Source organism: Sebastes umbrosus, chromosome 8 (genome assembly GCF_015220745.1).
Source record: "Sebastes umbrosus isolate fSebUmb1 chromosome 8, fSebUmb1.pri, whole genome shotgun sequence".
In the NCBI taxonomy this organism is placed as follows: Eukaryota; Metazoa; Chordata; class Actinopteri; order Perciformes; family Sebastidae; genus Sebastes; species Sebastes umbrosus.
This window is the reverse complement of record NC_051276.1, coordinates 21,156,035-21,278,333: the sequence shown is the minus strand read 5'-3', so window position 1 is coordinate 21,278,333 and position 122,299 is coordinate 21,156,035. Positions and strand designations below refer to the sequence as shown.

Genomic DNA, 122,299 nt, shown 5'->3' with positions numbered 1-122,299 from the left:
CTGCTTTAAGAGAAAGGCTGGCAGTGGCCTAAATTGTAGGGGAGATAACTCATACATTACTCACAGATTACTTGAACAGTAATGAAAATAATTTGATCCCTGAACAGATACAGGTGTCTGCTAACAATTTATCAAGTTTTTTAGAGCCCAACAACCCAAATGTGAAAGGCACAATTTTGTTAAATATACCAAAATGCTGCCTCTCCGGGACGTTTGGGATGGTGGGGTCACAATAAGCTTTCCAACAATATGTTTTTTTTTTCGTATGTGGCATTACTAAAAACAGTATGGTAGAAGAAAAATAACAAAAAAGACAAATTTACTTACATGCTGTATATTTCAAAATTTGAGGAAGAGTCAGATGGTCTCCACTTTGAGGTTGAAAGTGAAGTGGGTGTGGCTGAGAATGAGCATGGTGAATGGCATAAGTGTTTATTAAATCGCTAAAAAGGCTCTGCCCCAAAAAACCCGCTCTCCTCTACAATGCAACAACATGCAAACCCTATAGTGTCATAAAGGGAAAACATAATGAAGCAAAGACGACGAACATGGTTGCACTTCTGATGAAATAATGGGAGAGTTTATGGGATATATATTGTTGTCAATGCCATATTGCTGTTGTTTGATTTGAATTGGCTGTTTCCATCCATGTTGTAGAAGACAGGAAGGTCATATTTACAATGTGTACGGCTGCATTGGGAGAGTAAAACTGAAGTTATGAATGAACGCTGATGGTCTCTTGTGTATTGTTTGTTTCAGCAGATCAAAAGCTTTTCATTCAATCAGCGGGGAAGGAGGGGAAGTAAAGACTTTTATAGATACACTCCAGTGTTTTCTATATTGTTGCTGCATGGAACAGTTTGACCTTAAGAAGAAAATGAGACTGAGCTGTCAGGTTGTAGATGCCAACTTTATATGAGTTAGTGTCAAATTTATTAGGCCAGAAGCAGTTTTTTCATGTCTACTTGGAGGCCACTGGCAACAGCAAGCTACCTATAAAACATTGCAATAGATAGACACTTTAATACAAGTTGTTACGTGGTGATGGCAAAAGTTAGAGAGCAATGAAAGTTGCTTTGCATCTGAATGCAAATTAGTTTCTGCAGTTCTAACAAGCTAAACTAACCAAGTCAACTGTGAGTGTTGCTCTTTGCATACCATGTTCTGCTTTTGTTGTCAGAGTATAGGTATAGTATAGGTATAATATACGTACTGTATATCTGCTGCATGTTAGAGAAAAACATGCGGATAACTCAAATCTTCTGTTGAAAGAATAACATCTTTTTTAAAATATGACATTTTCCCCTCTGAAAGAATCACGCACAGTCCAAAAAATACAGAGGATCATAAACTTCCTCAAGCTCTCCTTTTCAACATTTTTTGCCTGTGTGTATGGAAAGTTCCCAAAATACAGTCCTGGACTCCACGGATTTCTGTTTTAAAAATACTTTTTGATATACGAGAGGCCCAGGAGGATGGAGGATGGAGGCTGGAGCGATTCAAATCTGGAGAGCATTTCAAAATATGAGAAGGTGAACCAGGAGAGCTTTTGAAAAGCGAATTTATGCAATTGGGCTTGACATGTGTTCGCTGACATATCCAAACTGCAGGCACCTCAGCCATGCGAGCACGCTCGGCAGTATAATGGTGCACTGTGCTCTGACCCGCACGGTGGACCCTGGGTTTGTTATTCCTGTACATGATACTGTACACTGGAGTGGGCTCAGAGAGCCAGCGTGATTATTGAAATAAAGCACACGGAGTGGACGGGTGCCCGCTCAGCAACGAAACAGAGGGCTGTTTATCCGAGCTGTTAAATAAGGCTTCAAGTACAACACCCCCCTCCGACTCCACAAGGCCCGAATCTCTCGCTCTCATCTGGAGAGCACAGTTTTCCATTTTAAATCTCACGTCCCAAACTGCACATTACATCAAATTGTACTTAATGGCATCCAGACAAACTTTAATGTCGTTCCAACATTTTCTCTCCATGCACCCCGCAGCCCCCCTCGCTCCTTATAGCCAGGCAGGCAATCTCTCCTTTTCCCTGTTCCACATCTGGACTCCATTCCAGGTGGGGAATTGAGAAAAGGGGAGAATGCCGGGAAAGGAAAGGTGGAACGCAGAGAGGCTCAAAAAAGCAAGATTGAGAGAAATGTCTTAGGGGAGATTTTGGTGGAAGTTACGCAAGCTTTTGGGGATACGTGAGATGGCTGTTTTGATGGGTTCCTCTTGAGCATGTCCCTGCTGTCCTCCAAATCACACGTTAGAGCAGAAATGTCTAAAAGCAATCAGAGATGTGAACCAGACAAAGTGACTGCTGAGATTGAGGCACAGCTCTATAGTGTTTCTGCCAGTGGATAAACAAAAGAAAACTTCCAGCCGGGCAGCAAACACCAGGCCCTCTGTAAGGCCTTCATCTGCTGCTGAGTCTTCCTCGATGAGGCCGTGACATCTAGTGGTGTGATCAGCAGCACGCAGGAGAACCCGCCCCTCTCTGAGCCGCCCTGTCAGTCTACCAGTCCAACCCCAGTCAGTCCTGCAGTGAGTGAATGGTTCTAATTAAAGGATTTATGGGGACATTAAACCCGCTGCTTCCACAGTTTATGGGGTTATCAAATGATAATGTGATGCCATATTTCCAAGCACTAAATACCTTTGTCGATCATTAAGAATTATATTATCGGCAGCAGACGTAACGGCGGTAGTGGTAACCGTAATGGCAGTAGCATTTAATCCAGAATACATATAGCATTGGCTCTATGATGCTTGTTTGTACATACCAGTATTTATATATGCAAAGCACATAGATAATATTTTGCAATCCATATTAAAGGAATCACTCAATAGTAATCCATTTTCCTTTTATGTAAACATGAATTTGTCTATTTTTGTCCATAAGTTTTTCCCCTTCCTCCATTTTTCAGCCTTTCCAAAGTTCAGTCACTTTTCAAACTTTAGCAATGCTGCCACCTTCTGTTAACATGGTGAATTTTATGAACACTGTGTATGGTATGATTCTAGTTGAAGACTATGAAAAGCGAGTAAACAGGGTTAAGTCCTGCTTTTTTTTAAGACTGACAGAAGACTTGGACTGCTGTTTGTTACCTTCAGCATGACATTTAACATTAAGTAGTCCTAAAAGATTGTAATAATACAAGTTATAGGCCTACCTCACCCTGCTAATAATATCCTGCATAACTTTACTCTGTCAGATGTGGGTGACACCCTACTTGTCAAACCTGTCTTCTAAGAACAGGGATGGGTCCCCGCACCCATTTATTACTGCTGTAAACTTTATCCAGCAGTCATTCCATTCATTTTTATTGAATTCAAAAATGACATTGCTGTGCCTTATGTGATTCCCATACTGAGAGCTCTGGAAATGTAAACTGTGGCAAGATATCTGTAGATGTATAGGCTATCTTTGATAATATTGTACGTAATTTTGAACTTCTACAGGAAAATGTAGTTGTTTTTTAAAGGTACATCACAACATATGGGAATGAATATTTTCTAATTATTAAAATTGTTAAAAAAGTTGTACATTTATAAACGTAAATTTGCTAAAGTAAAACCTAATTGTTTTTAAGAAAGACATAGAGCTATGTATTAAGACAATAAGTTCATCAAATAAATAAATAAATAAAAAAGCTATGAAAATTGTGCACCCAATTTAATGTTTTTACTTAATGTTTTTTATTTATTTATTACATTTTTACATTTTATCCCTAAATTTGCCTTATATTTACTTAAGTATCAAAATAGCATTCATTTGTGGATTAATTTAAACCTGAGAGCCTCCTGTGTTAGCAGGAGGAAAATACTATTTGACAGGTGAACAAACTTCAACATAACACCTGTAGCTACACCTGTACCTGGGAGCAGTTGCGCACATGGCAAATAAACAAACACCAGATACCGACATGCTAAACATGTAGCAATATAAACAAGAGCACAGATTCCAACAGTGGTCTTTTCACTCTACCACCAAAACTCACTGAAGCAGCAACCGTAGAAGAGAAAAGATAAACTTCTCTTTATAAAGCTATAACCATAAATAATGTCTTACCTTTGCTGTTTTGTGATTAAAAGTGGTGTTCGAGGGCACATGGACGCTGCTAATGGCTACTTCACTGCCTCATCCTAAAGGCCTTGACCTTCATTATCCATGAGCTGTCCACATAGAGCAGGGGTCAGCAACCTGAGGCTCTGGAGATAAAAATAGAAATGAATAGCTGTTTTTTGTTTACATTTTCATTTTTATTTATCATTGTTGTAGGTAAATGGTACGAGCATTACGGCCAAATTGAGGAAAAAAAATAAATCTGAGATTTCAAGAATAAAGTCGTAATATTACGAGAATAAAGTCATAGGTTTACGAGAAAAAAGTGGTAGTATTATGAGGATAAAGTCAAAATATTATAAAGTCGTAATTTTACGTGTTATTTTCTTTTTTTCTCGTAAACTTCTGACTTCATTCTCGTAAACTTCTGACTTTATTCTCGTAACATTACGACTTTTTTCTTGTAATATTACGACTTTTTTTCTCGTAAAGTTACGACTTTATTCTCGGAATATTACGACTTTTTTTCTCGTAAAGATACGACTTTATTCTCGTAGTATTACGACTTTTTTTCTCGTAAAGTTACGACTTTATTCTCGTAATATGACGTTTTTTCTCGTAGTTACGGCTTTATTCTCGTAATATTACGACTTTTTTTCTCTTAAAGTTATGACTTTATTCCTTGTAATATATGACGTTTTTTTTCTGGTAAAGTTATGACTTTATTCGCGTAATATTACAACTTTTTTCTCGTAATATTATGACTTTATTCTGTATATCTCAGATGTTTTTTCCCTCAATGTGGCCCTAATACTCCGTCGTACATTTGCTCTTTGGCCCTAAATGCATTAGACTTATATACTATATACTTAGACTATAAGCCGCGTTACCTTCAACACAATGCTCAAATGTTTTTTGTTGCCTAAAATGGCTCTTTAGATAGTAAAGGTTGCTGACCCCTGACATAGACCAATGGGTTTTCTTTGAATGGGAACATGTAGAGGTCTGATTGATTTTTTAAAACAAAGCCAAAAACAGTTGTATTTACATGGAATAAATACCTATGGAGACATGTAAATGTAATTAAATGAGTTTTACAGTTCCCTGAGAAAATTTCAAACTATATTTTATGAGATGTGTTAATGAAACCCATCACACCAGGTGCAAAAAGGGTGAAGTAAATTCATTGTCTTTCAACCAAGAAAGTTTTATGAGCAACAATGGGAAAGTACATGAATTAACTGGCCTGCCTTCATATGCTAAATTGTTGTGTCCTCCTTTATCTCTTCATTCTTAGAGCTTGAGTCCCGTTTGTCATCTTTCCAGCAGTTTTTATTTGCACCTGAGAATTAATTTACTACTTTTCTTTTTCAGCTCATTTGTTTTATGTGTCAACATCAACAGATAGTTTTCTGTTTTAGCACAGAGCAGATCCTAATTAGTCTCCCCATGTGTTACCGCAACAGCTTGGAGAATTGTACCAGTATTATAGATTGCTTTGAAATATTCATCAAAAGGCCAAAGGACACGAGAGCAAGAGCACAAACATATTCACAAAGCAAATAGCATAATATGCTTAATTATCTCATTCAAGATGTCATCAGCTTAGTGTCTAACGGTTTGGGTGGGAGGACAAGTGATAAGCATGTGACTGAGCAAAGTGGATTTGTCCCCTGGAGATGTTGCTCTTGCTGACAGGGGATTTAATATAACAAACTTTTTGGGACTTGACAATGCACGACTCAACACAACAGCTTCTACCAAAGGACAACAGCAGCTTCACCCAACTGAAATTGAATCATCAAGGGGACTGGCAGCAGCACACATCCATGATGAGAGAGAGCAACTTTGCATTTTGCAAGGAACCCATATCGCTTTGTTACTCAACCCCAGATGGACTCACTCCACTCGACATGATGGTGAAAGTGTGCCGTCACTGTTTCCTCTGTAATCCTACCCTCCTGTTGTTCCACCAGAGTGATGGCATGTTAAATGAATTAGCAGAGAAAAGTAGATTCTGCACACTACAACGTTTATTTTTTAACAAAGACACTAGTTCCAAATCTCACTGGATCGTTTTTTGATGTGCATAGGAAAATCTCCATCATGTAAAATGAATTACCCAACCCAATCCACAAAACCACAAAATTGTGTTGATTAAACAATATACCATAATGCATATTAGTCTGACCTCTGACTTTTTTTTTTTTTTTTACTTTACAGCGATAAAGCTCTAGTTCTAGTATTTGAAAGTGGCGGAGTAAATCCAGTAGTAGTGTCTTTGGTTTATATCTGTGAGCGTTGCCCTCAATCACAGACTCCCTTGGGATTTTCTTACAGAGCTTCACTCACCCAGCTGTTGACTCAGTCCTCCATACTACATGTAAATGTGTGGTGAAACTGAGGTCATCAGTCTACCTCTACACCAGTGTTGCCAAAACAGACACCAGTGGCAACCGTACACATATTACATAACAAACCTTACATTACAGATATAAATTTGCATGCCTATTTTTTATCCCAATTAGTCATATTTTACTACACACCATAAGACAGGAGGTTAACGACTTATTGTCATGTATTGTAAATGGGCTCTTTTCACAGCACACATTTTGACAAGGAAGCACAGCTGTAACTAATAACATTAATAATTGCTGCACCGCCCTGAGACACACACATCTATGGAATGGAGTCATCGTTAATGTAATTAGTTTCACCTGTGTTTTACTGCCAAGATGAGACAAAAGGTCAGCTGTGGAAAAAAAGGTATATTCAACGTAAAAAGACAGTTAAATGGGTTAAATGGAGTGGGGCAGCTGTAGCTCACTGGGCAGAGCAGGACCAGACACTTTACCGTAGCCCGCTGCTCCTAAATGCTGAGGATGGGTTAAATGCAGAGGTCAAATTTCATGTATGCACCTACATGATGATGATGAAGATAAAGTCTTGGGGGTGGCAGTAGCTCAGTCCGTAGACTTGGGAACCGGAGGGTCGCCAGTTCAAGTCTCCGCACGTATCAAGCACGGAGTGTGGACTGGTAACTGGAGAGGTGCCAGTTTGCCGAGCAACGCACCGAACCCCCAACTGCTCGGGGCGCCTGTCCATGGACAGCACCCCTCGCTCTGACATCTCTCCATTATGTGTATAGATCCGGTTTGTGCATGTTTTTGTATGTATTTCAGGCCTATGTATGTAATGTGTCAAAGAACAGTGAAAAAATAAAGTGTATCTTCTTAAATGTGATAAATATTTGCCATAGCTGTAAGGCAAATGGACAAAAAAACAAACTTGTTTGACACCCGCTGAGGTGCAAACAATGTAAAGTGTACTTGTTTAATGTGAAGTCATTAACCCACCAAAAAGTAAAGAACCAGTACTGATGTAGGGAGACATTTACACTTATTATTCCACCACAGTCATCATCACTGAAGAAGCTTTAGGTTGTGCGATTTTATTAAGTGCCACATGAAATGCAAACATTATAGTGTATCTCTGAGTACTGCTGTAACTGGACAAGTGTATTTATCATCATCATCAATTCTTTTCACACTAAATGTCCTGTGCATACATTATGCATTTTAAATGGTCTATATCATAGAACACAGTTCAATCACAAAAACATCAAAAATATCTGTATATTGAATTAATCTATAGTCCCTCATAAGCAACAAAACAAGTCAGCAAATGTGTTTTTTTTTTCTTTCATTATTTCTACTCATAAATTCTGCTTACAAAAGAAAAAAATAGAAAAACTTGAGCGCTTTTGGCCTGACTCTAGCGCAAAATTCACAAACTCTTTTGCGTCTGTAACAACTTGGACTGCTCTTCCCTTCTCGCTCTCTCTCATGCACACACACACAGTCACACTCACAGATGCAGGGAAGGCATGAAGAAGCCAAACACACTTCTGCACGTGAAAGCAAGCATCCACACACACACACTCACAGCACTGTCTGTATACAGTACATTTTGAAATTGGCATGCAGTGTAGGTGAGATTTTGGTCCCTTTGTGTCAGCAGGAGATTCAAATGATTATCCAGATCCTCAGAGAGTCAGAGAGCCAGTCCTGTTGAGTTTGTCTAAAGCGTTGGTGTTATGTAAATCTGGCCTTAGTACAACGTGATGTGGCTTGAGTCCATGGCAGCTGTGCATCATTAGAGCTAAGAATAACCTAAAGAGACCATGGAGGCCGGGCCATATGAAAAACAAAGCCCCAATTCTCATACGATTATAAGAAAGGCAAGAAAGTGAATCATAATATTGCAAAGTATGGTTAAATGTGATCAGAAAAGAAAATCCTCTGCCGTTTCGTTGACTAGCGTCCATCTCCACGCCCCCATCCCAAGGTCTATAACGAAGTCAGATGGTGTGGAGCTTCAAGGCAGACAAGCAGCACTCTACGTCCAGAGCGGGGCAGGTGTGGAGTGGCCGACTCATTGGCGTGGGGACACGGTGGTTTGAGGGGAACTACCTGGGCCCTGGTACCTCTGTTTGGCGTGCTTCTCACAGTACATCACATCTCCGACGCAAAAGTGACCTCTCATCCTGAGGTTGAGGCCGCAATCTGTGCAAGTGTAGCACTCTGCGTGGCGGAAGCGGTCGTCCGTGATGCGTACGGCCAGTGTGCTGTGGAGAGATGAATGCAGTCAGATGTCAGACAAACACACACTGGACTGACAACTGGGTGAAAAGATTTGCCTCATTTCCAATGCAAATCAACTCGAGCGTTGCAAAAGTCAGCACGGATAAACATCACAGTTTAATTTGTATATTAATGAAAAAAAAGAACAGTTGACACCACAGCAAAAAGATGTTCATGTCAGACTGACACTTTCCTATCAACAAATGCTTAGCCAATGTGTTGACACAATTTTCTTACAATGCAGATTGACCAGTTTTGAGATTCTTCTCAAACAAAAGTCAATATTTAAACATCTGTATCATGACACTTAAATATAAACAATTCAAACATTTGATCTGCTTTAGAAAGAAATAAAACTGCCCCTCTGGCAGATTTGTTTGACTTGGTAAAATAAAGCTCAGTAATAAACTCAAATATTAAAAATATGAAAAAGAAATGAACTTGTTTAACCGGATATCAAATCTTCTTCGCCGCTCTAAAACAGTAGCCTTCACAGTGCTGTCGCCCTGGATGTATCATGGCTGCCACTGGCAACCACTGTTTGAGAGCAGCAAAGAAGAACTGATTACAGGTAGTTTGTCACGTGATGATGGCAAACAACAACAGTGTGGTGCTAGTGGAGAGTGTAACGGTAACGGTAGCCACAGCGAGGAAAATGTCAGCCATTTGGCGATATGTCACAGTCCAACAAGAAAGTTCTGTTGCATTCATTCTCTGTATCTATTTGTTCATGTTTTACAAAACATTTAACCTGAGCCAAGCCATACAACAATGATAGTAATCACATCACATGCATACATGGTCCGTAGTAAACATCCATCCATCGCAACCACACCACTAGATGTCGCCAAATCCTACACAGAGCACCTTTAAAACTCAAATATGAACTTAGTACACTTTTACCAATTACATTCAGTTATTAAATGTAATAGTCATCATAACTGGTTGTTTGGACACATTACAACTGCACACACACACACACACACACTTGATATCACAGTCTACATGTGGAACATCTTTTACTTAAGGGCAAATTGTCGTTGTAATTACTCACACCTGTGTTAGTCAACGTGTAACTGCAGGTGACTTACATAATGCTGGTGTCGCATTTCTCACAGATGTGGTTTCTTTTGGCTCCTCCCATTGATGTGCTTGTTATCGGGGCGTTGGGTGAAAGTTTCCCTGGAAACCGCAGGGCTGCCTCTGGAGTCAAACACACACACACACACACACACACACACACACACACACACACACACACATGAACAGAGCCGCTCATAGAGATGTTGTGACAGGCCTGCATCTCTGTTCAACACATCAACACTCTTCACTGCCCTCTGTCATTGGAGCGTGTTTGTGTTTCCTCACTCGTCATCACTAAGCTCATCACTCGTGGGACACGCTTCGTGAAATTTGGTTTCCACACATTGGTCATTATCACGTCATGAAAGAATGTTATTGCTATCTGGATTTATTCGCCCCGCCATTTATCAAAGCAGAGGGGCGGGAAAAGGAGGACAGATGCATTCTATGATACGCTGTTCACAATATGAACTGCACACAGGAGAGCTTTTCTCTCCATCCTGCACAGGTGACGGCCATATGGCAGTCTCTAAAGTACGACTCAGTGACTCACGCTTGCTTGTTCTGCACGATGCACATTAAAACAGGGATGGTTTTAATATGGTGAGATGCCAGCAAAACAACTGTAGGAGATATAAATTATATATAGCTGAATCTTGAGAACAGCCCGTGCAAAGGGGTTATTGCGATAAACCATCAGTCAACAACAAAGAAATGCATGCAATCCTGGCAAGCTCCTCCATGCAAACACATTCACGTCCCATTTATTTTCTATACCTACTTATCTTGATTGAGAGTTGGGACCAAATGAAAACCTCATTTAACTTCATTACGCATTTTCCATAAAACATACCTGATAAAAATGAGTGGTTATTTTAATTCACAGTAGAATAAGTGTGTGAATATTTGTGCAACAATGGAAACTATTGAGTATTGCATGCTAAATAAACCGATTCTCTTTTCAAATGCGCACATTTGTTTGTAATGCAGAGAGCTTCTAACCTTTCTCGTCAGCCTCCAGGACCTCTTGCAGCATTTTAAAGGTGTTGGACTGACGGGGCGCCGTGCGGGACTCTTTATTCTCCTGTATCATCTTGTACACCTCCGAGTCCCTGTCGAACTTCTGCATGGCAAAGTCAGAGCTCGAACTGCTGTAGAAGGAAGAAATAAAAAATATAATCACAGGTTATCACGTTCACTAAAAGTCATATATGTCGAGCTCTCGTTGACATGTTCAGCAGAAAATGTACGTTTATGAGAAGACTTGTGAGTCTGGTTTCACTGAATCCAGAGGAAATGAAGGACGGGGCAGCAGCTGGCTTTGAGACTTTGACCTCCGAGCATTGAGTCTAGATTGCACACCACAGGCAAGAGGCCAAACAGTGACCAATCACACATCATTCCCTCAACAGGACCCCGTCATATCCCCTTACCAGACCAGAGGCACTGTTCTAACGCAGAAAACAGCCTTGAGGAAAAAACAAAGAGGACGTAATAAGGCTGACAGTGGAAGCTATATAGCATGTGTGAAATCTTTTCGAATGCAAAATAACAGCAGTTAAATCTTTGCAGCAGTCATTATTGTGTAAATTAATGAGAAAGTCCTACGCCTGACAGAAGGTATGATAGAGAATAACAGACATAAGCTTTGTACCTTGCACTAATAGTCTACTAAACAGCCACGAAACAACAAACCATGTCCTCCTGTCAATGCACAGGACGAAAGAGGATGCTTTCACCTTCGGGTAGTCAATTCATTAAGAAATTTAAAAAAAAAAGAACAGTGGTTCGCTTTACAACCAAATTCCTTACGCCTGGTGTGAAAGGAAAAGCGGTTATTTTTTTACTGCTTCTTCCATACTTGATGTGTGGTTGAATACCAACCCCTCCCTGAAGAAACACATGCGTTAAAATCCAGACTGACCGATGATTATTTAGTAAAAAAGAAACACAAAGACACATAGCTTGTTCTCGTGTCAGTGTATTTGTCTGGAGGGAGCTGGTAAGTGTTGGCTGTCAGTAGGAACCGGTTGGGCGGCGTACACAAGGCCGGGCCAGGTGTGGTTTGATGTCTTACACCTGTAGCCAACTTAACCTGACTGACTGTCCCACCTGTTGTCACATACAACACATCTGCCCAAATATTTACGCTTTAACCGACACCGGAGATGTGAAGAATCTGCTCTGAGACGATGACTGAAACCTCCACCATGGAAACTATTCGTTACTGTGACGTAACATTTTAGCATCACTGCCCTGTGAGTTATATTGTTCTACAAAGACCCCATTAGCTGGACAAACAAGTTGTGTTTGCTCTGTACTCCTGCTCCCTGGATCGGAAATAAAACAATGATTATGGAGGTTAAAAAATGGAAAGTCTAAGCTTCAGTTTGGAAGAACAGGGTAGGAATTTTAGTGTTTTTTTCTACACATTCCCCCAGCTTAATGGTAAGTAATTTGACATTTGAATTAATTTAAGAAAGTCATGTCACATATTCGGTGTCAAACTCTTTACAGTCTATGGTATTCATGCCATTAGCAAATACTTGTTATCTTCCCCAGTGAGGCTCTGCCAGGTCTGCACTGCAGCAATCCTTACTTGATTTGCCTTCAGTCTGTGAAACACATGCTCAGTTGGATAAAGGTCAGGTGACAGACTTGGCCGGTCAAGAACATTAAACTGTTGGGCCAGAAAAAAACAACTCTCTGGTTGCTTTGGTTTTTATGTGTGGGTTCACTGCCCTGCTGCATTGTCTTATTAAATTGGGAGCTTTTCAGGGTCTCGAAGACCCTGAAAGCTGAAAGTCAAAACTTTGCCCTCATCATCACGGTTTATTTTAATAGAAAAACAGAATCACTGTCCTGTTATGGACCTCTCTTGTACGTGTGGCATTTCCTCAGTGTGTTACATATAAAAACAACATCTCACATGCTCATAGGGGTTCGTAGGCTTCAATTATGGCTGTGTAAGTGTATTGTTCTTGCCTGCATTTCAGCTTTAGGCTTCCCACTAAATGAACAGGGCTGAAACAAGAGACAGCAAACAGACAAGACAACAAAATATGCGACGAGGCAAGCGCTCAGACCCTTTCCCCTGAATCACTGAGCGTGGTTCAAATTGAAAACAGACCTCTAAAGCACACCCTCCAAGTTCTCCACATGCTCCGCTCCACCCTCAGCAATCCCATTTCACATTTTCGCCTCTCTCGCCATCCCTTTTGAAATTGCATTCCCAAAACAAATGGAAAGTCGAGGTCAAATTGGACGAAAACAAATAACAGGAGGGAGGGTGAGAGGGGACAGCGTGCATCTGGACAAGCAGTCGCGTGCACACAGATTTGCAGTGGAAGCGGTTACATTTCACAAAGTATCATGTATCAGTATGTCATCTGGGAATCATGCTTTTAAATGTTGTCACATCTACACAGTGTCTGCATCTATAAGATGAATGTGTTTCCATACCCAGAGCTGGCACAGAGCTACAATGATAAAGATCTAGTCATAGCGCATGAGCGTAGCCAAAACATATCAAAGCTCACAACCACAAGCAAATTCCAACCACATTTCTCAAAGCGTCTTTCTTGCAGTACAACACCTAAACCAAAGTCCTGATAAAAGAAATCCAAATGACAAAACTCAAAATGACAAGACTCACCTCAAACAGAAAGAAAGAGGGAACAAAGAAAGGGAGCTGAACTATTCTTTCCAGTGCTGACCATATATTTCTAACACTGCTGTAGCAACTCAGAACATACAAGAGAAAAAACAATATTAGATGCCGAACACACACACCTCTATCTGAACCAGACCAGACAGAAAAACAAGAACTGGCTGAAAGGTGTGCCTCTGGGCTGAAACTCATTGGATGTGCGACATGAAGGGGTGGGTAGATGGGTGTCACTGAGCCTGTGATTGGCTGGGGAGGAGCAGGGAGAGGCTTGGTGTGCAGGCCGGGGGCTCCAGACTGGGGGCCAATCAGGGGGAGAAGTCAAATCTGACTTTTTTGGGAATATGTGGTGTTTGGATTAAGACTGCAGTTGCTGACACGTCATATCACTAGCCGTGGTTACCCAGGGGGGGACTGGGGCCAAAGTCAACCATCCTGCACTGTGAAAACACAGGCAACAGGCTCTCCAATAGAGAGAGTGGACACTGAGGATTGTGTGAGAGACTAAAAGAAGACTTTCATTTCTGCTGAGACAAAAAAATCTTTGCTGAGTGGAAGTGAATCCTGAAAATGTTCAGAGGGAAGCACCTGCACGCTATGAACTGAGTCAAATTACAGCTGCATCACCTCGTCAGATGGGGCGAAGCAGGAAAAAGCAAACTGCAGTGCAGGTGGTGGACACAATATAGTGTTTCCCAAAGGCTGACAGTTCATTTGTAGTTGTCAACGCAGAGTGCAGCTGCAAACAGCTCAAAGCACCAACAGTCAGCTGCAGCACAAGCTGTCTAACAATTGAACACTAAATGAATGTGTTGGTTTGACAGACTTATCAGTCCACTTGCACTTTTAACTGCCTTTCCACACAGACTTCCACAATGAAGACGCAATAATTACAAATATACAAAGGAATGTTTCTAGCAGAAACTGAATTCCAAATATGGGTGAAACTGCAATAACCTAACCACTGAAATAACCTCATGTAATCCAACACAATATCCCTGCAATAAATATTACTTTTGTCAGGCTTATAGTGACCTTTTTTTTTTAATTTATAATTTTTAAAACAAACAAAGACTGTGACTGCAGTGTTCCAACAAAAGCAAACAAACAAACAAAGAAATAAGAAAAAAAGAACAAAAGACGGGAGGTTGGTGGTGGCGGGTGTACAGAATATTACCACAAAGATTCAATAATACAGAATCTGTTCAAGCTTTTTCAAGATATAATAAAGTTCCAGGGATAATCAAATCCATCAGGCCTATCATCATCTTGGAAAATTAGAGCAGTCATAAAGTCATTGCGCCAGTTCTACATGCTGAAACAGTTTAGTTTACATTGTTTCCAGTTCATTAAAATATCGACTTGGCTGCTAGGAAGGCCAGTGCTATAATACTGTGTGCTATAATACTGTGTACAAGTTTTGTTGTTCAATGGCCATTTCCACGCATAGATTACAAGTTATCGGACAGGGTTTGATATCTACATGAAGAAAACATGACAAGTTTTCAGTAATCGCCAACAAAAACTGCTTAACAAGAGGACAGTACCATCACAAATGCATCAGCGTACCATCTATTTCACATCCAAGTTCAGCACAATTTGGATATTGTGTGATCAATTTTCTTCAAAGTGCAGTGTATAATATAAGCCCAATGTATTATCTTCATTTGCAAAATCTTTTGTCTGACACAATTTTATGTTTTAGTATTATTTTTAAGTGAGCATTTTATGTTGAAACAGTGTCACAGCTATTGATTTAGGTGTAAGTAGATACCATTGTACCTACTGGCCTATAGATGGCGCTGAATGACTGCCTATGCATTATACACACTCTTGTTAGACGGGACATCATCCTGCTACTGTTAATATGTGGAAGGCTTTACACTTCAATCTCTGAAGAGGAACTAGTTTCATGGGCTAAAATGGAGTTAAATGGTCTGCATGTTGTGGACTGTAAAAGCATCTAGTTGTTCATATTCAAGTATATAAATAAAGTACAGTGTGTCCACTTTTCCAACAGATGCAGTACAAGCATTGACTTGGAATAGCTGCTGTATGTCTGGTTAGATTTGCAGGATTGTATCATAACTTCATGTTTCATTGCAAAAAAAGATGCAACTAAAGGATGAGAGATGTGTGTCCATAGCAGTCAGTGTAATACACATAGCTTTTGCAGTGAACTATGGTGTTTTATCATGTTTTATTGGTGGTATTTACCTGCGACGAGGGGACATGGGTACGTCCCGGTCGATGGGGCTATGGGGTGAGTAGCGTCCTGGTGGGGTCGGAGTTCTGCTGGACACGGAGTTATTTCTGTAGTCTGAAGGGGAGAACTCCTGTGGAGGAAGAGAGAGAGGTGTGGGTGAGCATGAAAGTCAAACGTCCTGCAGCAGCTGAAAAACCAAGTTTGCCGTTCAGAGTTGAGGAATCTATGTGTGCAAGTGCTTAGACCATGATGCAATGTTACTGTAAAAGAGTCACAAAAAAAAAACTACAGTATGTTCAGTGCAGAGAGGCAGGATATCAGCAGCAGTGTTACTGCTCCTCCAAGCAGCGTATTGGCACTGAACAAATGTAGCGTCCTTGTTTCAGGAAGCTCTAAATCTGAGGAGACTGTACTGTATGACAAGTCGGAATAAAACAAATTTTAGACACACCATCGTGTAGGATATATTCAGTCGAGATCAAAACAGGAGGGATTTATCAGTAGCTCAAACTAGCTCCAGATGGAGAAACCCCACATACAGATTCACTTCATTGTCATCACAGATTTGACTGAAACCCAGAGACATTCTTTCAGTGCAGAATGAGCAATATACTTTGTCATTGTGTGATTGTATTTGGTGCCCTGAGCTCTCAAAGTTTCGATTGCATGAGTCACGCCCCACATTCCTGTACTGATCAGTTTCAACAATCACAGCAACCCACATCCACATTTTTCTATCTTGATTACCATTTACACATCATAGCTGTACTTCAGCCCCTCAGCTGATAGATGATAGATTGTGTGGCAACAGATGTTTGGCACAGACTCCTGCGCTGGTCTGATGGGAAAGACAGAGCCGGCATGTACTTCAATGGCTTCCAGATGCCGTGCAAAATCTCACAATTATTCATGGTAGCTATAAACAGTGTCTATCGTCACGACATGAGAGAGGGCATTCCACGCCGCAAGAACTGAACACTTACAGTGCTGTACAAACAATAGTGTAATTCAGGAAGCAAACTGTGAGCAACATCTTAGTTATGAAGTGAATAATGTTTGACTTTTGACAGAAGAGGGCGCTACGTACCTACTGTACATGAGAAGCTTATAAACTAAGGTCTCAGCAGATGTGCCAACGACATTTTTTATTGTAGCTGTTCTTAGCAGAAACCAAAGGCTGCAGGCAAAGGTTGATTTATCTGAGTTTAATTATGTCATAAGTGTGTTGGAGTCAACCACTAGTGAAAGTGACCTCAGGCACATGTTCACACTAAACACCCAGCACACCTGGACTAAGTCTGCACAGCACATAACTCAACCCAGACACTTTTACTGTCAGGAATTCCAATAAGCTAATTGTTTTTAGACCACAACACTGTCTGGCATCTAACGGTGTCCACCTGCAATACTGACCACGTACTGATAACAGGAAGCAAACAATAATCAAACAAACAAAATGACTTGAAAAAAAACGAGGAAGTCGCCAAACACTTTCACAACTTCCAGTTTGCTAGGAAACAAAGCCATTACTTTATTTTAGTTCTGTGCACAGTCCAGGAAAACGTTATAATCAAGCAGCCCACAGACAACTCAATGAGTACAGCTTTCACAAAGAGTTTTTCTCCCTCGGCCGTCACCATCTGGCATCAGTGTTACACAGGCTCCGTCCAAAAAGGAAAGAAACGTCTCAACCCGGGTTTTTCAACTGGTACATGTCTAAGAGACTCAAGTTGGAGCTGATGCTGGAGCTCAATGCTGACACAGTGGCACTGATGGAGTCAAAGATGTGTGTGTCCAATGCCAGCAGCACCCGCTTCCAATTCAGAAACTCTTTGAACAATGTCTCTGTTCTCAATTGAGTCCAATTTTCCTCTTCTTTTTCCTTTAGTGAGTGGGCAGATTAGAGGTGCGTGCCAGGAAGCCTTTACCAGAAATGATCATTGGGACGTCTCCCTGTGATTCTTCCCAGGATAAACCCTGCATAATAACTGCAGGCTCATAACATCACATATTCCATATCATCAGAGCGGAGACGTCCTCTCCTGCTGTGAACCAATCTCAAGGGCATATATACCTGATAGACATGCATGCTTTGGGGATTCTTTCAGGAAGACCTAGTGAAGCCACGCAGTATGTGCATGTGAATCCACACTAATGCAAACCAAGCCTGTGTTATATAAGTGTCTGGCTACTGAATGTAGATCTTCATGCTCTACAAACAGCGGAAGAATTACGGATGAAATCACAACTCTGATCTATGAGACTCAAGAGGAATGCAATGAAGTAAAGAAAAACAAAAGGGAAGAGGGAGAAAAAGAAACAAGCCCTCCACTGTGACAGCCAGTATGCAGCTGTGATTGAGCTTGACCTTAGAAAGTTCAAAAAAACTCCCCTCCACCCCCCCATCAACGTCATCCACTCTACAGTCTCCGATGCCAGCCTTTTATAGCAGTAACCATGGCACGGCTGGCAATGGCCTTAAACTGGGCTCGCCAACACATCTTTGTTCATCACCGTTCCATTGTAAGCCAACGAACCATTACACATGGCTGATCTCAGAGCTACAATGCATTTGGTAAACTGCACCATGGCAGTGCCAACAGTGCCCCCATGTCTCATGCATCAATAAACTTAGGGAGGGGCACACAGGCGAGTCAAGGGAAGCCTATTATTTTGTCTCGTTTCAGAGAGGGGAGGGACCACTGGTGAAAATCATCAGCCAATTCTTCCTGGTTCCTGTGGCTGGCGAGAGGAGGAAGCTCTGATTAAAGCCGCGCTGAACTGTAATCAGCACCTCACAGTCAACATAGCCGGGATCATGAGGGCACGTCACTGGTATGCTGCTGGTCTTTAGCTGCATATACAATAACATTATCTCACCTAAAAGTCTGCCACTTAAAGTGTTGTGTTTAAATGTGTGAGGTCATGCGTGAGTACATTCAAACACTCAATCAGCTTCCTATTATGAGCGATGGGGTCCTTTACAAACACACTATTTTATGCCAAAGCTAGAACAGTTTTTAATATGTCACATGAGAGAATTCTGTATTTCTGTTTTTGTCTGATTTTTTTGGGCTTCAGTTGGAAAAAGGTTACCTATTTCCATGCACTAATCTGGATTTAGCGACATTTGAATCCAAATCTGATGACAGTTGATGGTGGTTTGTTAATGTTACCAGGCTACTGTCAATTAAATCTGATCAAAGTTTTTGAGTGTTAAACTCTTAATAAATAAATAATACCTATGGATGGCTTATTGCTTATTTAGTGATGTATATTTATTATTATAAAGAAATACTTCATATTTAAAATCAAGTTTTCAGGGGCTTTAATGTTGAAATGTCTATTTTTCTCCATGATTTGTACGTCCCTCTGCAGTGGCAAGACATCTGCAGCAAAGATGGTAGACAAGTTGTGGAAGGTTGAATTGAAGCCTGCTGTTTATTTGAATCATCCATCCGTCCATTTTGTAAAACCGCTTTATCCCTGGCATGGGCGAGGAGGCTGGAGCCTATCCCATCATGCATTGGGAGAGAGACAGGGTACACCCTCATGTGTCAGCAAAATGTGACATTAAAGTTACTACAAGGAACTTTAATTTTGTGTTGCTTATGGCGGTCCCTGTGGACATAAGTGGTAGTGTTTCCGAGCACCAGTTACCGAGTCCTTTAAGAAAACCTCTCATTTTACTGCAGCAGGGTCTGACAGTCTGCTCCGTGCAATCCTGGTTCTAGTTCTCCTGTGGCTCCCTTCCCTCCATCGGGCCCAGCAATACGGCCTGGGCCTCCAGCAGTGCGGTGTCAGCTCCCAGCGGGGACCGGCGGAGCAGCAAGGTGAAGCTTCTGGCCATAGGAGGAGCTGCTGCTACCGAGTGCGGAGCTCGCCTCCTCCTGCCAGAGCTCCGACTGCAGGTCGAAAGCAGTAGCGAAGCCAGGTCTGAGCTGAAGGAGTTTCTGGTGAACCTGCGTGCTAATTTCGCGGGGAATCAAACCCGTTGACAGGCATCAAGAATAATCATATAGAAATAGCCAATATTATCGCTGATCAAATACAGGCATCAGTATTAAATTTAGACTTTTTCATAACCAGTTAAAAGTTCCTTGTCGTAACTTTAATGAGATTCAGCTTGATTTCAACATGAAAAAAAACAAACGCGGGCTTTCCCTGTTAACGCACTTTATTGGTATTGTCAACCAAGACAGGTGTGACCTGATGAGCCACAGCAGCCACATTTCTCAAAGCAGAAAATAAAAGGGAGTCTCTAACCCCAATAATTGTGCCAATTTGTGCGTTTTACATCTCTCTACCAAACAGTTTTTATCGGCGATTGATTGATTTATTAATAACCTTGGGGATACCAGCCTTAAAAAACAGCTTTTATATAATTTTTAAAAAGTCCTGTGTCGCCCTAAAAACTGGCATATGGTCAGGAAGAGGCGGGAAATGGCAGCTAAGCTGTCAGAGAATCACTTTATCACAAGAACAAGCCTCTGTCTGATTGGCCACTTAAAGACACAAACAAACAGGAAATGGCAAACTGAAGCGAGGGCAGCTGTTTCAGATCAAGGCCCACGGGAGACGTCGGGGACAGTGCCAGTGGAGGAGCCTTCAGTCTGGCTCCAAGCAAGCCACTCTGCATCATCATCATTACCACCCTGCAGCTTCAATTACAGGGCACGGGCCAGCAGCGCACAGGGCCGATGCCTTTGGGGAGCTTTTATTTTGGGAAGCTCGACGCTGCTGTAAGAAAGTGCTATAACTGCTCATTCACTGTCTCCACCACAGACATGACTGCTGTACTACAATGAGGCGGGGGACAGCTAGCAGACATCCTGGGCTGGGTAATAATCAGAGCTGTGTACAGTGTTTCCTATCCAGCGGCGTGCATTGGTGGAGGTCCTGAGCAAAGACCCGAGGCGGACAGTAACCTACTCGTTATTCACTGTCACTGATGGACCCTGCCTTGTAATTACGTCTGAGCAATGGTGCATCACTGTGTCCACGTTCTGTAACTAATAAAACACAATCGTTTTATATCAAAATTCATGTCATTAACATTCTTTAGCTTTTTTTATTGCCTCACATCCCACTGCAGCTGCTTTATGGGAAAAAAGTGACCTAATGATATGACAAAACCAGTGGACTGACTACAGCTCCTATAGAGGCTGCTTCAGGTTATAAGCCCATTTCCTCTATTCTACATTTACACGTGTTTAAGTCCAACATTTATTATATGCAAGATGTAACAAGGATCTAGTTTTCTAACTTTAGGGCATGTTTGGTATTTCAAAATTAGGATGTAATATACTCTTTCTATATAGTACCCAGTCCATACTGCAAGCTGTAGAAGTCGAGCTCAATCTTCTCAATCCTCTATAATGCCTTCTACATATAAATTCTTGGCCCCGGCTTACACTGTACAGCATTCAATAACATGGAAGAAAATGACAGATCTTTGCGATGCCAGTGCTATAATACCTCCCCCTCTCTCCATTCGCTCGCCACGGCCACACACCATCAGACCGCTCCAGATATGAACCATATGTACAAGATTAGAGGCCAAATGAGCAGCAGAGATGAAGACAACAGGATGACTGTGAGTATACAGTAACGTCAGCTAAAACAGAGCTGCATTTAGTTCTCTGCCTTCCTGCCAGTGAGACTACAATTTCCATGTTTTAATTTCTACTCATCATCGGTGCAAACGGTGACACTATCGGTCACAGTTGATGAGCTTACAAGTGGACACTAGAGGAAATATTTGGAGGAAAGTTTTCCTGCGCTCTAATGTCCATGATACCTGCAGCTCAGCTCATGATAAATGTGGATGAACCTGATCTTGAGTGTATTGTAATGATACGGTGAATACTTTGAGACGTCTGAGAGAAGCCAAAGCCGTCTCATGTGATCATAGTGTAGGTGGTCTGAGACAGCCACTCACACACTGCCACCAAAAGTCAAAGACACAATGAGGAATGAATAAGAGTGTTGAGCGTTTATTTATCCACGAAGGGCGCTACAGGCAACACATTTTTCATCCCTATTAAATTCCCCACAAGGCTCCGACTGGAGCAGCATATCAAGCTCATTAGACATCTGGAGTTCATTATGGTTGGACTCAAATCGCTGGACTTCATGATACTTTTAATTTATGGTCGCCAGGATGTCTCTTCTCATATGTATAAAAAAAAGGAGAGTCAGTAACAATCAAAAGAAGCTGAATCCAAACCAAAACTGTCATAATGAGCTGGGAGGTTGAGATATGCAATTTTTAACAGCTCATCATTGAAAATCCCTCCATAAAAGGTGATAGTCTAATTACTGCATTTGTGTTGCCGTCAGGCTCATTAACCATTAGAGCTCAGAAACCAGCTGGTATGTCTCACTCTGGTTTCAGAGATAAAGTAACTCTACTGTATAAAATAGTACTATGACATTTAATGCAATACAGTATGATGGAGTGCAGCCTAATACTCATATTGCTACAGGAATTTCCATGACTGGCTAAAACATAAATCTAAAATGTCAGCAAGACATGCTTTTATGGTGTCTCAGTGTAGCAGAATTATTCTTCAGTGTTCATTTTACCAGCTTAACAATTATGATTTATGACCAACAAATGAAGCCTTATATTGGTAACCATTACCCTGACACGAAGGTGTTGTCCTGTGTAAAACTAGAGGAATATACAGTATGCTGACAGGTCGTTTTTTGCTGGCACGAATACACTGAGGGTCAGTTATATACGTCGTTACCTTGACAACAACTTTTGGAATGTTGACATACCGCTCAACCACCTTCGTAAACACTACCAACTAGTGAAAAGGCCCATCTCTCCTGGCCAACATTTCCCCATAAAACCTGCAGGGCCGAGTGTCCCCATGAGTGCGCCCGGGGGCCTGGAAAGCACGGGGAATCAAAAGTGCCCCAGTTTGCTTTTCCACTCCGGGGGAAAGAAAAACAGGCGTGCTGATCAATCAGCGGGGATGAGGAGAGGCATGCTGCCCGGGCAGTGGCCACAATGGACCCCAAGCTTAAAGGCTACGAATCCACGTGAAAAGGCCTCACACTGTCCAGTCACAGAGCTCACTGTGCAGAGGACGAGAAGAAGAAAACATCCCTCCGCCGGGGCCACGGCCAGCGCCGCTCCCCCGACGCTGGCTTGGCTTAGCACAGCATCGGCCTGCCAAACAAAACAACAGCCCCGCTCATGTCAGACCTGAAATAGTACATCATTCCAAGCCATCATCGTCAGGGAGGAGATATGCATGTCTGTGTTTAGTGCTAGAAGCCACTCACAGGTGAGGTGCATTTACAAGTCTCCAGCCCTGAAGATGAAGACTTTCTAATGACTTCAGTCTTCAACCAGCAGTGCGTGCAATATAAAATTCTACTTTTTGACTCAATTTAAAAACATAAACTTTTAGTTCTATTCCTGCATGCCAAGTCCCATTTCTGCTCCAAAGCGATGACCGCAGCTTTGCACTCCAATCCACCACAACCTCCAGAATAGAGCAGGACAACGCCAGTACTGGCTGGCCCGCTGCAAGGAGGAGAGTAGTGGACAGACTAATGTATATGGGATTGAGGATGTATGGACGGATGCTTACTCTGCCCTCTCTGGATAAAGAGCTTAGTGAGACATCACCCGCCAAGGCCACTGCACCCAATTTAGCATAAAGGGGAAAAGTTTGGTCTGCACGGGTGTCACCCTGCAGGAGCTGGCCATCCTACACTAAGGAGGGATATTTATAAAGCAACCAATCTATCCCAGCACAGGATCAGGCAGCCCGCTAAGGCAACCCTCAGGAACCTCAAAGTGCAGTAACGGCAAACCCAGACACGGAGCCTGGTCCTAATGGCCCAGTGACGGGTCATGTCTCATGAAAAGCAGTTTGGTTTTGGCACCATTCATCGCAACAGAGATCCTGTTGCGGTCATTCCTTGATGATATAAACAGATGCTCTGAATCATGACGGTGGCCGGCCAGTTAAGATACAATCTCATGCCGGGCCTCCAGGAATCTGGGATGGCTTCGCTCCTTTTGTCATGGTGGTGAGCTAGTAGATATTAAAGTCCATGAACACAGCCAGCCACAGCATGGCATGACAGAACTACATGTTACGAAGCTACACCTACAGAAATAACGTGCATCAAACATGCACAATGCCTTCCAATGGGCAACCTCCATGACTGAAAAGTGAGGCCAATGAGGAAGTGCCTTAGACTTGTATTCTTTCTAATCGCCAGCAAGGGGCGAGTCATCTGGTTGCAAAAAGAAGTCCGATTGTATAGAAGTCTGTGAGAAAATGAGTCTACTTCTCACTTGATTTATTACCTTGGTAAACATTGTAAACATGAGTTTATGGTCTCAATTGCTAGTTTCAAGTCTTCTTCAACTCAGCATGTTCTTTAGTAAATTATGTTCCCATTTAGAGTCAAATAGACCATAAAGCAGGGTAAGCTTTAGGGCGTGGCTACCTTGTGATACCACGGCAGTGTACGGTCTGGGATTTGTCCGTGTTTTCGTCTTATAACTTTAACCCTTTCACTGTGTGTTTTCAGTTCATTAAAGTTAATTATAACCTTTTTGTTTGTCTTAAAATGTCTTATTCAGCATTCAGTTGTACTTAGCTCCACCTTCTCGTGTCACTTCTGGTTGCAAAAAAACAACATGGCGACGGCCAAAATGCTGAACTCGAGGCTTCAAAACGATGCACAAACCAATGGGTGACTATGTCCACTTCTTTTATACAGTCTATAATTTCCTACTGGGGTTTTCAACACATGTCAATAGCCATGCATTTTAAATCTCTACAGTTTTCTTTGCATTTGTGCATTCAAGTCAAGTGCTTTTGTATATGAAATGCATGACTAGCATTTTTAAACATGCAATTCTAATTTTTATATTGTCACATGTGTTCTGTGTGGCGCTGCAGGCAGCGTTGGACTGTGTTTGAGCAGGAGGTGTGATGGCTTAAGTACAGTTTGGGAATGTCAGCGGGCTTCCTGATGTCCACTCCGCTCCACCCCGATTCCCCCGTCTCCTCCAGCTCCCATCACACAACGACAGGCCTTGTGACGCGAGGGGAAAAAGCAGCGCCAGCCTTCCACGGCCTCTGCCATCACAGCCACTATTGTACACAGGCTTTTTCTCAGGATATCCAACACCCTGGAAAATGGGGGATCCTGTTGCGCATCCCACTCTCCTCACCAAGGGAGCCAAAACAAGGGTGGAAAAGCCTTTTAGGAGCTTTTCAGAGAGGCTGATCACCTGATATAGCAGCACTCTGCACCTCTCAGGCAGGACAGAGCCCCTTGTCATGGAGGCTCTGCATCTTAGCGCTCACTGGGCTGCTGTGTTCCTGCCAGCCCGAGCAGCATAATGCACAGTGTGCTCATGGCAGGCCTCTTCCCAGCCATTTCCCCACCGAGCGCTCTGAAAGAACTCCACTCACTAATCACGGCGCTGCGGCGGGAGGCTCGTCACCACTTTAAAACCAGGGTAGACATCCCTTGGAGGAAGGGGTCAGCCAGAACCCAAAACTCTCATCCACTAGGCTCATGATGGTAAACACCGAGGCTGACAGGCAAAGACGGCAGAGCAAGCAATCCAAGTCAGCTTTCAGACCAGAAAAAGTAAGAAAGGGTGGACAAAGCGGCGATTAAACATCTCAAATTGCAGTCTTCTCAAAAACATGTAGCTTGATATTAATTCAAACATACTGAACAAACAGCTAAAAAAAGCCCAAAAAGTTGATATTGGAGTAGAAGAGGACAGAAGGAATGTAATGTCTCCCAGAGGATAATGAGAAAAAAATGAGAGAAAAGGGTCAATTTAAAAATGGTAAGGAGAATGGGAGAACCACAAACATGCGAGGCCGTCCCGGGCGGATGGCTACGACAGGAGCCCGTTCATTTCTAAGGACTCGCCGATAGAGCCCTCAGCCACAACACAGCTCCTAATGTGTTTTCTGGTAGGCCAATACGGAAGTTTGCTTCATCATGGTTTGCTGGCCGCAGCCTCACTATAACTTCACAGCGGGTTGCTTAATGTGGTTTTGGATTGATGCTGAAAACATCAGCATCTGTGTTTAACGGAGGCTCACAATGCCCTCAGTGAGAAATAATACACTGATGATGCTAAAATGTAATATCAGTAGGCTGAATTGAGCAAGAGTACTTTAACTATTCAAACTATTAGAGCATTTAGCCAAAGGGACAGGATGTGACGAAAACCACTGCAGTTTAAAGTAAGATTTGCTAAAGCACATTTTAGCTACATTTAAGGAGTTTTCAATTTAGCCAAGTGGCAACCTCTGGTGCTGAAGCCAACAAGTGCCAAAAACTGCAGTTCCTCAAATGTCCACTTGAGACCAGCTCCAAAAGCGAGTCAATCCTCATAGACCCCCATGTTAAAGTGTCCAAATTTACAGCAGAAATAAACATGTTTACAGCCTGGTACAAAAAACATCCCAACCACTCTTCAGAAACCTATGGGTGAGGTCACGGAGACTAATGCCATCTATATATACAGTCTATGTGATGACATCCTCAGCAGACTTTAAAAAGCTCCCTACAGAGTCACAGAAGATTTTATACAGCTGTTTTCACAGGCTTAATAGTACTCTTCGTGACAAGTACACTGATCTTCCTGTGTAATATCTGTGTAATTCCCCTTTAAAACGCACCATTGGAATTATAATGGCTTATTTATAATAATTACCTTTCAGTCAAAAGGGATCCATGGAACAGAAAAGCCAATTCACTTCCAAGCGCAAGGACTTGACACTCAATCATCTCCAGTCCAGCCTACTGTCTGCCTGAGGCGTCGGCCCTCCAAATGAACGTCACTTATCACACTCATGTCAGTTGAATCTGCCTGAACAGTGAGCCAGTCAGAGAGTTGATTCATGTCTGCTCACACAGACATCTTGCACACCCTCCCTGCCCTAAAACATCTTGGAAAGAGACAACATGCCATGTGGCTTTGCCGTCACATCAGATTAGTTATTAGGAGGGACTCCGTTTTGCATTCCTAAAGACTATATTTTGCTGGGAGCAGATTTCATGGCGGTCAAGACTGACAGAAGCATTTTATTTTGATAAAAATTGGTTTAAAATGTTCAGGAAAAAGTGATGACGGCATCCTCAAAAGCACCACTTAGATCCCAGTTACATCACGGCTAGACTGGTTCATCTTTCTCCCAGCGTGAAAAAGATCAAACTGACGTAAGCCACAAGTCTCAGAGGAGGGACACCGCTGTGAGTGATATGTCCATCCGAATTCCATTTAACAAGTCAACAACACAAAGAATCCCAAACTCGACGAGAAGTTTTAAAATGGAAGTTCTCAGCCGGCGGCCTCTCAGAGGGAACGCTCCAATGTTTTTAAGTTCAAACCTCTGCATATTTATCCAACTTTATGTAACATCCAGTGCGATAAAAATGGCTGGAATTCCTTGTGCAGTTACAAAAGGTCTTGCATGTTTTTTCCTGCTCGGTCATCGCACATGTTCTATCAGTGGGACCCATGCTTGAGACTAAGCATGTAGGCATAGCTGAAATAGCTCATGATGAACTTTCCCACAACATTTTCTCTCTTTAACTCACTGAAGTCTTTCCAGACGCCCAAGTCCCCCTTCTTGGCTTTGTTACTGGAATGGTAAATAAGCACAGCATAGTTTAGCTTCAGTCTCATGATAACCCCAAGTCTGTATTTTACCACTTTTCATATTTTGCCGCTAATGAGTCTCCACTCAGACAACTAAAGGTTAAGGCCATTGTTTTAATGGAGTGTCATATTTTATTTTTCCTTTGAGCAGGCTCTGAATGAAACAGCTCCAGACTGTTGTTCAGCTTAATGTCAGATATTTTCAAAGACTGACCTTTGTAGGTTATACACTCCCTGCTATAAAAATGTCAAACCTTCTCTTCCTGCCTTTACTGTGAAGTACACTGGAGCGCACAAACCTTTTGTAGGGCATCTTCTGTGGCATCAGAGAGAAACAATTCAAGAGGAAAGGCTTTGAATTCAAACGTGTTATTCCTACAGACTGCAACAGTGCAGTCAAAATAAATACACCGAGACCTACAGACGACAGGACAATAACCTTCAGCTGTACAGACCAAGAACATCACATTTATCTAAACATTTGCATGTATTTGTCCAGTATTATTATACGTTGATTGTTTTCTCAAAAGCCCTGAATCTGTTAGTTTTTTTTTTAAATACCTTCAACTTTGTGTCTTTTCTCCTCAGTCTTTCTGACTGCAGCAGCAAATCAATGGAGCAAATGTTCCATTACTGGGGAAATATTGCCATCTATGTCCACCCTAACATTGTCATGGGGGGTTGTTCTAGTATACTACTACTAAGCTATTCTCCAAAGAAATCTAATATCATTGAGTAAATATTCTCCTTAGGCGTTCTTTTTTATCAAATGGCTTGAAAGAATAGTGAATATTGCTGCCGTAAATGGGGAAAAGGATGCCCCCGGACACCCATAGGTTTGGGCAGAGCCCCGAATGTTTACGCCCCTACCTTTCATCATCATCATATCACCTAAAGCATGAAGTAAACAGCAAACTTATTTTACAGCAGTAAAAAGGCAGGAACAGAACAAACTTTTCTCTTGTTTCTGGTTGGAGGAGACTGAAAGGACAAATTGTCCCCATCTAATTAAAGACATTTTACAGCAGAAAAACAGCAGCTTTCCTTAGCAGGGTGGACAGCTATTGACTAAACAGATTGGTGGACAACTCTTGACGGCATATCTCAGAAAGCTAAAAACAGAATTTACAAAAGGAATGAAGGAGGATTTGGCCGTTGTTAAAGAAACAACAGAAACTGACCTGTGACAGCGGTCTGGACAGTCTGTGACTCCTCTCGTCTGGAGACCATGAACGCAGCTGGACACTATAACAGAGAGTCAACCACACATATGTATGACTTTGGGGTAGGCAATAAGACAATACACAGTTTACCATGATGAGACAGACAAATAAATCAACCCTCTGGGATTTTTTTTGTTGTGGTTGTGGTTAAATTGTTTGTGGTACTGAAGTTATCCTTTAATATCTCTGGATGTATTAGGAAATTCTGGACCAATCAATAAGCAGGACAGACTAATTGAAATATTGGATTTTTACATCAATGTGATTAAGTACTTTCCTGTCTGGTTATTTCATCTAATAATATTTTTTTCCAAATGATTTTCCAAATGTAGTACTTTATATTCACAATATATATTGATATTGTGATATAAATTCCATGTGATACAGGAGGATTTTATCCATATTGCCATATTCATACATTTTGACTTAAACATATAGTACTGCAGGTTCCCCATGAGGATCTGTACAAATTCCAATTTGATGCAACAGTAAATTTATTTTGAAGAACCATAATGTACTGCACAATTTTACTGACAATCATTATAATTCTGTGTTAAAATGGTAGATTAAGAGGGAAGAAGAATATAATAATACTAAGAATTCTAATTATACTAAAGCAGCAGTAGGTGAGATTGGAGCAAATATGATTCAAAAAAGTTATTTTTATAAAACGGTTGCTATATCGTGAAAGTAGTACATGAAACAGGTAACCTGAAAAAAACCATGTGCCTCTGTGTCCTCTGGTGCTCCTCACGGCATCTGCAAGATTTCACATACCGGCAGAAAACAAGCAGTAAGAGCTGATCTGAGGTCTGCTGTCCAGCTGCCGTTTATGAGAGCCAGCTGTCAATCACTCGCGAACTCTGACCAAACTAGGCCGCGCTGATCAAATATGAATATTATGTTACTTTAATGCCTATTTCTCTCCTCAAATGTTTTCAGAAACATCTTGTAGTGCACGGTTTAGCTGTAAAATGAGGAAGTCTGTGATCCGGCAGCTACGTTGAGATCTGTCGAGGAAATACCAAGCACCGCCCACCAGCCGGAGCACAGCCAATAGGAACGCTCTCTCTGAAATGACCTGTGACTGGCCAAAGACTCCCGTCACAGGCTAGATTTTTTAAAGCCTGAAAACAGAGCCATGAGGAGGTGCAGAAGTCTAGCTATCTCTCAGAACACTTGAATTACAATATGCTGAAAGGTTATTATGGATTTTTGCCCAATGATGCCAAAAATATACTGCCTACTGCCACTTTAATGACAAGATGGAAATCAAGTCCACGTAGGGTAGGAAGTTTCATCAGACCAGACGAGTCAACAAGCAGCCATGCAGCGAGAGCGAGCGGCGCGGTGAACGTTCCACATTCTGCCTTTTGTTTAAAGTGAATGCAAACGGTGGAATGTGATATCCTGTGCATATCCTTTGTTACTACAGCACAATCCCATGGCTCCACTTTCGGTGTGTTATTCTCCTACCTATTGACTCTGGGCCTGTTGTGGAGTCAAGAGAGCACTTGTTGCAACCTTTTGTCCACATATAAGCCTATTGAAGCGATGAATGGACAGGTCTCTGAAAAAAGACTCAACTGTCCATCTGAAATGTCGAGCTTTAAATGTCCTGAGACTTTATCTTAGACCCCGTTCATGCTGAAAGGCTGACCGTCAAAAACTGCAATTAACAAGTAACCAGATCACGTGTGTGACCATCTGTCTTTTTATCTTTCCAACAACTCCAAATGCAAAAATTTTAATGCTTTTTTTAAGCATTTTTCTTTTAATTTTTTTTATGTAAAGTCCAAACTTTGTGGTCCAGAGTGGATTCTTCATTACAGGAGGCGGGTGGCATCTTTCTCAAAATACTTCTACTCATCAAATATGCATTGCAGCCAATTAGTGTGACTGATTTCTATCAGATATGCAATAAAACCCAAATTTGATCTGCATGCTTGAACACTGCAGCAGGTCAAGTGAATTACCTCTTGTTGGGGGTCGGTGTCAGCCTCTCCCTCCTCCCATCTGGGCTGGGAAAAGGATCTGGTGAATAAGGTCCGGGGGACAGCGACGCCGGGCTGGAGATGGTGTACTCTTTGTAGTTCTGATTCTCATCTCTGCTCACTATTACTGCCTCCTACAAAACATGTCATCAGAGGAATGTTATTGCATTACTAACTGTTGAACGTAACTTGATCTTTGCTACTGCATTTTTGCCCTACAAGTAGTGAAAGACTTAAGGGAGGAACATAATGGACACCTGTGAGAATGTCAGTACACACAAGGAAGTAAATATATCCTTAAACAGATTGTGTACTCAGCATCACCATGTAATTTAGGTGGTGCTTTGGGAATCATTATGATCTCAATAAAAAAGAGGAACAAGTATTAAATCACTACAATGTCTTGTACTGCTTCCATCTTGAGGACAGTGAAATAAGCAGATATGTAATAAACAGATGTGTCATGCATGCATCAGTAGAAATGAAAACAACACATTATCCAAATAAAACAGGCACTGAGGCAATGTCTTGGATCAAAGAGATATGGAGAATACTAGTGGTGGGAATCACCAGATACGATATTATCACAATACTTAAGTCACAATACAATCTTATTGTGATTTTAAACATTTTGGGATATGCTCAGTATCGCAATTTATTACCTTTTTTCAACTGCAAATTATGCCGTTTGTCAACATCTGTTTATCTAGTAAGACACGGTTTTCACTATGTTCTGCTCACTTCAATCATTTTCTATTGCAGCAAAATGGGATTGCGATACTGTGCTGTATTGATCCCCCCACCTGTAGAGAATACTGTTCTGAACATCAATTTGCCGTTTGATGTCCAGTAATCGAAGCTCTGGTGGAGCTGCAGCACTCACCTGGAAGCGTCCGGTGAGCTGCTCAGGGGTGCTGATGCCGTTGGTCTGTCCAGGGCTGCGAGGGTCAGGTCTTGAAAGACAGAAAACCACAGAAATCAACTGATATCGGACTACCCAAAGTTTCATTCTCCATCTATGTAGCCTGTGGGATAAAGTCTGATCTCATCACTGCTGAATCAAAAAAAAAAAAAAAAAAAAAAATCAACTAAGGCAGTAAGGAAATGTTAAATAAATAGGCAAGATATTTAAAACTGGTCTAAATGACATTCTGGACAAGCTGATGCACTTGAAAGTACGTAATATGATGTTTAAGAACTTGCAAGAAAAATAATGAGTGAGGGAAAAAAATATTGAATTTTCTAAGGGTCATAAGTCTACGTGAACTTCATTTGAAGCGCAAACAAAACCATCATCATTTTTGACATCCCTTTTACTAATGTCCTGGCAGGCATCCATCAGTGTGTTCCCATGAATCTTAGCGATTACTGCAGAAGACGAGTACTGCAGACTCTGTCCCCGTTTTGAAAATATTCTCCCGATGGGTCTCGTCTTTCCAACTAGTCACTTATGTTTTACTTTCATAAATAGGAAACACATTTTGAAAGCAATTCCATCATTGAATTTGGAGGGGAAAATATAAGTATAAGCGCCAATGCAAACACACAGTGCCCCCCTGGCTGCAGGGCCAGAGGCTGACTGGCTTTTGGTTGAGCCCGGGGTAATGAGGCACACAGGAAGGCCTGGATGCCTGTGGTAAATCACCCAGAAACACACCTCTCGTGGCCCGGGCTCCACATACTGAGTACAGGAGAGAGAGATGGCAAGAAGACGGAAACCGATACAGTGGCCATAAGACATTTCTTCCCAGAAAGAAATGGCCCAGCAGGCCTGAAAAACTCATTGCTTTGAATCAGGAACTGCACGGCTGAAAAACGCTTACCTTAAACTTTCACTTCTATCACGTACATCAGAGCACCAGAGGAAGTGAGATGTACGAGATGTATTTTAGGGTCAGATCAGTCTCTAGTCTATAAGCGATGACCTCTGGTTACAGGTCTCCATTAAAGAAGAATTTGCTTCTAGTGAAAGTGCTTACTGTGACTTTATACCAGAGAGATGCCAAACTGACATAAATCAGTATGTGAAACATTTTGCTGATGCTAGCTGTGCACACAGCTGTCAGAATATTGACCAGAGTTCAAGAGGATTGAAATCCACAAGAAGCAAAAGATACATACTTTGCGTCAAGCTGTGACCAGTATTTAGGATGAGGCAAGCCAATGCTTTATTGGACCGCCTGGTGTCGTTGGAAAATTCTTCATAGTTTCTTCTGAGTTTAATGTTGCCAAAGTACTACTTTTTAAAAAAACAACTTTTAGAGGGAATCATATTTTTCTACATGCCTGTATTTTATTTGACATGATGTTTGGTGATCAAATGAGATAATGATGCTAGCGGCTGGATGTGCACACACAAAGCAGTACATGCATATCACAGCAAGAGAGAAATTATTGTACTGCACCAGTATAGCTGTGTGGTAAAGCTTTACCCACAAGTTGTTCTGACAGCCGAGCGAGAGAGCAACGGGGATCACAGAGCGACAAATGCTTTGGTAAACGTGACATCATCCGCAAGGCATCAATGAACAATGAAGTCCAAACAAGTAGCTGCGAACAAAGCCCGACTCAAACGTTTTTCGGGGTCAATGACAAGACTGTGATGGTGTGGTTGCTTTGTCATGTAAAAATAACCCCAGTTAGCAAAGTCTGGGATGAACATGTCATTGGATGCACCAACAATAAACCACTGCCTCTGTGTGCAGCAGTAGACACGCCTAAAAACAGGATGAGCTTCTTCCAGTGGGCAACACCATCTGTGTGATGATGGCCAGTACCCACATCGCCTGATGAGATTAAACTGCCGACCAGATGTTGAGCTGGAAAAAGGGAGCTCTCAACTAAGCAAAGAACAAATCAAACATAACAGACTTGTGCTACTCAATTACACACCTCTTGAGAGCTCGTCTGAACAGAATTCAAATGGGTAATAATATGCTTGATGAGTGGTATTAAGACAGGAGCCTCTGAGGTACATAAGAGTCTTGGCGCTGAAAACCGCTGACATCTAACAGAGTGGGATTAAAGACATGGCAGAGCTACACAGTGGCATTGTCCTGGGCAGGCAAGAAGTAGTGGTGTTGTTTCTGGCTTGGTGGGAGACATGAGGTCAGCGGGGAAAAATTCACTCACATGGACGTGGGACATCCAAGGAGGAAGTATGTGAAAGCACACGTGCGTGAGAGTGTGTTGGTGAATGTTTTTGTGTGAAGAGACTGAGAAAGAGAGTTAACGGCGGCAACAGTGACAATAAATGAGAATTTAAGGAGGACCTTCAATCAAAATGCCAGCCAAGAAGAGCAGTCTTGGCTCAAAAGGGAAACCTTTTTAGTAGCCAACTCCCCATCATCCAAACAAGGTCTTGGCAAATCTCAAAACAGGGTTTATTAAGAGGGACCAAGGAAGGGAACACTGTGGCTCTAGTACATGGCATTTCCCCAGATTACAATCACTTGTTTTTGTTTGTACAGTGCTTGCATGATAAAGTTAAAACCAGTGTAAAGAGGCGACTGTGGTCTTGGCACAAATGCAGAAAATTAGGGATTTTCATTTGGGGAACGATGCTGCAGGAGGTTGCATGGCATTGTATATTTTATGTTTATAAATCCAACATATACATAAACTAGCAGGACTATTTGTTCCTATAGCAGATCTGCAATGTCAGCGTACCTCTCCACCATCATCTGCAGCTCAGTCTTTGAGTTCTTGATCTTGTTCTGAGCCTCCACGTTCAGCATGTCGGACGTATTTTCCCCGTTGATCTCCAAGATAATGTCGCCAGGTTGCAGGTCTGCCTGCCCTGCCTTGCTGCCCCCGTTGACCTGTTGAACAGAAGAATGAGCTCCAGTTAAGGTCCTACTTGCCCCAGGTCCTGCTCTGAACATAACACTTTATGGATCTGGCGCCAGCCCTGTATCTTAAGGCTGTGTGGACAATTTGTCAGCGGCTGACATTCAGCATTAACAAATGAGTAAATGAGAAAAAGGTGGCGACGAGTTGCTTCACACTCTTAATCCAACTGTCTCTCTCAACAACTCATAACACTAGTAAATACCAACAGACGCCACAGCGTTTCACACACATGGAACGAGGCAGTGCCGGTCAACAGCGGACAGATTCATGACACCCTCGGGGAGAAGTCGTTAGTGTGACACTACTTGATGGTTTGACTGGGCCTGACCTTTGCAACCCGCCTCACCGCATGTCAAAGCCAATGCTATAGCACCACATCAGAGGGAATTCCACACTAATGGGCCGAGACATAAGGTCCTAGCCACCGCTTTCAGCTCGGTTCCTGTGTCCCAGGCATGTACACCCAAACACACCGGGCTTACTAAAACAAAAGAAGAAATGAGGAGGCTGATGCTGCTGCAGCTGCTTTAGAGAGTAAGTATGACATTTGCCACAAACAGTGCTCGCCTCACAATTAAAAACAGAGCGAGGCAATTAAACAAAGAATGCAAAACAAAACAAGTAAAGAGCCAATCAGAGAGGAGGAAAGTCTCATTCTTAAATCTCTACAGGAAAAAATAGATGCAAAGAGAGTGCCAGTCAACAGGCTGTTTGTCAGTCTAGCCAAGCAAGAGGGCAGAGGTGCCATGTCTGTGGGCCCACTCGAGAGGCAATTAAGCGTTGCTGTGGCGACCCACAATAGTGCGTGCCTTTTCTGATCAGGACACGCCTGGTTTAACATAAACTAAGAGCAGCTGGGGGTTCTTTTCCAGGGTCGGTCCCCGAGAGAAACGGAGGCAAGCCATCTTTCAGGCCAACAGGAATAAAAGAGGGCATCCATGTCATCTCTGTGCCAAGTGCAAACCACTTCAGATGGCCCAACCCTGTGGTTGCTTAACTGCGGGGTGGGAGGGGGTGGTGGTGGGGGGGAGTGGGAGACAAGCCGTATCTCATACTGGGCTTTGCAGACCAATTTCGGTGATGAAGTTTCTCTCTCGGCAGGAATCCATGACACTTAAGAGAACCCGTTTGATATTTGAGACAAGCAAACATGCTGGTGTTGTTTACTGGTTAGCAGTAACAAATCAGACTTATTCATGAGCAGACCTCATAAGTTTTCAAGAGGGAGCAAACTATAAATCCTTTTGAAGTGTGTCAAGCACTGGCACCCTGGCATGTTTTTGCCATAATTTATCGTTTATGGTCTGAGGAGCCACTGGGGGAAATCTCACTGGAAAAACAAAACAGGCTGAGGTGGTGATGTAGGAGCAGAATGTGCAGTGGGCAGAAATGGGTGTCTCCGGCATGCAGAGGGTTTCCTGGTGGTGTTTACTGCATGCCAGTCTGTCTGTTTACAGCAGTAACGTTTCCACTTCTTCCATTCCATCTTCCCTTTTATTTTTTTTAACAGTGACTGGGAATTTACAGATGCACGTGGTACTGCACGAGAGTTAGCAAAGAAACAGACTGCACTCTGGGACCAGGAACCCCCTCAACTCCCACCCCAACTTCCACTGTAACTGTAATCAGTGGTTTCCTCTTAATGTAATCTACTTCCATTCTATTCTAACGGGTTCAGTAGTCAAGGAAATAGGTGCGAAGCAGCCCGCGGACACAAACAAAGACAAGAAAAGAGACGTGGCGAGGAGGAAGTTGACTTTGCATGACATGCCATTACAGGCTGTGTTTTGACAAAAACAGGAGGATATGGTTTGATAAGGTGTGACGAGGTTCAGCGACAGGGCCGCTGTTGGCGAGTACCTTTGATACAGTTATGGCCTTCTTGAAGTCCCTTCCTCCGAATATTCTGAAGCCCCATGGCGAGGGACCGATAAGGTTCACCGTCAGCGCCATTTAGTGATCAGGTCAGCACACACTCTTGTCAAAACCCTGAAACAAAAAGAGACACAGCGAGCATAAGTGTGTGTAACATGTGGGACATAAACATGTGCATGGCTGAATGTTTCCATCAGAGTCCCAAGTTTCTGCTGGCCAGGATTAATATTAGGATCATCAGGTGAAGACAGTGAACATTTGCATAAGCCGCCTTTCATCTCCAGCAACACTTCACTTCCACAGGCCTAAATCCCCCTGACGTGGATTGTGTAACCACATCAAATAGGAATTGGAAGAATCTGAAACTAAAGACACATGACTAACATCGCTAAAGTGCCTGCAACGCCAAATGAGTTTCATTGAATCCAAATGCTCTTTCGGGACACAAACGCAAACAAAAAGCCGTGCAAGCACACGAGGAGCCGAACGTTTCGCACTGTTTAACTGTGACCATTGTGTTGAATGTATACATATACAGTGGTGGAGAATGATATACGACACAGTATGGTAGCCCTTTGAGGCTTGTTTATAAGAATGAGCTGTATATATAAACTTGTCTAACAATGCAGTTGTTTCGTAAATCTGAAGTTCCTTAGTGGATATTTTATATTTGTATGGTTAGGCTTTGCACGGAAATTTATAGATTTTGCTTTCTACGAAGTCTGTTTTGAATTTGTAAATCTAAAATTGTAAATCAAGCGTTTAAAATTAAATCTATGGAGACGCCAATGATTAGTGAAACCATGTGAGGGTTGTTCTGTTCTCTTGTAGACTGAATTTTCTGAAATGGCATTTAATGCAATATTAAGGAAGCTCATCTACGGGCCTTTTTGCTTTCCAATATGGGACAAATCACTTCATCTGAACAATATTTTGGAGTTGACAGTCAGCAACTTTTGATTACTTTAATCCGTCACAATTCTACACAGCTGCATGACAAGATAGACAAGTTAACAGATCCTCCAGATGTTGATCTTTCGTTACTGGTAAGGATTGAGCTGTCAAAATATTACACATTGCAAAAATCATAATTGGTGATGACAGCGTGATGTGCGCTACCGTCTGTGGCATATAGATTTTCTCCAGCAGTTCTGCAAGAGCTCATCTGTGTAGACGTACACAAATTGTGTACTAAAAAGCAGAGCTCTCTCTGTTGACCTGGTAAGGATTATTGGCTATCCAGCTTCATGTTGCTTGACTCTAACTAATCTATGATAAAATATGTGTTTGGCCTTGAGTTATCAGTGTGAACACGGTTGACACGATCAGCCAGCGTGCCAAGGATGATAATGTTCGCATCAGCAAGGTACTAAAGGGTAATCAGATGGGAACATGCAATAAAGCAATACATACAATCTCAATAAGCCTGCAACAGTTTTGGGAGGGGAACCAGACGCAGATGATTAACTAAACTTACTGTCAACATGTACACTATCTTCTAAAATATTAATGGGAGCAGAATACGGCTTTAAAGCATTTAAATAGTTATGCGGCTGATGCTGCTTTTCGACTTGAGGTTAATTGCCAGTTTACTCTGCTCACAGCTGTAGATGAAGTTTGTCTGCTGCAGGACTGCGTGTGGAGACAAGAGCTCTGTGGCGTAACAGTGATGATGGGATGAGCAGCACCTGCACAATGCTGTCTGTGACTGAAACTCAGCTCACTGAGAAAAACATGCATTTATTTGAGCTAAAGACATTAGTGCAACAGGTAATATATAGGTGCAAATGTAGACAATGACCTAAGCTATTTTAAGTATAGACTGCCTCTCTCTCTCTTTCTCTCAAAAAAAAAAGAGTCTACACCCAAACAATTTTAAATCATCTGTTGCTTAACTCAAAACACAAACAAAGCTTCTGTCATCAAACTCTGAAAGTAAATGCAGAACAGTGATAGTTGACCGTTGCTTTCTGCAGATGCTGGATTTGTTTTCCAGATCATCAAGACAAACCACACTTTAATTTGGACTTTTTGTCATTTTACAGCTGAACAGTACACTACAAGATGTTTCTGAAAACATTTGAGGTGAGAAATAGGTATTACAGTAACAGAATATTGATTCATATTTGATCAGCGATGCCTAGTTTGACCGTTTGATTTGACAGCCGGCTCATAGACAGCAGCTGGAAGGCAGACTCCAGGACAGCTCTCACTGGTTGTTTTTCTCTGGTCTGTGAAATCTTGCAGATGCCATTAGGAGCATCAGAGGACACAGAGGCACATGATTTTTTTCAGATTACCCGTCTTTTCACAGGTTAATATCTCAATGCAAAGTTTACTATCATACTTGACAGTTCAAGTTGGGGCAAAGCACTGCATATCAGACAGTGCAGAGTCTGCAGTCATATTGTGACCAACACTGGAATGAAAATAATGTCTATAAATAAAGTGATAAATCTGTCAATGATTACAAAAGATATGAGGCACAAAACTTCTGAAGATCACAGGCCCACGTAAAAGTAAATCTAGGACATCAGCCACGCTACAAACACTGGCCCGTTTCATCAGCTGCACATTCCACAAGTGTTTGGGACACGCCGCGCAGACCCAGTAAGCCATTAACAGTCTGGGCCAATTAGCAGGGTTACTGGGCTCACCATCATTAGGGTCTCTTAATTGCTGTGGCCTCCAGAAATAAGTGCAGTTGTGATAATGGCAGGGAGCAGCCGCCCTAAAGTTTCCCAGCCTCTGGGGGTATCAATTAGTTCCATGAGCCTCTGCAGCTTCTCCTATAGAGCGGCCATTATCAACCGAGCACCCTGCTAATTCCCTGCGTAAACGTTCACTGTTAGCATCATAAAAGCGCTAGTAGCGGTGGGTAAATGTCAAAGTGAAAGGATGGTGAAAGGATGGTGAAAGTATGCAGCAGAGCGGACAGAAAAACAACACAGTGGTGGTGAGGATAAAGTGGAGCACACTCATGGGCTGTGCTTAATTGGCCACTGATGAGGTTTTAAGACTGCTGCTCGCATTAAACAAAGTGCTGAACTCAGTTTGATGAGACCTCACCAGCACACAAAGGTACTGTTGGGCAGCTGCCAATACACATAGAAAGGTGAATTCTGTTCTGGTGACATCCAGCATGCCAATCTGGCAGCACAATTCAACGACACACCCAACACACAATGAGACGAATTCTCGTCATGAAGTCATTTCTATGGATCGCAGGTCAGCATCAGCCGCACAGCAGGAGGAGAATGGAAACTGGTACTATAGGCGTACGTAGTGAAATACTCTCACTTCCGACGAACACAATGGACACGTTTACGACTTACCTGCATACCGACAAACAGCAAGGTGTCAAGTTTGACAAACTACAAGAGCCAGCATCCACGTATATCCATTGGCTCATACACTCAGTTACCAGTTTAATCCAAGCTAAAAGTCATGTAGTCTAATACAGCAGCACTGCAATAAATCCTACACCCTATAGTCAGTTTTGGTTAAAACTGTTTTTAAGGAGGCGTTTATTCGACTTTGAAAAGTAATTTTTGAGGCTATAGAAGGCTCAGCTGTTGAAATGTATTACGAGAGGTGTTTCTACTAATTTATAGCGCTGAAACAATTAATCAAATTAATCAAGTCAAACACCACAAAAAAATTGACTATAACTATTTTGATGGTTGAATTATCGCTAGTAAAATTTCAAGCAAAAACGCCCAAAACCCCAGCTGCTCAATTTTGAGGATATTTCACTTTTCTTTGTCTTGTGATGTAAATCTCTTTATGTTTTGGACTGTCGGTCAGACAAAACAAGTAAATATCATCAACTTACAGTAGTCTTTAGGAAATTGTGATGCGAGTTTTTCACCATTTTAGAGCCTAAAGTTTTGTCTACCCAAATTTATTATAGAGGGTTATTAGTGAGGTAATATCAGTATTTCATATGATTGTCCTTACAGATCAAACAAAGCTTTTATGCCACGTGAGCATTGGACACTTCTGCTCTAAAGAACGCCAAGTTTTCTCCACCACTGAACCTACAGATGTCACTCCTTTCAATTTACGTGATTGCCACGGTGGTAAGGTGCCCCACGGCAGCTGAAAGGGAGGGGGGGGGGGACTTATTTTATCCAGCCGATTCCAGCATTAGCTGCAGAGCGCACCACGAATATTTTATAATTAGAATTAGCTATAAGCAGCTTGAGACTATCAAAAATATTTGGATTCATGTCGTTCAAAGACCCGAATCTTCATGTTGCTACTAGGGCTGTCCTCGACCAAAACAATTCTTAGTGGACTAATCAAGTTCTCCACAAAGAATCACACAAAACCGCCACTCCACTTTAATTATTGTGTTTACCAGAGATGTGATCATAAGTTTTTTTTAGAAACAAGTCATTCAGCAATGGGGCAGCCCCTACAAATCTCAGTGTTGCTACTCAATTGGACGTTCAAAAAGGTAAACAAGACCATTATGAGCTCACACTAACTTGTTTCAGACTGTACATCAGTTTCCAGATGGACATTTTCACTCTCTAAGCCTGTCATGTACATGCTCAAAATGTTAAAAACCTTTTGGCACTTGTCACATCTATGAGACATTGTCCCTACAGGCAAGAGAGATAGTGAAGGTATGAACGGGAAGAACAGGCCTTTCCAAATGTTGGATTCAAGACTCGTTGCTCCAACATGCAGAGAGCCTCAAGGGTTTCATTTGAAAAATGTTTTCAATAACATATTTTGTGCTCATGGTGAGAACTAAAGGATTGAAGGGATACCATTGTGTCAAAATCAAAGAACTATATTAATTGGTGAAGCTAAAACAAATATTACTGATATATTATTATTGATATTTAATGCTACTTGCTGATTACTCTTAGTTTAGGATACTTGATATACATATAGCAGAACGTAAAACACGTTCCGTCACACAAATATACAAGCATTGTGTCTGCTGTACTAGTATTGCAGGTATTTTTACTGGCTATTTTTACAGACAACACCTAATTGATGTGCAATCTTCAATTTAGCATGTTTATGTAACATAACAGGTAGTTACGACTACTTTAGGCTGAATGAGTGAAACCTGCTAACAAGTCTGAAACTGTGTGTGTAATTTACTGAATTATGATGACTCACACCTGATGAGTCATTAACTTTGATCAACACCACAACACAGTTATGGCAACCAGTGGTCATGTTGACGGTTAATATTATTAGTATTTAATATTAAAAAGTGAAAGAAAACGCATTAGATGGAAAGACACACGGCTTGCTAAACATGCAGAGTGAAAAGTGCATCGCAGGGAACCATTACCATCACTACGTTTAGCCAAGCTAATCCGAAGAATTAACACCTCGTTCCTTCCGAGGAATGTAACATTTGGAAAAAGAAGTTGCTACCATATGTACTGTGGTGGAAATCAAATATTCACAAAAACTGAGCGGCATTAGATTAACTGTGAGGATTGCTGACTAAACCTCTGTATAATAAAATGTCTGGCAGCCGAACCTGGCCACCTACATCAACTCTTCACCTCCTCCCTCAATCACTAGAGAGTGTTTTTCCTTCCCCCTGAACTCTGGAGCAGAAATCCCCTTGGATTGAAACGAACAAGCACTGACTCTCTCTCTCCAACATGCTAATACTGAGAGAAAAGCTGATGAACATAGCAGACGCAGCACTTCCAACTGAAAGCTGAGCTTTGATGCAAAGGAAGGCACACACATGCTCTCTCAGATGAGCCGCTGTGGCTGCGGGGGAATATTCCTGGGATGAATCACACTTGTCAAAGCTCTCGCTGGTGGCCGTACACCAGCGTGAACTTTCCACAGCTCTCGTCAGTGATGAGGTCTGATGTTGACTCTACCGTGTGTGTCACGCACCTACACTGACAGGTCGGCTCCTACCTGGACACACACACCCACTGAATCAAAAGGAAAGGAATGCAATAGCGAGCCTATCCCCTGAGTAAGACATTCTCCACATCACACCCTCACTACAGAGATGAGAAAATAATAATCAAACAACAACATATGATGTCAAAAAAGGGTGTTGGTTGATGAGTTTCTGTATCGTTACATATAGTGCATTGATGTATCATCAAAATAATTATACACTGAGCCATACCTGTCAGTTTTGCAGGTTACTCCCTTTTCAGTGAGGAAACTTTTAAGGACGCACACTTCTGTAGGGTTTCATGCATGGATGTATTAAGAGAACTGAATATAGCGTCGGAGGCGGGGCCCCGTTCATTCCTATGAAAGTTGCTCAGTGAGGCATGATGCCAAAATGGCTCGACTTCCGTCTGGAAAAGTACTCGGATCTTCCGGTGATCTTCCGCATCCATTGGGCCTATGGAGCAGGCGCAGTAGCGTCCACTCGGTCACATGACTCGGTGATGGGGTCCCAACAACACACCGTCGTCACGACTTGTGCTGTCGTCACGGTCTGGGTCTCATTCACATGAACGGAGGAAGGGAAATAACTAGTGCGTTTTACAACTTTTAGGACCTAATGATTTAAATAAGGGCTATTAGAGTGTTCGTAATGGGGAATGATTTACCTCAAAAAAAATATCCACTGAGTTACAGACGTCTATTTCCCAAAGTAAGTCTATAGGAAAAAGTATTTTTGGGCCCAATGGCATCACGAGACAGACACGGAAGTTGTAGTATGCCGGTTACGCCACTACGAAAATTGGCATCAACGACCGGCGCTCTTCCTGGGGTCTTGGTTTCAAGCTGTAACATAATCTTATCTTCTCCAGGAGAGTTTCTAAGATTAGCCATCATCCCTTTACCACTTTGCTGCACCACTGCAACAGTGGACTGGATTGTGTCCACTGTGAAGCAACAAGACAAGGACACTGTGGTAGTGGCTCCACTTATCTCCCTCTGCATCAGCATCATCTGGAGATCATGTTACTGCCGTTCACACTGAACAGGCTCCACACTCTGCTGCTCGGCAATCAGGCCACTTCACCACATCCTCTGCCATGCACCATTATGCCCTCCTCACAAAAAGACACACCACTTTATTCATTACATGCACGCTCTTGAAATACACCGCAGCAACGGTTGCACCTCGGAAACATCCTCTTTGTCCCACAAACTGTTGCTTCTACGAAAGTTGATGCAACGTGAAAGAGAGAACAGTCAGAAATATCGTGCAACGCCTCTCCCTCAGCTAGAACTGAAAACCACGCGCCAAAAAAAAACGCTTTCATCATTCAGACTTAACAGATAATTCTAACTTCCTGCATGACTGTAAACATGTTCATCACGGAGGAAATTCACTGCCTGTTACAGGCCCTGAAGTAAAAAGTAGTATTTAACAAAACTCCAAAATAAGTCCTTTGCTTCAGTTAAAACCACAACGCAATTGTAAAACAAACAAATTCTTTCCCTGAGTTAGAAGGTTAACAAGTTATCCTTGTTTTCTTGAAAAGCCACTGCTTCGCTCTAACTAAAATTACAGAGGTCTGTTTTTGGTTCCTGGATGGCTTCAGCTGTATCTGAGTAACAGCACAGAATTCACTCAAAGAAAAAAAAGAAGCCACCAGGAAACACTCACACTATGAAGTGTTAGCTAGAGCATCATGCACACAAAGGCAGCCACAATACACAAACAGCAGGCGGTAGGGGGGGGGGGGGGTTTGGGAATATGAGGTTTCATTGGGAATGTTCTGGATTATACGTGAAACACCACAACTTTCCCACCTGCTGAGCTCACACGCCAGATCCATTTATTTCTGAACGTCTAGACTCTATAGAGCTGTGTATTGACAAGAACCTGGCAAAACGATGCGTATCATGATACAGGAGTTATGATTTAATACATTTAGATACTGTAAATAAGGTGATTTATTGCGATTTCTTTAAACTAATTTTAGGAAAACGGTCATAGTATAAAGAACACACCACCATATGCATCAAATTTGATAAAAAAAGTTGACTTTTTTATGCAATTAGAACTTATAACAGTCCCTGTAGCATCCAACATCATAGTACTACTTTGAGAGGCTTTGCAAATGACAAAGTATTGACTGAGTTGCATGTAAACTATTACTTAAAAATCGAAACAGTGTTTTTGAGAATCGATACAGCATCACAAAACTTTCAAAATTGTGATATTTGATTTTTTCTATATTGTCTTACACCCCTACTAGACCCTTTTTAAGGAAGGAGAGTGAGGGAATTATACAGTGAACTTGAACTACAGTGACTAATTCAGAGTCATCATCACCATCAACAGACCACTTTAGGAGAGAGAAGATAGCAGCTTCAACAGCTTCACCTAATAGGACATAAATACTGACTTGAGGATTCCTGAGGTTGCACCTGGTCCAGCCTCCACAAATCACTCAAGAAACAACCTCCTCCTGCTCTCCTAAACACAGAGGCATTAACAAGGGTGGAAAGGTCTGCAGCACTCTGTGTGTGTGGGCTTAAAGTTTTTCTAGTCAGTTAGACTGACTTTCAATTTCCACCTATATATCATATCATTAGCCACAAAACAGCTCATATAATGTGCACACTTTTCTTTTCTTTAACCTCGCATACTTGGCATCAATCATAACTTATGTAGTTCCCTGAGGTTCCCACACTGTTCAGATGTGAGTCTCTCAGGTCAAGACTACAATAAACTGATAGTAAATCACACTACATATAGCCTGCCATAAAAACGACTACATAGCACACAAGTTTACAAAGAGAAATGTGATAGAAAATGATGCCATTTGATAGAAAATAGTGAGTAAAGGACACTCAGTCAGCTCCACTGAGTGTACTTGAGTTTAGATTAATTGAGCTGCACACTTTGAGCCAGCTAAGAGACTATATGGACGATGAGACTCTTTTAATTAACTTTTAATTTTACTTACCAAGGTGAGAGCAGTGATTTCAGGTGTCTTCTCCACCTGTTAAATGTCGACACCCAGCAGCTGGTCCCAGTTCAGTTTCACCTCAGCCTCCAAGACTAAGCAGAAAGCAGCTTAATGTGTCTCCTCCGTCAGTGTGTGGCGGGTATAGTCCGTGTTGTGTCTCTGCTGCTGGTTTCAGTCGTTTAAGGTGCACGAACTCCACCTGTAGCTGCGCGCGCAAAGGTATCACTGGGACGAGTAGAGCTCGCGGTGCCATGTGCTATTACCAAAATAAAAAGGTTTGACACAAAACTGGGCGTGTCGCATCGGAGAGGAGGCAGAAGAAGAGAGGAGAAGAGAGGAGAGGAGGGTGCAGTGGTGATAATTGAGCCATTTATCCTTAAAAAACACACTGAGGCTGCGTGCGCCATCTGCTGACGGTGTGGAGCAGAGCAGCACGCGCTCCTCCAATCAGAGCCATCAATTAACTAGTGACGTAATCACCTTCCAGCTTGTTGATTAAAGTTAACGACTTTCACCTGGTGTCACAGGTGCAAATAGGTCGCTGATTAGATGTTAGACAACTGGTTTGTGTTAAATAAATAAAGCAGGAAAAGAGAAAACAAAACAACTTCATTTGTCAATAATTATTTCTTTTTATCTTATCTGTCCTTTTTTTTATTAAATTTGTATATTTACTGAAGCAGTTTCATATTTTATATTTTCTTAATCTTACTTTAATCTTATATCCTTGTCAGAGGCAATTTAGCCACTTAAAATCAACATAATAATTTCACAATAAAATACAGTTATTAAATCTTATAGCTACACCAATGAGTTTAACAATTATTCTCCTTTTATTCAAATTTCTGGTCATTTACTATTACTACACATATGTATTTTGTATCAGTGTTATACTATATGTTGATGAAACAGTTTATTGTGAAATCTAATACCACTGAAGCATCAGTATAATCAGTCTAAACTCTGTCCCCTTTATTAGGTACACTTGTCTAATGTGATCTAATACAACTGTTCTGCCATCAAGTCTACTTTTATGATGCCTATAGGCTAACACTTCACACTGTTATAGAGGTATTAAATTACATGTTTTGTCACTGAGGTCATAGCTAGTGATGGTGTTGTTCTGGACTGCATTATATTGAGAGGTGTTTCTAATTTTCTTTCAAAACATATAATTTAATACCTCTATAACAGTGTTAAATGTTAGCCTATAGGCATAATAAAAGTAGACTTGATGGCAGAACAGTTGTATTGGTTCACATTAGACAAGTACTTACCTCAATAGTAAACATATAATTTAAATTATTCATTTCCGACAATGTCACACAAAACTGAACATTATGAGCTTCATAATGATGGACTGTTGTACTGGATTGCATTACATTGTACAGGTGTACCTAATAAAGGGGCCACTAAGTGTATATATATTTATATTTTTATATCCTGAATGTAACTATCCATTCAGGATAAGTGTGATCAACACAGTACTCTTCTCTCATAAGTTAAGAAAAGAGTTTATGCAGAGGAGAAGAAGAATACTGTCAGAATGTGTTTTCTTTATTGTATTTTGTTTGAATGTATTTTCATTTTGTTGTGGTTACCACTTTTATGTTATGGGATGGATGTACATTTGAAAGATTCAGTACCTGTAATACTGGTCTTCCCTGCTGGTCAGCTCCATACTTGCCTTAAAGTGTTTGTTGAATCATATGAAAAGCATTTAACAAAATGAACACATGCTACTCTGAGTATCACTCTGTTATGTTTAATTGCTTTTTAAAAAAAATTGCGTACCATACGTATGAGATACATTGTTTTATAAGCAAATATATATTATACTTTCAATTTGATAAAAGGTTACAGTCTGTACAATCATCACCTGTGTCTACTAAATATCATTTTTTACAGTGGAATCATGAATATATCATATAAAATTGCAAAAAGGACCTCATGATAAGGATGTCTAATCAGGTCACACTTGTCAATGATTGCACCGGTACAAACATAAGTGATTTTGGAAATGCTGTCAAAGTGAGAATGTTACAAAACATTATAAAAGCAGTAGAAGCAGAAATAAAATGAGCTGGGATTGTTCAATGGAAAATTTAAAAGAGAAATGTTATGAAAGGTTAGATTTGGCAGCTTTGCCTCAAATACTTGAACATCATTCAACCATTCGCTGTGGAGGCATTGTCCAGACTAATTTAGCGCTATTCAACACAGTTGATCTTGTACAACTTACAGGTTTGACATTTAATTTCAGAGCAAAGCACATAACATGATCTATCTCTTTACTTTCACATTTGGCATTCCCCTCCATGGCTTGAGAGGGTCATCCAAAAAAGCCAAATATTCTCTAATGAATAACTTGCTGAAGAAACCAGTACACGCATTAATTATATTTGCTCTTCTGCATAGCCTTGGGAAAGGCTGTAAACTTCTCTTGACATGTCCGAGTCCTGCTTTACTCTAAGCACATATCTACAGATGTTCCTGTTGTTTCCTCAAACTCGCCCCGGGTATTTTCAGAGATCTGAAAGAAAATCTGAGGAAGATATTTGAAGGAAACATTAATCCATCGCCTGAAAAATGTGCCATCATTAATTCATAAATACTAAGCAGTGGTTTGTGATGGCACCGTGGTGACAGAGAAAGCTGAATGCAGCATCATACTGTATCAGGACCTCAAGAGGGAACAGTGCTGTTCACTGGGAAGGAATGCAAATTTCCTGCAGCTGCAAATAGCTGTGGAACAAAAAAGTCCATTCTTTGCATCTGAAACAGTATCATCAGCATTCACTCTTTCCTCTCAAGTGGTGTGTGTGAAAACACTCACCAAGTCTCAGTGGAACACACACACGCACACACACACACATGCACACATGCAGGGAGGTGAGGTGAGAAACCACTCGTTGTCCTTGCCTTCACCTCTGTTCTGGGAAACAGAGGGAATATACAGGTCTGACTAAGCCGGGTTCGGGAGTGTGGTGGTGGGTGTAACGGGAGGAAGAGTGTCAAAAGAGGGAACTGTTGGAGAGAGCTGAGCGAGTGATTGTTTGGGCTCGTTTGAGTCCAGGTGGATGCGGGAAAGCAGGAAGTGAGGAGGTCACAAAGGTGCCACGTAATTCCCAGGAAAAGTCCCGAAAGCACGAGTCCGTTCTGACGTACCTGCGGAGAACAGAGCACACACTGTGGTCACACAACAGGAACAAATTAATGCATGCATGTATTCTGCACAGTTTTCTGCAATGTTCCATGATGTCCACTAGAGGGGGTACTGACGCTGCAGAATGATTTGATATTGGTCACAATGAAACAAAAATACTAAGAATTTGTCTTTTTTTTTTTAAAGAAAATGATATTGAATAATCTTTTTTTTTTTTTTATACTTTAGCCTAAAGACCTACTGTAAAAAATAATTTGTTCCATCACAGATTTAATAATCCCTATTTAAAAAACTACTTTACTGTCCTTAACTGATACCCTATTGGTGTACAATATACAGAGAGGTGACAAATTAATATGGGATCAGATCAGTCTCAATATTAACAAATGCACACAGAAGGATTCACACATTTATTTTGTGATTTATATATAAATGACTTGCTCCACAAAAATGTTTTTCAATGCACACAAAAATAGTTATGGTTGTATATAAATGTAAAAAAAAATAAGGTTAATAAATATATATCTGATGCATACACAAATATCTCTTATTTTAAATACATGTAATTGAAATCCACAAATATATGTATTTAAAAGTATTTGCAATTTTCATCAAAAACACATTTGGATGTTGTTACATTTATGTACAAACTGTTAAACCTCCAATAGAGGCATTGAATTTGTTCTGGAGGCTCACGGTGGCCCAAAATCAAGACACTTTTTCTCTTCTTTAATTTGTCACCCATATTACCATAATGTCCTGCTTCACTGTGCTGTTTCCACAGGGAATATATTAAGCGAGTGACATACACTGAAAAATACATAAACTGTGATTTTAAAATAAATCTCTTTATTCCTTACCTACAAACCAGCCATCATCACATTTCTCCATCACTTGTACAAGGTCTCCTTCTCTGAGCTCCAACTCATCTGAATTCTGTGGTTTGTAGTTGTAAACAGCTTTATATCTAAAATAGAGATAAAAACAAAAACAAAGGGTCTGAGCCACAATTCAACAAAGCCGCAACAAAGTGGGCAAATAAAAATTTGGGGACGTACGGATGGCGTTGCGCCGCTGTTGAGTCAGGGTTGTTTGGCACTTGCGTTTGCGGCAGGGAGTTGACGTGTGGGTTGAACCGAGGAGCCTGGTTTGGTATCGCACCCTGGAAGAAATAGAAACCTTGTGTCAGGCATTATGAAATAAGGAACCATAAACAACATTCCTATCGGGACAAACAGCGACACCACGGGTGTGGACATGCAGTGACTTTCTCGGGCAGTGCAGTGAGAGCAGACCTGTGAGGGGTCAGTGTATCTGGGAGACGTGTTCGCTGTGGCAGCTCCTGCTCTGTGTGCAGACGCTGATGACTGAGTGGAAGGTGAAACAGCTCTAGCCACAGAGCTCTGGTTAGCCGAGTGTGTCCCAGTCCAGTGGCTGTTCTGGTTGGTGGATGAAGCAGATTGGGAGGGCCACCGATTGGCCGCTTCTTTGGATACGGGTGTCTGGGTGGGGGAGAGCGAGGTGAGGCCGTAAGGTGCAGGTGAAGACGGATTCAGCGGGGAGTGCTCAGGTTTGGGGCTGAGGGAAGTGGGGGTGAAAGGGGATAATGGTGATCGCGGGCAGGGTGAGTGGAGCGGACGCCCTGGACTCTGTGGTCCAGGGGAGACGGGGGACAAGGGGCCCGGTGTGTAGTCGTCAGTGGACAATCTGGTGCGGGGCATCTTGTTGACCTGGACGTAATTGGCCGGGAAGATGCCGCTCCGGCTGGTCCCTGAGATCCTCCCCTCTAACCACTTCTCGTCAACACGCCTGGTGATATTGATCATCTCACCCTGAGGAACATAATAGAATTTTGAAAGGTTAGATATTACACAGAGAAACATAAAATATCCAATGAAATTGAAATACTAAAGTTTGTTTAATATGGAATTTGTTACGGAGTCAGACCAGCTGTCTCCCCCGTTTCCAGTCTTTATGCTAAGTTATGCTAACCAGCTGCTGGTATCTTCCTTTTTAGCATACAGACATAAGAGTGGTATCACTCTTCTCATCTAACTCAGAAAGAATGTCAAATGTCTTTGAGTGCTAATAAGATTTTCAGCCAGACCTATACTACAAATCCATGTGTTCTAATACAAATGTGAAGAGACCTTGCACCTTCCTCTCTGTTGCAATACTTACTTTCCGAAAAGGGAGTTCAACAGGTAGGTCAGCGTTGAAGTTAAACAGAGCCACAGCTTCCCCGTAGTCCAACACCTGTAGAGTGGGAGACTTTATAGGTGTGGGCTTCTCTGTAGGAAGCAGAATCTATGGAGGACAAGGGGAAGAGTTTTGAGCCAGTATCACAGGGTTTTAGATGACCAGCACAAGGTAAAACAGTACAGAGAAATAGCATCAAATGAGACACATTAGGAAAGTCACCTCCACATAAGATGTGGGGAAAATGCCGGCTCTTCCGTGATGTTCTCCTTCAAACCAGTTGGCATCTACCAGCCTGTGGATGTAAACAATGTCGCCTTTGTTCAGCATGAGCTCCCTGAAGAAAGGAGTAAGGATAATAAGACACACAAAAGGAAAATCCATCAGACTACAGAGTTCAAAATGCATTGATTGTTTCAAATGTGCATTATAAAGAGAAGTTAGACTTCAGATTTGATCCAGAGTTATACATTTGATATAGCTATAACAGAAATGTAAAGGACTATGCAAGAAAGGAAATGGCATATCTGTTATATCAGCTCCCTCTGTAACTCACTTGGGCGACTGAGCCTGGAAATTGAACTTGGCTCGCGCTGCTTTCATCTGGAAAAACAAACAAAGCATTCGGCGTTTTGGGAAGATTTGAACAGAACAACTCAGATCACAAAAACAAAATGCCACAACTTAAAACTGCATATCAAAATGGATTTTTTTTAAAAAAGATTTTCCAGCCTTTTAGGTAACAATAAAGTCATAGAAACATACCTTCTTCTCCTCTTTCTTAGGTGGGAGCTCCATGGTTTCATTTGCAGGAGAAAGACGTTCTACTGTGGAACAAAGTAAAGGCACAGCGGTGTGAGTGGAGTCTAAAATCTTTTGTTCAGCAAATGTTGTTTTTGGATGTGTTGCTATGAAAAAGCAATGACATCCGTGACCGCTACATGAGTTCAAAAAGGGATCTTGGAAATTATTCAGCTTGGCTTCATTCTGGACTAATTTCCAGGAAAAACAATTGGATACAGCTAATCTGTAATCAGGTCTTCCGAGTTCCACTTCCTATTTTTGCGGGCTTCCTCCCCACCCATCTACAGCACCTTCTGATTCTATAGGAAAAAAAGCTTTCCATGCCCACATTAGCTTCACCAGAGCAGAAGACAAGAGTGGTGAAGAAAGAGAATCATGGGACCTTCGGAATTTATTAGATTACTACGTCAAAAATATGCTGCTTGATTAAATGAGGGGCCTGCACACTGAAAGTGCTCATGTCTTTTGGTGGGAGCAGAACATGATCAACTTATGGACAGTACTGAGATCAAAGCAAATGCCAGAGTTGGTGGTAAAATCACAGTGTGCATGCGTGCTGCAGAGCCAAAAGGGAAGAAACTCCATGGTTACCATATGTGTGAGCAGGGGTCAATGATGTGCCAACAGAGCGATGGACTGGCTGCTTTGCTGCTGATGAATTGCTGAAAAAGTGAAGAAAAATATAAGATTTTTATGTTTATATTACAGTTACTGTATCTGCTAATCAGTGGGGAGAGTTTCTAATGACATCAAAGTGCAGTCAAACATGTTTTCCTGCAGATTTACTGTACAACACATCTGGTTGCAGCTGTACACTGGACCGAGATGAGACAAATAATCAGACAGCTGGAAGGCCATGCAGATGACACTGTGTGACTCATATTGTTATCCTTGAATTGAAAATCTGGTTTAGATGAAGTTTGGAGCTTAAATCATCTTTACAGCCCCGAAAACTCCATTCACAAGCAGGATTATGAGTCTTTCTGAGTTAAGAATTAATCCAAAACCACAAAGTTTCCTGCCTGGCTTCCTCTGAACTCATTTGCATATTTCCAGACAGTGTTGTTTTGTATTCCAGTATTTGCAGCTGGACACCGACAGCTACACAACAAACAGGAAACACTAAAAACCTGACAATGTCTTGCAGCTGTTTGGTTTAATTTCACATGTCCTTAGCAACAAGCTCTTTGAAACAAAAAGTCTCTCATCCCACTGAGCCAGAAAAGGTCAAAACCCATGAACTCAACCTAGCAAACAACAGCGAGAATCCTCCAGGAGAGCATTACGTACATGGTGAGCAATGTGGAATGCTGTTTGAAGGAACAAATACTGTACTTGAACTTGTTAAAGTTCAACAGCTTCCTAACAGAATCCAGCGCAGAGAGTCACCTGATCGACTAACAGAACAGGTACCCTGCAGAGTATTAATGGTCGAGCTGTCCAATCGCAGCGCTGGGTTTCTGAAAGCAGTGGGAAGATATGGAGAGTTACTCCCACTAGATGAAGCAATGTCAAAGTAGATTAAGAGGCTGGGTGTTGGGCTCAGAGGAGGTCTGTTATGCGGTGTTTGACCCAGGCCTTAACATGAACCTGTCCTGCACAGTGCCTCTAAAAAACAAGCCACACAATGAATATAACATCACTTTAAGACCTGCTAAACACCACCATGGACACAAGTAACATGAACAGGAATGCAACCGCTTTGTACAGAAATAAGTAAAAGGTCAAATGTGCCAAGAAACACACATTATCCACAGTCAGTGCTGAAAGCCCTGAATCTACTTTTAAACAGTCTTATTGGTATTTGTAAGAAAAACTTTACTATAAGTACATAAGTATATTTGAGGGATGTCATGTAATACAACATAGGTACAAATTACACTATAATGCAGAAAACAACACTTTTAGTCTTTTAGTGGAATCTATTGTAGAAAAAGGCATCTCAAATGATAAAAATGTCAGTTTAGATATCATTATAACCTGCTGAATATCATTTAAAGTATCTACTTTAAACAGTCTTATTGGTATGTGTAAGAAAAACTGTTCTATGTTTAAGTACAATGGTATATTTGAGTGATGTCATGTAATACAACATAGGTACAAATTACACTATAATGCAGAAAACAACACTTTTAGATAGTCTTTTAGAGGAAACTGTTGTAGAAAAAGACATCTCTAATGATAGATCTCATTATAACCTGCTGAAGTAATCGTATTCCACACTGCTTTCTTGCTTTCTTGTCACTGACCTGTAGTTTGTAGTCCCAGTCTTTGGAGCGGTTACTGGCTCCCCGCCTCTGGCCTCCTGAAAGCAGAGTGAACATTAAACACAGTTTGTTCCCTGCAGCCTTTTACTGTATCTCACAGCTCAGAGGAAATCTCACAACAACTCAGACAAAGTAGAGGTGCTGACCACTCCCAAAGGAGCAAGAAATCCCCTGGGTCCTATCCTCCTCGGGCTAAAAACAACACCACTCATGATCTGTCTGAGCTGCCTGTGATTTCAGTCAAATCACAACCTATGAAGCAAATGTAATCACACAGGAATCAGGAGCGGCTTGACAATCAAAAAACGTTTTCAGCATCCAAGTCGCTCTCTAAAACAAGCACTGTGGGATTGCAAAAGGGAAAGTTCCAAACAACATTACCAAAACACATGATTTAAAGGAGATTGATTGACTTTTTTGGCAGCCAAATTTTCATTTGGTTGGGGGGGGGGGCAAGTTGCAGGCAGGTGATTAACACAGCAGATCAATCCAAGAGCAAGGCAGGCAGGCGGTTCCAGGGCATCCGGGTCACAGAGGAAAAACTACTGTACATACGTGACTAGAAAGCTAGCAAGCAGGGGGGGTGTCAAGGCCTTCATTGAGAGTGGGGGAGTAAGGGTGAGGGTGGGTGAGGATTCTGCTAGATTGGTGGGGGGGGGGGTGCTTTAGCAGAGAGAGTCAGGAGGGGGGCTCAGTACCTCACCCCGGCCTCGATGCTGCTTCTTCTGGGAAAGAGTCCTCTCCAGGCCCTGGATCTCCGAGTCCAGCTCAGCCTCAAACCGACTCAGCTCAGAGACCAGACTGGCCTGAGGCCGAGCAGTGATGGAGTTGGAAGGGCAAAATTAAAAAAACACTAATACAGTGTACTAAAACAATCTTTGGAGCTAATGGTGTCCCTTTTTAATGATTTAGACCTCGATAGAGAGTGAATAGAGAGGAATTCAAATGCTGTAAAAGCAGCTCACCTCAACTGAAGGGGACTTTGGTGTCTCAGGTTGTTTCTTCGGGGATAAATGAACCTAAAGGACAGAAAAGGAAAGCAATGACAACACTGAACAGAAGTTTATTTTTAATTCTATAACAATTGGTTGTATGTAACTAGTCGATGTCTACAATATTTGAGTATTGGTTGGTTTTGGGGGTGTCTGGGGAAACAATGAAGCTGCCATGTACAGTGGGGTTCAACACATTTTTAGCAGTTTAATCCATCCAACCATTTCAACATGTTTTCTGATAGTGTGTTTAGGAGTAAAGACAGATTTGGGGCTAACTGAACAGTTTGCCGCACAAAGATTTTGACCAAATAGTAAATCTGACAGCATGTCACTGTTTCTAGAGGGTTTGGACACATCTCTTTTTGTGGAAACAAATTCAGGACAACTGAACATCTCATAAATATAAGATATATTGTGGAGGAAATGGATTTTTATGTGGTTAGTTCCAATGCAGCATATTGAGCTATAAAGAAGCAATTGAAAGTAGTTAAACTCTTAAATACCTTCAATTTATAAGGTAAAAAAAGTTTTAAAAATGCAGGGGCACAGGCTGGATGTCAAGATGCCAGCAGAGGTACACCCACATATTTCTTTTATATTATAGTAAACTTGATTTCACTAGCTAGCCGATACCGCTTTCACCCCCTCTTTACAAAGACTTAACACCAAGAGAGCAGCTGATTCTATCAAACATTACTTTAAAAGGCTGTGCTGGCAAGAACCACGGACCCCCTGCTCCATTTTCAGTTGTTTTTTTGTAAAAACCTTGGCTGAATGTGTCTCTCTGAACGCCAAGGCCTTCCCCCTCAGCTGGGAGTCATCCTCACTACAATCACAGACTGTAATGTCACTGTGAAGCAGCACAACACCTGATATGGTCTGATGGAGCGCTGGTTTTCTAAACGCTGTCCGGGGGATAGGGCATAGGCCGCTGTCATACAGAGGAAATGAAATAAAGTCTCCATGCTGTGAGCCATTACACACCACAAGAGGTTAACACCATAATACGGATCACAAGACACCTCAGCTCCCGAAGGGGGGAGTGGAAACAAAGATTCCTTTTCTTCACGAGCGCGGACACAAGGGGCACCAATATGCACCAGATCTGGGACATTGTTACAAGAGCAAAAAAAAACAACAACCTTCGAGACACCGCTCTGTAACTCACCAGGGGTGTTTAAACACACTGACATGTACAAACGGCTGCACACTCAATTACAGCAGCTCCTGGGCAGTGCAGAATACACAAGACAATAAATCACAACCCCAGAGGTAAATAGATATGAGTCAAAGTGTCACCAGCTTGTAAATCACCGACTTTCAGCACAACACCTCTAACATAAACACCTGGATCATGTCTTTTCTTGTCTGAAAAGCTAAATGAATGAACGTTGGATCCTCGGAATAAAAGAAGAAGTGAGCACATGGGGCAGGTACTCTGTGGAATGACCACACTCGCAAGTTAGCTCGCGTGAGAAGATGAAATATGAGGCCTTAAAGGCTATAATCCTTAAAGAAAAGGTGCCCATCCTCAAACCTGTTCTTGATCCCCCACACCGGGGAAAACAGTGCAAGACTACACAAAGAATTACAGTCATTAGAGCCAACAACAATGCTAGATTAATCTAGAGGTTATAGAATCATGCAGAAACATCTTTTTGTTTCTGTTAAGAGTGATATCACAGCCTATATTTAAACTATGACTACATGTGAGGTCGTTACCTGGCTGCGGCTTTCTGAGGTGCTGCTCCTTCCAGGCTCAAAGTCGAATATGCTCCTCGGCTCAGAGTTCGGCTTTCCCGGGTCCGACAGCTTATCTACATCCTCGCTCCTGAAACATAACACCCCCCACACACACACGCACGCACACACACCATGGACAGCAGGTAAATCACGGCTTCATTGTGAGTGCCTGTAACAACACATCCAAACTTGTCCGTCCCACGCGTTTTCCCTCCACCGCTCTTGGCCTTTTTGGTTGGTATTCACATAAGACGTCACACCTGCAGTGTTTTATCTGATGTGAGGAATAAATTCACATTGGTGTGTATTATACTAAAAAATCTCCTCTCTTGTAAAGCATTTAAAATACCATATCTCAGTAGGTGAATTTGCAGATAAAAATTATCAAATTTGTAGTCTCTTTATAACATTTGTGATGCATGGAAATGGGAATATTTCATTCTAACAAACTTAGCTTTCTGGTCTAATCTTGTGTTTTTTCGGATGTGATGTTTTATCTGCGTGCTTAGTTTAAACCCTATCTTTAAGTTTTTATTTCAAACCAAACTGAATTGGTCTCCGACATTTTGGGAAATAGCTTATTTGCTTTCTTGCTGAGAGTTAGATGAAAAGATCGACACCGCTGTGCACCACAGCACAAAGACTGGAAACAGAGGGAAACAGCTAGCCTCGCTCAAACAAAAAACACCAACCAGCACCTCCAATGTAATATAATATATGTCTAATTTGTTAACTGGCTGCAGCAAAGATTCTCTGTAACAAAGATGACGCATTATAAGCTCTGCCAATGGTTTGAAATGGTAGACACTTCCTGTCTCCTAAGTGGGCGTGGTCATGGCATGACCCCCTGGCCCCACACCACATTTGGTAGTGTTGTGAACGTTGTGTGGATGGATGAAAGCAGATTATATTTTCTTATGCTAACATTAGATATTGACACAGCTAACAGACATATTAAGCATTACAAAAATTAGCCAGCTAGGGCGTTTAGTTGGCAGATCTTACAAGAGTGTGTTGGTCTCGAACAAAGTTAATTTCCTCCCCATTTGTCCGTCTGAAAAATTACATTTTAGTGTCAGAATGTTAAGAAGATATGGGGCTTGTGAAAAATGGGTGCAATATTTACTTTGGGGCGAAAGAATCAGTCCTAATCTGTGTTCATGTTCACTTCAGTTCAGTGGCTTAACCCATGTGACACAGATACAGGAAACCAACTCTCAGTGCTCCTTTCAGAACTGTCTCTGGCTGTAGCTACATATTTAGACATATTCAGAGTACAGAGGCGAGAGTGGTATCGATCTTCTCATCTATCTCTCTGCAAGAAAGTGAGTAAGCATGTTTCCCAAAATGTCAAACTATTCCTTTAAGTCTGACTCCTCCCTCTGTGCCTTCCTGTGTCCCGTGCCCCCGAAGCAGTTAACATCAAACCAGTGTAAACTCACCAGTCTGGTAGAGCTCCATAAGGTGTTAGTCTGAAGAGATTCTTGTCTGCTTCATTGCTTCCCTCTGTGTTGGCAGATGACTGGAGCCCTGCAGACCAGCGGATCAGGGCAGATCAACCTTAAGTAAAAACTGATTATGTAACTGGACAGGATAACAATGTGGACTCTGGTGGATTCACTTACGTTCGGCTGACCACCGCTCCGAATCCTCCAGCTCAGGTTCTGGTAAACAAGTACAACAGAGAGACTTTTTTTAGGAGTACTTTATATATATAAATCAACCAAAATATCATATTATACTTTTATTTTTCATGCTCTTATACTCCCTTAAAATACGACTGGATGTGTCTTATAGTGAGACCTACTCACAGTTTCCACAGTGTAAAAGTTCTCTGATAGAATTAAATGTCTTGCATTAGAAAAATGCAGTATTATGAGCAAAATGTAAAATAAAACTATTAATTATAAAGAATGTCCCCTTAGAGATTGTTGTATATTATCTATATTATATATTTAGATTATTTTTACTCATGTATTAATGTATAAGCAGCCTTTTAACATTGTAGTTGCTCAAGTTGGAGCCAATTTTAACTACTTTATATACTGTTGGATAGTTTAAATTATAAAAATCATCATATCTTATAGGCTGATCATATGTTTTGTACATTAAAACTAACTATACCGCAATCAAATAAATGTAGAAAGTCTTTTTTCCACTAAAGCTCATCAATAGCACCTCAGTGAGTTGCATTGTAACTTTGACCTACAGTATTGTTTAAGAACACAAATCACTTGCAGAGAGCTGAAAATATTCCTCTAAATCAAAACTGAGCCAGAGCAATCCACTAAAACCACCTCAGTGCTGCGATGGTGCCACTAACCACCCAAATAACAGGGAATGTGTTTCTATGACGCAACACGTAACAAATGAGCAGCTAGATTTACGAGGGGCTGAGATAAGAAGCTGGATTATTGTCAGAGTTAATAAGAAGAGATGACATAAGACTTTAGGGCTCATTCATCACGTCTTATTTTGCCTCTGCAGCAATCTGTTTGCTGGATCACCTGGAATTCACTCTGGTGTTGTGTTAGTGAAAAGAGGAGGAGGAGGAGGAGGAGGAGGAGCGTCCTTACCCTCTGGCTTCCTGTGGATCTGTTTAAACATGCTCTTGTACCAGTCTCTGGGCTTGTTCACACTCTGGTAGAAGAAAAGAGGGAAGGGTGCAGAAGGAAAACAAATCTGGTGAATTAGACGTAGAGAAATACAGCACCACTGGATGTAGCAGGAATATACAAACATCAAATCAACAAGAATGTATGTTTATTGAGAATGTATGCAAAAAAAAATAACATTTAAAGCTAGCGTTTGATTATCAAACAGTACATTCTGTGTCTTTGTCTTACTGATCTGGAGGCAATGGGCATCCCAGTTTCATCCACTGGACCGATTCCTGAGAACTTGATAAGCCTCTCCTCCCTGGTGGGAGTCCAGCTACGTGGTAAAGTGGAGGAGGCCTGGACGCCATTGGACAGTCCACCTGAGTCACAACAATAACATTTCAGTAATTATCTTGTTTCTATTTATTATTGATTTCAGGTGAAGTATAAAGCCATTCAGATGCTTTTAAACCCTACCACATCACATGAAACCAGCCCAAGATGTTGTGTAGCCTACCAATTACACATTAACTGACATTTCAACTGCATTCGTCTTTTTACTCTTCGACTGCTTTCATCTCTTACTCTACAAATAACAACTCAACTTCCTTCAGTGGTTGCGTGTCAACAGATATTTCAGCTGCATTCACCTCTTTCTTTTCAACCAATTAAAGGAACAGCGTGTAACATTTAGGGGGATCTAATGGCAGAAATGGAATATAATATTAATAACTATATTTTCTTCAGTGTATAATCACCTGATAATAAGAGTCGTCGTGTTTTTTTATCTACTTACGGAGAAGATCCCCTCTCCACTGAGTCCACCATGTTGCTCCGCCATGTTTCTACGGTAGCCCAGAACGGACAAACCACACTCTGTTAACTTTTCCTTCTTGGGCCGGAGTCGATATCGTTATTTGCTCCCATTGCCGCTACTCTCTCTCTCTTGCTTCACCACTCACTTCCCACGTACACACACACACTCTACGCACTGGCTCTGCTCCAAATGTCAGCCACCGTAGCTCTCCAACACGCTGGGCACACAGGCGAGGCTTCAGTTGGTTGTAATCTCTTCACCTCACTGCTAGATACCATCAGATCCTACACACTGGACCGTTAACTCCTAGGTCGTTACCTTTGACCAAAAGAAAAGTTCTTCACCTCTTCTAACTCCCACCACTTCCACTGTAGTGTTCATACACGATTTAGTGAAACTGCTTTCAGTGCTGACACTTCAACTGACACCTTCCTCAGTTCATACACATGAGCTGACATTATTTTTTTTTCTTCCAATACAATTTATCACATGCAGTTCGACTGACATTTCAACTCCTCAGCCTCCTCTTCGGCACTTTCATTTCAACTGATACTACAATTTCATTCAATGCTGTCACTTCAGCTTCAACATCTTTCAGCACTTTTGTATTTTGACTGCCACTCCAATCTACAGCTACATTTCAGCAGCAAGCATAAGTAAATGTTAATCAGTTCATTTTGACTTAAATTAATATTTACTTCCTGAAAACTTATTTTGAGTTGTCCAGCAAGACACTGGTGTGATGCACAGATTTAAATACATCATAACCTTACCATGCGATTGTGAGGGGCCATAGTAAGATCCAAAGCTGAGAGTTGTTGGTCCACTTCCATTCACTTCAGACACCTTGAGAAGGGCAAAATTATACACGTATATCAGTTATACAACCATCTCAGTGTAATGTAACCGCAAAAAAAACAAAAAACGCAACAGTGACTGAAAACATGTCCGTGAACGTACAGCCTGTGATGCATCATTTTTCCACAGGGAGGAGCACTTGTTTACTGAATCCCATGCACTCAACCTCAGCAGTGTTATTAACAAAGCCTCCAGGAAATTACTGCATACCTTGAACTCTCCATATGGCAGCCCTGCTGAGCGAAAAGGGCTCAGAGGAGGCGTGGGGAGTCCAGGGGAGATGACCACCTCATGGGTCATCTCTGGAGAAGTTAGGATCTGCTGACCACCCGAGGTAACACCAGACTCCCCGTAGATGACAACCCGGGAGCCATTTGGATCACCAGCCACTTCCGTACGTTGCTGAACATAGAAGGAAATGAGAAATATGGATGAACAAAAACAATGTGTGAACTTTGCTCCTGTCATGTCCTCCTGTTGGCCCTGGGTAAACACTGCTCTCTACGGGAGGTCGTGTGAACTTGTTAGCGGCCCGGCTATTCTCCAGAGAATAACAGGCCTCGGTGGGGGAGCCTCTGATGAAAAGGTCCCTAATTTATTTAAAGCAGGACCAGTGGGGAGTGGTGTTCCACCCACTTCATCATCTCTCTTGCCACAACTGCAGAAAGGCCTCATTCAAGGTGCAGACCGGGGGCACTGAAACAGGAGAGGACCATTATGAGCCCATTAACTCCCTATTCACCAGGCCTCTCTATTCTCCCGCCAGGGGGTGGGACCGGGGCCAGAGAGGTTGGGAGGGGGGTCGTCGATGTCAACCTCAAAGTCCAGCAGGGCTAGCAGTAGTGTTGTGGTCTCCATAGTGATCTTTTTACTCCCTCCCATCCATGATGGCTGGTCTCGCTCTTCTATTGGAACGCTATGTGTTTGAAGCAGGTGCTTCAGTCCTCCCTGCGTGGCTGCCGGGGGTCATGGGAAAGCCCCTGTAGAGCTGCTATGTGCACCAAAGGCACACGGTGGTGACACTGGGCTGACTTAGTGCAACAATCGTGAGTGGTTTTCCTGGAGTTTGCGGGTTTAAATGTGCAAATTCAAGACAATGGCATTTGTTAAACTGTGTTCAACATATAGCATAATTAAAAAAAAATGGCTTTACCTGAGACTGCATGTGATCTGTTATGGTCCTTGCGTGACAGATATGAAATTCTTGCGCCCAGCATCAAAAGTATCTGCAAAGACATGCAAAATGCAAACATTTGAGTATGATAATTGAGATATTTTCCTCATTAATAGAGCAAACTATTGTGTGGCAGACTTCTTTTATCAAACGCCAGGTATAAAGGACTTTCTCATGTGTCGTATTTCCAGTTGATGATTGCTCTACCTTGAAGATAAATTGTTGGAAATGTTGGTAATTTTACATTGGTTTGCAAATAAATTATTGATTTATTCAGACTGAAACACTCAAATAATAATCTGCTTCAGTGCTAGTAACAGTCCCACAACTGTCACCAAATTCTGATGTCAAACGTTGCAAAATCCTGATTGTTGCACGGAAATATGTGATGTCACCGTTTTCCAACGGAGGTTTAAATAAGAGCTTCAAACCAGTGAGTAGCACACAGACATAAATACAGAAGTCTCTCATGTGAAAAACCCTAAACTGTTCTGTTAAACTGTGTGTGCGTTAGAACTGTGTTGCTCAAAGAACAAGATGAATGAGTTTAAGAGTTGTAGATCAGATCTGTTACTATTTTCATTGCAGATATTATCCGATCAATGTCAAACATCTGAAGATTCTCACTCTTAAATTTGTACTCTGAATCTTGACCTTTTTAACCCTTTGAGTCATTAGTTGTGTGGGGTCCAACAAAGCCTCTCTGTCATAAATCACATGTTACAGACTCGACAACTGTTCCATTATCCCGTCCCACTAGTATTTCAAAGAGGGAAAGTTAGCGTCACCCACTTTTCCCTGTTGCTAAGGAAAAACCCACCCAAAAAACGAGTGTGACTCACATGCCTGCTCCACTTTTCCCAGCCATACTATGCCGTAATAAGCTGGACTTGAGGAGCTGGATGATGGAGAAGGTCGGCTACTGAGAGCGGAGACCAGCTCCTAATCAATTGCACCTCAGAAAAACAGATTAGGCCGTGCTGTTTCAACATCAAAGGCAGGGGGAGAACGAGGGGGAGGCCATTTCCGCTCCTGTATGCGGCAGGCACCTCTCATCTGCAGTGGCTAAATGGCCTATAATAACATTGTAGGCATAGAAACCACAGCCAATGTACAGCCCTGAATCCCTGGGCTCTGCAGAAACAAGGTTAAGTGATTCGAAGTCTTTGTGCACTCGGACTGTGGTCAAAACTCATCTTGGGTTAAAAACCCATCACAGATTGGAAGCAACCAATAGGGTTAATATTAGGATTAGGCTATTTTTTCTGGTGCAAACTATGGCTTTGTAGCTTGGCAAGAAAGTAATGAGTGAGTGTGGGCCATGCTACTACAGGCTGAGCGCTGCCCAACACAATTTGCACTAATGAGTTTTCCATGTGGCATTTGCAGCTGAGCATTAGAGTCTGTAATCATTGTGGTCAAGTCCTAGAAAACTATACGCGCTCTGTGTCTCTGAGCACAAGGTTAGGAGACAGCACAGAGCGCGTACAATGATAGAATCAACTCTCCAGTTTCCAGACAACGATGTCACTCTATCTGAGTCATCATCTCCCAATAAACTGCCTTACATAACGGGAAAAATATGGGAACCGGAGGATTGCGCCTGCAACAATACCATTACCGCTCAGGCATGACGGATGACCTATCATCGCCCAGAGCAATCACAGCCAGCTGATTATCCGTCTAACAACGGGCAGCACTGCAAACAAGCTACATTTACAAGTAATGGCTTAAAGTAATCTCTTTTACGATGTGTTTGACATGCGGGTTCTTATTTACACCAGATCTCCCCCCGGCAGGCTGCCATTCACTTTAAAGGCCCCATCACACTGATGAACTAGATGAGTAATTCATTGGTATTTTTAAGGAGAACTGTTTCCACACAGGCCTCTTTTACACAGACATCCTGAAGAGCAGACAAAGCAGCTCATTTTTCCATACCCATGCATTTCATAATGGGTGTGGTTACTATTAATTAAAGGGGCACTATGTACTGCCATAAAGTTGGGGGACTCACAGGAGACAGATTAAGAATAAGAGTGGTCAAAATTGAAACAGCAGAGACTGAGATATCCTGAACTTTAGTCAGTAGTATGGGTCAAGCTCCGAAAGCATGGGATCCTACATTTCCCATAATGCAATGCAATAGCATCTCTTTTAATTAGACCCTCCCTGTCTCCTAATGCCTTCTTCTTCCAAACTCCTACAGTTTGTAGCATCGGCTTTCTGTTAAAACATTTAGTTGTTTCAAGTACAAGCCGAGATAACAAGACCAGCAATGACCCCAATGACATCATCAGGGTTTCATTTTTTGGTTTACTTTGGAAAAGCTCCCTCCAGAGCCATAGAAGATGTTAAACAACTGTTCTCACAACCACACAAGTAATATAACCTGATCCCGTCAGATGGTTTGTTGCACAGAAACATCTGAGAAGCCGTCATTGGAAACTGTTTGGAAAAGGGCCGTCACCTTAAAAAAAATACTTGGCAGGTGATTGGATGAACCATCTGTCAATCAAACTAACGACAGCGAAACTAACTGAAGGTAAAACATCGCCGTACTTTACACGTTCAGTGCCGTATACTTTGCTCTTCTTTCAATGAAGAAATACTCTCCAGTTCTGACATAACTGATGCTACTGCAACAACGCTAACCTCTTCTGTTGTTAAGAACGAACAGTCGCCTCTCCGTGTCGTCTCACGCTATGGTCTCACCAGGTCTCACGAACCTAAGCCACGTCCGTAGCTGCAGTAGCTCCTCACAGTACGCTGTCTGGCGAACCGAACACAAACACATAACTCGGAGCCTGCCAAGATGGGTTTTCGTTCGACATTTTGATCCAGCGATTTCTCGCACGGCCTTGTGACATTGTGAGACTCCAGCTGCTGTGCAAGGTTACAAGTAGCACTCCTCCAGACGAGTTCAATAACCCTCAAGTGTAAATCATGGTGTGCCCCCTTTAATAAACACTGCAATATTATATTAATGCCATTTATTGAGAGAGGTGCGTGCAGTGAAAGCGACACCGTGGTATCAAGAGTCTGACTATTACTGAACCCTGTATTATTTCCCTGAGGGACTGAATTGTTGTTCTTATGTAAATAAACTAATACAATTCTAATTTAACTTGATATAATTGGAATTATGGACCACTTTTTGTTTTCCCTAGATTATTGAGAAGTTGACATTGGAACTCCCTCCGCTCGGAGGCCCAAAAAAACTGCTTCATCGCTGTTGTATCCTGATGAGTAAGCTCATGTCATAACAGTGTGTCTGTGTCTCATTTCTCCGGGGAGCTGAATCCAACAGAGAAATCCTCCAACGGTGCATGCATTCCCTCTCCAAGAGCACTAAACACAATCCTACCTAATAAGGAAAAATCACTGTTGATATCTAGCAAGAAAATCCCTGTCCGGAGGTCTGGCTCTCCCTGGGTTTGCTCTGAACGGCCAGAGCATTCTTACATAATTACTAAGACTCAACAGCGGAGGCAGATATAAACTTTCACGTGCAGACAGGGTTTTTTTTTTTTTTTTTAAAACCGGTGGTGTTTGAGTGCGTTGATGCTATCTCTCTGAAATGTAAGAACTTTACAGCCCATATATTAGTTAAACCCCTGCTAGGTGAGAGGTCCATTATCACCACAGGATCAGGTTTGGGAATGGAGGGGAAAAACGGAGCCATAAAAGGCCCACATGCCTCTCAGCTGAAGATGACATGATGTCCTGCATTTTACATTTCCAGCTTAGTGCAGGGTATTTTATGTATCTATTATCTACCCACGCTTTACGTTTAATCCGTCACGGGGTAACTGAGGACATCCAAAATGAGAATCAGGGGATTTTTAGTATGGCAAATCTCTGCCTCTGTCCCCCAAGGAAACTCATCCGGCCTGGAAGAAGCACAGGGCCAGATGTTAAACTCTGGAAACTGATCCTCGAAACAAGAAGTCTAACAGCTCCACGACATCATCAAATCAAACATTTGATTAACATATTAAAATACTTAAAAAAAAAAAAAAGCATGTCACATTAGTGAAGCAAGAGGGGTTTTCTCCTTTTTTTTTTTACCCATAGGGAGCAGATGAGGAACCAGACTATTATCTGAAGTTGCTGAGCCAGAGCAGACCTACTCAGCAGCTACAAGGTCAGTGAACTTCACCACACCCCTGATTCCTGTGAATCACAATGGGAGGTTTCCCCAGCTGGGAATAGCAACACAACAGTAATGCAATAGTAATGCTATTGCAGAAAAGTGTGAAAAGATGAAACCACTCTGTTCTCATTCAGTAGCACAGGAACTGATGACAAGTGAACTTGCTATGAGGTCAGTATTCCTCATTAGTCATCAAAAGTCTCTCTTCTAATGTCTTTCTTCCATAGAAGGATGCGTCTTTCTGAGAAGACTCTACATGACCTACGGTGACCTCATCCTCCACACACACACATCTCCTTGCATTGTTCTCACTAAGAACAAGGCTGTCAAGGTGACCACACATACCCTAATGAATAACTGTTTGACCCGTGAACTTCTGCTATCTGTTGGCGCACCATTGGGAAAGTATAGTGATTTGCGGCCGGGGGGAGAATCACGTTGTCCATAAATCATCGGCGACTGTGGAGAATGTGTCAGTAATGAGCGGGGACAATGACTGAACGTCTCGAGGCTTCAATAAAACACATAAAACTGTCGCTCGTGAGTCCATTCAAAAAGCACAAGTGTTGTACTATGCTTCCGTGTGCAGGGTAGTGAGGAGAAATGTTGAGTTAATCATTGACTCCATGCGGTGGGAACTATTTCACATGGACGGATCTTAGTCCTACTGAAGGACACCGGCCAAAACATGAGCTCAATATTTGCTCAAGGTGGTCATTTTGTTTGGGTGAGCGCTGACCTGCATTGCATTTGACCTTAAACACTCTTTTTTCCAGAGTCTTCAAAAAGCGTAAACAGACTGATCTTCTGCTGAAGTGTGTATTTCCTGGATATTAACCGAGGAACAACACGGCAGACGGAAGGGTGAAGTCTTATCACCACTTACACAATGTCACCGCAGCCCAACAAGTTGCATAACTAAGGTCGTAAAACCTGAAGAAATCCCGCCTTTAAAATGTGGTGAGAAAAGTGGTGAGAAGGTAATCACGAGCACATTTGCCGGATAAATAAAGTGGGCATTTATTTCTAAACACATGAAATGAGTCACTCTGCAGTTATGCGGACGATGTTAGAGGTCCTCTGAGGTCGATCACGCAAACGTGCTGCCCCTTCTGCGTCGTAGCAGACGTGCGGCCCATACAAGGTCCTGGAGACCGCGAGTTTATGAAATGCAGTTATTGAGGGGATACACACGTTTATCAGTGGGGAAGTATTTTGCCTCCTTGTATGGTGCTCCTCCAGTCAGAGCAGCAGGAGGAGTCGGTCTGTGTGCTTCTTGTCAATGGAGAGGCGATGTTGTTCCCAGGAGGAGCAACAAATGAAACCAGAAGCGCCTAAAGTTTATCAGATTTGTCCTTACAACAAACTCACTCCTTATTTGGGTGGATTTGTAAAAAGTGAAATCATAATACGATGTGTCAGACAGAGCATGAGAAAAATACACACTCAAATCACAGCAATTGCGGAAAAATAACTCACAAATCCTCATGCCTGTCATTTTGTGTCTTCAAAGCTGAGTGCAGCCTGTGGATATGAGGACTGGCAGCCGGACCCCTTGGTAATATCACAAAGGGAATCAGAGCCGGCTGTGCAAATCACCCTGACAGTAAGGGGAGCCACCGGTGATGACTGGACGGGCCTCTGATTTTAGGCCATTAGGCTTGAAATCTGCAGTGGGATGGGAAAGTAAATGATTTCCTCTGACTCTCTGGAGCTCTGCTGGCAGCACATGTACCTACTGGGCAGAGCAATGAGGGATGACATGTTGGGAAACACTGCCCACGGTGCCCTTTCGCCCTGTCTCTGCGTGCTCCAGCTGCAGCTCACAGCAGCTCTTGCCAAAAGAAATCTCAGTCGGTTAACTCCCACAGGTTTGAACATCAAAACTACACACATCACAACTTGTTTTCAGGTGTAAAGCATCAACACAATGTGTACTCGTGGGAGCAGCCCTTAGCGGTCAGACAGGTTACTCAACCTTTTAAAAAACACACAAGTTGCTACAGAGTCAATGTTAAAGATCACTCCCTGATGTGATTATAATCTGCGCTCCCACGGGAAAGAGTGTACTCACCTTAAAAAGTGGCACCAACAAGTGAACTCACACCTCTTTCTGTCTGCCTGAGTCGTGCACGTAAACCACACTGCAAACCCTCCCTGCTCCTTCTCCCTCTCTCTCTCCTCTCTAACTCATGAGACTAGCCAGGACACACAATCTCTCTCTCTCTCTCTCTCCCCCAGCCCTCTCTCTGCCTGCCTCCACGAAGGACTTCCCGGTTGACAGGCATCGCCATGGCAACCCACTTCGTCCCCCGCTCAAAAGGCACCCTCTTGGCTTGTCAGTTCGGGACCTCCTTTAGCCCTATTGTTGTGATGAGGTGATATTTCACAGCGCAGGGTTAACCAAAGGGGAATTTTTTTTTTTTTTTTTTTTTTTTTTACCTGAGCTGTACCAGTGTTTTTTGTTGTTGTTGTTGTTGTTGTTGTTGTTGTTTTTTTGTTTGTTTTTCTCTTTTTCCTTTATCCTTATTGTGTTTGTGAAAATAGGAAAACCCAATGAACATATTAGTGGAAAAAAGAACAAAAAAGAAACAAAACACCAACAGTTGTGGAGTGGTATAAACTGATATTTGAGCTAATATCAATGGAATATCTAACATACAGATTTAAATGTAAAATGGGTGATTTCTTTAAGACTTGGACATCCTTTTTTAAATATGTTGTTGAAAAACTTGAACTAAAGGGTCTGATAGATTGCAATATTGAAAATTTGCCAAAGGGCCATTTTTGGGTCGTAGGGCGAGATATTTATTTGTTGACTTATTTATTTTGTTTTGTTTTCTTATTTTTCTTAAAATGTTTTGTTGCATCAGTGTCGACTGCGATAAATTGTAACGGACTGAGCGCCTCCTTATCCCTATACATATATATACATAGATGCTTTGATTTTTCAAATACATATGTGATTGTGTAAAATCATCTCTTTGAGTATATTAGGTGCTATGTATACTGTGTGTTAGGGATCTAAATCTGGTGTTTAGTTATTGTGACCAATGTGTGCTGATTTATTGTTGGTTTTGTCGGTGTTTGTGTTTAAAAGCATAATAAAAATATTGTGGAAAAAAACAAAAACCAAAGGGGAATGCAAAATAGTTCATCACCTCCACTGCCCACTGACTCCATGACACCCCTCCTTAACTTTAACTCTCCCATGCCTCCCCTCTGCTTTTGTGGGTGTGTGTTTTATGTGTGTGTGTGAGCGCAAAAGGCCCAGATCTGTGGCACGAAGGGAGAATAGGAGCTCCTTCTGTTCCAGTAGCTCTGGAAGTGTTTCAGAGTCATTACTCTCGTCTACACCGTGTAGTCCATCACTGACAGCACAAGTCCTGCCCCCATAATCACACACACACACACACACACACACACACACACACACACACACACACACACACACACACACACACACCATGCAACACATACTGTTGGATTTCAAGGTGGAAGGAAATTGCCTGGGAAGAGGATCAAAATATTCAAATTAGGAAATGCGGTGCAGATAAGTCAGTCAGCATTCAAATTCCAGCGGGATGGTTGTTTATACCACGGAGCCTAAAACAGTCAAAGAGGAATGAAGCTCGCTTCTCAAACCCAACTGTTACGCTTGCACACAATCCATGCCCAAATAAAACCAGGATTTCCAGTTTGCCTGCAGTTCTTGCCAATGACAACAAACAGTCCACAACCTGAAATCTAACGTGCTGACAGGCTTGTTTTGGCGCTGCTGAGTCTGCAGCAGGTAGACCGAGTTATGTACAAGGTGAGAGATCAAGTCACCTGTTAACAAACATGTGCACTTTGGGTTCAATAAACTAAACAGCACAAGGAGTATTTCTCTCTCTGTGTGTGTGTGTGTGTGGGCAATTTCCAACTTGAAATTGAAGGACTCAGCTCTTTTTTAATAATTCAGTGGTCTGGCTTGGTAGAGCGAAGCTCAGGCCACATATCCATTTACCAAGTAGGTTGTTTTTGCCAAACAGTTGAGCCGCTGAACCTGAGGGGCGAGCTGCCGGGCAGCGCGGGCTTCAGGCTGATTCTCCCCTTCGTAATCTGTGTCACGCCGGAGCAGACTTTCACCCCGCTGTGACTACATCTGACACCCTGTCACTCCGCATCTAAATGAGGTAATCACGCAAGAGGCGATTGCAGCTTTGGCCCGGGACCTGACACCTCTCCCCACACTGGATCCTTGTTCACTTTGTCTCTCCGCTAAACAAACACAAAGCTTCACCGATGCCAGCTCCCCTTTTTTTTTTGTTTTAATTACAGAGAAACATTGTCAGGACAGGAAGAGAGGCACGATGTTTTACATCAGACCCTCTGAGATGCATGGATTCCAGCTGACCTTTACTGTGCTGTAAAGGTCAACCACTGTCCTTTCAGTGGTATGTGCCAGTAGGTTACTACAAAAGCTCAATAAAAAGCCAAAGATTCCAGCGAGTGAATAAACCATGACATAAATGTGCTATATAATCAAAAACTACATCACTAAATGACTATAGCCCTGGGCTTTTTTTCTTCTCTACTCTGAGAAAACAAGAGACAGCAAGTCTGTAAAAAAATCATGAGATAAAGTTATCATCAAATGCTGAAGAGACATGAGACCACAGGTAAACAAGCATCCCCGTAACCATGGAGGACAGATAAGGAGGTCTAGATATCATACAGTGGCATTCATACCACAGGTTGTGCTCTGAGGTAGCACTTGCTGAACATCTCTGAGAACAAACACACAAGAATCACAGTTTGTTTTAGCGGTGAACAACATTTTCCTGAGCCCTGCATGTCCAGGGACTCTGGGTCACACTGTTGGCTGACAGGGACAAACAATCTCCGGTGTAGTTATAAATCCTCATGGGACCTGCTGCTGTTATTTCTAACACTGAAATGTTTCTGACCAAAACAACCAAAGCCACAACAGGAGGCAGCCTCAGGATCTTCTGACAGTAAAAGATTGGCATCTAAAATCCTCCTCACGTCCGCCCTTTTCCATACAAAAGCTCAACTGTTGCTCAACAACATTTCTGAGGAAAACTGTCACAATGATAATAAACAGCCCCGTCTTGTTTGTCTCAGTGGTTTCCAGTGATGAAGTAAAACATGATGCTCAAATCTGTGTCCTTTCAAATAAAAATGTCAATCAACACCACTTCATCAAAACAGAAGCTGGAAAAAAAACTCCCTTCCTCTTGAATTGTGACTATATTCCTTCCTTGTCATACTAACCCTTGAGAAGCAGTACTTACAGGCGAGTGCAGGCTGAGCAGTGAGGTCTCCTCAGTGCAGAGCGAGGGAAGGAAGTGAATGAAAAAGAAGGAGGGGAGCCGCTGCTGCTGTTCTCTGCCTCTCCCTCCCCTCTTTCTCTTGCCAACAGGGTGTCTTTTATCTTTGGTGAATGATTCAGCGTGGGTCTGAATGTTTGACGGAGCGTCCGTGGGCGAGCGTATGCATGTGTGTGTGTGAGCACGCACTTTAAAGCTCATCAGGGAGAAGGCACTCAGTAATAGTTTCCATCCACAGCTGGAAATAATAGAGATTCCCATACAGGCACAGGCGCAGTGGCACCGCCCTCCACTGTTTTACGTGCAATGGGAAGAGGAGGATTTCCATAGCCATCTCAATAAACAGGCCTGAGTAACACACATGTTATAATAGCATGGTCTATTCACTGTCTTAGGTCTTTAGATGTGTTTTAGATGATTCAGATCAGACACAAAAAACAGTCTGGAGGGCTTTCTAAGAGATCCAGGTGGCTCTATTGCTCACCTGTCACTTACCAAGGTCCACCTCTACAGTACATTCAAGAAAGAGTATTTCAAAGTACAGATGCTAAGGCCCACACACAAACACATGAGGGCCTCAGAGAAGTCTCAGTGTTTCCATGTTCTCTTCCAGCACCAGACCTACTCACCCAGTATGAGGACAGCCTCGCAGCAAAGCCAAGAGAAGTAGTGCTACTGCTTTCCTTTCTAAATCCACAGTGTCATCAGCAGATCAGCTGTGTATTCGGAGAACTAAAGCGTGAGTGTAAAAGCTTACCGTTGAGCTCCTGAGAGTTTTATCTGTCGCTTCCCACTACCATGTTTTCCTGAGATATTAGTCGGCAGATGCCCGCTGGATTCCTGCGCTCTGAGTCCAGAAGCAGAAGTTCTCAGCTCTGCCATCCAAGATAAATATTTAACAGGTCTGGCAGCCAGATCAGCAACCAAAGGTCACACCTCTCACTCTCTTTCTCTGGAGTCCATCTTCACGTTGGACCCGGGAGACGACCACGTCACCGCTCACAACGACAGCTCGAATTACTTGCAGGGGAATCACAGTCCAGATGAGTAACAAGCTATTAACAGATGTGGAAAGAAACAATTAGTAGTTGCTATTTTTAATCCATAACTGGTCTGATAATGTATCTGTAATGTTAGTAAATACAGTTAGTACAACATTAGAATCCATTCCTTGCAACAAATGTCTGTTTCCAAAAATCTGTGAACATGATGCCAAAAATATTCTCTTATTTCACTTTCACAGACTTTGTTTTGCAGTGGACATTCACATGTTGAGCGGTGCCACACTGCCTCTTAGTGGGCCTGAGAAGAACTGTGTGGAGTTTATATTTTACTATGAATACAGACAGATGTCGCCAAAATCACAAACATGCCGCCCTCAATCTGTATGAAATAGTGTCACAGCACAACATCTCATAAAACACTAATTGGCACAGCAAACAAGGTTTATAATAGACACATCAATACATATAATAAATATTTCATATTTACACTGTGTAATGCGTTATTATAGTAGCCTAAGAACAATGAATGAATACGCAAGAGAGAAAACATATGACCTCATATTAAATTAATTTATAAATGCATAGCATCATTACCGCCAATACATTTCAAAAGTAATGTCAATTTAAAAAGGCTGTATAACATATTGGTTATGCAACCATTTATGTAAAATGTTTGTCTATTAGAAAGGTATGATGAATCACATAAGAGAACACACCCATGGTTATTGACCTCACTAAGAAAAAAAATTGTTTGCATTTCTCGGGGGCAATAAGAATAGCAATCTTAAAAAACAAAAAGGACAGCCCTACAGTTTTTTTAATATAGGTTTATGCGTAACAGCTGAGATGTCACTTCATGGTAAAAGTAAAATACAAACCATGTAGTTATGCTAGCAATATGTTAGTACAAACATGTGTCAATTTGTTACCATGAAATTAGCAGTATTAACAGCATCAGTATTTTTTCATCAAATATATAACGGAATATTAAATATATGACATTAACAACTTTGAATATTCATATTTTTATTTCATAAAAATTGCCAATTTATTATCGTAGCACCACTACCTTTAATATTAAATGACAATTTTTAGACAGTAAAAAAACTTAATTTATTTCTGCATAATGGAATAGCATTGAAGGTTACTTTATATTAACCACGAATGACCATACATTTTTCTTATTTTGTAGCAAATAGGCTGGTCAATTTTAATTATTTTACATTAGCTTTTTAAGTAGCTTTACCATAAACAGACAATTGAACTGTTTGGTAGAGCGTGTTTTTAGTCTTTGTTACATAATTATGTTCAATAAGGGCTTAGAAACTATGACATGTCAAAAAATATGCCTACCTTTAAAAATTAAACTTAGACAAAGTGTGCCATCCCAAACTAATCAGCTGGGAGTGGAAGTGGGTTATAAAACCCTCAGAGCCTGCATCGATGCCGACTTAACCTGGACTTGACCCGTTCTCTTTATAAATCCATGACTTAACCAGCTGCCCTTACTGATGGCGTGCAGCGACTTTTGAGTTCGTCATGGAACACGATCCAATGTCAGTTCCGTGCGACTAATACAAACATTTACATTCTCGTAAACTGCTCAAACCAAGATAGATAATTTATTCTACTTTATTATATAAATATAATAATTGTCAATTGATTTTGTAATGTTTGCATGTGTGATTTAACTTAAAACAAAATGACATACCACAAACAAATTTTATTTATTACAACCATTCGTAACAGTAATAACAGTCCCTCCATGTTGACCCATATGAACATTATTACAAACAAAAATGTGACATTTTAGCATACATTTAATCCCCACTGTGGAGAGCAGGCATCGCTACAAATCACCACAAGACTCGCTTGTAGAAACAATTGTTTTAGGTTCCCCTATGGAAAAAAAAAGCTTTGCTTACATATTTTTCTGTACTCAAAAAGCCAACATCAACTTACATTGGTAATTAAGTTCTAAGTGAATACAATGAAATCTTTGAAATGTTTCTCATTTCAGGACCGGCTTGGATTAACTCTCACAGATCAAGTTACTTGTGACATTTTGCTCTGAACATTCATCTACTTCAGTGCATTTCCAACAGTAGACAGGGTGCATTAATGATCATTTTAGCATGTGTGTTAGCTTTCGGCCGCAGAATCATGTCTTTAGACATTAGACTTCAAAATGTAACACGAACCTCTCAACTGCGTAACTTGATACACAGGGCTATCTCACACTACAAACACAAACACTTAGCTTTGGCAAAACTGAACTTACTTATATTACTTTAAACTGAAAAGAACTTTTGTAACTAAAGTTTACATATAGAGGACTTCACAAGGTAACTTAAGAGTCAGAGCTGAACAATTTGCTTGTCTTTTTTATCCTCATAGGTAGAAGAGGAAGTCATCCAGTTTCACACTGGGCTCCCTGTGGATGCTTTGACCCACAAGAAAAGCCAGCTTGTGGGCGTACTGGCAGGGAGCGGGCACTCGGATGATCCCCTAAAGCGCAAATGGAGAAAATAAACTAGAGCACTTCAATTCTAAAAGCTTTATTGGCCTAATGATGTTGGCTCTGTTCAGTTATATTCTTAAATATCAGAAATGTATTTACACGTTGTACCCAGCTATAAAACATGCCTACTCATGTACTGAAAGACCGTTTCAGTGTGATTGCAGTTATTAAGTTGTACTCAAAGTTTCTCCAGACCATTGGAGAAACTATGAGTACAGCCATGCAGGATGAAACCAGCTTATTAACACACTGATTTCAAAGCCAGCCTACCTGCCAGTTGTAGTACAGGTGGCACATCTTGTAGGTAAGCCGCTGCATGTGATCGGGCTTCAGTCCACTGGTGTCGTACACAATGTTGTAGTGGGTTGGGGAGACGCTTCCACTGGCGACAGCCTGGCTCACGATGCAGAAGTCAAACCTGGCAAACAAAGGTTGCAACAGTTAACTACTACTACTACTACTACTAAAAAAAAAAAAATGCAGGAACAGCAAAAAAAACAAAAACAAACATACCACTCTGGACGGGTGACCTCTGTGTCAACAACTGTGCCTGGTGGAGGGTTGGACACCTTGCCTTTGATGCGGGCGAAAAACCTGCTGCTGATGCGCTTCTTCACCACCACCACACTCAGCTTGGGCCTATGACGAGCAGATTGAGAGGCTCTATCAAAAACTGACAATTTAGTTGAGCTTTGTTAAGTTCTTTTGGTGTGGTGGTCTCCCACTCAACAACTAATATGACAAAGTTATTGGCTTTATTTGTGTTTCAGAACCTGCTGTTGTCAATGTCATTCACAAATCAAAGGACACGGACGTGTTCAATACAGGTGACTACGTGGAGATTTTGACAAACAGCTTCCATGTGCAGCAGCGATTTAAGAGAGCTTTTAAAATGTGAAAACTTTGCACATGAAAAACTCACATGTAGTCGTGTCCCATGGACTTGATGGAGTCCATGATCTGTTGAACCTCATAGTTGACCACGCTGTGCAGCTGGCCGTCTCCCACTCCATCTCGGTACACAATGATGCGAGAAGGCAGGCAGTTGTTGAACTTCAGATAGTCTTTCAGCGCACCTGAAAAACAAACGCAAAGCTATGACAGTTATGCCGAGATTGTTGATAGAGAATTAACTTGTATATTAAAATAAAATACACATTTGTAGAATTATGGAAAGCAACTTGCCACTTAAGGCCATCTTCAGTCCGTCCATGATTTCCTGGCCTTTGTGCTGCAGCACACACTTGGAGTACCACCTTGATAAAGAAATTAGAAATGTCACACAACTTAATGGTTGTACTATAGCACTTAATCAAAGACTGTGCAGATGTTATGCACAACCGTAGACCAAGGTACGTTATGGAAAGAAACCGTTGTAGAAACTCACCTGCTCATGCTCTGGTTGAGGCTGGCCACTAGAGCTCCAATGGACCTTTTCCCAGCAATGGTGTCGTGGTAGCAGTCAATGCCCACAATCATCAGATGTTTGAGCTGCACAAAGAAGTGGAACAAGTTAACTCTCTTGCAAACAACATTCTTCAGTACTTCCCACTTGTAAACGTCTTGTTTTTTAACCCAACCTTAACCTGTTAACGGACTCAAAAACTCTCATGGAAACTAATAAATCGTCTCACCTCCTTCTTCCGACACACACATTTAATTAGAAGTAGTTACGGACCACATTCACAATGTTTAAACCAAGGACAAAAGGCTATAGTTGCACTGAAAGAGCCCACTGTCTCCCCATGTCCCATCCTCTCCCCTTTCTGATCACCTGTCTCTCCTCTGCTGTCTCATTCAGACTGTTCAAAGACAGGGTTGCTAGGAAAATAAACCCCTAAAGCACTACTTTATTCTGTAGCCCAAAATATAGTGTTTGTTTATGTGACTTTCCCGGTAGCTTCTGCTAGTTAGCTAGCTACCAGCTAAACATTAGCATACCAAAACTTCGACACAAAAGTAAAACTTATGACCAAAGGTTACCTGCGTTCTCCTCCAACTAACTCACTTACTTGGTTATACTCCCAAGCCGACAGACACCACGGTGCAACAACTGGGGCACCCCCGTCCACACCGCTCGGAGCTGCCGCTGACAGCAGCCCACCGAGTCGGTCAGTGTGCGTGACGGTGGTGTGTGCTTTGGAGACAAGTCTTACTATGTGACGGTAGTTTTGGTTGGCTAATTCAGAAAGGCTTTAGAATAAAGTAGTGCTTTCGGGGTTTATTGTCTTAGCGACCACGTCTTTGAACGGTCTGAATGAGACAGCCGAGGAGGAGAGAGTGGAGAGGACAGGACATGGGGAGACAGTGGGCTCTTTCAGTGACACTATAGCCAGCGCTGCAGTACTGATCTCAGTTTCAGCGGCAGTTTATGAAATGGACTGTTTTGTCCTTGGTTTAAACATTGTAAAACTCAACTTTACATCCAGGAACAATACAACAGTGTTTTTCATGCTTGTAATATAATTGTTGATTAGAGTGGAAATCCATTTAGTAAACCACGTAAACTTCGTTGACTGATTCACTTCCACTTTAATCCACTCGAGAACTACTTAATCTTGTTTTCTCTAAAACACACCTTAACTTTTAATTCCCTCAATGTACAAATTCATTAGTGAGCATGCGACTTACAGGGATTTCCACACTCCAGAGCTCTCCTCCCATCTTGCAAGCCATCTGCAAAGCAATCTTGGTAGCCACAGTCATGAGTGCCTGAGGTCGGCTTAGGGTACGGGAAACCACACACTGGCTGGGAGTGGGGCAGTCCACACACAGGTACTTCTTGACGGTGTCGTACTTGTCCTTCCTGTTGCTGGGGAGGACCACCACCACCTAATACAGAATCAAAGAGAAGGTTGGTCAAGGTTCACAAGATATGTAAAAGCACTGAGTAAATAAACAAAAGTCAAACTTATGAAGTTTATGCATTATATATTCAGTCACTAACCATCTGTGTTTGGGGTCCAACATTTTGCTGCAGGGCTCTGAGGAGAGACTCCTGATGATCCTCGAACTCGACCCTGAATAAAAAGAACAGCGTGCAATAATTAAATGACATAACCGTAATCATGTAATCAAAGCTGGGCAATTTGACCAAAAATCAACACAACCATAATTTGTTGCAAAATCTCCCTTTAAGGTACATTTTGAACAGATAAATAAAATGTGCGATTAACTATGGACAATCATGCAATTAATTGAGATTCAATATTTAAATCGATTGACAGCCCCAACATTGACATATTTCAAGTACCTGAGAAAAGTGTTACAAGGTTATACACTCAGTTGACAGTATAACATGTACGCCTAACTAAAAAAAATGTAGTCTAATATAACAGCCTTGTAATAAATCCTACCCTCATGAAGGTTAGAATGTGTTTCTATTATTTTGTCCAGCCCATTTATATCAATGAGGGTAGACTAAATAACAGAAACGCCTCTCTAAAACAGTTTCAACAATGACTGAACATTAGAACCTCTATGTATTACACTGCATTAGCTTTAGCTAGGTGTACCTAATAAACTGGCAACTGAGTACATTTAAATGTATTCTACACTCGACTGTCACAAATTACTTTTACTGATGCTGAAAATGCAATGATTTCAGGCACCAGTCTGAGAATCATAAATAATATCACTCTTTGAGGCCCCAGTCAGAAACCCGATTGTTCTTATGTTAAAACTCACATGACCGGTCTCTGCATGCGGATGCCGAGTGGAGGTGAGACTCGGTTGAGGGTCTGCAGGAGGGACTGGGCTTCGTTGCTGTTACGACGGGTGTAAAACAAGAGCCAGCTATCCAGCGGAGGAGCGCTGATCAGAGGCACCCCGCGCATCTCTTTGGCCCAGTCAGCTAGCCAGGGGTTGTAATCGTACTAGGTGAAACAAATCTTTATGTTAATCTCTCAATTAAGATCATATAAATAAATCCATTTAATAAATTCAGAAGAACAAATTGATGTAACCATAAGCATATTATACCGATTTTGTTCCCTGGAAAATCCTCTCTGCTGGGAGGACTCTGCCAGTCAGATTTAGGAGTTCCTTATCAAAGTTGAGTCCCCACTTATCCAACTCCGCCTGTGCGTCAGCATTCCTATGAAATAATGTTGATTTAAATCAATGCCTGGGATTGTAATGCTCGAAGATGTTGACAGGAAAACTTGTAATTTTAAACTTCTGTGCACATGAACAGACTCATTACACAAGCTGCTGAGATGAGGACAACGTCTAGGGGAAACAGTGAAGATAAATATTTAAATAAATTACAGTATCTAAAAACAGGAAGGGATTTAGTTGTGACAGGGTTAATGTTAACCTTTCACAAATTGCACTGGTGATGTTTAAGCTTCTCCACTGCCAAGTAGGAGTTAATAAAGAATAATTAGGATTTTGAAAGCCTTCAAATCACATCTACACTAACGCATGCTCATTAGACCCATTCGGCAGGCTGGTCATGAATTTCTATAATGTCCTTCTAGTATGGCCACATATCAGTAAATGTTAATTGCAGCATTTCTGACTAGGGACCATTTGGCAACAGGTACACAGATAAAACACCCAAATTATCACCTACTTCTGTATATTGCTGACAAATCGGTTGAGGCGTCCCTCCCTCTGCTCTGGGTTCAATCTGGTGTGCTCGCTCAAGTCCTTCATGATCCTGAAGTCAGCTCGCATCTTGTCAGTCAAGCCTTTTAAAAACAATGAGTTTATGTTTAAGTAAGAAGTGTTTCCCAGTTTCAGTAAAGCTGACCTCCTTATAAATATGTGTGATACCATTGCTATAGGTGAAGCACTACATGCCCAATATGTTATGTTAAATCTGAAGAGTCACACACTGGAGATAGTCACCTGTAAGGTAGCACAGCTCTGGGATGAGCATGGCCGGGCCAGGAGTAGGACCTCCAGAAGGACCCATTTTCTTCACATGGCTGACCAGCAGCACCTGGTTCCCATCAGTGATGTCCAGGTTGTATTGCTTAGAACAGAAAGTATGAATAGTTGAGTGCAGACTGGAATAGGAGTCATCTATGAGTATGGATATTTAGGTGCATCACTTACTAGATTTAGCCTAAAAAGTGTTAAACTTTGAGGAGCAATTTCAAAACCTGTCTATTGAGTCTACATGTGTTTTCTTCTCTTTGCCCAATCCCAATTCTGAGTCCTTAAAACCAAGTATGTGCCAAGACGAGTTCAATGCACCATTTATTATATTTGTGTGCGTGTGTCAGTGTGCATCTGTTGAGGCAGGAAAGTTGATATTAATTATTGTTGCACGAATACTAGTGTTGAGTGCATGACACCTACAGTCTTGTAGTAGTTCTTGAAGGAAATATCTGTGTCTCCCTTTGTGAACGTGTTGTTGGGAGTGTGATCCCATGCAATATCATCAATCCTGTAGGTCTTGTTGTTGTACCTAAAAAAAAAAAAGAAAGACAGTGAGGAGACTGTTCATTTTGGCAGCTATTTTAGATTTCGTCTTAAGACTAAAATTCTTATTAGTTTGTCACATTTTAATAATTTTGATCCTTCATAGTTTTAGTCGACGACAACTCAAAACGTTTTAGTCACCGAAAAGTCATTTGATTTTAGTCATAATGTTTTCCTTCTTCATTTTTTCACATTATATTGAACATTTCTGTCAAACTTATTTCATATAAAATGTTTATCTCATCATTACCTGATGAAAAACACAGGTTGAATGATTAAGAATGCAGCTTTGCAGTTCGTTTGAGTCCTCCTGACTGACTGCGCTCATTAATGATGCACGGTTCAGTCGCACCCACCGGACTGTTATGAGAGACAATCCGCCCACCCAACATGTAAAAATATGCGCTACTCAACCACCTGAACCGCAAACTTTATGCATTATAGTAGCACAATTATCAGGATTGAGGTGTGAGACAAGAAGGGAAAGACAAGGTGGAAGGAGACAAAAATAAAGAGATTTTGGTAATGTTTTTAAACTACAATTTAGTCTCGTCTTTTTTCGTCAACGATATTGCATGTTTGATATAGTCACCGTTAGGGTTTAAGGTGAGCGATAAAAGGATAAATATCAGCCGATAAATGTCACTCCCAAGCCTAGTATTATAAAGATGCAAGACTTCTGTATATTAATCCAAGAATGTGTGTGTGTGTGTGTGTGTGTGTGTGTGTGAAATGTGGATCCTACTTGGTGAGGACTATGAGTCCAACAAGCTCCTTAGCACAGATCTCAGGGAAGCGTTGATTTCCACACTTCTGCCTCAGGTTGGCCATAAAGTCAAGGACCGTCTCACTCCGCAGCACCTTGTGGCTCACGTCAGTGCACAGCATAATGGAGGTCTCGTACTGCAAAATGGTGGTGGAGTAGCCTGGCCAGATGGTCAGCCTAGGACAGACAGGAGCCACACACAATGTTTGTATTGCATTAAAGTGCAGTAGATTGATCAACCATCTCAGGATTTATCATTTACATCAAGTCTTGGGGATCATAGGGAGTGCATTCTAACAGATGCACACTCCGCAGATATAACTGAGATTAGCCAGCCTGTAATTATTGAGTCTCAACTTCAGATATACTATACACAAATAATGAGGAACAACTTTTATTAAGGCCATGTTGAAAAAAAGTCAATCTACTGTTCCTATACTGGGCTGTGAATAACTCTAATGTAGTGTGTATTTAAAAGATTGGTGTAATAAAGTGAGAAAATTACATGTCATATAAAATGTTTTACTTGTGTTGACATGTATTCCTGCCATTAACTCTCTTATTCGATACTCATGGAGGATCACATCTCAAAAATACACTATAATTCTTAATACATTCTTTGTGCATGATAGAGCTGTACAAAAGAAAACAAATGAATATACCTGTGCTGCGGGATGTTGAGTGGATCTTTGGGGTTGTAGTAGTTGCGTCCAATCTGCTGCATGTCAAGAATTCTCAAGATCCTGAAGAAACGAAATGACACCATTAATGAGCTGTTTGGAAGTTTACAAAGATCCAAAATGCTGTGGTGAATTTTATTGGTATCTAAGCTTTTATAATCAGATGTTCTATTTGAAAATGCAACACCCAAATCTGCAAATACACTAATCACAAGCAAAATCAATTTTTGGGGGATGTTTCATTTGGCTGATGCATTATCTTTCAGTCCTATTGCTGCATCACTTAAGACCTGAAAACCGAAAGATTTACCTTCTGAATATGATGTTGTAAAACTGAATGCACACTGGTGATGTGGGCGGCAGTTCATTTGTCAAGGTGACAGTTATCTGAACCTTCTCTCCCATCCTCGTCTCGCTGTGGAGCACAGTCTCCTAAACACAAGGATAGACAGGAAGGAAACCAACGTTTGTCTGGAGGGAACAACATTTTATAATTTACCAATCAAAACCTCCATCCAAATTAAGTTACCATAGAACAGTCAAATCAAATTACAAATAATATTTTTGCAAAGGCTAAGCAAAATAACACGATCTTAGACAAAGTTTAAAAAGCTATTAGCTATTTGCTCATGGGGGCTCTAATGATGACAATCTCAATTGATTGTTAACTCTGGTCTAGTAGGGTGCAAGCTATTCTGGGGACTTGTGGATGGAAATTTCCAAAAGTACGATTAGACAGAATATTTTTTTCTGTCTTAAATTCTTTATTCTCAACAATTGTTAAAAACAGTCTTCTCTTCTTTTTGAAATATCAGATTACCTTGTTTTGCAATCTGTGAGGCAAGAAAAGCAGAGCTCCATCAAAGCTCCGCGCTGAGCCAAGTACTTCCTCGTGCTGAAAGAGGAGGGCAGATCTCAGGCGACGAGCCTCCATTGGTGGGTTGTAGTCCACATGGTACTGATACAGCAGCCACCGAGGACGGGACAGGATGCGAAAGAAGTTTGCCGTCAAAGCAATGGGAGCACCAGATGTTCCTGAGAAAGTGCACACAATTTTAAAAAATATATATAATCCTCTCCATCAATTATAAAATGTAGATTTGCTGGGTTAGTGAGCGTTAATTTCAAATGATGACTGACCAGACTTTGAGTCCTTGACATGCTCCATAGCCTGCCGGGTGTTAACCCCGGTGTCATTAAAATCGCGGCGGCGTCCACCTCGTTCTGCCAGCTTCATCTGCTGAAATCCAGCTGAAATCTGTAGAACAGCTAATGAAAACAAATTGAGACAGTCACAAACAGTTTGTGTACATTGCGATGCATAACTCAAACTTAAAAATGTAATACACGCTGTGAGAGCAGGACTTTGTTTGCACACTTTATAGTCCTGTACAATAGTATGATGTGCATAGGAAATGTTTTATGGACTAGCACAAGTTCAGTGAACACCTATTTTCTAATGTATTTTTAATCTCCTTGTTTAAAACACTCAATTTTCCTGCACTGCAGTCCTTGCAATGGTTAACTTTTCTCTTGGTCTGGGGAAAGTGTAGACAATGGGCTGAAAAAACAGTGCATTCATAACTGCACCACTTTTCACTTGCACAAGACTTTTCTGTCAATCCACATTTCTAATTGCATTTCCACGCAGACTTTCATAAGCAAGTAATAGCAAAGATCATTTGGCACAAGAAAGAAATATATCTTGACTTTGTGTTTGACTGTACCTTCTGCAGAAAAGGGTCCTGGAGCACCTTTCTGTCTCCCTCTACCGACCAGCTCTCCCTCTGCAGGTGGGGGAGCCGGTGGTGCAGGCTCTCCTCGGGCCTGGCTCTTCAAAAAAGAAAGGAAGCCCATACATTTTATCATGGAAACTGTTCAAACTAAGATGAATATGTCAAATTTCATTATGCATACTAGACTTGACGCGGTGGTCGGTGTTACACAGTAGCTGAGCACACACCGATTACACATTACATATATTTCAGATTTAAACCCAGTGCATAACATTAATGAGGTAATCGCCAAATAAAATAAAGTATTGACTGAGTTAATCTTTGCTTGTAAACTATTAATTAGAAATCAATACAGGGTTTTTGAGAATTGATACAGTGTCACTAAACATAATATTGCAATACTCATATTTTCTTCCACCCCTAGTAAACACTGAGTCAGCGGTAACAGACAGTAGAAATATGATCATGTAACCTTAATCCTGACTATTTTTAATTTAGGAATTGTTTTTTAAGAATGATATTTCTTAATATAAGGAAAACCTATCTGCCATGGTGGCAGGTGACCTGAAATTCTTACCTGCCACAGCCAACATCTACCCTGTTATTCGGCAGGTGCTAATTTCATTCCCTGGTCCTAAATGTTGTCATGCAAACGTTAACAATCATGTACAATGACCCAGAGATTACAGGTACAGACTGCTCTTACCGCTCCAGGTGCCACAGTCTCTTGACCACGTGCTCGGCCTCGTGATCTAGCTCGTGCCCGACCAGTCATTTTGGGACAGTCTCAAATGATGCAGCTGTTTTAAAAAAGAGAATACTATTAATTAATGCAAAATTAAGAGCGAAGTTACAGAAATATGTAGCAAAAAAAAAGACTTTGTCAATCTTACAAAACATCCTCTTGTTACTAGTTACTTATTTTTTCTACCAACACAAATTCGTGCCACCAAAAGAATTTGATAATTATAAAATCATACAAAACGTCTTAAGTTACATACACTTCCACACATTTATTTTTCTTTAAATTAATTAATTAATTTTATTTTAATTCTTTGGATTGTTTAAGTATGTGTCCTCCCTTTTTCTCTGAATTCAGTTGAAATTAAAGTTTAAGATGAAGTCTTGTTTAGTTTTTTGTGTTTTCTCTCCTCTTTGTTTTAAGTTGTGAAATTTTGAGTAAGAACAAAGAGACAGCTGTAAAATGAAAATACAGTGGTAACGAATGTGATGATTGTATAAGTAACTACAATAATTGAACAGACACGTGCTTCGCCTTAAAGACAATATGGCGCATGCTACTTTAAGATAACCGCTGCGGCCACATGGAGGCTAGCTAACATTAACATACAAACAAAAGGTTACCACAGCGCCAAATTAAACAGTTTTTTAACTTTTGTAGATAATTCAAACACTGATATATTCAATTAAGAGTTAACTAGTCAAGTGAGTTGAATTCAACATGAAGTTACAGAAATACTCAATATATTCAATCTCATCAATGTCATATCAATATCAAAGTATATTGCATTAATTTAATTTAAAGCATACTCACTTTAGAGGAATAGTTTCTGTAGCTCTCTACTAGACTAGAGACAGTGTCCAACAGGTGTGTCCACTATGAAGCTAATTAGTTATAGGCCTCTTCACTGACAAGATTAATACGCCACTCATTTTATTTTTTTTTTGCACTTTCATCAAACATTTCTTCAGTTTAGCCTGTTTTGTATATTACATGTGCAGTTGTCCAGAAGGAATCTAATAAAGACGTTACTGAAGGCTGACTGAAATAATTAATCAGAAAAGCTTAAGGACTACTTTTTTAAGCGCAGTGATACGTTTAGCCTAGTGCTGTTATGCGTGAGTGCGATCTCAACTGTGACCACTAGATGTCAGCAGAGCCCGCACAGTATTTTTATATATACAGACTCCAACACCTACTCCACTGAGTCTCTGGTGAAACTCAAGGCTCTGATACACATACTGTTGATGTTTTATAAATCAGCCACAAACATCCAGTTGAGCTTTGAAGTCATAGCTCCAGGAGGGTCACATTAGAAGACAAAGCAGGTGTTTGCATATGAGATTATTTTTCAGTCCTATCAGGAAGATTAAATCTGCAAAACATAAAAAAATAAGAGTGAGGACATTAATGTCAAAAGGATAAAAAAAAAGTCATATCAGGAGAGACTTGATTGGCTTAAGAGGCTTAAAGAGTAAATAAATAATGTATTTGACATATGTGCATGATCGGAAAGTTGAAGAAATATGAGAGGAGTCTTATGCCAATTAGTCCCCATTGTGACATCATTACAGGGACTGAAGATGGAAATGAGTTAATAGTTAAATCTGACATAAATCAGCCAGTTGTATATCCAGTTGAGCTTTGAAGTCATAGCTCAGTGTGAACCATAATAATAGAAAAAATAAGATAAGATAAGATAAGATATTCCTTTATTAGTCCCGCAGTGGGGAAATGTGCAGTGTACAGCAGCAAAGGGGATAGTGCAAAAAACAAGATGCATCAGCTAACAAAGTAAAAAAAAGAGCTAAACAAAGTGTAACAAAATATGAACCATTTAAATAGAAGGAAGTATAAAAATAGGAGCAGTATATACAGTATTAACAATAAACAGACTATTAACAAAATTGCACAAGTGTAAAATGATATTGCACACTGAGAATGAAATGAAATTCCACCTGAAAATATCAGGTTATTGTCAGTTTTTGGTGTGTAAGTATAAGTAGTCTGCTGGGAAACTTAGAATAATACGCAGTTAAAACAATTAAAGAACTAATAGAACAATGGCCAAACAATGAATTTGTCAAAAAAAAAAGAAGCCTATTTAGTATGCATGATTGTCAAAAATTCAAAGAAATAGGCTAAATAATACAAACAGAATTGTATTAAAACTCCCTCAAAATAACAGGAAAACTCATCTCTGATGCAATATTCAAACAATCCGCTCAAAATTCATCCAAATCGCTTATTTTACACAAACTTCCTGCTGTTATTGCATTCACTATCTGGGTGAATTGTACAGTTTCAGTTGCTCTGTATGGTTATTGTTATTGAATATAATATGAAATATCCATGAAATATGTCACTTAGTCAGGGGTCTTCAGTTTATTCAATGATAGAAAAGGCGTCCTTTAAGAAAAAAGGTTGGGAACCAGTGAAAGAGTAAAGTCAGCTGATTGAGTTGGAAGCAGGAAAAGTGACAAAAACATTTAGTGCTGATGGTGCTATAATGTCTTGCACAATCTGTTACTGTTTGGAGAGGATGCAGGCAGCAGATTACAGATGAGGAGTCAGCAGGAACAATTCTGGGATTTTTTTTGGAGATGGTTTACAGGTTCTCAGTCCAAAAGGAAGGAAACGGCAGGGGAGGTCACAGAACACAAAAGTCCAAACAGAAATGAAGACAAACCCACAAAGGAACTGGGCAGGCAGGGACAGACTAGTTAGGGGAGAGAGAATAACAACACGTTCAACCAAAATAAGAATAATAAAGACAATTTTGTGATGGATATAATATATTTTATTCACGTCAAACCACAAACACCTTGCTGTGTTTTGTTTTATTTCAATGGCTTTGTTAATCATTTGCTTTTGCTGCAATGATATCGTTTATTTTGATTTTACAGCTTATTGTAAACAAGTAATAACGAAACTAGCTGTTTGTGGCACTTTCACATTTGAGGAACCTTTGCTACATATGCAAATAATAATAATAATTATAAATGTAAACAGTGTATTAAATGTTAAGTCAAGAGACAGTATGACTATTTTAATCATAATGCAACGCAATATCAACACATTCAACCACAATAAGAATAGTAAAGACAATTTTGTGATGGGTATAATATATTTTATTGACACATGTTTTGACAATCAAATAATATAAATATATAAAAAAATAACTTACAAAGTAACAAAATAAAAAATTAAAATCACAAAATATGAATGAAAGACATGAAAACAGAGGAAAAACATGACCTATAGGAGCGGGGCACATTATGACAGTATCAGCCACATTTGATCCTCAAGGTCAAACAACAAACTCCTTGCTGTGTTTTGTTTTATTTCAATGGCTTTGTTAATCATTTGCTTTTGCTGCAATGATATCGTTTATTTTGATTTTACAGCTTATTGTAAACAAGCAATAACGAAACTCGCTGTTTGTGCACTTTCACATTTGAGGAACCTTTGCTACAAATGCAAATAATAATAATTATAAATGTAAACAGTGTATTAAATGTTAAGTCAAGAGACAGTATGACTATTTTAATCATAATGCAATGCAATATCAACACATTCAACCACAATAAGAATAGTAAAGACAATTTTGTGATGGGTATAATATATTTTATTGACACATGTTTTGACAATCAAATAATATAAATATATAAAAAAATAACTTACAAAGTAACAAAATAAAAAATTAAAATCACAAAATATGAATGAAAGACATGAAAACAGAGGAAAAACATGACCTATAGGAGCGGGGCACATTATGACAGTATCAGCCACATTTGATCCTCAAGGTCAAACAACAAACACCTTGCTGTGTTTTGTTTTATTTCAATGGCTTTGTTAATCATTTGCTTTTGCTACAATGATATCGTTTATTTTGATTTTACAGCTTATTGTAAACAAGTAATAACGAAACTAGCTGTTTGTGGCACTTTCACATTTGAGGAACCTTTGCTACATATGCAAATAATAATAATTATAAACGTAAACAGTGTATTAAATGTTAAGTCAAGAGACAGTATGACTATTTTAATCTTTGTTAAGGCTCCTGGTGCAACCTGAGCAATGATTAGTGACTGTAGATTCACCAGTGGTCCGTCTGTAATGTTCTCATGGATCTTTGCTTCTGTTTGCAAAAAGACTCTTGATTCCTGTCATGAGCCAGTATTGTGTTCATTTTCAAAATATCCCATATCATCCTTTGCAACATGAATAATATGCTTTTACCTGCCAACATGCTCTTATTTTGAGCTCGACGGTTCATTCCTGACAAAACGACCTCTACTCAAGGTCCATGTGTTTTATCAAATCATCACTTATTAAATTCAAAAAGTGAATTTCCATCACTCACATATTTTACAATAAATATCATAACAACACGTTCAACCAAAATAAGAATAGGAAAGATAATTTTGTGATGGATATAATATATTTTACTGTCACATGTTTTGACAATTAAATAATATAAATATATAAAAAAATAACTTACAAAGTCACAAAATAAAACAGGAAACACAAAATATGAATGAAAGACATGAAAACAGAGAAAAAACATGACAAAAAAAACAATAACATGTAGAATGCCCCTCTTATTATCAGGCTGTTGTGACAAAGTGGCATAATTTGATAAAGCAATCTCATAATAAAGAGTCGTTTATTAACACCATAAGATCATTATCTTTATCTTTGAGAGGACATTAATAACATTAGTAATAATGAAAGTAGCACCCACATGCTTTCACTTTAGATGAACAGGTGAAGGTGTGCCATTCATGCAAAGATGAATACTTAAAGTCAACAGTGCGTCCAATTATAACTTCAGACGAGACAACAATTAATCCTGCACATATCACACATATTTATGCAACTACTTATTATGTAAAGCATTTTCCTGTTCAGTGAGAGGCTGAGCATTTCCAGTAAAAAGGTAGTTGCTTACTCTCACACTTTACATCACAGGATGTTTGTTTATGACCTGTTTTATCAGCAATAACCGATAAGAAAAGACCTGGGCATCGCTTCAGTTTTGTATCACACACACCACCTTATCAGGTTTTTAACAATTATCACCTTCTGAATGGACAGAATAATGGCTTTCAGTAGCACTTGTTCTCTTTCTTTCTTGTTGTTTTTGCTCAGTTTGTATCACTGGGTGTACAACATACAAAAATAATAGTAATAATTTCAAATAGATGGTGGACAATCTGTAAATGTACTCATATCATCATGACCTATAGGAGCGGGGCACATTATGACAGTATCAACCACATTTGATCCTCAAGGTCAGACCACAAACTCCTTGCTGTGTTTTGTTTTATTTCAATGGCTTTGTTAATCATTTGCTTTTGCTGCAATGATAACGTTTATTTTGATTTTACAGCTAATTGTTAACAAGTAATAACGAAACTAGCTGTTTGTGGCACTTTCACATTTGCGGAACCTTCTGAAAAATACCCTACATACTTTATTAAATAAAAGTTATGTATCTTTGTGTTTGCAAAGACTCATGACTTCTGCCATGTGCCAGTATTGTGTCTATTTTCAAAATTACAAATCATGCTTTGCAACATGAATAATATGGTCTTATCTGACAACATGCTCTTATTTTGACAGTTCATTCTTGACAAAATGATCATTTGTTTTGTCAAATCTTCACTTATTAAATTAAATAAGTGAATAACTCTATATTACATATATATATATATATATTTGTATATATATATATATATATTAGGAATTTGTATCACACAAATTTTACAATAAATATCTTAACTAAGTATTCAACTAAAATAAGAATAATAAAGACAATTCTGTGATTGATATTTAACACATTTTATTGACTCGTTTTGACAATCAAATAATATATAAATATATAATTTAATAAATTACTTCATATTTCAAGATTTACATGTATACATTAAAAAGTAATTGTCAAAGATTCTCTTCACCAAAAGGTTTCATCACTTGCCTTATTTAACAATCATAATAAAAGTGCAGTTTTTCGAGCAGTAAAGTTTCCCACATTATTTTACACAATCAGAAAATAGATTGATATACAGAAAATATATAAATCTTATCTTACACATGCTGTACAACATTTACAAAGGTTTCCTGGCTGAGCTACCAGGACACATTAAGCAGGTGCTACTCAGTGTAACACCTACTCAAGTGTTTCTTTTGTACAGTCACTCAGTTGGTTAATGTTTGTGATTCCTGGAGCTCAGAGCAGCCCAACAGAGACACGCCTCCCCACCACTGAAGGAGCTCTGATGTTGTGTCTGCACAGCGGGCAATTGCCAAACTGCTGCAAGACTCTGCCAGCGCACAGATTGCATAAACACCGGTGGCCACACGGCAGAGTGACTCTGGCCTGTTTGTCCATGCACACCACACACACCTTTACACCTGAGATCAAAACAGAGGAATCACAATTACAAGACTGACCTCAGAGATTAAAAAAATGTGCAAAACACTGAAATCAGATTGGTTGGAAGGACTCTTTCTTACCTGCTGAGACGTTCATGTCAAGACAGGAGATGCATTCATCGCTGTTTCCATCAAGGATTGAGAAATCAGGAGTCGAATTGTTGCAGTTGTCAGAGGAGGTGATGCATTCAGGTGCAGGACAGGACCGTCTGGTGCGAAGACACTGCCTTTTCTCTGAGCCTGCAGCATACCATTTTTCATAACATTAAAACATTTTCTTGGCATGGTCAGTGCATGTGGAATACAAAAAGAACAGGAAAAACAGGCTCGACATGCATGATTGTCATTTATAGTAAACATACCCAGGAGGGAAATGGAACATGTCTGTCCGTAGACGTCTACGATGGCCCACAGCGGCTGGCTGACATCCACTCCTGTTAGCAGCTTGCGCTCCTTGGTGTGCTTGCTTGAGATGCATATGTCGCCTTTAGTAGAGACCCAGAATTCCAGCTCTGACCCTACTTGGCAATAGGAATCAGGCAAAGGAAAGGCCCAGTGCCCTCGGGTGTCAGTGAGGTTTGGGATGGCCATGAGGGGCAGGGGCAGAGATCTGGCCTCAGGCGGCACGTTGGTGAAGCCAATGCGCATAACTCCGTGCCAGTTGAACGAATCTTTCTCCACCCTCAGACGAATCTTCTCCTGGAGCTTCACCGAGCGACTGCTGAACACCAGGCCGTTCTTGAACGTGTTGTCCATCCTCTCTGCCAGTCGACACCCGCGGCTTAGGCGGACCTTTTCTCCCATAGCCTGAGGGTGGAAGGTCAGAGGGCCGAGGCAGGACAGGCCGCACTTGTGTGACTTCTTGGTCTCAACAACTGCAAAGGAACAAAAACACAGTTATGAATCTTGATGTAATTGTAGATTATATTTGCAATGTGTCTGTCACAGACTGCCACAACAACAACAAGCTAGGAGGTTTTGCATCTACCACCTGAATCCAGTGTAATAAATGATAAACCGCAGTGCAAATATGTGCAGATATTGGTGCAGAATTCTGGACTATGAGAAGTGAACAATAACATGGAGAATGCAGATTTGACTCACACATATTTATGCAAATACTTATTGTATGTAAAGCCTTTTCCTCATCAGTGAGAAGCTGAGCATTTCCAATAAAAAGGTAGTTTCTTACTCTCACATTTTACAGCACAGGATATGAATCATGAATTGCTCCTTATGTCTTCTACAAACGAGGATGTTTGTTTATGACCTGTTTTATCAGCAATAACCGATAAGACCTGGGAATCGCTTCAGTGTTGTTTCATACACACCACCTTATCAGGTGTTTAACAATTATCACCTTCTGAATTGACAGAATAATGGCTTTTAGTAGCACTTTTTCTCTTTCTTTCTTGTTTTTTTTAGTCAGTTTGTATCACTGGGTGTACAAAATACAAAAATAATAGTAATAATTGCAAATAGATTTCATAAGTTCATTGCAATAATTTTTTTATTTTTTTTTAAACTAGGAAAAAAAGCATGTTTTCATGCATGTACATGAACTATAAGTATTTTCATACTAAAGAAAACACCTAAAATACAATTTTCACAAAAAATGGTGTCACTTAAATGTAAAATTGTAAGTTAATTACTATTTGCTTATTTTTTAGTATTAGTATTAACTTTAGTAATAAGCTAAAAACAGATACCTAATATTAATTTTGACTACCTAAATGTAACTGGAAGACCAAGAATAAATATCTCACCAGAGTTCTCGTTGCCGCTCTCGTGCACCATCATGAAGAGGCAGACAGTTTCTTTTCTTTGAGTCTTGAAAGAAGATGTGCTCAGGCCTGTATCTTTGGTTCAATTGTCATGAAGGGGGAGTGTTGGCTGCCTTTAAAAACATGGAGCACGTGTGGCTTCAAAACACAAACCATCCCTCTTGCATCACATGGGAAGTGAAAGGAGGAGGAGTGAGGGAGGAACCAAAGTTTGGAAATTTACTCAACAGTTGAAAGCAGAGCGCCAACATGCCTGAAGTGATAGGACTGAATCAGTTTCATCTTATGTCATCTTCTCTGCTGAAAGACAAAGGTTATACAAACATATAATTATGTATCATAGTAAATGATCTGATCTTTCTCATAACTCAACCCTAATTAAAAAAAATGTCCTTTGATGTATATTTGCTGTTGCAGATAATAAGTTGATGTTTCTACCTGTATGTAACCTTTTAAAGTGTATTTCTCTCATGTAACAGTTTCTTGTACTTTCTTACTAATAGTAAAATGGGATGCATCTAATATGCTGTATACAACTATTAGTTTCTATGTGATTCATATTTTACCAGGACACAATATAGGCTCTTTAGGAAATAGAATGAAATATGACCTCCTTTTTAGAGAAACACTGGAAAAAATTCCATTAATTATTATATGTTGGGAAATACCACCAAAATGTATGAGTGTCCCAGGAACACTGCACACATACATAGTGAAGTGATGAGAACATGCAAAGCTTCATACTTTAGTTGTTGCTGGTTGATGACACACCAGAGGGTGCTGAGCTCTGTCTCCCTCTACAGGACACACACCCTGTCATTTCTTTAGTCCTCATTGGTTAGCAGTCCCGACCATGTGACGGGAAGAAGCCATAACTGGAAAACTAAAAACTTTCCAAGGGTGACTTCATCAGTATTGGAAAGTTACTAGCTCCTCTAGTATGACTAACAATCCCATGATTTACCCAGAAATGCCACCATACTGCCAGTCTGACATAACCCTGCAGGTCATATCTAAAATATTTAAATAAGTTAGCAGCTGTGTAGGCATATTTTAATATATATTAAATGTAGCAGAGAATTATTATTATTATTATAAATAAGAAGTTTATTTAGTGTAACACCTTTCATAGAACACGATTCACAAAGTGTTTTACAAGAATAAAAAATAAAAATAAAACCATAGAACAGTAAAAACAATAAAAACAATCAATAAAACATGTTAAAAAAAATATATATATATATAAATGTGAATTATATGAAACATGTTTTTATATGCATGTGATGGGCAGAAGTGTTTGATTCTAGGCATGCATAATAGTTTTCATATAAGAAAGTAATATATCTATACATGCTGTAGTTAAAATATGTCATATGTTACTGCAAGAACTACAAAAACTCATTAATGTACCCTCCCCCCATTCAGTAAGTCACATGATATTAACATTTGTATGACTAAATTTGCTAATAGGGTTCATTATAAGGCATCGTAAAACAATTACAACTTCATTGTGGTTAATATGGTAGAAAGTAAAATGGAATTAAGTTCAATAAAACCTCAATGTCTCTCTGCACATGTAGTGCTAGTGGGTATAGTCACAAAGATGGTTAGCCATTCATTTGTATGTGAAATTTTTAGTTCATCAATAAATTCAAATACTTATTGAAATGTCAGGTATGTGGCATAATACCAACTTCCTATCAAGCTTTAATTAATTTCCCTATAAAAGCAAGGGTTAATGACGTAGAGAAACTAACAAGAGGACGCTAGAGCTTAAAAATGTAACGACCAGAAAAAACCAGCGCAGCGTTGCCAACTCTTTTCCCAGCAGCGCTAGCTCACAAGAGTGAAATGTTGTGAGGAAGTCGCCAAGTTGTCAACACTGACAGTCCGTCGCTTCAGGCCTCCCTCCAAAGCCACTCCCCCATAATTATCATTATGTAATTGAACAACGAACATTGTTATTATTGGTTATAGCACTCATAGCTGTCTAACTCGCAGGTTGTAGACTCGTAATGAGTGTCTGCAGGTAGACAGACAGGTAGCTTATTACATAATAATAATAATAATAATACATTTTATTTAGTGGCGCCTTTCTGGACACCCAAGGACACCTTACAAGAATCAATATTACAGTCCTGCAACAGCCTCAGATAGACGTCTTTTTTTTCTTTTTTTTGTCCGAGCATTTGATTTATCGATTGATGTCGGGATGTAATGAGAATTTCAACAAATATAACAAAAAAATTGTCTTTGAAGAAGATTACCAACCCTACCTTTAATATAGTAAAGTCCTTTAGGGATGTTTTTAAATCTCAAACGTTAAAATGAAACATGTACTTTCATGTTTTCTAATTCAAAACCCCACATTACATTAACACCTTTGCATTAACACTCATATTACATATTCATACATAGGATACGATGTGGTATATTGCCACTGCATATTGAAACTGGATAATGAAGATCTGCGAATATTGTGAACTGAATGAGGTAATATGATTTTGATATCTTTATATCTTTTTGACGATATCTTTGCGTTTTCTGAATATATATTTAAAGCATGGGATAGTAGGAGAGAAAATCTCATGATGTACGGATCACACTGTAATATTTATGAACTCAATCAAATACACATGTTTTAACTGACATGAAGTTGTGCATAAATGTAGGTTTCGTTTCATCAAAATTATGGCTATATGTGCAATACAACAATATATACATTTAGTTTCTGTTTCCAGTAATAAACCAGGAAAAGGAGCAGCCCTCCTCGTCCTCCTCCTCCTCCTCCTTCTCCTCCTCCTCCTCTGTGTACTCCAGGCTCAGCTGCCTCTGCTCCACCACACTTGGTCAGACATGGCAGGCCATCAAAAAATCAACTTGTTCCCACTCCACCTGTTCAAAACACTATTAATCTGCTGCCTTCCAATAAAAGGCTCGGCTCTCAGCGAGGAGCCAATAGAGAGGCATTAAGGCTGGGAGACCCAGGCCAATCCCAGGCTGCATTCTAATGTGGCCTATCTTTATCAAGGTGCCACTCCATTTCCAGATACTGCTTATTTATGACTTCTGAGGAGAGAGCCGGCGGCCGGCATGTGTCTTTAGGATAACACTGAGAATCTGTGTGCGGAAGGGCTCGCCTGAGACGTCAGATATGGGATTATCAGAGACCACACTGGGGCTGAGAAGAGGTGAAGGGCGGTGAAGAGTGAAACTGCTTTTTCTGATGTGGTAGCAACTTTGGCAAACACCGGGGACTTTGTTAGAATCAGTGCTCTTAAACTGTTTGAATATCTGGGGACGGTGGGAGTGATCCCAGATCCAAGACATCGCCTGTGGGTGAGAGAACTCCCTGTGGGCCCGTCAGAGGTCCTCTCCTGCCTGGATCTTACTGGATGTGTGACTGAGACCTGGAGGCAGAGTCACAGTGCTCCACATGGATCCAAACATCCAGGGGTCTTTCCTGTTCAACAACAGCCTGAACCAATTCCCCTCGGAGCTCAAGGCCCCAGTGTGCCAGTACTCGGTGCCCAACTCCTTCTACAAGCTCAACCCGGGCCTGAACAGCCAGCTGCAGGCGGGGACGCCCCACGCCATCAGCGACATCCTGAGCCGCTCCATGATGGGGATGGGCTCCACGGGCACCACCGCCCTGCTGTCCGGCTACTCCGCCATGGGGGGGTTCAGCCCCTCCGTCACAGGCACATCCATGTACTATAACCGAGACTACAACTCCTCCATGGGCGGCTTCTCCAAGCCCGGCCCGGAGTGCCCCATGAAGGGTCGCAGCGTGAGCTGCTGGGCGGAGAGCGGCTGCGACTGGAGAGCAGGGAGGCAGCAGTGCACCAACAGTGAGTCTCAAATACTGCAGCGTGGACTCAACATCCAGCTCAGCAACACATCACAACTCGTCTCTGAGGACTCAGCGAGACGTGTTACCTTTTAGTGATGCCACAATGTCTTTACTAAAGAAGACAAATTCAATCCAAACAGAAAAGATATACAGAATATACAACATCAAGTAGTGTGTATATATACCATAGGTTAAATGTATGATTTGACCAAAATCTTTAGTTTGTATTGTTCTGAAAAACTGAATAATGTTTAGATTACATACGATATTGTTCAATATGTTATTTTAAATGTCTATGTGTACATTTTAAGTAATTTCTTAGGGGTGTAATCTACGAGAAAATACAAAAACAAGAATTTACGGGGGTTGGTGAGTGTATGTGGCATTTCAAACGTCCAATCAAATATAAAAAAATGGCACTTTTATATAATGTGTGGATGATGCTGCTTTTTATTAATAGTCAACAGATTAACAAGATTCAGAAACTAATTATGAAACTGTAGGAAGACAAATGCTTGATTTTTTTCTGGCTATGCAGAGAACATTATCGTCCCACCTGTCTGCAGAAATCAAAGTATTTCAGTGGGTGAATCTAATTCCTATATGAAAAAAATCTAAAAACCCAGTTGTTTTTTTCTCCTTTGATATTTTTAGGTAGTGGTCCTCTGGGGGAGATGACAGGCAGGAAGAAACACACCAGACCAACATTTAGTGGACACCAGATCTTTGCTCTGGAGAAAACCTTCGAGCAGACCAAGTACCTGGCCGGGCCTGAGAGAGCCAGGCTGGCTTATTCTCTGGGCATGACTGAATCACAAGTCAAGGTAAAGATGACCTTTATGTGAGGTATTATACAACTTGTTGATGTTTTTCTTTTTATATTTATTTTCTTTCTCTGTGTTTGACCTTTCCCATATTTTTTGTCTGTCTTGTTTTGCTTGATGCTCCTTATCTGTGCCATCATCACATCAGATCAGGAAGTCACAGTGACGCAGACATATTTACTCACCTTCATGCACAAATGTCATGGATGCTTTTCATAGCTTTCCAAGCTGCGTAATGTTTGTCAACAAGATGCACTTATCAAGCAACGTGCGTACGGGTTACATTCTCAGTAAACAGTAACACAGTATCACCCTTACACACCACCTTGTTGTTGTGTTCAGGTGTGGTTTCAGAACCGACGCACCAAGTGGAGGAAGAAGAGCGCGTCTGAGCCGAGCTCCACGCAGACCAGCCTGGCCGGGCAGAGCGGCGAGGCCTCGGACAACGAGGTGGAGGACGAGGAGTACAACAAGCCTCTGGACCCGGACTCTGACGACGACAAGATCCGACTGCTGCTGCGCAAACACCGCAGGGCTTTCTCCGTGCTGCGTCTCGGACCACACCACGTCTGACACACTTCCTGCCAATTACACACACACACACACACTGCAGACCTGCATGCTGTAATGAAAGTTATTAGTTTTGAATACGAAGTTGAATTATTTAAGCATGTTTGAGAAGAGGTCATAAGAGCATCAAAGGGGACAAAAATGAAGCTTAAAAAAAAAAGATGTTTACTTTTATAAGTTACTGTATCTCTGGCCTGTTTCCATGTTACACTGGTATGTACCATTTTTGTAAAAACACAAGAAAATGACGTTATAAAAACTGCATGATGCTATTGGTAATAACACTAATAAATAATAATAATAAAAAAGAGAGGAACCTGAAAGTTATTCATGTGTTCAGCTGTTTGTGATTATTTCGTGATTTGAATTTTCTAAATGAAGCCACAGAAAGTGCCATAGCATGTGGTGAAACAGCATAAATAACAAAATATATACTTGCAAACACTAAAGGTAAAAGTTTTACAGTAGGAGAAAAGAAAACAAGAGGAGTTGGAAAACATCCTTGGCTATTCAATCAAAACTTCAGAAAAGACATTTTAAAATAAAAGAAAAAAAGATTATTTTTTAGTACAACTATTTCTAGGGAATTTGCTTTTAAAAGGGCACACAATATAATTTAATAATTTAATTTAATTTAAAGAGCTCTAAATGAGACATTCTGTGATAATGTATATGGATTGATGATGAACCACAGGCCTACAAACTCTGAAATACAGGGCTCTGCTCACATGTTATTATCTGTTATTATAATATTTCACAAGTATGATTTGTAATTCTGCTAAATTAATCTGCTTAAGTTAAATGTTGACTTGAAGTAAAATCACTGCAAGTTCACAGCTTTGCTTTATTATTTATTGTATACTTGCTTTTGAAATACATTGTAAAAATATTAACAATGCCGTAAAAGAAATGATTGTTAATCATTTATCGGGCTCAAGTTCCGCCGGTGTCTTTGCTGCCCAGTGACAGTTAGACTGAAACTGCAAGCAAAAAGGCACAAACGCTGAAAGGTCAAAGGTCAAATCTTGTGTGATTTATCAGTGTGGTATGGTTTAACTGAAGACAATGACCCCCAACGACCCACGTCAACCTAAAATCAATAGAGAGGCTCTCAGTTTGTTTAGCCTCCACATGGTTCAGACGTACTAATGTTAGTATCATCTATCGCCAATTCTATCATGATGTAAATGTTGCTCAAGTCCATATTGGAGCTTTGATAATACAAATATTTAAAAATGATCAAGCATTAGAAAATCTTTGTGATTCTTGAATTTTCAGGAGGTAATCCATGTTTTAGTCTCCCTCCAACAACTACAAAAAAAAGAAATGCAATAAAGGTTAGAATCAGTCTCTTGATTTGTCGACCCCTGAAGACTTTCGATCTGAGCAAAATGTCCTAAACAGCCAGCCCATTCCAGCTTTAGAGGGCAGGCTTAATACCTCCTCTGTTTTAGATGCAGTTTTTCTTCTGCAGCACCTCACCTCCTGGCTCAAGTCTATGTGAAATGAATGCATAACACAGACATACAGTTAAGTTAGTGCAGTCTCAATGTCCATTTAGCTTGACTCTGCTCTATATATATATATATTTCTTTTTTAAATCTGACCAACACAAAAGTCAGAATTAGTGAGATTTTGCCATCTTCGTGTCAAACTAAAAAATTAAATAATAAAAGTAATCTTGTAGGACACCTGACTCTTTTTCCATTAACAGCGGGCTAGATGTTGCATGCAGGACTTTTCAGTAACAGCGAGCTAGATGTTGCATGCAGGACTTTCCAGTAACAGCGGGCTAGCTGTGGCATGCAGGACTTTCCAGTAACAGCGGGCTAGCTGTGGCATGCAGGACTTCCAAGTAACAGCAGGCAAACTGTGGCATGCAGGACTTCCAAGTAACAGCAGGCAAACTGTGGCATGCAGGAGTTTACGCAACCATACCGGTTTATCAGTTTCATGAGGGAAGTAACATACATGCTCACGTCTTTCACGTCTTTCACGTCTTTCACGTCTTTCACGTAGCATTTACTGTAAAGCCGTGACTGGGGTTGTTCCCAAAGGCCAAAGTTTCAGCCAAAGCTGTCAAAAATCTGTCTCAAAAATCCCCACCATGTGTTGCAACACATATAGAGTTCTGGTAAAGCCTATAAATAACAATGCAACACATTTATGAGAGTAATATTTTATTTACAAAAGTGAAATATGACAATGATGTAGTGTTTGACCAGAGTTAATCTAAATGTAATAATACTGGCCTTATAATGAACTCGCCTCCCATGACTGGTCAACAGCGAACTGCTACAAGTTTATTACTAACAAACTCTTCAACCTACACAAACATTTGCATCACTGACTCTTAACTTAATCTTGTTATGGCGAGGCTTCAGTCCCGCTGTACAAATGTGACTGACAGTCCAAACTTCATATGTGAATTTATGCATGAAAAGTATTTTTGCATGAACATAGAGAGCGTACTCTTCCACCAAGCTGCGTAAGACAAAAGAAGCTCCACAAGACACACAAACAATTCAAATACGTGACAGCTGGGATTGGATGAAAGTGACGAACGACAAACATATTTTAAATTCTTTCAATTAGTCATTATTAAAGCCAGATTAAAAAAAAACATCTAACATCAAAAAACATTACTTGTGCTACACAATAAGACTATGAATTAACAAAACAAAATAAAACCAGTGCCTTCTGTGTTGTGTGTGGGTGCACACATGTGTATATACAGGAGTTCGTGAAGCCTTAAGCACAGTTAGAAGTAAACACGCGAGGCCTACGTTATAATTCTTTTGGCAATGGAATAAGGTCGATGCCAACCAGAGTAGAAAAGATTCCCGCGCAGACAAACAGTAAAGAAAACTTTCTCTGAGCGAGGACGGCTAAAATCGAAAAATTGAGAACTGCTGAGTTATAGCTTGTGGAAAAAAGCACTTGGTATTATTGACGTACAGTTTAGAAAAACAGCAAAAGAATGATACTTTAAATTCAACAGGGTGAAACACTGCTGCTGTGTTATATTCATAAATTCAGCTCCCACAGCATTCATAAACAGCTGTAGTCGGTTGGTTGTTGCTTTAAAATGTTATTGTCCACTGTCTAGTGTCATTTATCAAAAATCAATTCTGGGAATGACTTTGCTAAAGATATGAGTGACACAGTGACGCAGTCAAAGCTGCTGTGAGAAAAGTAGCTACAAGTATGAAAAACAAGTCAGTAAGATATCCTTCATAAATGATATTTTATCTACGGAGGGCATCTAACTAAACCGTCATGTCTACAGGAAACTGAGATAGCAGCATTCCTCCAACTGTGGTAGAAAATCTTGCTTGCAGTGGGAGTAAACAACTTTACAAAAAAAAAAAATACCGGAACTAAAAACATTGTGAAATACAAAATAAAACTAGACACATAGTCAGTAGGACTGGTCCAATGATTGATATTAAAAGATCCCATATTTTTTAGTTTTCATTATTATTAGTGGCTCATAATAAGGTTTAGCTAAACATTACTTATTAACAGCAGTTTCACGATACTGGATTCTGATTCAACTGCTAATTTAAAATCTATTGAAGTTCAGTTGCTACAAAGTGGCCTGACTGACTGAAGATTTCATAAATTATTTAGGGCCAATAAGGAACGAGAACATTTGTGATGCCTCGGCTGGGGTTTGTCCGACACTGCCTGTAAGAAAAAGGCATATTTAAAAAAAAAAAAAAAAAATGCAACTACAATCAGAAAAGAATGTTTTGCATACACATCCATGTAAAAGGGGGCTGGTCCACAGTCACACACTGCAGTCTTCACACCATAGTTTTGTCTCAAGCAGGAACATCCTCGGTGACGCTCAGCTTTCATGTCGGGGGACTTGAGAGTGAGTGGATAATCTGGAAAACCGCATCAGAAATCCACAACGGCTGCTGATAAATCTGTGCTCGTGTCACTCGGGGCCAGTATGCGGCAGTGAAACGGTCATATGTGAGACACCGGTGATGTGAGGAAGGGGTTTTCACAGCCGGCACTACCTGTGTCGAGACCCGCTGCTGGCTGATGATCGGTGGGTTTGTGGCGGGTAACCATCATGCTGATTATTACCCTCTGGTACTGATGCTGTGGCAGGGCTGTGAGGACGGTGCGGTTATTGACCTGCAGCAGACACACAGATCATATATCATGTACCAACAGAAGCAAAAATATAGGAATGAGATTAGATATAGGACTCTATTCAACCAGTGTACAAATTCTTCTTTCCTCTCCCAGTATTTCACAGTGCAGGATACAGTGGGTGGGGACAAAATATCTTGCTGACGGGGATTATAAAAACTGTCTACCCTATTATATGGTTATTAATACCAAGTCAGAGCCCAGTGAAAGCCATTCAAAGCTCCTCCCTTTAGAAATGAGGCCAACCAATCCCATCCGTTATGTAACTTCTCTATTTATCCATCTCTATTTACACCGTATGCATTGTAAATAAAATGTAAGATGTCTCTCTTTACTGGTAAAACATAGCCTGAGAAATACAGAGTTACTGCTGTCTCAAAATGTCAAACACAAAAGGGAAAAGCGGGCTGGTTGCAGCATCTTCTAAGTCCCTTCATTGCGTGGACTCATTATTTTGCAGCCTTCTGAAGAAGGACCCTCATGAAAAAGCAGTCCATCCCTAAAAAAATACATTTAAACGGCAGCAAAACAAAAATCATGGCCGTAAAAATGCCAATACGCTGTCCGGCACGATGCATGTCTCTCCGGCCGATCATCCAGGTGGTAATTAATGAAAAGCGGCCCAGCAATGCACTTAGCGTGTGGCCACAGTGACAGTGGAGAGGATTCAATAGACATAGATCAGTGAAAGGTGCTGATCGCTTGTGGTCCTACCACGCTGGACACAAAGGAGCGCCCGTGTCCCGCAGGCACTTCATCTTAGTTCATATCCCGACTCCAATGGGCCAGCCTGGATTATGGCTCTCTGGGGAGCCGGAGCAAGATTACTGTGATCGCTCTCACACACACACACACACACACACGCTGAATCTTCTCCTCTGGAATCACCACATGCACTTCAACATGCTGTACAGTACAAACTCACTGGCACATGTTCTTACCATTGAGAAGGATCCGAGTCAATGGTCATTTGTCTTCAGTGAGAAGAACAAGAAAACGGGCTAGAAGAAAAACACACCAGAGTTACTCTACATGGCTGGTTTGCTTGCCTGCACAATATACAGCACTATTCTATTTCAACTGTTACCTTATGGTCTCCCATACAGACATTAGGGCCCACTGTGTTGTAAACAACGCTCTTCTCCCCGTCATCTCCCTGAAAGGATGAATGAACTTTTAGAAACAAAGGACATTAAATTTGACCTAAAATAATTTATAGATTTAATGTGAAATATAACTTCTTTTAGTTAAAATGTCACAATTTTATGTCATCTGCATGGTCGAGTACTGTTAAATGTTGGACTACATGATAAATAATGACAAGACCGAAACATTATGTTCAAACCAGAGCCATATTGCACGTATCAGATCTATAGTGTATTCACTGTATTCATACCTCCAGCTGGCCATTCTGCCCATTTATTTGGCGACCCTAATAAAATCGGGAATTATAAATATTCCATATTTCATGCTGTATATAATCTGTACATTAATCTTCACTTTACTGCTTTTTTGCTTTCTGGTTAGATGCTAAACTGCATTTTGTTGTCTCAGTACCTGTACTCTGGAAGGGACACTAATAGTAAATATTACACTTCAGTAGCTAGCTTTTGTTACAGTGAAATAATGTTTGATGTTACATTTTACGTCCTCATTCTTTTAATACTTGGACAAACTAGCTCTACACTTCAATGCAAGAACAATACGGTTTCTTTATTTTCACGTCTTCTATGTGGATCATTAACTTATGAGGATGCTGACTTATTGCCGCTGACGCACAGCTTTAGCCTCAGCCTCACAGACAACACAGTCTCATCATGTATGTAGCCATTAAGTGCATATTAAAAAAGAGAATCAGCTGGAAACACTAAAAAGCCAGAGACAACATTTTCAACCAACTCATAAAGCTAGCGTTAGCTTAATTAGTTAGCTAGTTACAGCTGACAATTGACGGTCACCGGCTACAGATAAGAAGCTTTTGTCTTTCACCGTCTGAAATAAAGGACTCATTGTTTTGAAAATAATGATCTATTCTTGGCTGTAAATCTGTCACCGTTATTGCAACGTGCTGTGAGAGAAGCTTGACGTAGCAACAGTAACTAAGGGGTACAGGGCTTAGAGAGAGGTTTGGGATTTAAAGATATTGACGCTTCATTGGACAAATAACGCACTCGCTAATGATACAACCTATGGTTAGCTTTTAAGATAAATGACACTAATCTTGTAATCAACTCGCTTGCCATGTGAGAATGCAAAATATTGTTTGAACAATGGTGTTAGAAAAGAAAGGTCCCATAGCCACTTAGCCTTATCTGACAACAAATAACCGATTAGGAAGTTGCAATCCTGTATTAAACTGTGTATATATAAAGCTTTTACCAGAGAATATATTCTGCACTTTGGGTGGAAAGTTATGAATTTCAGCTTGAAATATAATGATAGTTGCATTGACTGACTGACCCTGTGGATGAATTCTTGGGCAGTGTGTGCCATGAGGATGCGATCACACCAGGCAGGACAGCGAGTGTTCATGTACTGGGTCGGTTTAGTGTACTCTTCACTGTAGGGGTAGCTGAGAGAGAGAGAGAGAGAAACACAGAGAATGTATTTTAGGCATACCAACAGAGTTTATACACAGTATGTTTGCAGCATTAAGCTTGGTTACCTGGGTGGAAACTTGATGTCCTCTTCCCCAATGACATCATGAAAGGCTGCAACTTCTTTGTCGTACTTCAATAGCTGAGGGATAGAGGCCATTACTGATAAGCTCTACAGGAAACCTCAACACATTAAAAACAAGCGGGATGTGAGTGAGTGCATCTTAAGCGCGGGTGAAATGCCAGTTTACTGTCAAAGTTATCACGGCTTTGTTTACCTCCGAGCTTTTGTCATTCATACGACTATGTATTTCCGCTGATAGGGTCTAATCTTAAATCTGGGAAGAAGTGTCAGATTGTTGCTAAGCAGCCTGTTGTTTACTAGTTTATAGTCGCAGCTCATGGGGTCAGTGTGGGTGAAAGTTGAGGACTCACTGCTTTGCCGTTGTCCTCCCTGAAAACTGCCTGGTGCAGGTAGGCAAACAGCTTCTCCTCAATGTGGAGCAGCACCTGCGGGTGAAACGAAAACAGGTGAAGTGAAAGCAGCACTGAAAAATAAAAAGTCAGTTGTCTTAACGGAACCGGTTTAATCACCTGGTGGTCGTTGTCTTTTTCTTCGCAGATGATCTTCTCCACTTCGTTACTGCTGTCCTTCTTCACCGTCTGCACGTCTGCCGAATTGGACAGATGCTGCTCACAGAAACACAAACACAAGGAAGAGCCTATGTCAAAACACCAGGCTAATACACGTCCTCATCACCTGAGCTTCGGGAGAAAAAGTGTTGTGTTACATACCTGGACCAGACTAAGTGTGTCCAGGCGGAAGTTGAAATCTCCAAAGAGGAGAAAAGGCAGCGGAGTGTAGCGGCTGTCTGATATCCTGGAAGGAAATAGCACTGTCAGTCTTTTTTCTCTTACTGTATGAGTGTGTATAAATTCACATGAATATGATAATAACTTCAGAATAGCTCATTCAAAGGTCAGAGTTTAAGTAAATTCATGAAATATCCTGTTTACATGATGATATTAGCCAAGACTGTGAGAAAACATACTCCATTCATGGCGGTCATTCAGTCAAGCAAGGAGTCTTAAATAATCCTTTTCTTGGAGTATCTATTTGTATCCGGGTGAGAATAGTCACACGACAGCTATTCGGCTATTTACACCCACACAAGTTGAATAGGCTACTTAATTTAATAATAGTTAATTAGCTGAAAGGCTTTCTGCCAGAATGATTTAGTAGTAGTAGTAATAATATAAAGAGCGTCATAAAAGTACTGATATAAAGAGCAACAAAGCATGTACAGGGACTAGGTTGTGTGGTGGATGAATAGGTCAAACTCAGGACTTACACCAAAGCGGCCAGTGTTAAGAGTCTTGTGACAAGCCTATTTTTACACTTAGTTTTCTGTTTTTTTTTTCATTTTCAGTTTTCAGTTGCAGTGTGGTTAGGTTTAGGCAACAAAACTACATGGTTAGGGTTAGGAAAAATATACATACAGTACATATACACATACAGTTTCAAATGTGTGCCCCGGTTGAGTGCCAATAGCATTGTTTGCTATGGACATCTGGGTGTTGGCTCTGCCATGCTATACAGTTGGTTGTAAATAGCCACATTGGCTATTCCACCCCGGGTGCAAATAGTATTGTTAGCTACTGACACCTGGGTGCTATAATAGCATCTGCCTTGTTTTTATAGTTCTAACTTTGTGAGTGTTTGCCGTTATCTTGTGCATTTTACAGTCATGTTTTTCATAGTTGTGTACAGCTGGAAATCCGACCTGTTGACGACGTATCTGAGAGCGTTTTTGCGGTTGGCTGTGTAAATGGATGGACTGGAGTTGCAGGCAATGAGGTTGGAGGCATCGTGGAACAGGTGGACATTGACCAGGTCCAGACCTCTGTAAAGGAAACAGGAAACAATTAGATAACTATGTGCGAGTGTGCCAACGTCGGGTGTCACTTATGAGGAGCTTTCTTATCAGCGAGTGCGCTCGTGTTAATGCGGAGTCCACAAACAAGCACATTTGTCTTTTGTGCTGAGCGTTCGCCCCTTTTCTTTGGCTGTCACGGGAAAACAATTAATGTGCATCCAACAAAGGAGCCGGGTTGACTCACAGCGTGATGTTGTTGCACACAGATTGTGGGCTCCTTTTGTTATTATCCCCCAGGTGACAACACAGCAGAGCAAATAGTGACTACAGTTTCCAGAAAACACTGGCAGCTGTAGCAGCAGATCTATCGTGGTTTGTTTCAGGGCCATATTTAGCTTCATTTACTTCAATTCAGTGGTTTCAAAACATACATTATATATATATATATATATACATATATATATATTTACATATAGATATACACATTATATCTATATATATATATATACAGTATATATATATATACAGTATATACAGTGTATATATATATATATATATATATCATATACAGTATATGATGATGAATGTGTTCACAGTCCTGTAACATTCAGCATATGATCTGGGTCGGCAGCAGGGCACCTTGCTGCTTCGGCTACGTATAAATGTAAAATAGATGATCGTTTTTAATTGGACTGTTTAGTTGCCAAACTAAATGAATGTACCAAGGTTGAGTCCTTACCGCAGGGGCCCGGGGTTCCAATCCAACCCGCGGCCCTTTGCTGCATGGTATCCCCTCTCTCTCCCACTTTCATAACTATCACTGTCACTATCAAATAAAGGCAAAAAGCCAAAAAAAAAATCTAAAAAACAACAGCAAAAAAAACCATCCACAATACACACTGAGTGTGAGCCACTGAAGGAGCACTGAGTAATTGTTTCTGAATGTGGTGGGCGCTCACTAAAATCGCAGGTCATACACACCAAAATAATAAACTAAAAAGACGCTAAAATGCTGTGGAGAGCTGATTTGAACTGCAGAATTGTGTCAATACAAAAAATATTAATAAAATGCTGCTTTAGACTTTTAAAAAACAGTTTTGAAGAAAAACTAATTCCTATATCTAAAAGTAAGGTGTGAATATTATTATATTGTATTGGCACTAGTAGTGGAACATATCTAACAACACCCAACCCTTCTCGGAAAAACATACTCCCTTTTTTTTTATGGCAGACGAATCATTCACGGCTTGGCATCCATTGCTTCATTTCTTATAACAACAACTGGATTTCACAGAAGTCAACACACCAACCAAAAGTGAAAGTGAGTTGAGTCCAAGGTTGACTGAGGTTAGTGCACGGTACGTACTGGTTGTGTATGATCCAGCGGGTCCTCATGAAGCCCTTTCTGGACCACTTGAACTGCAACAGAGACAAATTAGAGCGAGTCACTAAACAGCAGTGAGCCGTGTCTTTAGAGGGCCAAACTGATAATTATTGATTCTTTCACATAATTTGTCTCATCTCCCTGTCAGAGCCTGCAGACAGCCCCTACAGCCCCAGTAGACTCATTTGTCCCAACATCTCCCTTTGGCCCTCACGTGCCCCTCCCCACACCTGCACACACACACACACACACACACACACACACACACACACACACATACAAATGTAAGCTTACACAGATGCACACTCATGCATACATACTCACATCAGGCCAGAAATTCTTTGGGAATTTTTCTTTCTCCACCGTGGTGACCCCGTCCATAGAGCCCACGTGCTTGTTCTGTCCCGACACTGCTTTAAAATCCTTAACTGTGAGGGGGAGAGAGAGACAGAGGGTGTGGAGGGGGAGTGACATGTAAAAGAGTGAGAAAACATGCAAACAGCAATCAATAAACTGGTGTTAACCTCATCAGAGCGGCATACGTGATGAGGGGATCTATAAGCGAGCCATTAGACTGTGTTTGGTGAACAACAATCGGTTTGGGGCCACACAGCGAGTGGCAGCTGCGGGATGTTTATGGTTCTTCCATAAGCTTTTCTGAGGAGCTTTTTCACGCCTAACGTGACTGGACTATGCAGCAGCAAAATAACAGCTCCACTTTAAATTCAGGTTCTTTGCAAAATATCTGACCGGGAGGGGTGGGCCATAAAACTGTCATTATACAAAGAGAAATGTCCTGAAATTCTTGATATTAAAAAGAATTACAAGAACGTTGCCAATCATATGCAACATTACTCCATTGAAGGTGTGAGCCATTTATGAGCCATTAGCAAAACAGTACGGGATGCAAGAGGAGGGGTTTGTGTTGAGAGAACTAAAATGATCAAAATTTTTTTCCAAGGACAAAGCAATATGAATACATCACCAGCTGACGAATAGTAAAACAACAACAATCAATGCAGACGTCATGCATAAGGAGTAAAGTTTTTACCATTAAAATCATACTGATAGATGTTTTTCAGTGTCTTGTGGATGAAGTAGATGCTCCCCAAAGCCTGCAGAGAGAGAAATAAAGGACAGAAGTGTAACAATTAGGGCTCCAACTAACGACTATTTTCACTGTTGATTAATCTGTTGATTATTTTTCTTGAGTAATTGATTAGTCGTTTGGTCTATAAAATGTCAGAAAATGGTGAAAAATGTCGATCAGTGTTCCCCAAAGCCCAAGATGACGTCCTCAAATGTCTTGTTTTGTCCACAACTCAAAGATATTCAGTTTACTGTCACAGAAGAGTAAAGAAACCAGAAAATATTCACATTTAATAAGCTGGAGTCAGAGAATTTTGACTTTTTTTCTTAAAAAATTACTCAAACTGATTAATGAATTATCAAAATAGTTGGCGATAAATTTAAAAGTTGACAACTGATCGAATAATCGATTAATTGTTGCAACAATTAATAGTTATAACATGTAAAATCGGTTTCAGGTTAACCATAAACATCACAAATGTGCAGTTTTGACAGTTTTCAGCTGTGATAAAGGTCTTAGAAATTCATACTGAAATTACACTTTTAATGTTGTTGCAGACGCCTTTAGCTTCAGACATTTGCTGAAAAGAACACACATTTTAGTCCAGCAAAAATGCCTGAAAATGTGCCTTACATATTCCCAGTTTCAATATTGCAGAATTAAACTTTATAAAACTATAATATTTGAGCTTTTTAAAAAGGAACACTTGAGCTCTGTCTGAACCATTTAGGGTGGTCTCACAACAGCGACGCACAATGAAACCTAAACATCAAAATCATCAACTGGACCTCAGAGATGATGAATTGAATTGTTCATTTCCCCATCATGTGAGCCTTGTATTGAACGACCCACAGTATATTGTTACTCTTCCAAAGACACATGAAACTTTAAAGAATAGAGACGTTCAAAGTGAACACGTAACTGCACAACATATCCACAAACTGCCCCCCCCACTCTCCCCCTCATACACACACTTCAGCACCCAATCATCCCTGACATGGGGCTGACAATTTTTAATGTACTAACTGCCTGCTCCACTGATCTGATTAATCATGCCCTGTGAGATCAATAAAGACAGAAAATTAAAACAATTTAAAAGGTATTAAGCAGTAGGCCTGCTGTCTGCCAGCGCCGCTGCTGTGACTGGGGGCCGAAGAAAAATCAGCCGGCACTCGGAGGGCTCGGGGCGTGACGGACCGCTGTACGACCCCCCCCACACACACAAACATCCAGTCGTAGCATGAGAGATCTCTCCCTGAAGAGATCATTTATCTTCGGTGCCAAAGTCATCCTCGTTTAATAAAATGGAGGTGTCTCCGTGGTCGGCTCCAGTGAGCGGCAATTAGTGGCCAACTTGTCCAAACTAAGGTTCGAGTCAGGGAGTTATTTGACCGAGTCTGATAGGGTTGTTCACTCCCTGCTCAAACTAATAGAATGTTTCTGAGAAGCAAGTTCAAAAACGGTCATTTCATTTAACAATTAGATGAAAATTAAGGCTATATTCTGATCATTAGCTCATAAAAAATGAAATTTGTCCAAGTTTATGTTGGATCAGTGATAATATCATGTTTAAACAGTACTGCAAAGTACACACACACACTCAGATACACATTCTCCTCCACATACTCCGCCAAACACCTATCTTCATCAATCAGGTTTGTGCACAGTTTAATAAAAAAATATTGACTTACAAGTGATTTTTTATCAAAACACCATTTGTACTGGGAATGCATGCAAGTCTGCCCCCTCTGCTCCTGCAGCCCCTCTGAAAGGAGAACCCCCCAAACTCTCTCTTGGCCGTATAACTGATGATCCGCAGCCAGGGGGAAACAAATTGAAAATCAATGCAGGTGGCACCGACGAAATGAGAATGAGGCATTAGGAGGGGTGGGTGGGTGGGGAGGGGGGCTGAAACCCTCTCAGGGCAAACAGTGGAGGGTGCGAACACTCGAGCGCAGGGGAAACTTAGTCCCAGCTGTCTTCCATCCCCACCCCCCCTCACACTTTATTTATCGTGCACAAATGGGCTGGGATCAATAGTTTTAATCTAGAGTTAAATGTATTGACTTTGGCCTGTCTCCCCCCCCCCTCACCTGGCCATTGACTTTCTCCTTTTTACTTCACACACCTTCAGTCTACAGATGCAGCCGTTGACCCCTACTGTCAGACGCCCAGTGTGGGGGGATCACGTGGGAGGAGTAAGGGTTAATAGTTTAAGAAATACTCAGCCACTTTTCTCAACCTGGGAGGTGTTACTCACAACCTGTGCAGAATTTCAGACAAACTAAACCTGACAAACCCCGTTACGAGCAACTCCGAACACCGTTCAATCCCAAGGAAAAAGACTTGCGAGAAAAACTTGCTGGTGCTGTGTGAGGTCGCTTAAAGAAGAAGTAAGAAATGGCTTTCACGACAGATGTGGAGATCGAAGCTGAGCCCATGAGCCCGAGCACTGCAGCGTCCCGCCAGGCGCTGAAGAGCACCAGGTCAGACTTCATCTACAGAGACAGACTCTGGGTTCAGCGATAGATGACGATAAGAGCTGCAAGTGGCGTCACGAATAACTTAACAAACCTGACTTTAAGAATCTCTTCCGTTTTGGCATCATGTAACTAACTACGACATTGTTTCATACTATATCTTTGAGATCTAACTCACTTTCATGTTTGTGAACATGTCTGAGATTGTGCGGTGGCCCTTGATGGATGAAACCCAACCCATAAACACAAATGCACAACAAATCATATAATGAAAAGTACGGCAAATATGCACTGATGCTTCTGATAGTGAACGATGTGACGTGGTTTTCTCTTATCTTCATCACAAAGGGAAAACTCTTCCATCGAAAACATCCCACGATAGCCTTCGCACTTATATAAAACTTCTTTATAAAATGTTAACTTTTTTTTCTAGTATAATTTGCTTTAAGGTGAGATTTTACGCTGATATCACTGATGATATTTTTCACTTCAGTTTTTTTTTTTGTCTTTTGCAAAAAGAAATCTAATAATGTACAAAATATAATAAATTATATTGTACAAATGCTCCATTAGGGTCTACAAATTCATTCCTAAAGCGTTGACCAACAGTAACCAGCTCCTGCTTTTCACTCACCAGCACCAGCATTGTACATCCAATGCCTTCATCTCCCTCTGAGCACTAACATGGAGGAGGACCCCATCTAGTGGAAGTACGTGTGAACTACTCTGTGTGTTTCTCACCGTGAAGCTGTCTTCTGCTTGAAACTGGTTGTCCACATAGATGCAGACTCTGTCAAAGTCTTTCATTTCCTCACTGGACTCAATGCTCCTGGGAACCACAGAGCACGACAGAGCTTTCATTAGATTAGGCACAGAGTAAAATGTTTGTTCCCTTTGATGATGATGATGATGATGATGATGTAGAACTGAAGCGATTAGTGGAATGATTATGTAAAATGTGTTACTACGATCTTTTATTTATAGATCAATTTCTCTCTGGAATAATTTGCCTCAAAGTCTCTGCTGCATTGTAAGTAAATCAACGTTTAAAAAGAAACTTTAAATTTGATCTAAGACTTTAATTTGTTTGCTGTGGTAGCGTTTGTATGTTTGTTTTGTTTGGTTTGCTATCTTAGGTGTACTATTTGTAAGTTTTATCTGTAATTTGTTATTTCTAAGGTTTTTATTTGTGTATTTGTATGGTATGGTTTGTTTTTGTATGTGCTTAATGTGGACCCCAGGATGATTAGCTGGTTGCTATGGCACTAATGGGGATCCTTAATAAAATCAAAGGAAATTAATTGGCAAGAATTGTGATAGTCAATTAATTTTAAAGTCATTTACTAAGCATAATTGTAATTGTAATTGTAATAACTTAAGTGGTTCTAGCTTCTCAAATGTGAATGTCTGTTGATTTTCTTAATCTTCTGTGATTTTTAACTGAATATCTTTGGGTTGGTGGTCAAAACAAGCTATCTATACTAGGTCTTTGGGAAACTGTGATGGGCATTTTTTTCTCTGTTTTCTTTAAATTGTTTAGACCAAACTGACTATCAGAGAAATTACTCTGGCAGATTAGTCAATAATGAAAATAATTGTTAGTTGCTGCCCTATTTGAATACAAGAAGGAGAGAGGACTTTCATTTTTTTAACAGTTGTGATAATATCAAACACATGGTGAAGGACTAGCATGAATTCACTGAACAACATGGATTGTGAGTAGCACATTATTAGTCCTACCTAAAGAAGTTTTCGGCTTGGCCCATGTTGGCCATGTAGTCCTTCCCTCCCACCTCCTGGAAGTGCAGGGCGATGAACTGCGGCTTGTGGCTGTGGATCGTCTGTAACAAAGCAGCACAAACAGGTCATAGTCTAGAGGTTTTTACATTACAGAGTAATGAGGAGTGAAGGGGCTGCTCAACACTGTGTGTCTCAGGATGAAGTGAACTATCCTTTAGGGGTGAGGTGGAGATTTTCTGTGATTGAATTTGTAGTGTGGCTATGTTATCAGTGACCGTGCTGATACACAGTATCTGTTTTCCAGAGGAACATGGAGCTGTTGTGTATGTTGGGATGTCATTGTAATGATGCCGGAAGCCTATAAAAGTGGGCCAGAGCCAACAAAGATTTTATTTGCTTCAACTGAACTAGACTGTCCATAAAATGTAAGAGAGAAATATGTGACACTGCCAGTGATGAGTGGAAATACTAAATGTAAATTATTAATGCAAGATCCAGGAGGCCCAAACTTACCTTGTACAATTCTTGTAACCATTCATTTTGAATTTCACCCAACTATAAAATGAAAAAGAGAAAAAACATCAATGCATGCAATCTTTCTTGAAGAATTGGTCTAAAATCAAATACTTCATTTGTTTTTGGGCCACCTGGGGGCAGTGCAACGAGCTGTAAATACAGAACTGACATATTATCACCTTATCAAGGCCTATAGAAAGGCCGCTGGGTCACGGACGGACATGGGTCTTGGGGTATGGGGTATGACACATGCGCAGTGTGACTGATGCTGCGGTCGTGCGTTGCGATTGGCTCAATTTCGGCGAGTGCAGGCCAGATTTTACTGCGCATGTGTTATACCCCCAAAGATATGATGCGTTGATGACACGTGATTCAGCCTCCTTTCCATAGGCTTTGCATCATACAGACACAGAGCAACATTAGCATTCATTTGTGTGCCAATGCCTATTTTTTGATATTGGCACACATTTTATAATTTATAGCCATTGTCTCCACTCAACATTTCCTTATCCTCACAACATTTCTGTTCCTCTTCACATTTCCTTTTTCTCATTTCAACTTTTCTTTCTGAAAGGACTGTGTAGCTAGCTAGGTTACCAGACAACAGTAGTAGTTAAACAGACTAGCCATTGCACACAACGTTATTATACATAAACCGTGCTGCATACTGCTGTAACACCACTGTATAATACAGTATATAGTACAAAACTGTATAAATATACTGAAGCTAAATAATTTAGCTGACAAGCTAACGTTAACAAAGTTAGCGAGCTGATGCTACTTGAAAGTTCACAGACATCATGCTTCTATCCTCACAACGTGATCTTCATCTTCAAGTGCACTTAGTGACAAACCAGTGGGTTTGTCAATCTGAGCGACTCCTTTCACACATATTAATTTAAAATAAAATAATTGATTAGAGAAGCTTTAATTATGAAGTTTCCTTTCAACTGCACAAAATGAGTCAGTTTTAATGTTTTATAGAATGCTACCCTACGGGATATACAAAAACAAATCATTAATTTACCAAAAAAAATCATCATAGCTTCTGGCTTTAAAATCACATTGCCAGCTAACACACTGGTCAAATGGAATTCAGGAAGTCGTTAATCAATGAAAGGAAAGACTCTGAGCTATAATTAACTCCCAGCAGGTTAAAACAAACAATAAAGTCTGTCTGGAAATATTATCCAGTGTGTTCCAGGATGTAGTGTCATTCAAGTGGAGCTGCACCTGTCGTAATCTGGCCACTGTCCACACATCCTCCCTGATGGCGTGTTTCATATTTCATGGCCACTTGACAGCTGATTATACTGTCAAACATGTATGAGGAAAGCATGCGGATAAATCCTCAAACAAAGCAATCTGTCAAACGAGGTTAGAGCTTATATAGCAGCCCTTTCCTTGTTTGGAAGAAACCCATTTACACTGTCTGTATAAAACCAGCACCATATTGCCTTGTGTACAGATAAACAGATAACAGATAAATAACTGAATTTATTTAATTGAATTTTATTATTTCCCCTCACATGCTAGGGAAAAATTAAATGTTACGCTCACAGTTACACTGATGGTAAATGCTTCTTCATTCTCATACCAGAGAATCCTCTCCGACTCTAAAACTGGCTTCTCTGGCTTTTTGAAGACTATAACTCGTAAATCAACAACTGCTCCTAAACTGTGGCATGCGAACATGTCCTTCCTTATACACCCGCTTCAAAGTTTTCCCATCGCAAGGTAATTTACAACCGTCTGCGACGCCAGGTGCGTTCATACTAGCTGAGGAATGGCTTTGCATAGTGCATTTGCATGGCGGTGTGGCAGGGGATGTGACTGCAGCTCAGCCATTATAACCTGAAGGACTCGTCTCACATCATTCTAGCTACTAACACAGTCATGAACACACCGACCCTGATTCATTCATATATAACTGTAATATATATATGTTTTAGAGTTACAGTTCATACAGCAATTATACTCGAGATGCTCATCACAAGTCAGAAAACCTCATCAAAAACTAGTGAAGGAAAACCTGAATCATTCCAGCAACAAAACAGTTTGTTTTTCCCCCCTGGGTGAGGCAACAAGACTGGGCACGATCAACAAGAGAGGCCTTAAGCAAGCTTCCACAGCAGCGCTGTTCCAAAGACAAGAGTTAGCTTTAATGAATCCAGCATGGCGATTAAGTTAAGGCTTTGTTGCTCTAAGCTGTCCAATGAAAATTGGCTGAAATGTGTTCCAACAACTGATGCTCTTACATGTTATAATTTGTCTGACGCCATTTGTATGCATAAAGGGAATGTGTGTGTAACAGTAACATCTATTCAATGTAACAGAGTCTACATAATCTCCGGGATACTGCTGTAGTGTGCCATAGAAATGTTACTGGTGGCACGAAGCAGCAGACTGTCGCACTGGCTAAACTGCTCCGACAGGATAGTCCCAGTGCTGTAAATCAATAGGATTTACGCTGTGATGTGCTTAAGGTCTTGCTCTTATCCCAAAGAGCAGGGTGAACGTTTAGGAGTGTTTATAGAAACAGGGGGGGCCTAAATCTGTAGAAAAGCTGAAGTCCCCCGGGGAAGATATTCATCTGTTTACATATCTCCCACAATGGGATCTAACATGTTTTCATTGGAGCCAGATCTGGCAACCGGAAACATGGTCCTGAGCCAAATTTCCATGAGCGTAAGAGCCCTCCTCCCTGCAAAAGTCTCCCTTTTGTCAGCCCAGCAGAGGCCAAGACTGAAAACCATTGAAGATAGAAGAGTTAAATTAAAGCCTTATCGTTTTAATACATTGTAAAAAGTGGTTATATGTTATTTATTTTTTTTTACAAAAATGTAAGAATAGGCTATAAACTATAACTTAGATAACATATATAGTCATATAGTGTTACCACTGGAGCCGATGATGTAAATGCCATACAGTATGATAAGGATACTGAGTAACACAGACCCTCCCTGTACTAACATCAGCAGTGATTTTCAACAGGGTAGTGAGGGGCCATTATGATTATGGGGGGCCACACCTGCAGAGGGTCCACATAGGACTAATTTATATAAAAAATTGGAGGGTGGCAGGGTTGGAAATTAGCACCAGCCACCAGCCAAATGCTGGTAAAACATGCAAGTGGCTGCTAGATTTGCTTCACTCACCAGCCCCAAAAAAACAATGGTAATCTATTGAGTGGCTGGTAGATTTTGGAATCCACCAACCACAGTGGCAGGTGAACAAAAAAGTAAATTTACAACCCTGGAGGTCAGGGTCTAATACTAATTTAGAGGGTCTGGAAGACCACTGTAGTGGCACACATACACACACACACACACACACACAAATACTGAATGACATGAGATGTCATGGATGTCCGGGCCAGGGTATATAATAAATGAAGACAAACTTATGTTAGTCCACTTAGATATACAGAAAATGTGGTCAACATGTAAGGTGTGCTGTTACAGGTCCAATAAGGTAAATATTACTTTTTTTTTACTCCAGTTAATTTTGGTCAATTAATTATGAATTGGGACCCCTTTTTATTCTGAATAATCCATGTTTTTTTTTTCAAAATCTTTACCTGCGTTATAAAAATCAGCGTCACGTGACCTGTACATAAAACCCTTGCAAAAATTAAAGGGACTATATGCAACTTTTAGAAAGTCCTTGTCATTAATGACACCAGTGGCCATTAAGTGAACTGCAGTCCGCATCCTGTTGCTCGTGCTCGCACTCCGTAGTAGGGATGTCACGAGAACCGATACTTCGGTACCAAGTCGATGCCAAAATTTTATAAAAAAGTGACGGTACTCTTTTTCTACAGTACCAAAGGTACCATACGATGCCTGTAATGGTCGTTGGTAGGGATGTGACAGTGAGGAAAATCTTCCCACTGGTTAATAAACTTGTGACAACACCGGTGTCACCGATTACACCGGACATTTTACAAGAAAAGATGACGGTCAATATGTGCAGAGCCTTGACTCTGATTTTTACTGTCGGGTGGCGGTGTGTCTGGCCTCTACGGTAACGGTTTTGCTGCGGGGCTCCACGGCGGGAGTCTACCTGGTGCCGCTGCACCGTGCACATCGGCTGTGACAGCTCCATCCACCTCGCGGCGATTACCTCATTAACGTTATGATTCCCTTAGCTTTGAGATAAACGTGAAATATTGACAAATAGGTGCGTTTGCTTTTCACTTCGACAACAACTCCTCTGCCTCCTGCTCCTACTACTCTGAGATGACGGACCAGATGCGTTCATGGTCAGTATGTGTGTGTCCGTCGTCTGATTATCGATTGATAACATGCCGCTGATACACCAAAATGGGTCAATTCTTTGTATTTATTACTTAAAGGCTACATGCCTCTGTTTTTTGTAATGTCCAAATGCTTTTAATAAAAGAATATGTGTTGAATTACATGGGATTTTAAATTTTTTTTTTTTTTACCGTGTTATTGAAATTGGTATCGAGAATCGTGGAAATTCACTGGTATTGGTAACGACTACTAGATTTCTGCTACCGTGACATCCCTACTCCGTAGCGATCATCCTGGGCATTGGCCAAAACAGTGACGTGACATTACATTACAGTAATATATCACCGTTAATGTCCAATCTTCATGTTACTAACTAGCTTGGCATTTGCAAATTACTTCATCAGCTTACATTACAAAGCAAAACCGTCCCGAGTCCTTTACATAGAAATCAGTCCACAGGATATTATGGGCAACCGAGAAAAATTGCTGAAAGTCTCAGTTTTTAAGTTACATTACAATCTCTGTTCACACAATGACAATACAAAGTGATTAATAAATGTAAATTGTTACATACAGTACCTTTGAGCAATCATTTTAAAGAGTAACATATAGGTTTAGGTTTTCATAGGGTCATAGGTCCTTTGTTTTGTCTACCTGTAGAGTATTTGGTGAACATTTCAATATGTTTTCATATAGGTGACCTTTCACTGTGTCACTGAATCTGATGGGTCACAGATTTCAGTGCAACACCGGCCTCTTACAGGTCTTACAGGATTAATAAATGTAAATTGTTACATACAGTACCTTTGAGCAATCATTTTAAAAGAGTTAGCTACATATAGGTTTAGGTTTTTTCGTTGGTCATGTTTTGTCTATACCTGTAGAGTATTTGGTGAACATTTCAATATGTTTGCATAGGTGACCTTTCACTGTGTCACTGAATCTGACGGGTCACAGATTTCAGTGCAACACCTACAGGTCACGTGATGCTTAAAACTTTCGCATCCCAACGGGTAATAAAAAATAATTATAATATAGCCTCAACTTAAGCTTTTCTTTCAATCAACTACAGCAGGATGAACACTAATTGAGCACGTTACTGACAGCCGACAAAAGAAACACGACTGAGTTAAGACAGTGATACAAAATACATGAATAAAGTAAAGTGACAGCCTGTCACTTTACTTTATTCATGTATATACAAACATAAATGGCAATACAAAATGATTAATAAATGTAAATTGTTACATATAGTACATTTGAACAATAACTTTAAAAGAGTTACATATAGGTTTAGGTTTTCCCTGCAGGGTCATAGGTCCTATGTTTTGTCTACCTGTAGAGTATTTGGTGAACATTTCAATATGTTTTCATATAGGTGACCTTTCAGTGTCACTGAATCTGACGGGTCACAGATTTCAGTGCAACACCTACAGGTCACGTGATGCTTAAAACGTTTGCATCCAACAGGTAAATAAATTATAATTATAATATATAGCCTAGATATCAACTTTAAGGTGAACACTATTAAGCAGGTTACTGACAGCTGACAAAAGAAACACGACTGAGTAAGACTATACAAAATACATGAATAAATTAAAGTGACAGGTCATTAGTAACCCTTGTAACACATAGCAACGAAGATGTAACATAGCAACGAAGATGTATACTAGCAGTCAAGGTAAAACTTATACCTCCTGCTCTCTCTCTCTCGACTCATTATTTCTCTGTCAGCCTACCTAACAGCATTAACGCTAATCCCCCTGGCAGCACGGCAATGTGGTGTAGTTTTAATGTTTAACTCACAACAAGTCAGCTAGCTACTTACATTGTCAAAGAGTGACCCGACATTTGCGGTGACGAGCAGCACATCAGTGAACGTTTCCATGTTAACGACCAACCAACCAACCGCCGTCAACCGTCACAAACAGCTCGAGGAAACTCCGTTATAGTGTCGCCAACTGATGCACGTGCAGGCCTTTTTCTAAATGATACTCTCTCGTGCAGCAGCAGCAGCTATATATATATAACGGCTTTAACGTGTGAGCTCAGAACAACATCTCCTCAGTGACGGTGCTGCTGCTCCTGTGCGTCGCTTCTTCTTCTTCTGGTCCAACTTGTTTGGTTATGGCGGGCTGTCGTATCAGGTCGTCGTCATAAGAAGTCGTAGCGGCGCTCACATCCATCGTCGAGGAGCCGAGGAAGTTGGTTTAATAAGCCGTGGGTTTCCGCCTCCTCTCGGTTAATTGGACTAGTGGCTTCTTAGCGGACTTAAAGCAGCATGAAGGGGAGGAGGAGGAGGAGGAGGAGGGGGTTCATCTGCTGCTGCTGCCTGACAGACGCTCTGATAACCGGACAGAGCAGTCTGTCAGCAGCGCTGCGTTATGAACTCCTGGTGCTCCGCCTCCAACCATTTACTGCCAGCTAGTCTTCCTTACGTTAACTTTACGTTCACTCCAATGTGTTAATTACCTCCTCTGAAGATCTGAACACTATTGATTTATTTATATTAACCCCTGGCATGTTTTGCGTTTTATGTTACTTTTTTAAATTTATTTTATTTTTGTTTGTTTTTATTTCATTATTTATATTTATATTTATATTTATTTATAATATATTTATAATATATATATGTTACTTTTGAAATTTATTTTATTTTTGTTTTTATTTTATTGTATTACATATATTTATATTTATTTATAATATATATATATATATATATATATATATATATATATATATATATATATATATATTACTTTTTAAATGTATTTTATTTTTGTTTGTTTTTATTTTATTATATTTATTTATATTTATTTATAATATATTTATATAATATATATTTATATATATTTATATAATATAAATAAATATATATATATATATATATATATTTCCTTTATATGTATTGTTTCCCTATGTGTTGATTCAATTCTTTGTATTGTTTACAAATTTTAAATAAACCTCTGAAGATCTGAACACTAGATTTGTTTCAGCCAGTGTTTCACCTTTTCATTAAATGTTTTCAGGTCAGGTTGTACAGGTTGTTCAACACAATATATGAGAGAGAATATTTTCTAGTCAATCTCATTTTATTATTGTCGCAAAGTTTTACATTCATAAATGCAAATTTGCGTTAAACCTCACTTTAATGTTTTCAAGAAAGAAATGGAACTATATATTAAGATTATATCTTCTGTAAAAAAAAAAAAAAAAAAGGCTAGTAAAACGGTGAGTTTGTGCTCCCATTTTAATATTTTTAACTTAAGTTACTATGATTTATTTGTTTATATTTACCCCTGGAATGTTTTGCGTTTTATGTTACTTTTTGAAAAAAATTGTATTTTTGTTTGTTTTTATTTTATTATATTTATTTATAATATATATATATATATGCTATTTATATATATGTATATTATATGTATTTATAATATACATATATATATATATATATATATATATACAGTATATATATATATTTCCTTTATATATATTGTTTACCTATGTGTTGATTTAATTGTTCTTTGTATTGTTTACAAATTTAAAATAAAGTCTATTGAAAAAAAAAACCAAACCTCCTCTGAAGATAATCACATAATATTTGATTAACATGGAAACGTGCGTTTGGCCTGTATTGCAAATTAGCTTAAACAATTTAGTACCACAACCTAAACCCCTCCTGAATACTTTTCTATTGCAATAACTTGTAAGATGACTTCTCAACTCACCACTCAACATACCACAGGCCGATTCTGTGTAGTCTGAACAGGAAGTTAGTCATTTTCCATCGGTGAAACTCTTTTCTTTCAATGAAATATCCTTTCACTGTTTGCTTTCGCTTTAATTGCTCTCATCAAATAGCTGGAGAACCTCAAAATTATAAAACAAGAGGTTGATTATTATTATTTGTGACTTTGCCTCAGGCTTGTGCTTATCAGTAATCACTGCTATTACCTTTACATACATTGCAACACCTGCACAGCCCATGCTTAAAGCTCTTAAAGCTAGCATATCAGTGGGTCTGTTTTGTTTTTATGTGCATCTCCTACAGGTTAGTCATGTTCTCTAGAACAGCCTGCCTCCTACAACTTCCAGTCATCACAGCAGCAAAGTAACCACAATATTTTACAACACAGCTCTAGTAGCTTTCCCGGTGGAGCTGTAAAAGTCTCATCCGGGAGGCGATGGATCTGTGCCATCCTGCAGTCCGAGCTCCTGCAGAGGGTAAAGCAAAGCTTGCTGGGGGCCAAACTCTGGCTCTCCATAGTGCCGATAGCGAGCTGTTCAACCATGGCGTGGTTTTCACTGCCAGCCTTTTGAGCTTTTCGCCCTGCTTCCTCTTACTCCTCCCCTGAGCATTGTGTGCTTTATTCTCCCAACGTCAACAGAACCATTTGAAACTATTGCAACAGAGATGCAAAAGAATGCTTGCCATGTCCATCACCGGTTTGGAAACAAAGGCAGTTAAAGGGGGAAACCTCTCTGAAAGGACTGAGGCAGTTTATCACAGCCAGGAGGAGAGAGAGAGAGAGAGAGAGAGGCC

General features: G+C 40.7%; 6 protein-coding genes across 16 annotated transcripts; 1 reads left to right on the top strand and 5 right to left on the bottom strand.

Annotated features, from left to right (window-relative positions):
* Window positions 1-7,497: 7,497 nt before the first annotated feature.
* pdlim2 (PDZ and LIM domain 2 (mystique)) lies at window positions 7,498-45,549 on the bottom strand. The gene is made up of 10 exons (XM_037776707.1): window positions 45,172-45,549; window positions 36,269-36,397; window positions 34,226-34,377; window positions 31,440-31,509; window positions 30,539-30,690; window positions 28,521-28,584; window positions 15,677-15,795; window positions 10,795-10,943; window positions 9,801-9,912; window positions 7,498-8,693 (listed from the first exon to the last, which is right to left on the bottom strand). Exons 2-10 carry the CDS (start codon window positions 36,359-36,361, stop codon window positions 8,501-8,503), a joined length of 1,104 nt encoding a protein of 367 aa, XP_037632635.1. The 5' UTR covers window positions 36,362-36,397; window positions 45,172-45,549; the 3' UTR covers window positions 7,498-8,500.
* A 1,372-nt stretch (window positions 45,550-46,921) lies between these two features.
* Window positions 46,922-72,182, bottom strand: sorbs3 (sorbin and SH3 domain containing 3). Of its 9 annotated transcripts, none has more exons than XM_037778200.1 (21): window positions 72,047-72,182; window positions 61,777-61,849; window positions 60,834-61,025; window positions 60,539-60,611; window positions 59,195-59,328; window positions 58,925-58,988; window positions 57,974-58,012; window positions 57,791-57,878; window positions 56,328-56,436; window positions 54,576-54,629; window positions 54,309-54,416; window positions 53,593-53,648; window positions 51,935-52,005; window positions 51,305-51,366; window positions 51,096-51,142; window positions 50,762-50,876; window positions 50,522-50,647; window positions 49,636-50,172; window positions 49,399-49,502; window positions 49,201-49,307; window positions 46,922-48,342 (listed from the first exon to the last, which is right to left on the bottom strand). In XM_037778200.1, the coding sequence occupies exons 2-21, from the start codon at window positions 61,786-61,788 to the stop codon at window positions 48,281-48,283; spliced, it is 2,160 nt and encodes a 719-aa protein (XP_037634128.1). In that variant the 5' UTR covers window positions 61,789-61,849; window positions 72,047-72,182; the 3' UTR covers window positions 46,922-48,280. The 9 variants fall into 9 exon arrangements, with proteins under 9 accessions (XP_037634128.1, XP_037634127.1, XP_037634135.1 ...); XM_037778199.1 differs by lacking the exon at window positions 72,047-72,182 and adding an exon at window positions 71,254-71,406; XM_037778207.1 differs by lacking the exon at window positions 72,047-72,182 and adding an exon at window positions 68,028-68,336 and having other exon boundaries at window positions 50,071-50,172.
* A 1,814-nt stretch (window positions 72,183-73,996) lies between these two features.
* piwil1 (piwi-like RNA-mediated gene silencing 1) lies at window positions 73,997-85,088 on the bottom strand. 3 transcript variants are annotated; one of them, XM_037779033.1, is made up of 21 exons: window positions 84,985-85,064; window positions 84,136-84,215; window positions 83,421-83,526; window positions 82,834-82,962; window positions 82,514-82,728; window positions 82,004-82,125; window positions 81,676-81,756; window positions 80,993-81,190; window positions 80,125-80,233; window positions 79,669-79,795; window positions 79,391-79,508; window positions 78,796-78,910; window positions 78,502-78,689; window positions 77,762-77,834; window positions 77,446-77,646; window positions 76,202-76,305; window positions 76,000-76,070; window positions 75,737-75,890; window positions 75,328-75,453; window positions 75,085-75,232; window positions 73,997-74,192 (listed from the first exon to the last, which is right to left on the bottom strand). In XM_037779033.1, the coding sequence occupies exons 2-21, from the start codon at window positions 84,202-84,204 to the stop codon at window positions 74,103-74,105; spliced, it is 2,544 nt and encodes an 847-aa protein (XP_037634961.1). In that variant the 5' UTR covers window positions 84,205-84,215; window positions 84,985-85,064; the 3' UTR covers window positions 73,997-74,102. The 3 variants fall into 3 exon arrangements, with proteins under 3 accessions (XP_037634961.1, XP_037634960.1, XP_037634959.1); XM_037779032.1 differs by lacking the exon at window positions 73,997-74,192 and adding an exon at window positions 74,363-74,801 and having other exon boundaries at window positions 84,136-84,231; window positions 84,986-85,088; XM_037779031.1 differs by lacking the exon at window positions 73,997-74,192 and adding an exon at window positions 74,363-74,801.
* Window positions 85,089-90,002: 4,914 nt separating this feature from the next.
* LOC119492335 (E3 ubiquitin-protein ligase NEURL3) lies at window positions 90,003-92,535 on the bottom strand. Its single transcript, XM_037776701.1, has 4 exons — window positions 92,379-92,535; window positions 90,975-91,487; window positions 90,694-90,852; window positions 90,003-90,591 (listed from the first exon to the last, which is right to left on the bottom strand). The coding sequence occupies exons 1-4, from the start codon at window positions 92,410-92,412 to the stop codon at window positions 90,407-90,409; spliced, it is 891 nt and encodes a 296-aa protein (XP_037632629.1). The 5' UTR covers window positions 92,413-92,535; the 3' UTR covers window positions 90,003-90,406.
* A 2,822-nt stretch (window positions 92,536-95,357) lies between these two features.
* Window positions 95,358-98,017, top strand: nkx6.3 (NK6 homeobox 3). Its single transcript, XM_037777028.1, has 3 exons — window positions 95,358-96,247; window positions 96,904-97,073; window positions 97,416-98,017. Exons 1-3 carry the CDS (start codon window positions 95,833-95,835, stop codon window positions 97,644-97,646), a joined length of 816 nt encoding a protein of 271 aa, XP_037632956.1. The 5' UTR covers window positions 95,358-95,832; the 3' UTR covers window positions 97,647-98,017.
* A 1,789-nt stretch (window positions 98,018-99,806) lies between these two features.
* inpp5l (inositol polyphosphate-5-phosphatase L) lies at window positions 99,807-120,139 on the bottom strand. Its single transcript, XM_037778362.1, has 16 exons — window positions 119,585-120,139; window positions 113,495-113,536; window positions 112,982-113,082; window positions 111,983-112,070; window positions 108,723-108,786; window positions 107,996-108,099; window positions 107,654-107,706; window positions 106,195-106,314; window positions 105,206-105,290; window positions 105,005-105,100; window positions 104,846-104,920; window positions 104,479-104,552; window positions 104,274-104,385; window positions 102,901-102,969; window positions 102,755-102,814; window positions 99,807-101,795 (listed from the first exon to the last, which is right to left on the bottom strand). Exons 1-15 carry the CDS (start codon window positions 119,642-119,644, stop codon window positions 102,773-102,775), a joined length of 1,185 nt encoding a protein of 394 aa, XP_037634290.1. The 5' UTR covers window positions 119,645-120,139; the 3' UTR covers window positions 99,807-101,795; window positions 102,755-102,772.
* Window positions 120,140-122,299: the final 2,160 nt, after the last annotated feature.

Bases quoted from the DNA above. Each gene is read 5' to 3' on its own strand.
- inpp5l (XM_037778362.1), bottom strand. From the start codon at position 119,644: ATGGAAACGTTCACTGATGTGCTGCTCGTCACCGCAAATGTCGGGTCA. The intron at 113,537-119,584 runs GTAAGTAGCTAG...TTCATTTTATAG, and splicing joins TCGGGTCACTCTTTGACAAT to TTGGGTGAAATTCAAAATGA. The intron at 107,707-107,995 runs GTGAGTATGTAT...TCTCTGTTGCAG, and splicing joins CAAAGAATTTCTGGCCTGAT to TTCAAGTGGTCCAGAAAGGG.
- sorbs3 (XM_037778200.1), bottom strand. The intron at 58,013-58,924 runs GTAAGGACGCTC...CTTGTTTACCAG, and splicing joins GATCCACAGGAAGCCAGAGG to AACCTGAGCTGGAGGATTCG. The intron at 49,503-49,635 runs GTCTGCTCTCAC...TATTTCTTCCAG, and splicing joins GATACACTGACCCCTCACAG to GGTGCGATACCAAACCAGGC.
- pdlim2 (XM_037776707.1), bottom strand. From the start codon at position 36,361: ATGGCGCTGACGGTGAACCTTATCGGTCCCTCGCCATGGGGCTTCAGA. The intron at 31,510-34,225 runs GTACGCTGACAT...CTGTCTTTCAAG, and splicing joins CTGCAGATGATGGTGGAGAG to ACCTGACCCTCGCAGCCCTG. The intron at 30,691-31,439 runs GTGAGTGCTGCA...CATGTTTTGTAG, and splicing joins AGCTCACCGGACGCTTCCAG to GAGGCAGTAATAGTGAGCAG.
- LOC119492335 (XM_037776701.1), bottom strand. From the start codon at position 92,412: ATGATGGTGCACGAGAGCGGCAACGAGAACTCTG. The intron at 91,488-92,378 runs GTGAGATATTTA...GTTCCTTTGCAG, and splicing joins GAGCGGCAACGAGAACTCTG to TTGTTGAGACCAAGAAGTCA. The intron at 90,592-90,693 runs GTAAGAAAGAGT...TTTTGATCTCAG, and splicing joins TGACATGAACGTCTCAGCAG to GTGTAAAGGTGTGTGTGGTG.
- nkx6.3 (XM_037777028.1), top strand. From the start codon at position 95,833: ATGGATCCAAACATCCAGGGGTCTTTCCTGTTCAACAACAGCCTGAAC. The intron at 96,248-96,903 runs GTGAGTCTCAAA...TGATATTTTTAG, and splicing joins GAGGCAGCAGTGCACCAACA to GTAGTGGTCCTCTGGGGGAG. The intron at 97,074-97,415 runs GTAAAGATGACC...TGTTGTGTTCAG, and splicing joins TGACTGAATCACAAGTCAAG to GTGTGGTTTCAGAACCGACG.
- piwil1 (XM_037779032.1), bottom strand. From the start codon at position 84,204: ATGACTGGTCGGGCACGAGCTAGATCACGAGGCCGAGCACGTGGTCAA. The intron at 83,527-84,135 runs GTAAGAGCAGTC...TCTTTTTTGAAG, and splicing joins AGACTGTGGCACCTGGAGCG to AGCCAGGCCCGAGGAGAGCC. The intron at 82,963-83,420 runs GTACAGTCAAAC...TGTTTTCATTAG, and splicing joins AGGACCCTTTTCTGCAGAAG to CTGTTCTACAGATTTCAGCT.